At 39.6% G+C, this 144,179-nt stretch overlaps 1 protein-coding gene across 3 annotated transcripts; it reads left to right on the forward strand.

Annotated features, from left to right (window-relative positions):
* Positions 1–9,360: 9,360 nt before the first annotated feature.
* Positions 9,361–103,745, forward strand: VCAN (versican; the record flags this gene model as incomplete). Of its 3 annotated transcripts, none has more annotated exons than XM_081090395.1 (14): positions 9,361–9,430; positions 16,892–17,266; positions 20,633–20,807; positions 20,893–21,020; positions 37,343–37,636; positions 44,693–47,329; positions 61,247–66,475; positions 69,670–69,783; positions 71,616–71,729; positions 76,902–77,060; positions 78,545–78,627; positions 96,734–96,878; positions 101,456–101,638; positions 101,782–103,745. In XM_081090395.1, 14 exons carry the CDS (start codon positions 9,361–9,363, stop codon positions 101,907–101,909), a joined length of 9,834 nt encoding a protein of 3,277 aa, XP_080946521.1. In that variant the 3' UTR covers positions 101,910–103,745. The 3 variants fall into 3 exon arrangements, with proteins under 3 accessions (XP_080946521.1, XP_080946522.1, XP_080946523.1); XM_081090396.1 differs by having other exon boundaries at positions 16,898–17,266; XM_081090397.1 differs by lacking the exon at positions 61,247–66,475.
* Positions 103,746–144,179: the final 40,434 nt, after the last annotated feature.

A 144,179-nucleotide genomic window follows, 5' to 3' on the forward strand; every position in this document is an offset into this window, starting at 1 on the left:
TAGTGGGAGCTGAGCGCATGCTTATGAAATGACTGAACTAGTGACTTGAGGGAATGTGGCGCAGATGAGTCGCTGCCACTAAGAGCTGTATTTTAATCTCTCCTGTTTCTTTGCAGGGTTTTAATGGTCTCTTCAATCTCACATGCTGACATCTAACCCTCTTTCTCTTTTTGACTCCTAAAAGCTGTGACGTAGATTATTTTAAGTACTGCTTGGCAATTATGCCAGATCTATCCTGCAAATGTTCATATAAAGTATGTGGTGAGTTTAATATAAAAATAGGAAGGCACCCATGGAAGCAACAATGAGTTTGCTGAGATAAGATCGGTCCCCAGTTTGGGCAATGTGTAACTTGGAATGTCAGCATATCAAGCAGAAGGCATCAGAGACTGACTTCTAGTTCTGAGCTCTAAGGAAAGAAAAGAATATTTTACAATTGCATATGTCTGTCTTGACTAATTAATACTGCAAAGGGTTCCAGTGGATTCCAAAGTGATTGAGCAATTACTTCCTCCAGCAGGAAGTCCACAGTCCTTAATCTTCTTTGTGGGTGGTGGGAAGAGGGATGAGAGTCAAGATAATCCTTAAGAATTTATGTAAAAATTCAAAGTTATTGTTTTTCCTTAGTGGATTAAAAAGAAATAAAAAGCTATTCCTACATTATATTTCTGGCTTTTAAAAAATGAAGTTTGAAAAGAATCCTCCTAGATTTACATATGTTTACAGATACAGATTTCTTTTTCTCTACACTTACAAACTGGAGGGGAATGCTTCTGATATCCTAAGATATCTATATCTGCACCCTTGTAAATTCTTTTTGGAAAAGACCTAAAGAGCTAAATTAAGGCTAAATATAATTGGTATTAAAGACAGTCATTGTTTTCTCTTTCCTCACATTTTATGCTTCAGTACTTCATGGTTAATGATTGGTCACTAATTGAGCATCAGAGCCTTTGAGAACACGAAGATCAACCAAGGCTGGCTCCCATCAGTTGTAAAACTAAGCTCTCCTTTCCTAGTGGGGTTTAAACATGTGTGCTGACCTTATTCATGGGCAAACATACCTAGACACTGTATGTAAAACGGGATTTTACCCTGTGACTGAGCAGAACTTTTCAGGACACATGGTTCATTTGAGGGAAAGAATGAATGACTGTAGTAGGCTATTATTTCACCACCCACCTAGAGAAACCAGTTTGGACTCACAAACCCTCCTTGTTGGGGGTTCCTAACTCTGGTCTGGAAAACATGCTGATTGTTGCATAGGTCTGTACTTTACCAGAAAACACAGGCCCATGCTCTTTCTGGTTTGGAATCAGAACAAGGGGATGCAGAGATTAATGACTTGGCTGAGCTCCACTTCCACTTCAATGAGTGAATTTTTGCCAGTTTCCTCTGGTAGCCTAGACTTGGTAAATTACATGTATATGCATATGTTCTCCAGGATATATATATATTTTTTTTACTTTGCTAAGTTCTTATCACTGAATATGCCAGAAGTGGTTATATTTCAGTGGTTAGTGAAAATTACCTTTGTTTGTCAATTATGTTTCCTGAAATTCCTCTGGACAGCTCTATAGCTCTATCATCTATAAAAGGGTATAAATACATATTTAAATGTATATATATATATATATATGTATATATATATATATATATATATATATATATATATATATATTCTACCCAATTCTTCTAAGAATTTTAAGAGGTCCTTATGTCTATAAAAATGAGATTACATCACATAATAAATACATATATAATATGTAAGTTTCAATCTTTTTATTATTAAACTAGAGGCCCAGTGCATGAAATTTGTGCATGGGGTGGGAGGTTGCCTCAGCCCAGCCTTTACCCTCTCCAATCTGGGACATCCCTCTCACAATCTGGGACCGCTGGCTCCTAACCTCTTGCCTGCCTTCCTGATCGCCCCTAAAGGCCCCCCCTGCTAGCCTGATCACCCCTAACTACCTCTGCCTGCCATCCTGATCACCCGTAACTGCCTCCCCCCCCTTCTGGCCTGGTCGCCCCTAACTGACCCCGGCCAGCCTGGTTGCCTCTAACTGCCCCCTCCCCTTCAGGCCTGGTCGCCCCACACAGTCTGCTGTTCGGTCGTTTGGTCGCCCCTCTCTGCCCCTCCTGCCAGCCTGGTCACCCCTGCTGTTTGGTCGGAGCATGAGGGCATGCTGACTAATTTGCATATTGCCCTTTTATTAGTATAGATCACTGAGTTGATATTACCTTTGGTGTAGTGGGATGAGCAGTAGACTGAGAAAACCAGATTAAGACAGAATTTCTAGACCTTTAGTGTCAGAATCAATTAAGTGAATATACAGTTATAGACATTAAAAGGATGAATACCTGTGGAAAGGCTTTTGCAAAAGAAAAACTATACAAATAAGTGGTGTTACTATGGTATGTATGGGGGACTCAGATTGATCTGATTCTATAACTTTAATAATGACGGTATTCCATAAATTGTGTATTTCCTACTAAATATATAAAATGAGTTAGATAGAGGTATATTGTTTTAAGAACTGTCAAGTTTCATTGAACAGAAGACAGATTCCAGAAATACACTGAAATAGACATGAAAATTAAGTGGAAAAGGATTATTCAATAAATGGTATGGGGCCGAAACCGGTTTGGCTCAGTGGATAGAGTGTCGGCCTGTGGACTGAAGGGTCCCAGGTTCGATTCCGGTCAAGGGCATGTACCTGGGTTGCGGGCACGCCCCCAGTGGGAGATGTGCAGCAGGCAGCTTATCGATGTTTCTCTCTCATCGATGTTTCTAACTCTCTATCTCTCTCCCTTCCTCTCTGTAAAAAATCAATAAAATATATTTTAAAAAAAAAATGGTATGGGGACAATTGATCAGCTCACTCAAAGTCTGAGTCAATTTCTACCTCATTTCTTATCCTAAAATAAAGTTAAGATGGATCAAATATGAAACGTGCAGAATTACATTCAAAGAAAAGAACTAGAGGAAATCATGGGATTTTTAAAATAATAAGCAAGGAGTGGATAAATCTGTTCTAAACAAAAGATAAAACCCAGAAGCAATTCTAAAAAGAATTGACAAGTCTGACTACATAACAAATTATTTACACTAAAACAAATAGCACATTTGGAAACTATCTGTAACATAAAGGCAATTAGGTATGGGCAATTGGAAGAAACAGAAATATGCATAAATTTTTTTTTTAATTATGAGAAATTGCTCAGCTTCATTCATAATTAAAGAAACAGCAATTAAAACTACAATGACATGCTACATTTTTCATCAGTCAGAGCATTAAAAATAAAAAGTTTGATGGAAGTTTGTGTTGACCAGGTTGTGGGACAATTGGATCTCATACAGTACTGTGGCAATGTAAATAGGGCCATCTTTTTAGAAAATAATTTGGTAATAGCTATCAAATTTTGAAAAAAATGCATATAACCTTTGACCCAGCAATTCCTCTTCTAGATATTATCATATAGCTATTGGAACAAATGTCACCCAAGATAAATGGGCAAGGTTGCCCTGTGCAGTACTTTTCCTAGTAACAAAAAGTTGGAAACACCTTAAAGGATCATCATGGAATTGGTGAAACAAAAGATGCTACATTTATCTAATGAAATACTATGTAGCTGAAAATAACATAGGAAGACTATATTTGCTGACTGCAAGATACACTGAATATTAAGTAAAGGAAGTAATATACCAAATAGTGTATGTAAACACAAACACCAAAGACTGCTCTCCTGGAGCTTATATTAAGGTGGGGAGAGAAAGGCAATTTCCAAATACATACCTAAAAATGTTGATAAAGGGCAATGATGAAACTCGAGCATAGGAAACGGGATAGAAAGCGCTGTATGTTTTCCAGAGACTGATGAAAAAGTTATCCAGGCGGAGAACAGAGCAGTACTAAGGGGCAATGACATGAAAAAGCTTAGCCAAGTCCAGGTTCAGGAATCCAGTCACAGGATAAATTCACATGGTGACATTACTCCTATTAAGTAAATTCATGAGAGTTCATGTTTAAACCATGAGCGATTTCTCTCTGTACTACGACAATTCCTCCTGTAAGAAAGCATCAGGATCAATGTAATAGGCAATGCTCATTACATCCACTTCGTGGCTGAGGTGTCCTAGCCCAGTGGTCGGCAGACTCATTAGTCAACAGAGCCAAATATCAACAGTACAACGACTGAAATTTCTTTTGAGAGCCAAATTTTTAAAACTTAAACTATATAGGTAGGTACATTGTTATTAGCTTCATTAGGGTACTCCTAAGCTGGCCTTTGCTAAAAACGTCCTCAATCTGATTGAGGTACATTCGCTGAGGTCAACCCCTTCCAACTCTCCCATCCACACTCATCTTGTATACTTGTTTCGTCTATCTCCTTTCGTTCATCCTCTTATATGTCCAAACCATCTCAACATACCTTTCTCAATCCTCGACACTACATCTTCTTTCACGCCACGATGTTCCCTAAAATTAACTTAATAAACTTTACTTAAAGTTTTAAGTCAACTTCGCACTGTACGTGGGCGCCCGCACGTGGTATTTTGTGGAATAGCCACACTCCAGGGGCCAAAGAGCCACATGTGGCTCTCGAGCCGCGGTTTGCCGACCACTGTCCTAGACAGTTGGTTGTCTGAGGTAACTAATTCAAAGACCGGAAGACAAAACCACTATTTGTGTCCTTAAGTCACCCTTTGCTCAGTGAGGCTTCCCCAAGATCAAGGGAGAATATTAAAAGTCTGTTTGCTAGAACTTTGGCGCTCTCTTTCTCTGAGGCAGCCCATTCCTGGAGTGACCTTTATTCTCTCTGCAGTCATTTCTCATGGATAGGAGTCTGGTTGACCTTGTCTCTTGTGTCTCCCTGGCAATTAGACAGCCACAGTCAGCTGTGTCTTGATTGTTCAAAGACTTTCTCCTCTTCTCATTGACTTTACTGGAGCAGAATGCTAAATATAGGCACGGGTTCTCCTATCTCCCAGGTCTTTCTATGTAGACAGACTCGTTATCACTAATAGATTATGCTTACAAGCCTGACAGGAAGAGCAGAGAAATAGAAATGGGGGTTTGAGTGGTGCTGAAAAAACAAAACAAAAAAGAAGTTTCTCACTTAGTAGTATCAAGAAGGGAAATAGTGTGCCTTAATAACCATGCACTTGGACATAGCCTTAAGAAAATTAGAGAAATGAATGAATGCCCATGGTCTCAGGCAACTAAGCTCAGTAAACCACTCTGAGATATTTACTAAAGAGATAATGAACATCCTTTAGATCACGGGGTTGTAAATTTGGGTGCCTACAAGGAACAGGCATGTAGTAGAAATGGATGAGGAGCCCAGTGGAGTCAGTGATAACCTTGAGCACACAGAGCCAAGCTGAGAGGCTGCTGATTACTTCGAGCTAGTGACTGGCTCTAAGATGAACCTACAGCTGCTAGATCTGAACTTTTTTTTTTTTAAAGTCAGAGATGTGAGACTTAGTATGAAAACTCAAAGTTTTACATGTTGGCAACTTATTTAAACATAATTTTACAAATGTAGTTAAAATGTGACCAATGTATCTCTCCCTTATATTTTCAATATACTGGCTTCATTCCTTATCCTTGTCTTAAGGGCAATTTTAAGGCAAGTGGTGAGAATACTTGTTACATTAAGGATGAAGTCTGGTACATGGAGTTAGACTTCGAGTTTCTGTCTTGGAGGAGATGAGGATGCAGGAGATCCATTCCTGGGGCAGAATCACATCTCTACTCTGGGTTTGTTATGAGATCCAATAGTCAGGGGCGGGCAAACTTTTTGACTCGAGGGCCACAATGGGTTCTTACACTGGACTGGAGGGCTGGAACAAAAGCATGGATGGAGTGTTTGTGTGAACTAATATAAATTCAAAGTAAACATCATTACATAAAAGGGTACGGCCTTTTTTTTTTTTTTTAGTTTTATTCATTTCAAACGGGCTGGATCTGGCCCGCGGGCCGTAGTTTGCCCACGGCTGGTCTAGATATTGACAAACATCAGATATTATTGTGTCATGGTGAATAACCATCTAGACTGATTTAAATCTACTTCAGGTATTAATTAGCCTACTTGCCCATATTCATAAAGGATTATTGTCACTTTGCTGCTTAAAAGTGTGTTTCTGAATAGAATATGGAAGCATTAGTTATGCATTTGGCTGGTGTATGAATCTCCTTCAGGGGTCTCCTCTAAACCTGGCACTGTGGAACTATTGTGGGGATTAGTAAGTTGAATATGGTACTAGCTCTGCCTGCTAGAGCTAGGTCTACAGAGGAGATAAAACATGTTTACAAGTACTGATTCAAAGCACATCAGATAATTCATTGTAAGCACAGAATTGCACACATCCCCTATAGTAGTAGCCCAGCTTATAATGATCAAATATAAGAGCTTCAAATACTTTTAATTTTACTATTAGTTATATGAAACCAGGAAAAGAACACCTGAGAAAGACTGAACGAGTAAGTTCAATAACAAATATTGAGTACTGAGTACACCGTGTATCACTGAGCTATATGTCATATGCATTATTTTATCAATTCTTACAATCACTCCAATAATTACTACTTTTTAAAAAATGTATTTTTATTTATTTCAGAGAGGAAGGGAGAGGCAGAGAGAGATAGCAACATCAATGATGAGAATCATTGATTGGCTGCTTCCTGTAGGCCCCCTACTGGTATTGAGCCCACAACCCGTGCATGTGCCCTTAAAGGGGAATTGAACCTGGGACCCTTCCATCGTTGTAGCCACTGAGCCAAATTGGCTAGGGATATTAAATACTACTTTTAACGATTAATTAGCTACTGAAAATGAAAGAATTAGTAATCACAGAGTATAAGTACAGGATTCAGAACTTGAATTCAGGGCTACTTGACCATGGAGTCCAGATTTTTAACAATATGCTTATAAACATTCAGGATGATAGGATATTATTGTTTATAAGTACATTTATAGAAAGTTTTCTTATTTAGATTCAGTTAATATTCATAGAATGCATTTTCTTTGATAGCATTTTATGATATAATTTAAAATTTCATTTTTATGGAAACTTTTAACTATAGAGTGTGTGAAATTGATGTCTTTATTTTTACCTGAAATATTGTAATGGCATTGAGATATAGATGTATACTTTCTGTTTGCTGTGGTATCTTATAATAATTCAAAAAATGTAGAAATCTAATTTCTCAGTTAGTGTTAAACACTGTTTATTAGCATATCCCAGCAATTATATGCTAAATTGTAAATTTAATTGTCAAGGTTACATTAAGATCATCAACTGTTCACTGTGAGTTGTCAAATGGCCTATAGATGAAAAATACACATGTAATGTGTTAAGTTAAAAAATGCTCTTGCCCTGACCCGTTTGGCTCAGTGGATAGAGCATCGGCCTGCGGACTGAAAGATTCCAGGTTCGATTCCGGTCAAGGGCATGTGCCTTGGTTGTGGGCACATACACAGTGGTGAGTGTGCAGGAGGCAGCTGATCAATGTTTATCTCTCATCAATGTTTCTGGCTCTCGATCCCTCTCCCTTCCTCTCTGTAAAAAATCAATAAAATATAAAAAAAAATGCTCTTTAGGAAATATCTGGAATCTTATAATTTTGTTTTCACACTTATTTCAAGATATATAAAATAAAGCAATCAAATGGAGAATAACATCTAGGAAAAATAAATAGCTGGCATAAATTATGAGATTGAAACTGAGCTTAAATTGGACTTAGATTCTTATAGCATTTGGTTTTCAATCTAGGTTTCCTAAATAATACAGATTTTAGATAATTTGTAAGGAAAGAGTTAGGAAATTATTTAGGACACCAACTCAAATATGTGTCAGTCAGATGCCTTCAGCTACAAGTAACAAAATTCCCTGATTTTACTGGGCTTAAATAAGAAAGGAATTTATTTCTCATATAAAAGAAAGTTCAAAGGAATGGCTCACTCTAGGCTTAAGCTCTGTTTCTCCTGAGTCTTTCTGAGCTTCACCCCCTGAGGCTATCTTACACACTCATGGATGAAAGATGGCTACAACAGCTTGAGAAGAATTATCCTATCATGATAATGTGCAGTGAAGAAAAGCAACCATCTTTTCTTTTTGTTCTCTTAAGATGAATATACCTTTCCCAGGAGCACCTGCTCACATCCCTGCAGAGATCTCCTCACATTTCAGTGGCCAAAATCGCACTATACATTTATTTCAAAACTGATCACTGGTGACAGGAATTGGATTTCCTTAAGGACAGTCGGGAACACCCCTTGGCTGGGGTTTGACCAGGGTCCTCTAAAATATATGTCTGTGTGAAGGAGGGTAGATACTAGAATGGAAGCAGAGTATTGTTGGAAAGGAGAAAGAGACATGGCTACTTGTAGCCGACCAACATTGCCTACTATAGAATAGTCTAAATGTGGCTGGAAGGGCATGACTGTGGAGATCAAATAATCTTCAAAATCCTTCAGAGATTGGCTCTTTGATTTCTAGATGGTCCCCAGCACTAGTACTTACCCTCCTCATAATTACAGCTTCTTAGAAATTTGAGCTGGAAGAGACCATTTGAGTCTGTTGAAACGACTTCCCCAAAGTCACACAGTAAATTAATGGCAAAGCAAGGGCAGGTTTCTTGACTCAGAACAGGGTGTTTCCTTTCGTTCGTTACCCTTCCAACTTTAGAACTATTAGAATGGCTTTAAAAGTCCTGGCAAGCACTGCCTTTTTTTTTTTTTTCTTGGTAATTAACAGTTTCTCATAATACATTTATTTTGTTTGTGCAGCTTCCTAGAAACTAAATTGAGTCTGTTCTTTAAAAAAAAACCTGCTGAAGTCTTTAATCTCTGTTTTGATATCATGTGCATGAACCACCAGGCTTCTTCTTACCTCACATTGGATGCAAATCCTCTTTCAACATCTCTCCCTATTGCTTCCCTATCTTCTCTCACTCCATCTATGACCAATTTCCTGTTTCCAAGCAGACTTTGTGGTCAACCCTCTCTCTTGTGCCAGTTCCTAGCCACCAGGAAGAAGGCTGTGGTCCTGACTGTTCTTCCTACAGCCTACCCAGTTGTGGTTGTCCCACACATTCATGTTGTTATGTCCCCCAAATCAGGTTCTGGAATTATTTTGGTAATTACTCCATTGGGAGAGTCAAACTAAACATTAAAGTGCTAGGACAGCCTCTCCAATTATAATTTCTCTCCTGATTTTACAATCCAAAAGGAGCTGCTTCTTTTACTTTGATTCCATATACGCGTAGTGTACAAATAGCATGTGATTTATGGCCCACCATAAGCCTGAATGCTTATGATTTACTTTGTATTTTTCTTCATTTTCAGGACAAGATGTTGATTAATATAAAGAGCATCTTATGGATGTGCTCTACCTTAATAGCAACCCATGCACTACGCAAAGGTGAGTGTCTGGTAATAATTTCCTTGTTGCTAAGCAAAATAAAAATTTGAGTATTGGGGCATGAAATGGCAATATGGAATCACTAGAATAAAGGATGATTTTTTTAAATCTATTTAGTGCTGAAAATGTTTAGTTAAAATATTATTAGGCTGAAAACTGGTCTTCAATCAATCAATCAATCAATCAAAACAAAATAATGAACAAGATGCCAAAAGAAACAGGAGGGCTTTCAGTAACTTCCCAGATTACTTCCAGGCTATGCAAAAAGGCTCCTACAACCATCCTTTGGTATCACAGGAGATTGGTTTCAGGACCCTCCACAGATACCAAAATCTGAGAATGTTCAATTCACTTATATGTCACTAGAGGCCCAGTGAATGAAAATTCGTGTACTTTGGAGGGGTCCCTCAGCCCGGCCTGCACCCTCTCGCAGTCCAGGACCCCTTGGGGGACGTTCGACTGATGGCTTAGGCCTGCTCCCTGGGGGATCAGGTTTAAGCTGGCAGTCAGACATCCCTCTGTCAGCCCAGAGTCCCTTGGGGGATATCCGACTAACGGTTTAGCAGGCCTAAGCCGTTAGTCGGACATCCTTAGTGCTGACATGGAGGCGGGAGAGGCTCCCACCACCACTGCTGCTGCGCTGGCCAGCCATGAGCCAGCTTTTGGCTGAGTGGCGCTCCCCCCTATGGAAGCACACTGATCACCAGGGGGCAGCTCCTGCGTTGAGCGTCTGCCCCCTGGTGGTCAGTGTGCGTCATAGTGACCGGTCATCTCCGGTCATCCCACCATTAAGGTCAATTTGCATATTATCGTTTTATTACATAGGATGGCATATTTGCATATAACCTATGTGCATCCTCCCATATACTTTAAATCATGTATAGATTATTTGTAATGCCTAATCTACACTAATAAAAGAGAAAAATGGTAATTGGTGTACGGCGATACTGTTTTCATTGGCTAATCAGGGCTATATGCAAATTAACTGCCAACTAAGATTGGCAGTTAACTGCCAACAAGATGGCGGCTAATTTGCATATGTAGGCACAATGCAGGGAGGCGAAAGGGAAAGCAGGAAGAAGCCCCCTGCCACTGACAGTGATCTGAAACCCAGGGGGGAGCTAAGAGCTGGGGGGCAGGGCAAAGGCGGCCCTGGGGCCGCCTTTGCCCTGCCCCCCAGCCATGATCGGAGAATCAGGCGCCTTTGCCACCCTGGCCAGTGATAGCAGGAAGTAGGGGTGGAGCCAGCGATGGGAGCTGGGCACGGTCGAAGCTGGCAGTCCCAGGAGCTAGGGGTCCCTTGCCTGGGCCTAAAGCGAAGCCCACGATCGCGGCGCCCCCCGCTGCCACTGCAGGTCCCCGCTGCCTGGGCCGGACGCCTAGGCCAGAGGCGTTAGGCCTGGGCAGGGGCGGAGCCTGCAACCGCGGGGAGCTGGGGGTCCCCTGCCCAGGCCTGACACCTCTGCCGGAGGCCTCGGGCCTGGTCAAGGGGCCGATCCGGTGATTGGTGATCGGAGGGTGATGAGGGTCAACTCCTCTGGCTGAGGCATCAGGCCTGGGCGGGGGGCGGAGCCGGGGATTGGGGGGATATGATGGTCCCCTTGCCCAGGCCTGAAGCCTGGGTCAGAGGCGTCAGGCTTGGGCGGGGGGTGGAGCAAGCGATCAGAGGGAGATGGGGGTCCCCTGCCCAGGCATGATTCCTGGGCCAGAGGCCTCAGGCCTGGGCGGGGGCCTGAGCCAGTGATCGGGGGGAGATGGAGGTCCCCTGTCCAAGCCTGACACCTCTGGCGGAGGCGTCAGGCCTGGGCAAGGGGCCGATCAGGCGATCGGAGGGTGATGGGGGTCAACGCCTGAGGGCTCCCAGTATGTGAGAGGTGGAAGGCTGGGCTGAGGGACACTCTCCCCCCACCCCCCACACCCAGTGCACGAATTTCGTGCACTGGGCCCCTAGTATAATATAATGTGAATGCTGTGTAAATAGTTGTACTGTATGGTTTAGGGAATAATGACAAGGAAAAAAAGTCTGTACATGTTCAGTATAGAGGCAACCATCTAAATTTAACCACATAGTACACATCAGCAACAACATAAGATTTAAAAAATTTCAATTTTCAGTTGGTTGAGTCTGTGGATGCAGAACCTACAGTTACAGAGGGCCAACTATATATGTCATTGGGCAATTTTTCCATCTTCTTCAATATTACTCAAAGACTTTCCTCCTTAAAAAAATAAAAGAAAGACTATCAAACTCTCAGGAGACTAGATTTTGAGGAAAACCAAGAAAATAAAGAGAAGACTGAGAGCCAAGTATTTGCCCCTACCTCCCTTTCTTCCCTCTCTCTCTCTCTCTTTCTCTCCCTCCTACTCTCCCTCCCCCCCTCCCTCCCTCTCTCCCTCTCTCCTGCCTTCCCTCTATAACTGGATAAGTTCACATGCACTTTTTTTTCTTAGCTTTAAATTACATATCCATCAAATGAATGTTTTATAATTCCAAATTTGTGGACTATGGTCCATGAAGAATGTTACTGCCTTGAACTTCAGTGATCTACTCCTGTCTAGTGTACCTCTCCAGAGTCAACTTCCACTTTTTTCTCAACTCATTCTACACTTCAGACTCTCTGAACTAATCTATAATTCCATCACACTTTCATATTACATGTCTTTTCACAAGTAATTTTTTCTGCTTGGTAGTCCATTCTCTTGTTCTTATACAGTTCTACTTCAACTCATTCTTTAATATTCAAAGTTTAAGTATCACTCCATCCATCCATTCATCCATCCATCCACCCATCCATCCATCCATCCACCTATTTATTCATCCATCCACCCCATCCATTCATATACAGTATATCTATCACTGTATTATATACTTTACTCCAAAAATAAGGGTTTTTTTAAAAACTAAAACTATGATCATAATTAAGAGATGCAATTAGTTGGGGCTAATTTCAGAAGAATTTACTTTTTTATATGAGAGGCAAAGTTGAAAACATAAAATCCGCATAAAACAGATTTACCAAGTTTATATTTAGGCACACAGCAGTACCTAGTTGTGAGTCAACACAAGTACTTACATCTTGAGTTTTTTTCCTGTTTATTCTTAGGCCTTTAAAAAGTCAATAACTAACATTAAGGAACATCTTGCATACGGGTTATTGGCTTTATTTTAATACACAAAGAGCTCTTTGCTTTAACAATACCCATTATATTGATTATCTAGCACTGATCTAGTTATTTGAATATTCTTCTAATATTAATAAATGGAGTCATGCATAGTCATGAGTAAATAAATGTGCCATGCCAGCACAGCCAGGTTCGCTGAGCCTGAGAGGGGGCAGTGAGGGATTAAGAAAAGACAGACAAGAGAATAAAGCTGGGTCTTGATGGGATGCTACCCTCTCTGATGGAGAGACAGCGCTGCCTGCAAGCCGAATCTTTATTTTATATCCAGATTCCACGAAGCAAAGTAAGGGGTGGTCAAGATATTTACAACATTCTCATGGGTTTCGAATCTATTCAGTTACATGCACCTGATCAAGCTTTGTTTACTTGTTGCATCTCAGGCAGCCTGTATCACTTAGCCACCTGGGAGCCGCTCTCCACAAATAAATAAACAAAAGAATAATGTTTATCACCTGAGAAAGAGATAAATTCCCATACTCTCAATCTGACATGTTTTTGGCCAAGGTCTCTGTGTTTATATGTGTGTTTGATCAAATGATGTAGATGGAATTCACATCAGCCTTCTTCTACAATTTTACTAACAGAGAATGAAAGATAATTGGTTATTCATTATTTATTTCTCTCTTACTGTATTCATTTAGATCACTAACCATCTGGTGGGAACAGTGAACTTTTTTTTAGCATTCATTTTTATTACTTGGATTGTCAGAATTTCAGACAAGTTCTTGCAGGTAGCATTTTTCTTTTTTAAACAGGAATAGTCTATAAACATTATCCTCTGAACTACTTAATTTCTTTCTTAAAATATTTAGATTTAGTGAACTTAGTTTTTGTGACCCAGTACATTAAGACCCACGATTTCATACACAAAAGAGCTGACCACACAGCTTTTTGTTAATCCTGGATTCTATATGGAATATATATTTATATCTAGCTAACCAAAGCTTTTACTTTTCTTGTACCTATAAACATCCAGGACAATACACAGCCCTTGGAAAGTTTTCCTTTTGACATCATTTTGTTCCAATATGTCTTTTCATTACCACAGAGTTATTAAGAAATGCTCTAAGTTTCTGAAACCTCCCGATTGGATAGATTGGGCTGAATCTCATTTCTGCCCCTACACATCTAAAACTATGAAAAGAACTATCATTTAGTAATAAATATTAAGAAACTGGAAGTCACTTACCCTAGAACAGTGGTCGGCAAACTGCGGCTCGCGAGCCACATGCAGCTCTTTGGCCCCTTGAGTGTGACCACAAAGTTTCAATTGCACTGTACGTGCACGCCCGCACGTGGTATTTTGTGGAAGAGCCACACTCAAGGGGCCGCAGTTTGCCGACCACTGCCCTAGAATCATTTTTAAGGAGGTGATAAAGAGTCTTATAATTTATACCATCATTGAGGTTGATGATATTTATTCTCCATTATAAAAAGCAATACTTTATTTCTGGTGAAGTCAATCATATAAATAATTCTTCAGGAAGGAAGATAAGATTTTCTAGAACATAATGATAAATGTCAATTAGGAGATTCTTAGGTCATAGAATTCTCACCTCTTCCCTTCTCAGGACCCCTATTCTTGGCTGAATGAATAAATAAATAAATAAATAAATAAATAAATAAATAGTGTAGTCATTATCTCCCTAGAGGGTTCTGAATTAGTGGACTATGTACCAGGTAGTAGTTTCTCTCTGGGAGTCTTCTGTGGACTTTATAGATTTATTTTAAAGATCATGGAATTGCTAACAGTTTTCAGTTCAGAAAGTAATTTAAAAAACAGGATGGATTAGAAATAGGCTAGGTACAGACTCTGGAAATGAAACAAAACTAATTCAGGGACTAAGGAAGATCCTAATAGATACCAAAGCTGGAAGATTCCTTGATTAGGTGTAAGGAGATCTGTGTTCTGGCCCAGGTGTGTCACCAGCCAGCTGGGATCTCGAGTGTCACTTCCTCTTAGAGGAGCATCCTTAGTGAAGGATTGGACCATTTTCACTCAGGATGAGCTTTAAGTAAGAGAATTTATTTTGTAAGTCAAGGAGGCCATTAAAAATAGAATTATTCCATTGCTATTAGATTCTAAAATATTAATAGTGTTTGTAACATTTTAAAGATTAACTTAGTTCAGCTAATAGCACACTTCATTTAATGTTTATTTGATCTTGAGTGCTTTAAATCCTGTTTTGAACAAGCTTAATATAATTTGATAAAGTGATAAAGAAATTTATGACAGCAATGATTATTATAAATTTGGAATGGTTACTGGTTTCTATAATCAATACAGTAAATATAAAACTGTATTAGTTATTTTACATTTAATTGTATCACATGAAGGATTTTATAGGCCAGTCCTTCTGAAGTTAAATTTCAATCTCTGGCAATAGGGAGTATTTTTTTCTTAAAGATCATATCTTCACATCTTCCTGCAATTTTCAAAATGACTTATCCCCAACTGAATCCACAGGGCTATATTGATAGCTATATAATTTCTGATGCATGTCCATATTCACATGTGTGTTACCAACACCTTTGACCATTAACATACTAAGTGTTAGATATACATCATTTGGTTAATTAAAAATCATTATTTCACTCCACCTAGTGGCTACTATTAACTTGTTCATCATATTTTCATTAAGTGTAAGTTGCTTGTATATTAATAATAATTTCTATTATTACCAAAATATTGTCTGGCCAATTAGTAGACACTGGAAGATGGGGCTAGGGTGAGGAGGGAGTGAACGAAAATTTCTTTTGCATGTAATAGTGTTAAATTGTAGCCAATGCCTTCTTTCTCATTAAAAGTTTAAAGGCTTAAACAGAAAGACATTGTGCTGATTAATACTTTAGGACGGTTATGTGAACAGCTGCCAACTTTCCCCCAGGATATAATCTAGAGGTAATGTTTCACTGCAAAGTGATTGCAGCTGGATTTGTCATTATGATGAAAGCCTTTGGTTCAAACCCTGAACCAAAAAGGGTCCCTCCAAGTGTTAGACTTGCCCCGCTCCAGTCTCCAGAAGTAGTTTTTTAATTTTCACTTCCTCTTTGAGTTTTATTTTCATTTCCTTGAAGGTAATGTGGCAGTTATCTTAACAAACATTTTTCATCTTCTGACCTGTGACATAAATTTACCTTTTAACTGCTCTTTCTAGTATTGTTTTAGTCCTTTCAACCTGCATGGCTGATTCTAATCTTATTTTGGCCTTGATTACTTGCTGTCCTATACTTGCCTTATAGTATTACTTATTTGTTCATGTTAAACACTGAATTGCAAATAATTTAAAATTAATGTCGTAAATGAACATTATTTATCCCTGTCTTTGTTATGAACATTATTGAAATTATATACTATTCTCTATGTAGAAAATCATTCTCATTATTTCGTACTAGAGGCCTGGGGCATGAAATTCATGCACTGGGTGGGGGGGGGGGGCGCGTTACCTCAGCATGACCTGTGCCCTCTCTCAGTCCAGGAGCCCTCAGGGGATGTACAACTGCCAGCTTAGGCCTGCTCCTTGCAGGACATTCTTCGCACTACTGTGGAGGCAGGAGAGGCTCCCGCCACCACCGCCGCTGCGCTGGCCACCCGTGAGCTTGGCTCAGGGCTTCTGGCTGAGTGGTGCTCCCCCTGTGGGAGTGCATTGACCACCAGGGGCCAGCTCCTGTGTTGAGCATCTGCCCCCTGGTGGTCAGTGCGTGTCATAGCGACCGGTCATTCTGCCATTCAGTCAGTTTGCATATTAGCCTTTAATGCCTGCAGAATCAGGCCAAAACCAGCTCTCCAACATCCCCCAATGGGTCCTGGATTGTGAGAGGGTGGAGCCTAGGCCAAGGGACCCCATGGGTGCACGATCAGAGCCGGGGAGGGACACAGGAGGTTGGCCAGCTGAGGAGGGACTGTGGGAAGGCTCCAGGGCTTGTCCAGCCTGTCTTGCTCAGTCCTGATAATCCAGACCCCAGCAGCAAGCTAACCTACTGGTTAGAGCATATGCCCCCTGGTGGTTAGTGCACGTCATAGCGACTGGTCAACCGGTTGACTGTCTGCCTCCTGGTGGTCAGTGCATGTCATAGTGAGTGGTTGAGTGGCCTTAGCATATCATTAGCATATTATGCTTTGATTGGTTGAACGGATGACTGGACAACCGGACACTTAGCATATTAGGCTTTTATTATATAGGATATGGATAAGAGTTTCTTTTCCACTCACATATTAAATAGACTCAGTTTGGGCTTTTTTAGGAATGTTAATTTGGTATTTTCTCTTTCTTCTAGTCAAAGTGGAAAAAAGCCCACCTGTGAAGGGCTCCCTCTCTGGAAAAGTCAACCTACCTTGTCATTTCTCAACCATGCCTACCTTACCACCCAGTTATAACACCAGCGACTTTCTCCGAATCAAATGGTCTAGGATTGAATTGGACAAGAGTGGAAAGGATTTAAAGGAGACTACTGTTCTTGTGGCTCAAGATGGGAATATCAAGATTGGCCAGGACTATAAGGGGAGAGTGTCTGTGCCTACACATCCCGAGGATGTGGGTGATGCCTCACTCACCGTGGTCAAACTGCTTGCCAGTGACGCGGGCCTCTACCGCTGCGATGTCATGTATGGGATTGAAGACACACAGGAGACAGTGCCACTGACGGTGGATGGTAAGGCTTTTGGAATCTATAAGAAGGTAGTAAAACATGATGCCTGGTTCAGAGGTGTTGTGGAACAGTAACTCAACAGTAACTCTTGTTTGGGGTTTGGACAAGTGGAAAACTATCAGTCACTCCAACAGTCCACGTCTTTCACCGAAATGAACTGATATTTATTGGGGGTAGGGGAGCCAGGGAGGTGACTTTTTGCACAGCAACTTCAATGATTCAATGTAGTCTGTAAATAATGTACAATGATTCATTATACTCTGGAAATAATGAATATGAAGACATGGTATATAGTTCAAGATCATTACTTTGTTTCTGAGACCTATCAATGATAGCTTTTTAAGACTGTACATGCTAATCTATTTTATTTTAATTTTTACGTGTGTGTATGCACATATACATATACACACATATGCATATACACATATCCATGTATATACACACACGATAAAATCCCCTTTACTTCTTTTTTTCTCACACTCCTAACATTATTTAAAATCTTTGAGTTCACCTGTAAGAAATATAAATTTTATCTTAATTTACATTGAAGATAGAAGGCACTTAATAAGTACCATGGTACATATCACAGTGCCTAAAAGGACTCAATAAATATTTGAATTGGATCAAAACAAGAACTCAGTGAATTTTTTTAAGGTTAATACACTAGTTAGCCATTAAGTCCTGCAATGAAACATTTGGATTTTAGCCTTCTTTCAGTAGTGGTTTATATGTCATTTGAATTTAAGTTAGGAGACAAGGCAAAGAAAAATTGCTTTAATTGGGTACATTCATAATGCCATAGCTCTTGGAAGAAGAATATTTTGGCAAGTTACTAAGCAAAATTCTCGAACCCAGACATGATGGAACATAGTTTTCTTCCAACCTTCCATTTCCCTATATTTACCTTTCAGGAACATATACAAAGGGCTTTATTAAAACTCTTTCTTGTGTAGCCAAAAGGAAATACTTTAAATTTCAGATGCAACAAGTTAATTTTCTGGACATCCTTTTACAATCAGATTCTATAGCTCTCTCCCATAAATCTATTTTTATGTTAACCAGGCATAGACTAAATACTGTGGACTCGTCCATCTTTTAAGCTTTTTATCATTTATTTTAGTTAGCATAGAATTGTTTTGTTCTATTACTGTTTCTCTAGATAGATGGGTAATAGTGTAAGATGCACACTATATATAAATTTATACAACAATGTATATAAATATATACTATATAAATATAAATATATTAATATACATATATTGAAAATCCACAAAGGAGTTTAACAACTTCTTACAATTTTCATCATTAAAGAATTAGCAATGGATTTGCCCCTTGCCCTTCTGAAACAATGAAAATCCTCTGCTTAATCTCCTTAGCCCCATGAGATCTTCAAATTCTCCCAACAATTGCAGATACTTGTACAGGCTGCTATTCCCTGCCTTGGTCATGGAGGCCCCTTTGTGCGCCCTTACTGCCAATCGTCAGTGCGCACGGAAGATTTTTAATTAGCAAGAAGACTATTTGAATGTCCATCAACATAAGACTAATCCAAAACTGTTCAAATTCTTGCTTAAGCCTTAGGGATTATTACAAACTATGTCTCATACTTCCCCAATGCCACCATATATACTTCTTGGCAATTTCAGATTAGTTCTATAAAGGTACAAATTTCCTGAAAGGCATTTGATGACTTTTTCTTTTTACAATATTAGAAATGGAAAAACAAATGTTAGATGTCAGTGCATCTACGCAGGTCTTTTTGTGTTGGTCCTGATCCGGTGTCCTTATCTATGACATGGCTAGTCTGTTGCCCCATAGTTATTTTATTGGCACACGCCTCAGAGAGAGAATCTAAGGATGAGCATATCGGAGATTCTTATAAAAAGAAGTCAGAATGGGAACGATAGACTCTTGTCAACCCCAGTAAACTATTAGGAATAAAAGGAGAGTGGAAGATAGTTCAGAAACCAAAATGCATTCTGTGATGTGACTCAATAAAATCTTATCCATGAGACCCAGCTGCCCCGATTTCTATTTTCCAGTGACTTCTCAGGCACATTAGCTTGAGTCACTTTGCAGACTTATAGAAATAAGTCACCATATTTACTCCAGTTAAAAACGGAGATGCTCACCCAGCTAGTGTGGCTCAGTGGTTAAGCATCAACCTATGAACCAGGAGGTCAAGTTCGATTCCTGGTCAGGATACATGCCCAGATTGCAGGCTCGACCCCCAGTGTATGGCATGCAGGAGGCAGCCGGTCAATGATTCTCTCTCATCATTGATGTTTCTCTCTCTCTCTCTCCCTCTCCATTCCTCTCTAAAAATCAATGAAAACATATTTTTAAAAAATGGAGATGCTCTTGCTGAAGTGGGAGGAGAGGACTCACAGCTCCACCCCCAGCTGTTCTTTCCTCAGCCCTCTTTCCTCAGCAAGAACTACTAGTTTATGCAGCTCCTAAACTACAACAAAATGGAATTTGAGGCAAGTACCAGGATTCCTGACTTCTACCCATGGAATTGGGAGAACTTTATTTCAGGACTTCTTTGGGATAAAAGCCCTACATTTTATTTGTAATAGGGGAGACCCTAATTATGCTGGTCAGTTAGTGAACATGATACACATTTGAATAGTAGTTAGTAGCCTAGCCAACATTTTAAAATTCTTTACCTAAGTTGAATGTCATATCAGTCAAATAACATAAGCAATATTAATTACGCTTTAGGGGAGGAAATTGAGGCTCAGTATATGATTACAGACTTGTATATGATCAAGGAGCTAATTAGGAATTAAAACAAGACTTCTCACTTATACATAGTGTGATATCTTTTCCACCTAACATATTGTCTCTGTAAGTAAATATTTCATGTTGTATATCTAGGGTGTTTATGAAGTGATGTTATTGAATGTTCCATGCGTGTGTGTTTTTTGTTTTTTTGAGTTGGCTGTGGGAAAAGTCATGAAGTAGAAGCAGGTCTTGTGACCCCCTTAACTCTTTGTATCTCTTGCAATACCTACTCCCTTTAGTTGTCCAGTGTTCCCATGATAGTCTAGATACATCATGCATTAAGCCAACTATGCACCCCTTGGGATTTAGTGGCTTAAATCTTAGATTGTTTATGTGTGAACAGGAATTTGTGGCTAGGAAACTTTCTAATGGAGCAAAGTGGGACACCTAGGCGAATGGCATTTCCGGGGCTCCTCATATCACCATAATTTTGCATAATGCTACATAAAGTAAAAATAAAGAATTATCATGATGTTATTACCATGTTAGCAATTAATCTGATCTACTGCTCCAGTGAGAAACTTTGCACATTGTTGTGGGAGATTTGAACATGCCAGTAATTGTTTGCTGCTATCTTTGCAGGGGTTGTATTTCACTACAGGGCAGCAACCAGCAGGTACACTCTGAATTTTGAGAATGCACAGAAGGCTTGTTTGGATGTTGGGGCGGTCATAGCAAGTCCAGAGCAGCTCAATGCTGCCTATGAAGATGGATTTGAGCAGTGTGATGCAGGCTGGCTGTCTGATCAGACCGTTAGGTAAGATGTCTGGGGGCCACAGTTTTTAATTCATCAATTTGCGAGTGAGAATAAAGTACTAATTATTAGTCCTTTCTTTCCCAAGATATCCCATCCGGACTCCTCGAGAAGGCTGTTATGGAGATATGATGGGGAAGGAAGGTGTCAGGACCTATGGATTCCGTTCTCCTCATGAAACTTACGACGTGTATTGCTACGTGGACCATCTGGATGGTAAGATGTTTACATTTCTCTAGTGTCCTTTGAACTAAGAGAATTGAGGAAAGACAGGGAGCATGTTGGAATAAAAGATGTCTTCACGCTTGCTTAAATTCCAAACAGCAACATTGAGTTTAAATGACCATATGATTCTGTGGTGAAATAAGCTTAAAGTGGAAAGAGAAGGAGGAGTGTGTAAATGGTTATGCAGCTTAGAAATGTCTTTAGTTAATAGCAGGTTTTCTTTCAGTCCTGCTGCTGTTGGACTATTTCCAATACACTTTCAGAGTATTAAGAATAGAAAGCTGTCAGGGTGGTACCTATTTTTGTGAGAACTTCAGGTAAAATCCTGTGATGACAAACCATGGTGAATCCAAGTGCTGATAAACACCCTAGAGCACAACCAAACAACCTTAGCTAGCCCAGGAGGGTGGTCATGTTGCACTTCTGTTTATTTTGCTACCCAGATATTCAGAGCAATCATTCATTCATTTGGCCAGTCAACATATTAAAAAAGCCAACTACTTTGTGATAGGTACTCTACTAGTTGTTAGGGATGTGAAGCCAGGTAAGTTATAAGCCTTGCTTTAAAGATGCTTAGAGTCTGACTGATTTTAGATGATCACATCTCACTTAGCATGAGTTAGAGCTTCCTAAAGACAAGGGCTAGTTCAATAGTGGCAACATTATCTGAGGGATGCAATGAAGTTTTATTATTAAACATATGGAATACAAGTTTCTGTGACTTTAGAAATGGAGTTTCATTTATATCAACAGATATCTTAGAAGCCCAAATATATAAATAGAAGTATTGACTTGAGTTGTACATTTAATTTTGTCTGGGTACACATAAAAACAATAATCTCTTTGTTCTTATCTGTAAAATTAGGAGATTGGACTAGGCAATTGACATGGTCTCTTCCAATATTATAATTCTATGATTTTATGAATTGAATAAACAACCTCAGAGACTGAGAGCTAGGAAAGAAGCAGCTTATATTTTCCTGACTAATTTTGAATCAGAGGGGCTGCCTACAAGAAGGCTTTTGAGGTGTGTTTCCCTAGCATCTTAACATTCTTATTGTAACTCTCATTTCAGACTGGTAATGTATTTTCTAAACCAGAACTTCAGATACTAGCAATTCCCTTTTTGTGTAGGGACAAAGGGGAAAAAATACATGTAAAGTCCAAACTATGACATAGTTTTTTTTTCTTCCTTTACTTTAAGTTTCATTTAATAGGAGAGAGTTGGTAGGAGAATCTAGTTCTAGGAAATGAATTTGGCTATTGCTATTTCAGTAAGATAGAAATTTGTATAGAAATTCAGTAATGTGGAATTTTTATATCACTGTTGTTTTAATTTAGAATAGTATCTATCAGAGTGATAATTATAAAAATTTCTGGAGTTCTGATAAAACTAGAACTGAATCAAAGGTAGTTTTGAAAAAGTATACATAAGTTCTAATTACCTAAAACAGCTTTACCAAACATCATTGAAATGGTGGCTTTCAGGTACAAATTCATGGCCTGATCCAAATATGAATAATCATCACAAGCCTGGCTGGCCTGGCTCCATGGTTGAGCATTGGCCTATGAACCCGGAGGTCACAGTTCCATTTCAGGTCTGAGCACATGCCCAAGTTGTGGGCTCAATCCCCAGCGGGGGGCGTGAAGGAGGCAGCCAATTAATGATTCTCTCTCATTGATGTTTCTCTCTCTCTCTTTCTCCCTTCCTCTCTGAAATAAGTAAAAATATATTTAAAAACATTATCACAAGCCAGCCTACTTGATGGAGAAACAGGCTTATGTACTCACAGTGCTACCAGATGGATTGCCTAAAGGCCCCTCTGGGTGTCTGTTCTTCAGTCTTATCCTGATGGAACAACCGAAACCCCACTTTCTAAGGCTACAGAGTCCTTACATTTTTTCCAAGACCAGAGGACTTCCTGTTTCTCCAGGAGTCCTAGAAATTCCATGCCCTCTACAAATATATGGTTTGAGGTACTTTTGGCAGGACCACTGGGGATCTTTAGCCACCCTGAACAATTGAGATGTGGCTTCCCCATTGTCTGCTCAGATATTGCAACTAGTGTGTGAGGAGAACTGGGCTCTGTGGGAAGAGTAGCTCTGAGAGTGTGCATATACACTGCAAACAGAAGGATTTACTAGTCTTCAGAAGTCCTTTTCCACCTCCATAAACAGCACTTTGAAGGCAACTGTAATTTGTAAAACCAATCTATGACACAACGTAACCCAGCTGTATTTTATACAATTACTTGGGACAGATGTTCCACATATTTGATGACTGAAAATTTATATGTGCAATATAGCATACATTTAGTTTGGGTATTTATACCAAAGCAACAGAATTTGAACCTTTTTGTTTTAACCCACAAAAGTTGGAAGAGAAAGATAAAAGAATCAGTATAATTACTAATTCAAGCACTGACTGAAGTTTGTACCAGAAGAGTGACCAAGTTTTTATTTGTTTTGTAGAAGGAACTCAACAAAGTTGGGAGATATTCAGTATGTTTACAATGACATTGTGCTGGAAATTTTTTCATCCTTGTTTTCTGTCCTTTGGAATAATTAGCAAATTTTGGGTCACTGGGCTTTTCTCTCTTAACTTGAAATTGGACTGGTGGTGAGGGGTGGAGTGGGGAGGTTAATGAGTCACTTACAAGATCATTCTTGTAATGCCTCTCTCCTTCCTTTACTGAAGTGTGTGTGTCTTCCCTCTGAAGTAAAGACCACTGGCTAAATTGTGAATTGATAAACATTCTTGTGGAAAATTAACAATATAAAATTATATCTGGTATTTCAGTGCCAGATTGGTATAAGATTATTTGAAGTAAGCCAAAATTCTTCCTAAGATATATTAATTGCTATATTCATGGGTATTATAATTCCCACCTATATTTTATTATATTTTGACAGCCAGGTGTGAGTGAGAGAGGTGGTGAGGGCAGTAAAGATGAGAGATATTGATGTATTCAGAATGTGTGTCATGGAACATGGACACAGTTATGAACAAGGTACAATTATTTCAAATTGGAAGATATATTATTCCAGATGGTCTAATGAAAAACCCAGTGAAGTATAAAATGAAATCTAGTTCAAAAAGAAAATTAATTTTGTTTTAATGTAGTTATTTATCATCAAAGATATTTAGTTGACAGGATGTCAACCTTCTGTTTTGTTTTTTCCCCCCTTATTTCTTGTTTTATAATACCATATTCATCCTGACATGTATTTCTTTATAAAAGAGAAAAGTGAATCTGGTTCTTACTCTGAGGTGGTGATTATAACACAGTTATGCATATGAGTACAATATCCTTTACAGACTCAGTGCTTGCTCCCTCCCGCACCTCTGCTTTGGTCCTCAGAGAACTCATGCCCCTGGGCTTCCCAACATTCTGCTTGTCCCTGTGCCTGTAAACATTGGTTCCAAGAACCCATCCTTGGCTCTCCCAGCTCACACAGAGATTTCCTGGCTCGGAACTCCCACTTTTCTTAGACCTAGTTCCACATATTTTTGGTCTTTAATTATCCCCTAATTGCTTCATAGTCATCAGATACAAAATATTACCTACTAGTTTTATTTCTGCAAAACTTCTGTAAACTCCTGGCCAGAAACGTCCTCTATAACTTTCAACCACAATGAAGGACCTATTCCAGTAATAGATACATAATAATTACTCAAGAAATACTTGGTGGTAATTGCGGTATTTCCCCAAACTGTCTTTTTTGAGAATGCCTCCACCACTCTTCCATTTCTTTAATATCTCGAAAAAATGCCAAGCTATGTTCACCAAATTTACTAAGCATTTTTTTCACTTTTATTGTATCACCATGATACTAATTTTTCTCTTTAAATATCTCCTCTCACTCTTTTCTGTGATGTCTCAGAAAGAATCCCTTCCTAGAAATACTCTTTCCTCCTTTCCAGCCTCTCACAATAATTTCCCTTTCTTGTGCTGTCTGCTCTGGGATTGGTTCCTTTGTACCTACTCACAAATTACAGGTTAATTTTTCTACTTCTTCCTTGTGTCAAAATCCAGAATAGCTTTGTCTCCTCCATGACTTGTCTAATGCTTCCATCTCATCCACGTGTCTGACCTGGAATAAAATATAACCTTTTTGTTTTGTTATTATACGAGCTCGTGTAGATGTGAAAAGCGAAACTTTAGGTAAAGGCCTGAATGTTGTTGAATAGGTCTCAGAGCAGGGCTTAGCTCTGGCCTTTTTGGAACGTTTAATTGGACTAAAATTAGATATCAAATCTGGAAATTATGTGGTTTCCTGCCTGTAGATTCTCAGATTGACTTTTGATTTTAATAGAATTTGTAGCATGCAATCTACAGAATATTTCACTGATGGGAGTTATTTAAGAATAAGTAATACTGGGCTTATTGAGTTGAAGAGCCCTAAGTTAGCTGGAAGAGCTTCCTGCGCACCATGGGTCAGCAGAGGATTCAAATATTGATTCTGGATTACAGAACCGCTCCGCATTGATTGAGGTTGGTACCAGAAGATGCTGCAAACGTTCTAGCTACTCTCTGTAGACCTCACAGAATCATAGATCACAGCTAGGGCTATGCTTCTTAAATAGGCTTTGGAGACCAACATAACTTGTTAGGGTTTGAAACTGAACCGGGCGTTGTTTCTGTTAAGTGTTTGGTCTAGCAAAGAGCCACTGATGAAGGCCAGCAGGCAGGGCACCCTAAAGCACCTCTGGTAGACGACATCTTCATTCAGTACAGCTACTTCAATAGATTGACTGTGAGGTAGCCATAGGTAGAGTAAGGAAGGAAACTACTTATTATATGGCTGCTTGTCAGGCATTCTTTAAAAACCCCCTACTTTTTGAAAATAAGGAAACTGAGGCACCGGAGAGGTTAAGTGGTTGGATGTGCCCCTTTTTCTGTTCCACTGCAGTGAACTCTCAGGGCCACCAAAGGTTCCCCGGCAGAGCAGCAAGGCAGCCTTACAAACCAGGAAAAGCACAGTGCTCCACAGCTCCCCCAGATCTCTGACTTATCAGATGGAACTATGCAAATTCTTTTTTGAGTAATGATTGCCTTACTGATTTGACTACAATAATTGGAATTGTTGGTTAAATGTAACTCTCTTTTTAACCTTTTGAGGAACTGCTAGAGACTGTTGTCCAAGGTGGCTACACCACTTTAACTGTTCATCAGCAAGATTTTGGGGTCCTGCTTGTTTCATGTTCTTGCCAACACTTGCTTTTATCTGACTTTTTTTTTTTTTAATCATAGACATTCTAATGAGTATGCAATAATATATGCAATAATATCTGATTGTGGTTTCAATTTGTATTTCCCTGTTTGCTAATGATTTGAGCAAGTTTTTATGTGCTCTTTTGGCTATTTATATATTTTCTCAGATAAATGTCTTTTTGGAATGTTTGCCCATTTTTAATTGGGTTATTTTCCCTTTTATTATTGAGTTTTAAGAGTTCTTTATATACTACAGATTCAAGTGACTTTTCAGATACTGTATATTATTTACAAATATTTTCTCCCATTCTGTGAGTTGTCTTTTTGCTTTCTCAATAGGCCCTTTGAAACACAAAAAATTCTAATTTGGATGAAATCCAGTTTATAAAATGTTTCTTTGTGCTTTTGGTGTCATATCTAAGAAAACATTGTCAAATCCCCAGTCATGAAAACTTACTTTTGTATTTTCTTCTAAAGTTTCATGACATTTAAATTTTACTTTTATTTTAATCTACTTTGAGTTAATTTTTATACATGGTGTGAGGTAAAAGTTCAAATTCGTTCTTTTGCCTGTATATATCCACTTATCCCAACACCATCTGTTGAAAAGATTATTTATTTCCCATTTAATGGCCACATCCTTGAAAATCAATTGATCATAGATATATGGTTTTATTTCTGAACTCTCCATTCCACTCCATTGATCTCTATGTCAGTACCATATTGTCTTGATTACTATTGCTTTGTAGTACATTTTGAAATTGAAAAATGTGAGACTACCAATTGTGTTCTTTTCTTTTATTTATTTTTATTTTTTTAAATTAAATCTTTATTGTTCAGATTATTACATTTGTTCCTCTTTCCCCCCCCATAACTCCCCTCCACCCAGTTCCCACCCCACCCTCCGCCCTCACTCCCCACCCACTGTCCTCATCCATAGGTGCACGATTTTTGTCCAGTCTCTTCCCAAACCACCCACACCCCTTTCCCCCCCAAGAATAGTCAGTCCATTCCCTTTCTATGTCCCTGATTCTATTATAATCTCCAGTTCATTCTGTTCATCAGATTATTTATTCACTTGATTCTTAGATTCACTTGTTGATAGATGCGTATTTGTTGTTCATAATTTGTATCTTTACCTTTTTCTTCTTCTTCCTCTTCTTAAAGGATACCTTTCAACATTTCATATAATCCTGGTTTGGTGGTGATGAACTCCTTTAGCTTTTCCTTATCTGTGAAGCTCTTTATCTAACCTTCAATTCTGAATGATAGCTTTGCTGGATAGAGTAATCTTGGTTGTAGGTTCTTGGTATTCATCACTTTGAATATTTCTTGCCACTCCCTTCTAGCCTGCAAAGTTTCTGTTGAGAAATCAGCTGACAGTCGTATGGGTATTCTCTTGTAGGTAACTGAGTTTCTTTCTCTTGCTGCTTTTAAGATTCTCTGTTTGTCTTTTGCTCTTGGCATTTTAATTATGATGTGTCTTGGTGTGGTCCTCTTTGGATTCCTTTTGTTTGCGGTTCTCTGCGCTTCCTGGACTTGTAAGTCTATTTCTTTCACCAGGTAGGGGAAGTTTTCTGTCATTATTTCTTCAAATAGGTTTTCAATATCTTGCTCTCTCTCATCTTCTGGCACCCCTATGATTCTGATGTTGGTACGCTTGAAGCTGTCCCAGAGGCTCCTTACACTATCTTCATATTTTCGGATTCTTTTTTCATTTTGCTTTTCTGGTTGGGTGTTTTTTGCCTCTTCGCATTTCAAATCTTTGACTTGATTCTTGCGCTCCTCTGGTCCGTTGTTGGGAGTCTGTATAATATTCTTTATTTCAGTCAGTGTATGCTTAATTTCCAGTTGGTCCTTTATCACAACATCGAGGGTCTCATTGGATTTCTTGAGGACCTCACTATATTTATCGGCGGTCTCACCAGTCTTTTCGAGGGCCTTACTAAATTTATCAGCGGCTTCTAGACAGTTCTTGAGAGACCTTAAAAGTGTGGTTTTGAATTCTATATCCAGCATTTTGCTTTCCTCCATTTCTGTCATTTGTGTCCTATTTCTTTGTCTCTGCATTTTTTATGCTTTCTTGGTGCACCACCTAGTGGTCTTTGTGCACAGGCTTGTTGTAGTTAAGCCTTGATTGTTGTAGGTAACACTGAGGGGGATTTGACCTCCAGGCCAACTGACTGTGAGAATCAGCTGTGTCTGCAGTGGGAGAACTTCTGTCCTCTAGGGACGTGCTAATCTAGCCTTTTCCTGAGGCTATGCAGCAAATGCCTCTGTGCAGGGCTTGGGCAGGGCGGGTCCCAGGGGATCAACAGGGCAGGCGGAGCAAGCAGTTATGGCTGCTCTCAGTCCCGTCCCCAGAGGCTCTGCCTCTCAGTGTCCCAGCAACCGCTGCAAGTACCTCGGAGAGAAAGCTGTCCTCGAGTTCCGACCCATGCCAGACAGTCCCGCTTCTCCCGTTTGAGTCTGATTCCCCAGAGACTCGCCAGGAACTGGAGCTCAGAGCCTGAGACTCCCTCCCGATTGAAACAGACAACAGCGCCCTCAGCCGCCAGCCCACTCCACACGCACCTCCGCATTTTACTTCCGCACAGCACCTCTTCTGAGTCTCGGTATGCTTTTCTCTTTCCTTCTAGTTGTAGAATTTCCCCTCAGCCAGCCTTCCTGTGGTTCTGGGTGATGTCCATTCTGTCTTTTAGTTGTATTTTTGAAGTGGTTGTGCGAGGCAACAATCTCCGGTGTTTACCTATGCCGTCATCTTGGTTTTCCTGTTCTTTTCTTTTCAAAATTGTTTTAGCTATTCTTGGTTCCTTGAGTTCCTATATTAATTTTAGAATTAGCTTGTTGATTTCTACAAAGAAGCCAGCTGCGATTCTAATAGGGATTGTATTGAATTTCTAGGTCCATTTGAGATGTATTGCTATCTCACCAATATTAATTCTTTAGATCTATGAATATGAGATGTTTTTCTATTTTTTTAATATATTTTATTGATTTTTCACAGAGAGGAAGGGAGAGAGATAGAGAGTCAGAAACATCGATGAGAGAGAAACATCGATCAGCTGCCTCCTGCACATCTCCTACTGGGGATGTGCCCGCAAACCAGGTACATGCCCCTGACCGGAATCGAACCTGGGACCTTTCAGTCCGCAGGCCGACACTCTATCCACTGAGCCAAACCAGCCTTGGCTGTTTTTCTATTTTTATTAAATCTTCTTTCATTTATTTCAATGATGTTTTTAGCTTTCAGAGTATAAGTTTTGTAGTATTTTTATTAAATTTAGTCCTAAAAATTTCAGCTTTTTGATGCAAATGTCAATGAGTTTTTCTTTCTTTATTTTTCTGTTTGTTTTTTGCAAGTGTAGGAATACAATTGATTTTTATATATTGATATTGTATCTTGCAACCTTGCTGAATTTATTAGTTCTAATAGTTCTTTAATGGAATCCTTGGAACTTTGTACAATAATTTTTTTTCCATTTTATAATGTTACATTTAAAAAAGTATAAATGCTTGACATAAACTCCTTGAAGCATATGACAGTCATTTGCTTTAAGGTTTTGATGTCAAGGTCTCCTGGAGTTCTGAATTCAACGAGCTTCTTTGGAAATACAGTGGCTATTTACCTCTCAACTGTGAAACTTTAAAAAAACACATAACACACACAAAAACATAAAACTAGGCTGATCCTCCTGTGCTGTCCTGCAGCCATACTGTGCCTGTCAGACCAAATAACACATTCAATCTCTTATATACTTTGAAGACTCAGACACCCAGAAATCTTTTAGAACTTCTTTGTCACTTTAATTAAAATCTTACTGCTCTGTCAATGGGAAAGAATGAGATAACATCCTGAAAACCATACAAATACAGGTATGTTTAAATTTTACTGGGGCTTTCCCGTGTCTTTCAGCCCTTCAAATTGATGCACATGAGCTCTTGTGTAGTAGCACATTGACAAATACATGAATCCCTTTCCCCATGAATGTTATCTGATGTAGATAATGTTAACTGGCGATCAAAGTTGACTAATGACAATTCTCCAATAATTAATTAGAGGTTACAAATTTCAGAACTCAAAGTCTACACTTTCAGCCACATAGCTTCTACTTCAGCCTAAGGCGAGGAGAAGGTGGATAGGTGCTGGCCTGGCTGTCCAGTCTCATTGCTCCTCAAATCAGAGACATCACCAACCCAACACCAGAAAGGGAGGGAACCTGGAGGTTTTCTTGTGATTGTTAACAGAAGGTTGGTGTTCTCTGTGAAGGTAGAAGATCAAATCTGAGGGGCATTGACATGCTCTTGAGTCATCTACAAATATTGGCCCTTGAAAGCGTGTGTGTTAGGTGTTCACCAAGCATGTACAGCGGATGGGTTTCATGATCCAGAGGATAATGAGCATTAGCGTTCATTGCTTTGATCTGTGTATGTCAACTCAGGCAAAAACGAGACAGAGAGAGAGAAAGAGGAAGAAAAGAAAAGGAAACCTCCTTTGAAAAAACTTAAAAGTCCAAAACTTCAAAGCAAATAATAATTATGTTGAATTGTTTTTATCACCATGGTACTTGCCATATACTGTAAGTGGTTTTACTGCATGGCATTTAGAAACTCATTACATGTGACTACTTGCAGCTCACCCCATATATCCACTTTTGCACACATTTATTAAATTATATACCCTTTTGATCCAAATAGCAAGGAAATGTACAAATCTTGAACTTCCGTATATTGGAAAAAAAAATCAGGGATTCCTGTTCTCAGATGGACAAAGGGAATCATGATTAGTTTTTAAGAACTAATTTTCAGACCAGATAGTTCAGGAAAGATGGCTATGAGCCCAGGTAAACAGAAGAAGCATAAACATTTATTACACTACCCAGCAAATATATCCAGCTGGAAAACTGGTGAGGTCTCAAGTTAGACTGCCAAAGAAAGCAGCCTATCAGCTTCAGTCTAGGGAAGAATTGAGTATTATCTGTGATCTGCTGATGTCAACTTCCCTTTTCACCTTAGTGACCACAAGGAATTGTCAGCACGGGAGAGAGAGCCTATCCCACCTTTGCTATAGCCTGTCTTGTTAATCTTTCTGAGTTACTCCTGGCTATAAACTCTAGCTTTTGAACAGTGTGCATCATTTTTTTATGTTTTGATTTGTTATTATCATTGCTTGCCCTTTCAGTAGGTGTAATTTTTGAGTTAGCCAGGTAACAGCTTTTCATTTAGCAATCAGAAGTGATGAAAAAGAATATGCATGGTCAAATTTCTAGGGGGTCTTAGAGCAGTTAGTTGTCAAATTAAAATGTGTCTTTTTTTCTTAATAATTCTGATTATATTAATTCCTATGATTAAGATGAATTGAGTTTGTGGAGTATCAACGGATATTAAAGTCTCACCAGCAATGTCTTCCAGTTTCTTCCAGGACATGCCTGGGCAGTTGAAATATCAGGAATAATTCAGAGTCACAGTATTTAACTGGAAAATTTGGAAAAGTATGAGTTAAGAAGACTGCATATATGTTTGATATGAAATATGCAAATTTGTGTGTGAAAGCTTCTGTTCTACATTATATTTTATGTATTTTAATGTGAATGCATACGTATACACTTGGATGAATTCTTACTTATAAAAGATACTTTATGTATTTCTTTTCTGACATTTTATTTGCTCTCTGTATCCAGAGAAAAATGGAATATTGTCTCATAGGTAGGTAACATTTAGAGACATGTTCCACATCTGTACTCTAGTTACAGATTTCATAAAAGTGTCCTGTAGGTGCAGCTGCTTTGACAAGGGCACTTCTGGAACTTAATGGTGGGTTCAACTAATAAAAGCGTTGCTTGCCTTCCAGAAAGGCAATTGTCTAGTAAATCCAAAATAACATGAAATTGTTTAGTTACAAGTATTCAGGTGTAGACACAGAACACAGCCTTGTCCTGTGCTAATAAAGTAGGATATTCTCTCACAGAATGTTCCCTCTTCTCCCCTCTGCAGGTGGTACTGGGATAAAAACTCAGAGGGAACTTTTATTGCCTACATCAGAGGCAAAAAGGTGCCTTTAAGATGGCCTCAGGGTAGGAACTTACACAACATGGCCAATTAAGTCATGTTGGAGAGAAACTAAGCAAAGGTGGTGAGTTGCTTTGCTTGCTTCTCAGATGTTTGCTTTCTCTTTCTCTTTTATTCATTGGTTCCTGAATTGGCTGTGCCTCTGGACCTTAGATTTTTATTTCTTGGTGCATCCTCTTGTGATCATTCATTTTTGGACCAGGACTGGAGTTACTTTATTGTTACCGACCCAGACTTAATGTCTGTCTAATTTCATTCCACTGGGCTGTAGTTTAGAACATATAATTTGATCTGTAGATAATTCCTAACTATAGACTTAAACACTGAAAGTAGATCAATAAAATTTTTGAAAATCTTAATATTTTGACTGCTTTCTCAGTACAAAAGCAGTCAGTATTTAGCCCATGACCTGCGTTTTTCTGTGAGATTTGGTATGGAAAGATGTGCCAGCCCTAGCCGGTTTGGCTCAGTGGATAGAGCATTGGCCTGCGGACTGAAAGGTCCTGGGTTCGATTCCGGCCAAGGGCATGTACCTTGGTTGCGGGCACATCCCCAGTAGGAGGTGTGCAGGAGGCAGCTGATCGATGTTTCTCTCCCATCGAAGTTTCTAACTCTCTATCCCTCTCCCTTCTTCTCTGTAAAAAATCAATAAAATATATTTAAAAAATTAAAAAAAATAAAGATGTGCCAATGGTTTATTATAGAGGAGAAAGTCTAATGCTTTTATTGGCTGTATCTTGTTTTAATTTTTACAAAAAGATCTTTTTAGGAAATGAGCTCCTTCTGTGTTTGGCTTTAAAACTTTCTTAGAGACTTCATCACCACTCTGCCCCAGTGCCCCGCCCCCTGCTTTGCTCACTTGCAGTCTTTGAAGCAACCCTGGGTGGCAATGGACTTAATATGCCCTTTGCTTTGTACTCCCTTTAGTTATTTGGCTCCTGCTTTGATTCTGTGTGGTTACCTGATCCACTTACTCTGCTCCTATCTTGAGCAGGTTGACAAATAGGCAACCAGAAACTTAATACTAAGTTAGAGTTATGGATCAAGTGAGGTTCCTCTTCATTGAAACACATATGTCTCTTCTAGAGCAATGTTTTCAAACTACTCCGTGAGACAGATCCATGGACTATGAAGTAGTATTCTGTGAAAAAAGAATTATATGGTCAAATGGTATGCGTCTCCCAATAGATACTGTAACATTAAATGCTCTGAGAAGTTTTGCAGAAATGAAACTTGTCAAATGACCTGTATTTGTTTTTCTAAATGCGATTATGCATGGAACTCTTCTCTCTGGAATACCTAGTCACATCTCAAAGCTCACCAGTTTTCTGTGGAAGACATTTTTGGAAGTTATGTTCTTAGAATTTAAACTGTAAGTTAACAATATTCCTGATCCACATCTTCAACAAGTTTTTAATAGATTAATTCTGATTTAAACAGCGGGTCATCTACATTTGTATTATGTTAGATAAAAGTCATACAACGTCAAATGGGTTATCTAATTAAGTCCAGGCATCTAATGAATAAGAAAACACACACACACACACAAAAACTTGACAGAAAATTATAGATGCCTTAGAAATCCAGAACTCTTAGTAATATAAATTAGTTCAGTTACTGCTATCTGTGCATTACTCATTGATTTACCTTTGTGTTTGTGTGTGTGTGTGTGTGTGTGTGTGTGTGTGTGTGTGTGTGTGTGTGGTGGGGGTTGGGTTTTAGAATGAAACTGATGCCAGGATAGTCTGGCATATTTTAGAAAAGTACAAAGTGTCCTGGCTATAATAGTTTGGGCACTTGACTTATCACTTTGCATATGGATTCACTGTTAATCATAGGAGTATCAATATATAGTAAGTTAATTCTATAATGTGGATGCCTCACTATATCATTGGTTTTTTTGAAGTGGGCAAGGTAATGTTTATGTTAAGCAATTATGATTTAGGAGTTTTAGATATTTATTTTTTCTGGAGTTGAGTTAAAGAAAATTTTTCTTTTTCTTTTGAAATAAAACAACAATTATGGCATATAGTAATTCTCACCTTAAAGTAAACTCAGTGTCAGTTAAATCTTCCTTTTTTTTTTTTGTCTGAGATACATGAAACCCACTGGTGATGTATCTTTCAATATATATTTTTAAAATTTCATTTTTCTTGTTTGAAAAATTCCTACATATAAATAAAAAGAAAAATAGGTGGCCTTAGGGAATAACAGAATTTAATCAAATAAATAAAATTTTTAGTTTATGGGTATTGGATAAGTAGACAGAAATTGTATCCTCCAAAAAATGAATTATATAATTACTATTTTGACATAAAATCAGATTTAACATGAGTTTCTATATAGCTTCATAAGTAGATTTTTATGATTTAATAATAATAAGAGAATTCTCTTTTTAACCTGCCATCACCTTCTGAAACCTTTCTTTCCTTTAATACCCCGAACACGTATGCTGTTCGAGACAGGGAAACCAGTTACCCGTGAAATCATGCCGTCATTTTTCTTCATTAGCTCTTTGGTCTGGCCGCATTTGGAGACGTTGATTTCCCCTAACGGATCGACTAACATAGCTGTTTGGAGAAGCAGTTTTACTCAATTAATTATGTTTCGTTGCCCTGCTCTGGTTGGCTGATCATTCCTGTTACCTCAGAGGAACAGTAGTTTTACCTCAGAGTAGAAGCACCTCGCACTGCGGGAAACTAAGGCAACACAAACGATATGCCAGCTGTAATAACAAACGCAAGTGTTCCACCTCGGAGGGGAGGGGAGGGAAGCGGGCTGGCATGCTGCCCTCTCACACTGGCATTCCTTCCAGGCTTACTGCAAGTGCAGGGCGGAGTGAATGAGGCTGCGCCGGCAGCTCAGACCAGCCTCCAGCCTCGCCGGCTGCCTTTTCCCCCTGTAGCTTTGAGCCAAACCCATAGGTGAGATCAATCACCTGTCCAGACAGCAGCTCCCCACAGCCCCACCGCAGGATTAGCGTTCGTTAATGTGCTGCCTGGGAAGGAGGGGAGAAAAAGAGCACCTTGTTCCTTAACAAGAACTTGAAATGGCACTTATTTTAACAAAAATGACGGAATGCATACTCTGTGACTGGTATTGTGACCCTCATGCTTTTAAAACTTACTAGGGAGAGTGACATTGAAGGCAGGCAGGAGGAACTTATATTCTTATAGTGCATTTTTATTTATTTATTGATACAATATATTTTTATTGATTTCAGAGAGGAAGGGAAAGGGAGGGAGATAGAAACATCAGTGATGAGAGAGAATCATTGGTTGGCTGCCTCCTCCCCCGTTTACCCCCACCCCCACCCCCCTGATGGAGACCATGACCCCCGCATATGCCCTGACCGGGAATTGAACTGTGACCTCCTGGTTCATAGGTCGATGCTCAGTCACTGCGACAGCAGGCCGCTGGTGTATTTTTGAATTTGCGATGACTGTCCTTTGCTAGACTAGATCATTAAGGACAAACCTATTCACCTCCCACCTTATTTTTTTCAGTCAGCTAAAAGTCATTTTTCTTTCTCTTCTTCAAAGAGCTCCTATTTGGATTTGACCAAATTTCATCAGTAGCAATTTTAGATTTATAGTGAGAAAAGCGGATGTGTATGATTTGGCTATTTTTCCTATGACTAATTTTTCTTGTTTTATAAAGCTGTCACAGAGAGAGAGAGTGATGGCTCTATTCATTTTAAACAACAGCTTGTTACATCGAAGTTCTGTAACAATCCAAACTGTGAGAGCTCTGAAGTCCCAATTGTCCAATATCTCACAGACGCAGCCAGCGGCCTCAGTGAGAGGGAAACAGGACCCGCAGTGGCGACAATGATGGGCTATCAATATTTTAGCTCCTTCTCCCTTTCATTTCATGTTCTCCCTCCTGCCTGCTGTGTTTGCTTCGGTATTCTCTAACTTTGCCTCTGTCTTTTAAAAGGCCACGTGTGTTCACGTCTGGAAAGCATCGTTTAATTTGCATTGAATTCATTTCAGCCAATTGTTTTGTTAGTTTACCCAAGGAGAATTCCAATATAACAAACTGGCGTTTCCAGAGTATTTTATTAATGCACGTTAAATGATAATGAACATGTCCCTCATTAAATGGGCCTGGTGATGAGCAAAGCAAATGTTCAGCCTTTCTTTGTTGGTCAATAAACACATATAAGAGGCTCTCAAACTTCGCGAGAGCCCCTGACAGCTAGAACATGTAGGGTCTGTGTGAAAACTGGAGAAAGGAGTCGTCTGGGCAGACGGGTTGCAAAAGGTACTTACCCTGCACAGAGCAAGCTGGAAAAAGGCCCCCTTCCTCCCGGGGGTACTCTGGTGCCTTTGGTTGGTTGAGTGGGAGCTGATGGTCCCCATTCATTCTTGGTCCTGACCATGTGCAGGCCATGACCCGCATGCCAATCCCAGCAGCTCTGAGTCTGGGACAGGAGGGCAGGCAAGGGCACTCCACTCTGCTTCCCTCCCTTCCTGACTTCAAACCCTGGAGGTTTTCTTATTTTGTTATTTGAGTTGATGGGAGCTAATCCATTTTGATGGTAGTGGTACATGAAAAGGAGGGTCAGAGAGTTACTGTTTGATTGTAGGATAAACAGAGTGAAATAGCCTCAGTGTCGGTTCCATACAGCTTTCCCTTCCCAGCGTGCAATGTTAGTAAGTACATCACTGGCTCTTTCATTAAAGAGGAAACTCGTTTCCTAGACAACAATCCAAAGGTTCACTTGGAAAGGTTTGTTCATCTTAATTATCATGACATTGTTGTCAGACACCTGCTTCTATATACCCATAGGCCATAGAAGCAGTCATTTGATCAGCAAGTTTACATATGACACTTTTCTGGTATGTGCTATATCTTATCATGCACGAATAGTAACATAATTAAGTAACCGTTATGTCTGCTGCTTTAAAGTGTCAGAAGCTGCTACCGTGCCATGAAAAAGTATCACATGCTTCCCCCCATCACCCCAAACTGTAAAGGGATGAATAATAAAACTTAGGGCTTTCTCTCCTTTTCTTATTTCAGGTGATGTGTTCCACATCACTGCTCCCAATAGATTCTCCTATGAGGAGGCCGAAGAAGAGTGTGAAAACCAGGATGCCCGACTGGCGACGGTGGGGGAGCTCCACGCGGCTTGGAGGAACGGCTTTGACCAGTGTGATTACGGGTGGCTGATGGACGCCAGCGTCCGCCACCCTGTGACTGTGGCCAAGGCCCAGTGTGGAGGTGGTTTGCTTGGGGTGAGAACCCTGTATCGCTTTGAGAACCAGACAGGCTTCCCTTCCCCTGATAGCAGATTTGATGCCTACTGCTTCAAACGTAAGTGTTTGATACCTTTTTAAAAGTTACAGATTTAAAACAAAAATACTTCGAAGGCATGCATTGATGTTCACCTAGCGATTGGGAAGGATCCCATAACTTGCAGTCTGTGCACGGAGTGGAAACAGTACAGTAACTTTCAAAAGCATGCAGATGGAACAGCAGTGATATGGTTATAACTGCGTGAAGTTTGACAAATGGTTTTTTAAAGGGGATGAAGAAATGTCAAGTTAAGGTTTTAATGGTGCCCCACTGCACCACAAAACATATATATGAGTCATTATTTTATATTAATTTCAGTACTTAAATGCAATTAGATAGTTGGTGCTATAATGCCAAGGTCAACTGTGGCTGAGTTGAGACCTTGAGTCTATTTATTTTGTCTTTGTTTGGTATGTCTTTCTTTGAAATGGTGGAGAACTGAAATCTCAGTAATTGCAGGTGAGTACTTGGAACTGACATAGATAATCATAGCATTCAATTAATACCTAAAAATGATTCATGCTATAAATTAAAATCTTCTTTTATCCCATTTTGTTTCAAGTAATGGAAATGTGTCTTATAATAATTCTCTAGAATCATATTGACATACAATATATGCTTTTTGCTATCTTCATTAGGTTTGCTACTTAAATTGGTGTTAAATAACAATTTTCAACATTCATGATATATTTATTTAAAATTTTCAACTGACCTTAAGTGACTTTATCAATAGTAGTCTCATGATATAATACTTGTAGAATGTTTAATTAAACAAGCAAATAATCCAGAGTCTGGTGTTATTTACTGTCAGGTCTATGTTGTGACAGCTAAACAAAGATCTCCCAAAATTTTGGGTGACCTTGAGTTATGTTTAAGTTAGAGCCATTTTATATTGAAATATAGTGAAAAGTTTTTACCAAGCTTCTAATACATCTTGTTATTGCAACATGTAACTGAAATGAGTAGAAAATAGCTAATGTAATTGGTTTCTAAAGTGAAATGTACAGGCATTCTTCATCAACCAAAAAGACAAAGCTAGGATCTGACTGGTCAGCAGAATAGATATTAGTACACCGGAAAGGTGTTATTTCACACATTGCTGCCTCCCACTATGAGGCCTCTGCTTGGATCTCCTCCCAACAACTCAACTTCCTGAGTGTTAAAGCCACATGTTGTGTATTAGCACGATGCAAATGGGCAATAAACAGCCATTGAAAATACTAGCTTTTGTTTCTAAACCCTGAAACAATAGGAAAGTCTTTCTTGCTAATTTTTGGGAAAACAAACAACAATGACAAAACCTATTCCTAAAAGTGGAAAGATAAACATTCTTTTAAGTCACATTCTCATAACAGTGATTTTCGAGTAGTTCAGGCTCAATGATCAGTTTTACATTGTGACTGATAGGATTAAGGAATAAAATTGGATTTGGTGTATGTTGGGACGAAGGGGTTAGAGAGGTTAAATTAGGGAAAGAGTAGAATTCTTCAACTTCACTACATCCCTTGATTATATATATTTCTTGTGGCACTAGAAAACTTTTAAACATTTTTTCTCCCTGAAGGTAAAATTTAAATCAAAGCTTGTCTGTAGACACAAATAATCCATCCTATGTGTTTTAAATTATTTGTTTAAATGAGGAATTCACATGAATGTATGAAATAACAAGCTACTTGGATTCAAATATAAACACCACCTACTAAAACTCTACATGAAAATCTTTGAAAAATTGGAAAGTTTAGGTCTATTATTTTCTTTCTAATTCAAATGAATATATATATAACTTGCAAATATAATGGTTCAAATTTTGGGTTTTGTCCCACCTAAACTAAAGGCTAGATTCTTCTTTATTTCTTCCCTACCTTTAAGAACCTATCATTCAAAATTTATTCAGTGCATAAAAAGCTTAGAATGTTGAGTCAACATAAAAACCTTTTTTAAAGCACATGAAATGCCAACAGCTTCCCCAAATTGCTGATTTATTTTTTAAAAATTATTTTAATATACACGGTATAGCAAAAGTAGGTTTACCGTTGTGAGCACTTGAACATAGTTTATTCTTGTATTATTATTTATTAATCATTGTATTATTTTCCATATGAACAGCTGTAAACCTACTTTTGCCCCACCCTGTATATAGATGTGTTCACACACACACACATATGTATATAATAATTTGAAAAATATTCTCAAATGACTTGACTGTCATTCACTTTCCCCACATAATTGAGTAATGACTAAATTCTATAGGGTAAATTTTGTAGGAGTTGTGGCCCTAGTGACAGTTCAAAAAATGATTTCAGAGATGTACAATTGGTTGGTAAAGTAGAGGAATGTAGAAATATCACCATATTTTTCTCGTTTGCTTTTACCAAATGTAGAAAGTGTTTTTATAGTTATTTCCTGGTGAATGAATAGTACCCAATCTTACTTTGCTATAATTCCCTTTTCCTTTAAAAATCATTAAATAGAACATTAATAATGGCTGGTGATAAATATAATTAGAATCTATTCTTGTCAAATAAATTTTAAAAACCAGTAAATTAATTAAACTAAACTATGCACTTTTGATTTTTCTCTGACCTCAGACTTAAGTGAGTTCTGTGAAAGTTAGAGGGTTATACAGGGCTTTGAAAGCTCACCCAATACACCCCCAAACTTAAGTGAATCAAAAGCATTCAAGACTCATGGTAATCTCTCATTTGATGTTATTAATGATCTCAAGACAGGTAGTAGAACATGTTTCCTAGAAAACCCATTCTAATACCTTATTACTGTCACCCAGATAGTTTTTCTAATTATATAAACCCATTGGATTAGAATTGGAGCCCATTTTTCCTTTTTAAGTTAGAGATCAAAATCTAAATAACAGCTGTTTCTCTTATTGAACACAGTTGTTCAGTTGTCCCTCAATGTCTTCCTTAACTGAAATAATTTCCTTGTTTTGAAATTTCAATGCCTAAGCCTTTAATCATCTATCTGATCTTGCTTTGAGCCCTCCTTTTTTTTTTATATCTCTCTGTTTGATTAATTATGGAACTTAAAATAGTGGCCTAAAGAAGGCTAAATAAGTACTCACCACTTTATATGCTATTTCATCCATATTTGTTTACTTTTATTTTTATAAATACTCACCCAAGGATATTTTTTTCATTGACCTTTTTAGAGAGAACAGAGGGGAAGGGAGGAGTGGGAGAGAGAGAGAGAGAAAACATCGATGTGAGAAAAACATAGATTGGTCGCCTCCCATATGTACACCGACTGGGGACCTGGGATTGAGCCTGCAACCCAGGTATGTGCTCTTGACCAGGTATTGAACCTATAACCCTTCGGTCCACTGGCAGACACTCCAACCACTGAGCAAAACCAGCTAGGGCCATATTTGTTTACTTTTAAATTTGGCCTGCCCTTCTAACCTTTGGTCAGTTTATTTTTTGTATGACCTAGATCATAATCTGAGTATAGGCACCAACATTTATTCTTCCCTTATTGGTATTTTTTAAATGTTTTCTGTTTATTGAATTTGAATATGTTAACATTCACTCACTTATAAAACTATGTTAAAAGTTTTGCATTTTAATCTCACTGTTTCAATCTTACTTTCCCCCCAACTATTACATAGAATCAACTTACTGAGAATCCACTTTATTTGTGATTCCAATGTTTACAGTTATTTATGTATAAAACATTTAAACTAGAAGAACTAATTGGAAGTTAGTCATTTCCTTATAATGTAGGCTAATGGGTATGAGTTAAATCGACTATCACACTGGTAATTGGGTTTTTATGTTTTATTAGAAAAATCTGCCAGATGTCTCCCAACAGAAGCATGGAGAAGATAGTCCGTAGAACATAAAATGCCATAAGGACAGTGATGTGAAACATCTGTGTGGTAGACAGCTGCAAGGTTGGAAGTAGCTTTTGTGGGAAAAGGAGCATGCTGATTTCTGTTGGCTCCCTCGGCAATGAAGCTGAGGGGACACTGGTAGTTTTCCAAGACATAAACTTCTCCATATGAGTGCTTCTGGAATGACACCTATAGAATAGCCTAGAGTTGTGTTCTCACCTTCATAATAATCACCATTAATACAGTGACACTCACAACCCTCTTCAAAGATATTTGTATTTTTTAAAAAAGATTTTTCGGGGTGGGGCAAGTGGTTGAAACAAATGGCCCAGAAGAGGAGCTATGCTGAGTTATGATGGGAATCGGCTGTTACATTGATGAAAAATCTACCCAACCCCAAAAAGGAAGTTTGAGGTTTTTCATTCCAAGTAGTATAATTAATTAAGTTAATTATGAGCAGACATTTTAACAGGGCTCTAAAATTATTGAAAACCTTTTTTTAAAATATATATATATCTCACACAAATCCTGGCTTTGTAAGGGAGATCCTCTCAGACTCACATTACGGTCACTTCACTATGTTCCAGGACTAGATGAAGCCAACACCAAATGGTCTCGTAATAATTGACAATGACATAGTTAGTGTTTTAAATGAGTCCTTAATTTTCAAACACCGTCAAGTGTTTGCATAGCCTTGTAGAAGTTGCTAGCACAGAAATGGGCTTGGAACCTAAGGATACCTGATTCACAGGCTCTGTTTGGCCCTAATACAGTTATCACCTCTTGTTAAATTAATCTCATCAGCTATGAAATACTCAGAGGGAAAAAGCAAAATTACCTTTTTTGTTGTTAATAATAATGAATAATTTTTTATAATATGCAGTGTAGTGTTTATATTATGTTTCCATGGTAACTTTCTTTGAATGTACATTTTACTGTTTTCCCAAAGAATGCGGTTATAAGACAAAAATGATATTTGGCAGTTAAATGAGGTAACAGTGATGGAATTTCAGAGGCTATAGAGAATTGAATTAAAAGAAAAACAGTCAACCACAATTTGGCTCCTTAAGTTGCTCATGTCAATCAAAATAGATTAAAGCTTCTTCCAATAAATGAATGTAGAAAGAGCTTTTCTTTAAAAAATAAGAAAAGGAGAAAAAGGATATTTTATATATTTTGAAGAGTTCAATTCTGTTTTTAAATTTAGTTTTGTTTTACTAAAGAAGGATAAATAGTGACAGACTTTAAAGATTGTTTAAATGCACTGTAATATATTCACCAAGTTTTTATTATAAAGTTGATTAATCTGGGCTATTATAGCTCAACTCTGATTTACAACAAAATGACATCATTTTATCATTACATTTTTAAAATAGAATTTACTTTTAGAGCAGTTTTAGGTTCACAGCAAAATTGAGTGATTTCCCATATATCCCCTGTCCCCATAGGCACCGCCTCCCCTGTTATTAGCATTCCCCTTACATTTGTTACATTTGCAGACCCACATGTCACGTCGTAATCAATCACAGTCTATAGTTTACAGTAAAGTTCACTTTCTGTGCTGTACATTTTATAGTTTGGACAAATATATAATGACATGTATTTACCATTCTAGTATTAGAACAGTTTCACTGATCTAACATCATTACATTTTGACAGACTAGATGGAGCCCAAAGGTATGCAATTTTATTTTCCAAGGACTTCTGTTTTGGGATTAAGAGTAAGACACAAGATATTATAAATACTACAGATACTACAACTCTTATCAGGGGGAACAGGCATTACCCATACAACTAATTTTAAGTTGTACAAGATACAGCAAAGCAACGACTAAGGTTTCCGCAGAACATTTCCTTCTGAGTTTAGTGGCAACTAATTTTTGATTTTTGAAAGTCTGAATTTGAAAAAACAAACAGCACACAAATAACCCAGAATCTAATATTTCTTTTTTTTTTTAAAAAAAATATTTTTATTGATTTCAGAGAAGAAGGGAGAGGGAAAGAGAGATAGAAATATCAATGATGAGAGAGAATCATTGATTGGCTGCCTCCTGCATGCCCCCTACTGGGGATGGAGTCCCCAAACCAAGCATGTGACCTTGACTGGAATCGAACCTACAGGCTGACACCCTATCCACTGAGCCAAACGGGCTAGGGCAACTCAGAATCTTTCTGTACTAAGCTGCTGCTTTCCCCCCCTATGTTGAGAAGGAATCTTGTCTCCAACACTGTCGTTGTTACACACAATTTAAATGTCTTTAAACAGGCCAAGCCATTCTCTGTAAATCTGGATGCCTTCTAATGTAGTGTTTTCTGATGACATGTTACTTTTTATTGCCTGAGCCTATTCTTTCTGATGCTCAGAGTTGTTTCCAGTGATTTGTAATTACAGACCTAAAATATATCATGTGGGTACTTTACTTCCTGTTCTACATTTGCGTCTCATGCTAAAGTAACCCTGGAACCAAGACCTTTAAGAGCTACAAGCACATTGTGTAGAACATTAGAACAAAATGTAGAAATACAACAAATGCCAAGTAGCCTCTGCCAAAAACATTTTATTGTTTATTAGAACGAGGCTCCACTAGAGTTGAAAGGAGGAGGAAGACAAATGCCCAACACCTGGAATCAGTGAAGAGTGGTTTTTAAAAGTTTAATATCCTGTTTTTATGAAGCCCCTCCGCATTATGGACAATGTAATCGTTTATGTGTAACTTGGGGACATTTGATGTGGCTTTTGGTTGTTTTGCAATCTAAGGCACTCCCTCTCCCCTGAGTCACTGTGCAGCTTGAGAAGGAGAGAGAAACCTAGAGGCAGGGTACAGAAGCTTCCAGAAGAGTAACATTACGTTCTCCTACTAGGCTTCAAGTTGCTGCTGTAGTTTCTGATAAATCACCTATCTACTACTTCCAAACTCTGCATTCATATATATTTTTGGACATCTCCGTATTTTAAAACTAGATAATACTCATTTTCCTTAACCAGGAACAGTCATTCACACCAATGGGTAAAAGCAATGATAACCCTTACACTATAAAACAAGTGATCAATTGGTGACTATTAAATGTTCAGTTGCCTTTGGGTTAATTTAAGTAGTTTTTAGATTCCCATACATCACAAAACACATTTGGGTCACCCCAAAATACACAGCAGCATTTAACAAACACTGGACGTGCAACTTTTTATTAGTGCCTTGTCTAATCAACTCTTTGAAATTATTTTCTAGCCAAACAGAATATATCAGAGACTACAACCATCGATCTGAATATCCTTACAGAAACTGCATCACACAGTTTATCCAAAGAACTACAAATGGTACCTGACAGAACTACACCAATCACCCCTTTAACTACTGACTTACCTGTCATTACAACAAAGTCCCCTGCTGTGGGAAACATAGCCAATTTTGAACAGAAATCCACAGTTCAGTCTCCAGTGGTCACACACAGATTAGCCACTGATTCACCCACACCTCCTGGGAGTACCATATCTGAAATTAGGGAAGAAGTGCCCCAAAGTACAACTGTCACCTCCCGTCATGCTACTGATTCGTGGAATGGTGTCATGGAATACATGCCAACACAAGAATCAGTTACACAAGTTGAACAAATAGAAGTGGGTCCCTTGGTAACATCTATGGAAATATCAAAGCACATTCCTTCCACAGAATTCTCTGTAACTGAAACACCTTTTGTATCTACAACAATGACCCTGGAATCCAAAACTGAAAAGAAAAGAGTAAGCACTACTTCTGATTTAGTGACAACAACCCGCTATTTCACCTTGAGAGAAGCTGGCGATGGTGGTGAAGACAGAACATCTACAGTTAGATCTGGCCAGAGCACCTTGGTCTTCAGCCAAATACCCGAAGTCATTACAGTGTCTAAGACTTCAGAAGATACCACCCCCAGTCAACTAATACCAGCATTGAGAACGGATACTTATACCAAGGATGAAATACAGGAAAAGGTCACCGTCAACCCATTTATAGAAAAAATAGAGGAAGAGGACTTCTCTGGAATGAAGTTCTCTACAGCTTCCTCAGAGTCTTTGGTGGAAACGACCAAATCCTTTGATTCACCAGCACTGACAACAACAAAGCTAAGCGTTGTGCCAACAGTGGCAAGAGATGTGGAGGAAGACTTTACAAGAACTCCAGTTGGATTAGGAACAGATGGCTATCAAGGCACTACAAAGTATGATGAGGGTATTACAACAGTGCATTCAACCCACAGCACTTTAAGTGTGGAGGTAGTCACTGTATCAAAATGGTCATGGGATGAAGATAGTATAACCTCAAAGCCGTTGGAGTCCACAGAACATGCACGTTCTCCAAAATTGCCCCTGGCCTTACTCACCACTACAGGAGTGAGTGGAAAGGATGAAGAAATCCCAGGTTTCACTCAGGATGGAGGAGAGGACATTGCTCTTATCCCAGATAGTACTCAAATGCCATTAGAGAAGTTTACTGAAGAAGACTCAACAGACCACGGGAAATTCACAATTAGATTTCAGCCAACTACATCAACTGGCATTACAGAAAAGTCAACTTTGAGGGATTCTACAGCTGAAGAAAGAGTCCCCCCTGTCACAAGCATGGAAGATCGAGCTGCTCATGCAACTGTAGAAGGAAGTGCTTTGGATAAAGCAGAAGATATGGATGTCTCTGAGCCTGTGTCTACTGTCCCTCAATTTGCACACACTTCAGATATGGAAGGATCAACATTCGTTAATTATAGTAGCACCCAGGAGTCTACTTATGTAAGCACTTCCCATACCGTTCCTCTTTCTGTAATTCCCAAGACAGAATGGGGAGTGTTGGTACCTTCTGCTCCATCAGAAGGTGAAGTTCTAGGTGAACCCTCTCAAGACATACATGCCATTGATCAGACTCACCTGGAAGCAACAATTTCTCCTGAAACTATAAGAACAACAACAGAAATTGCAAAGAGAACAACTCAGGAAGAATTTCCTTGGAAAGATCAGACTCCAGAAAAAATAGTTCCTGCCCTTGGTTCTACAGCTGGCACAGCCAAGGAAGCAGCACTTCCTTTGGATGAACATGACAGTGATGGGTCAGCATATACTGTTTCTGAAGACAGATGGGTGACGAGTTCTGAGAGAGTCCCAATTTTAGAAACAACTCCAATTGGAAAAGTTGGGCATACTCTGTCTTATCTACCTGGTGCTGTCACTGAGCACAAAGCAAAAATAGATGAAGTTGTAAGGCTAACACCAAGCACGGGGCCAACAGTATTTTTAAGTCCGGGGGCTGAACAAAAATATGAAAGAGAAGGTACTAGTCCAAGGGGAGTTGTATCGCCTTTAAGCACCAGTGTTACCCAGCTTATAGAAGAAACCACTACTGAGGAAAGAGAGAAAACATCCTTAGATTATATTGAGTTAGGTTCAGGATTATTCGAAAAGCCCAAAGTCACAGAACTCCCAGAATTTTCAACAATTAAAGCCACAGTTCCAAGTGAGATGACTACCGCCTTCAGTTCAGCAGACAGACTTCACACAACTTCAGCCTTCAAGCCCTCTTTAGCACCCACAGAGAAACCTCCCCTCATTGACAGAGAACACGTTGAAGAGACAACCAGTGACATGGTAATCATTGCAGAATCAACATCGCATGTTCCTCCCACTACCCTTGAGGATAAGGAAATGGAAACCGGTATCGATAGAGAGTATTTCACAACTTCAAGTCCTCCTCCTGTCACACAGCCAGCAAGACCGCCCACTGTAGAAGGCAAAGAGGCCTTCCGTCCTCAGGCACTTTCCACTCCAGAACCCCCGACGGGGACAAAATTCCACCCTGACATAAATATTTATATTATTGAGGTCAGAGAAAACAAGACAGGTAAGTCTTTGCTTTTTAGACATACCAGTCAAGGCAATCAGCATTTTATCTTGAAAATTTCTTTTGGAAAAAAAGTGAACTTACCAAATGCTGCCATTAGAAGATATCTGGAGTGTGAAAAAGTTCTGTGTTTTAGCTTCACATATTTGTACAAGCACTGGAAGAATATGTTAAAGAATTTGGAAGAATGTTAGATACAGTTTTATTTTAAAGGTTATAAGAAGCCCTGCTTTGTCATCTAATATAACCAAATCATCCCGTTACATCACTTCAGAACATGCAGAACAAAGTGTGTTAATTTCAATGTCTTTCCATGCATTACTACTCAGTGTAGTACTAGACTGTGTTAACATTCCATTGGTCTTTAACTATTAACCTTCAGTACTTACATTGTGGACAGCTAAAACCCTTTTCACATTCCTAGGGCTGACAAAAAGACATCTAAAGGTTTGCTATGGTCTTTTTTTGTTTTGTTTTTATTATATGACTTGTGGGTGAGTTATAGTCTGCTGCTTAAATGTTATTTCATGCAAGTTCCAAATGTTTTTAAGTTGTTTTCCTTGGGTATTTTAATGAGGCTTTAAATATTTAGGACAAATACAATCTAGCTCAGTTCTAGGAATTGCTGTAATTCATTGCATCCAATATCATTTCAGAAGATGGCTATGTCAGCATTATCTCTCTTTCCTAAAACCAGGTTATCATGTTATTATTTTATGGTTTCGTTGTTTCATCTGTAGGAATGCTTTATATTTTGCTTATTTATCTCTCTGGTGAAATGTTTAAAAGCTGTGTTTTTTTTTTACATTGATTAATACTTGCAATTTTCATTATCAAACATACTGTGCTCCTTTCTAAAAACCACACCATCTTTTAATTTTGGTAAGCTGAGTTTAGACTACATAGTTCAATAGATCAAGTTTGTTTGTCTCTTTCTAAGTTAGGAGTCAAGATCCTTGATTTTAATTAAGGTGCTATATTCTAGTGTTAATATGTGAATTAAATGAACGGCTACTCATTTTTCCTTGACACGGCTCTGGGAAGACGGGCTAGAAGAATGTGGTGTGTTCTCTCTTACTGTTGAGATAGGCCCCTCAGAGTGTTATTTTTCTTAAAAGTTACTCTATCGTCATTAGACTTCCCAGGAGGGCACTTTTTGGGAACAAACAGGTAACTCTGTTGTCATATCAGTTGGCCTCCAGCTCTGTAGATGGAGATTTCACAGCTCTACTGTCTTCACAGCTCTGCTGTCCAGAATTTTCTCAGTGTGCAAGCTCTTGCCGGGGCCGTAAATAGAAGAGAAGGGAATACATTCCCAGAGTATTGAAGTTAATCTTCACTTTCTAATACAGTTGGAAGAGGCCAAGATTGGAGCATTATTTTCCTACTGACAATGCTGTTTCTTGGAGGCCATAGCTTATTTCCTACATTCCTTTCCTGCCTCTGGGAACTGGAGTTGGAGAGAGAAGATGAGTTGTCAAGTAGTGGGAATGAGGATTGCTGTTAGTAGGCTTGGAAAACTGAAAAGAAGGTATAACTAGGAAGAAGAAGTGAAGAGAAATGAGAAGGAGCTACTGCCAACACTTAGTGAATGACTGACTACACAGGAGTTTTTCCCAATTTATATTCCTCTTTTGTTAGTGTAGATATTAAGTTGAATCAAATAATCTAGAAAACAGTAAAGAATGTTCCACATTTAAAAAGTCTTCTACATGGGAAACTGTTAAAGTTAGAGTGATCAAATTACAAAAATGGAAAAGTGAAACCCCATCTCCCTGGAAGAATTGGCAGTTGCAGAAAAAAAAAAAAAATCTAAGTCTATAAACAGTTATTCGAAATGGAGGGTCTAGTAACCTCACCAGCAGCCATTTATACAGAGGTGCGTATTTATATTTGACTAGTGAACTTAACTTAGCTGGATCCAGGAGACATGACTTGGTGTTCCTTTTCTTTCTTCCACTTTTAAAGCATGGGACCAAGATTTGTCTTAAAATTAATTTTTGTTCAGCACTGAGAACAAGTGGTCAGAAAACTCTGGGGAAAGAGATTATTTGGTTATCTTCATCAGGACAGGGTTTCAGGGCTGGCATGGGTGGGTGAGTGCGTGGGGTGAGCCTGTATCTACCTAGTTTCCTCCCTCCATCTTTCTCTCTCTCCTCCTCTCCCTCATCCCGCCCCCCTCTTTATTATTTTTGTATAGTTTGTATATACCATTCTCTTTATGACTAAAAGCATTATTTATTGCCTTATTAAGACAATGAGGTTAGCTCAGATACAACTGCTTACTTTTACTTGTTTCCTGTGAGAAACTTAATTTTTCAAGCATTTTGAACTTTGGCAAGGGAAAGCCCTAAAGCAGATGTTAAATTAATGAGTTCTAAGGCAGGTGTACATTAACAAAGAAAAAAATACGTATGTGCCTAAAACAGCAACCTTTTTATGTATCAAGGCACATTTTTCCAGACTGGAAAATCCTTGGTATATGTATAAACTTGTATAAATCTTTTCACAAACATAGACTCAACCTCTATGTATACTGTATATCCAAGTAAGCAAAAATACCACCCATGCTACACTAAACCAAGACATTCATATTTTTTTCTACACTCAGCAAATCTTATAAATCTTTATATATTTTTTTACTACTATTAAACAAAACATGCTACTCAGGACATGTTTATGTTATATTTGTTCAAATGGATCTTAATAGCAACTTAGGGTGCTGTTGCCAGAGGGCAGCTAGAGTTAGCAGTTAAAAAATCTGAAGGAACTTTTCAGCTCATAAAAGTTTTATGAGCTGAAAAATGCTATGGGGTGTATTTAACAGTGGTTTGGGGGATACTGAAAACATGACTCCTGTCTATTTCAGGAGTAATTTGCACACCTGCATTCTGGAAAATTATTAAAAGGTTTTCTTTGTGAACATGTATGAAGTTTACAGGGTTTAATGGTGTAGGAAGAGTTCCTTCAATTCTGGGCTTTTATTTTATTTTTTAAAGAATGCATTTTTTCTAAATCATCTGAAATGTCACAAGTTGGTGTAACAGAACTGTGACTGTTTTTTTAAAACAATGATATACTGGTACCTTTACATCAAAGAATACCTTGGAAATATGCAAACATTTTTATGCAAATGCTCACAATTATAGCCTTAAAATAGGTGGCTTATTAGTGTTTTTGTTTTTTTTTTTAAACAAGTTCATATAAACTACATAATATTTGTCAGGCCAGCTTGATGTTATTTGTCTTGTCAGATTTTTTTTTTTTGCTTATTTTATCATTTATATCATTCTAAATCTGAGTGCAAGGCAAGAAGTGTAAAGCCAATACTAAACTAAAATGATATAAATGTCAAGAGATATAAAATTATTAATGTAATGGATATTAAAAATCAATGAGATATTAAGTAAGATAATTTTGCCTCTAAATTTGAACTTACTTTGCTTGGTTTCCTTATTGAAAATTATGCTTACATATTGCTTACATCATTCAGAAGTGACTCCCATGAGAATGCTGCTACAAGTACAGTGCTTGGCACAAGAGAACCACGTAGCACAAATGAACCCCCTCTCAGCTTTAGGAATTATTTTATGCTGAACTTCTAAATATAGGAAGATTTAGACTGTCTTGTACTAAATAGGTAAAAACCGAGTTAAAACCCAAGATGCTTTATACCTCGGGGAGCCAACGGTAATTATACTGCAGTATCTGCTTGACTGCAGGCGCTTGTTAGCATTTTAATCCTCTATGGACAGTGTCTGTTTGGGTGATGCCAGGAGGGTGCAGATCAGAAGCAGCTGCAGCCCTTATTATAATATAGTATTTAAATATAGTTTTGATTCTGTAGGACCCACACATACAATTCATTAGCTTTTCCATGTGTGGAAATTGGGCTTATGATTTTAGTAACTACCAATTCCTTTTTATTTTTTTCAGAGAAAAAGAGCTTTTTCCGAATTCTTTATGAATTTTTGCAGGTACTGGGCCCAGCCTCTCCTTGCATATTCATAGAACACATGGGCATTCCCTGCTGTCTTTTTGTTGTTGTCAAGGAAACCCTCTAGTTCTCTACACAGGGATTACATTCTTCTTTCTTAATAGCTCTTAGATCATTCATTTGTGCAATGAATAAAAAATGTATTCACAGGCCCAGACCGTGGTCAGCACTTTTTTGGCGCGGGGTGGGCTGGTGGGCGTAGCTAAGGGGACAGACGTGCCTGGGGAGAGGAGCAATAGGGATAAAAGGAATGCTCTCTGAGGTTTCATTTTAATAAGGTAAAGCTGAAAATTTTGTGTCTTTTAAAAAAGTGATTATTTTTGTCAGCTTACACCTCAATGAGACCAGTTTGTCAGGTACAAAAAGAAGAATTGGTTATTCAGTGGTTTTATGAATGGAAGGATTATAAGAATAACCCTAGTTGGGGGCAGTAGGGATGGCGATGTGTTTTGGTGAAAACTGTTGTACATTTTTTCATTCATATTGAAGTACTCCGAATTTTTTTACAACATAATTGAAGCGATAGAAAACTGTAAAACATTCATCCTAAGGCATCATGTGGACAACTGAAAATCTACTTTATTGCATTAAAAATGGTGTTCCTTAGAGAGATATGCCAGTGTTTAGACTTTTGAGTGTGAATTAGGAGGGAAACATCTAGCTATTGACAAGAAGACTATACTTATTTTTTAAAAGAGTAATTTGATTCTTGAGAAGAAAATAAATCATGAAGAACCTTCTAAATACTTGCTATAATTTAAAGTATGAGATTTTAAACTGGAAAGAATCCCTGGAGGGAGAGGGAGAGTTTAATTATGATTCAGCACCTGTGTCTATGAACATTTAACATACTGTGTCATGGTATTATACCCGGACTTGCTTGTGCACACGTATGATCGGTATACACCACCTCGGCTGGCTTCTAGTGTCCTCATTGCTTGGCTTTACCACAGTATTCCCAGTATCTCACAGGACAGTTCTGCTGCTTTGACCATATGATGCATACACTAGGTTTCCGAAAGTTGATTTTTCTAAACTGAGAACAGGAAAAGGAAATGTACTAATGTATAACCTGTGGACTTTAATGGAATATAGCGTAATTGTCATATTTCAGTATTTTGCAATCTCACCCTTACTCTGCTCTGTAGGGGAGTCATTTTACTATCTGAAGAGAAAACGTTCTCTGCCTATCTCTTCATACCCACCCTCAAGGAAATATTTTAGAGGGTTATTGAAATAATCATTCAGTCAAACGACTGTGTGGCTAGGGTAAAGAAAATAATACAATCTATAGATTAGTTGAGAAGGCAACTTGAAATAATTAGTAAGCAAAAGAGTATGTAGTAAAGGAAAATTGCTTGCTTTAGTAAAAGGAAAAATAGAGGTAATATGAACTAAGTAATATGAAAAGCATCTTTAGCAGGCAAAGTCTCAGAATTGGTCTCCCAGGAAACTCTGACCATTTGTCCCCTTACTAGGCAACCACACAGTTTACCTGGGAGGCCCCAGAGCTGCAGCAGCCAGGCTCCATGTCACCAACCTGGATGCCCCATCCATGCTGGGGTGTGAGAGACACCAGGGAATCACCCAGGGCATCAGTATTGCCCACACTGCTTTTCAACCATAGCTGTCTCACAAAATAACCAGCAAACCCCCAAATAAAAATACCCTCCACCCGACCTCCCATCAGACAGCTTGAATCCGAATTTCTAGTGGTGGAGCTCAGGCATTGCTATTTTTCTTAATTTTGCTTCATTTTTAAATTAGTATCTGTCTTTCTTAATGTGCCCCATGAGATTGTGATGCACAGTGAGGGTTCAAAACCACTGATAAGCTGAAGGCTTTCTACCTACAGGCAGTGGCTGAAATACCAAAATTCCTGAGGTGGGGGCTGCTCTAAGCCTCTGCCAGTTTAAAATGTACTTGACCAATTTTAAGGAGGAAAAAATTATGTCTGAACGAAATAGTGGTCTTTGAGCATATTTGGGGAAGTGTAGCTTTTGTCACAAATGTTAAATGAATCTTGGCATCTGTAAGTGAGGAATATGTGAAACATATTTCATATATCATTGACATATGTTTTTAAAGTTTCAGGATTAACTGTAATTGGGTCAAAGTAATATCGAAGGGTGGAGAATGTATCTCGAATTACCCAGAACTGCATACCTCACTTGGCTGTATCCATGTTACCTTCTCTCTATCAACGTGGAAATTAAAAGGAACTATGTATGCTTTGGCTTAAGGATTCTTTTGACTGTATTGATGTCTATAGTATACAAGTATGTATTTTAATTTGAGGAAAACAGGGATTATCACCCCGATATCAACCTATAGAGAATGCCGGATTTGGAAAGAAAATCAATGATTACAAATATTGAGACTGTGCCTGCGCCTTTAGATTACCTGGATTTTTATAACTCTCGGAGTTTTTAGTGTTTGAGTTGTCTGTATGGTTCTTTAGTTATAGTTTCGAATTGGGGCTGTTACTACAGCCGAAGAACAACCATTTCTTCAGGCTAAAATGTAAATCTTTGAAAGGGAGCATCAAACAAGTATAGAATGAAAATTTTCATTCTTGATGATAAATAACTGTGTAGACATTCTTCCAACAAAATTCCCCAAAGAAGGGCTAAGTGGTCAGAGTCTAAGGAGCACTACATGTTTAAAGGATCCTTTTACTTTAGTTATAGAATATAGAAGTAAGTAAGGGAGGTGAGATAAAAATATAAAAACTAGGGGATTTAAAAAAAATTCTTTGTTGTTGAAAGTTTTACATGTGTCTCTTTTTCGCCCCATTGACAATGAGGGGATTTATAAATAAGAAACAATATGTCAGAGTCCTTTGGCGTACAAATAAAAAACAGCACCAGTTAGGGCTGTTAGAGAAGTGTTAGAGAAGATATGTTGGAGAAGGGTGGACTGTAGCTGGATCTTTCATACTCAGTGTGCGGGAGAAGTTCACAGGAGGACTGAGAAAGCATTCCAAGTCGGGGCAGGGGGCTCTTCCTGAGTGGAAGTCTGAGATGGGAATGAGGATGTTGAGATAGGGACATGGAGCTGCTGGTCTCCAGGGCAGAGAAGCAGAATCACAGAGAACTGAAGGAAGAGGATAAATGTGGGTAGTTAATGGAGATGTTTGAACACTCTTTTGAAGAAGTCAGATGGTAGAGGTGACCAGAAACTACTGCTAATTTTTGAAGAAAGAAGTGGCATCATTAAAAAATAAAATGGTGTTTGGTTAAGTTTAACTTAGTAGCCATAATTTTGGAGGCTTAGAAAAGAAGTATATATACCTGATGGGGCAAAAATAGGTTTACAGTTGTTCCTATAGAAAATATAATAATAAGTAATAATACATTGATAAACTGTGTTTTTTGTACTCACAACTATAAACTACTTAGCCCCCCCCCCGTATTTGTTTATTAGAGGCAGTTATTTTATATTAGTCACAGTTTTTATTTAAATTATAAATCCATGAATCTGACCAAAGCATTTTTCTGGTGTTAGGATATCTGGTAATTATCAATTATCTATCTATCTATCTATCTATCTATCTATCTATCTATCTATCTATCATCTATCTATCTATCTATCTATCTATCTATCTATCTATCAACTATAACCAGCTTTGACAATGCTAGATAACTAAAGTGAAAAAGATTTTAAAAGTACTGCCCTTGATTATGTTTTATTTGTTCTGCTTTTAAGGAAACATTTAAAAACCAAATAATGTGGCTCACTTCCCTTTCATGTAGCTCTTTATCCTGTTGTTCAGAAATGCTTGAAGGTCACAAAATTACTGGATTATGCTCTCCAGCAAAGCCCTTACTCTTTAATTGGGAGTTATGAAGTGGCTTGGGCCTTTCCTATAAGCCCAAGCTCACACTCAGAGATATCTCCTTAAGCACACTTAGACCAGATGGCGGTATCTAAACACATTCTTTCCTCTTGAGGGAACAGCATTATTAGAGAATTATCTGAAGTTGGGAAAAGGGAGGATTCCCGTTTATCATCCCCATAATAGGTTTGCCTCGTAAGAATAAGGTCATCAGAAATGCTTATATTGCTCATACTTATATTTTGCCCGTTCTGGGTGTAATTCCTGATAAATGGAGAAATATTGAGCTTCTCACTCAGCAAGAAGGGAGCTGCCAGTGTAAGATAACATGCCTGGGTGGCACACCAAGCGTACCTTGGCCAGCAGAGGTAATAGAGAGAGCTGGGTCGCATAATCCACTATTGATCTCCCAACCTATAGTTCAGTCTCTCTCTCTCTCTCACTGCTGGGGAGATTGAGTATTGCTAAAGTACCACATAATTTCCAATCATTATGGTAATTAAAGGTGCAAAAATATCTGATAAAATTTTGGGAGGGTATTTATATCTTGATTACTAAGGTCAAATTTTTTTATTATTATTCTGAGTTGGCGCCATTTTTAGTGTCTCAAATTTTGCAAATGTTGAGGAAAGGATGTCTGCGGTAACCTGGTTGAAATTCACATTAGTGGTTTTCTTTGCTTCATACGAAGCCAGTTCGCTTTGTATTTTCATTAAGAGCATCTCAAAGATGAATGAAATAGAAGCATTTGTTTCAGGCTGGTTTCTGGATCTATAGGTGTGTATCAGAAAACCTAAACTTACTAAAGAACTTCAAGCTGTTTCTATTTAGATGCTGTGAGTATTTCTCACACCCTGCAGTATGGCTGTTTGTTGTATTTTTAAAATAAGGAAACAAAATCTTTTTTGTTGCTCATTAAAATAAAATCAATTTTAATAAAGAAATGTGATACTAATATATTTCTGCTAAATAGATTGTTATGTGCTTACATTTAATTGAAAGCTCTTAAACTTAAGTTGTAAAATTCCCTGAAGAGAACATGAACTTTAGCCAGCTGCCTGTGCATCTTAGCAACTATGTTTTGTGTCTGCTAACAGTATGACTGGGAGACTTGTGCTATGTCTACAAAACTCTACCGTGAAGTACTTCAAAATACTTGCTGAATAATTTGAGGTCAGCTAGCAATAAGCTTTGTGTGAAAGGCCACTAAAAAAATCTATTAACCGTGGTACCAGTATATTCAAGTCAAGCTGTTAAAATACACTCGTATAAACATAGAAAAGATTATACATACACTGTGTAGAGTTCTGTGGTTTAACTCTTGAAATCTAAATAAAAGTTATATTACTCTTAGAATAAAATTCTAAAATACAGCAGTCTTTTATAAGGACTTGTTCACCCAAGAGGTGGGAACGTTAATTACTCCATTAGGGTGCACTGTTAGTACAACGAAGAGCAGATCACAATTTTGGAATGATATACCTGCTTTTACAATATCACAGGTGTCCCCCTCTCCACTGCCACATCCTACAAAGAAACTTTGCTAGTTTGCAATAACTATAGCTCTTGCAGCTTTCGGATAATGTGTGTGGTGGGTGGAAGGGGTGGTGATAAAATAGGGGGATGAAGAAGTAATTTCAGCAGCTGAATAAACAAAGGGGACTAAATAGGATTAGGGGATAGATGTAAGGTGGCAATGACAGGAGACCAGTGGCAGAAAGAATTCACCTGTCTCCACTAGACAGATTTCATAATTTTAAAATTTTAAAAGTATGAGAACAAATTGGCTATACTGAGATAATAATATGTAAATTGATCTGTAGAGAATCTGTTGGCAGAAAAAAATTAACTTCAAAACCCTAGGCCAGTGGTCGGCAAACTGCGGCTGGGCAAACCGTGGCTCTCGAGCCACATGCGCTCTTTGGCCCCTTCAGTGTGGCTCTTCCACAAAATACCAGCTCTTCCACAAAATACCTACTTCTGGGCATGGGCCATGAAGTTTCAATCACACTGTACGTGCGCGCCCACACGTGGTATTTTGTGGAAGAGCCACATTGAAGGGGCCAAAGAGCCGCATGTGGCTAGCGAGCCGCAGTTTGCCGACCACGGCCCTAGGCAATCAACATTTCCCGCACCCTCAAACCGATATTAAGAAATCCAATGGAACCATTTGGAAGTTGACAAAATGTACTGAAATCATGAATACTTGTTGCTTAATTGTGAGAATATTCCTTTAAGAAAAAGGACACAAAATAATTTCAACTCTCATTTTACCTCTTTGTTTTATTTAAGAACTTCTAAACGGAACATTTTTGTAACATATCAAATGAGCACTTTTTAAAATAAATCTTTTCTCTTCAATCACTATTACGATGTGCTGATAGTTCTTTGGTCATTGCCAGCTTCATGGTAGAATGAGAAGAATAAGATAAAAGAGCTTAAAATGATTCAGTGTTTTCTACTATTGTAAAGGCAAGTGAGATCCGATATTTTGGAAGCAGATGGAAAAAGAAATTATAATTTAAATGTAATGTTTGGAGCATTTGCAATAGGTGCACTCAAACGTTCCCTTTTAAAATAGTGTGAAAAGAGTTTCTCTAACCTATTGGCAAGAGCATTTGTTCCTGAGAGAGCAGAGAGAGAGAGAGTTGGAAGATACTTGGACGATACCTTGGAAGTCTTAGGTCTCTATAAAGTTGGTAGGCAAGTGTCTGCTATACCATCTGGTAGATAAGAGGTACTCAATAAATTCTGTGCAATGAATGGGCTCTGAAGAGATAATACAATTGGGTGGCATGCATGGTTTTGGTAGTGAATTAAAATTCATGTGCAAAACCAGTATGAAGCTGAGTGTGTTTATGAACAATGTGCAATGTTTATATTGCTGTGATTGAAATATTGTGATATTTATTTAGATTAGGAAATGGAATATACTGCACCTAACAGTTGAGTCTTTGGTGAAATATTCTGATGTGATGGTTTAACATGTTAGGGGAAATCTTTATAGTTTTATGAGTAGTAAGAAATGTTAGGATTCATTATCCAAGTGGAATATGGACTCAAGGAATGTTATACTTTGTTCATTGGAACTAAAACTAGAGAATGTAAAGAGAATGCCAGGGTCTTTATTTAGTTGAATTAATAAGAGTTGATAGCCAATCAAACTATTATATAAGGTGTATATTCTCAATTAGAGTTCTTCTAGAAAAACACTTTGTTTTTAAGTTATTCATTCTTTGGTAAAACATTTAGGCAAACATCGTAATGTGTCAGTTTCTTTGACAAGTTGACATTTGACACACTGGCCACCTTAGTATCTCCTCTCTGCTTTTCTCCACTCTACTTACTGTTTAGAGCTACCAACATCATAGTTGATGGAACCTCCTCTATAATTATTCACCAAGACGTTCATGGTATAAGTTTATGTGTTTTGTTTTCTTAAATATTATTTTTAAATGTAAGGAATTTATTTAGAAACCCGTATAAATTCTGTAATAAGTTTCTATAATAAGTTCTATAATGAGTTTTCCTTTTCCTGGCCCAAGAGTTTATAAATAAACAATATTGAACAATTATTTCCTTATTGATCCTAGCATTTGGCTGGAGTAGCTTGGCTGGTTAGTTTTATCTCCTTAATTGATAAAAAAGTACAGAATGTGGTGGGGATTCTTTGTATTCTTGACACAGATGCATGTTTCTTATTTAAAATTCTTTCTGTATTCAAATGAAAGTTACTGTGTGAATTTATTGTCTGTGGTGTGATACTGAATGCGAATTCTAGCTTTATTTATTCCTAAATAAAGGTATAAACATGAAGACAGGGTTGAAGGTATAAACATGAAGACAGGCATGTTTTTGAGGCTCCAATTTAATCTATAAAGTACAAAATAGTGTAATTCAACTATGTTCAAATAGTATTAGCAGTGAGAGACTACTTAATTTGATGATTAAATAAAATTATTGATGTGATATTTCAAGAGATTAATTTCTACAAAAGGCATTTAAAATGTATTCTTTCTCACATGTGTGCATATTTCTCTCCCATTCTGTTTTTTATAGTGAAAAGGTAGGCTTTACCACAGTCATTTAAAGTGTTATTACCTGAACATTTTATTGTGTCCTCTTTTAAAACATATACATATGAGGCACTATGAGATCACTGTAACATTAGTGATGAAATATTGAATGATCTTACTCATTTAATTATGCTTTTTGGAAAAAGGTAAGACATTTAGTCATTTTCTTGTTTGGCAGTGAAGAGTAGTTGCAACAGTGGCAGAAACCATCAGTATTCCTTTTATATTTTTATTATATGCTGGCGTTGTACATTGACTTCACTTCTCCTATGGATGAAATGTTTTTTCGTTTATTTGAATAACCATAAGCCTTCATTTATATAGTTGAAAGGCTGGATGTATGGTGTGGAATGGGATTGAGATATAAGAAATGAACTGTAGAACTGTAATATGTGACAGTTAATGAGGAAGGATGTGTAATTGGGGTAAGAGTAAGCCAGACCTACACAGTAGTATTTTATGGAGGTAATACAGTGAAGATGGGACACAGAGAAGTTTTCTTTTTGCTTTTATTAGAGTGAAAGGGATAAATGTAAATATAGTAGATGTCTTCTAGTTACATAACGGTCTTGAGCTTTTTTGTTTGTTTGTTTTAACAAACCATAGTTAAAAACAGAAGAAATTTTATAGAGTTTTTATTGATGGTTCATATATATCTGTGTTTATGTTGATGTGTAAAGACTGGTTCCCTCTCAATTGGGCTTTTCTTTTCTGACTGTCAGTAAATGCTAGATGTTGATCTTTCATATGTAGAAGGGAGCAGCGTGTTACAACAGGAACCATCTTATTACTGATGGGGACAGGTGTGGCTCCATCATCATTTTTCCCCCTGTAAGCTTCTCAGCTTCAGCTTGCGCATTTGTGGCATGGATCAGGGCTAGGCTGAAAATAATTTTGCAACAGTATTTCTGGGGGTTGGAAGTGAGACTGTGCAATCCTTGCTTTACTCTGCCTTCTTCATGGGACAATGCACCCATGGGCACCTTTGCACGTGACTGTGATGCTAGGAGCAGGGCAGCTGTAGGGACAGGACCCTTTCCCAGGACAACTAAATTCCACTCTAATGAGAGTGAGGGCCCAGAATTTCCTCCTTCCTGGTGCCCAGACAAGGATCTTTGCTGGTGTATTTCTGGAGGCAGGAAAGTCAATCAGGCTGAGCAGTTTGTGCCTCGTGGCAATTTGTGATCTAGGGAATGTTCTAAGGACATCTGTTATTAAAATATGCAAGTTCAAATGTTTAGATGTGACTCTTAAACTTCCTTTGGAGGAAATGTTTTAAAAAGAGCTATAATCGACCCATTATCCATCATGTCATGAGGGATAAAGGTGTAAACGTGGGACAGCTCTTCCTCTCTTGTGCTTTGGAAACAATCTGTGCATCACACAAAGCCCCATCCAAGCTTTCTGCCTTTGTGTCGGGGAGGTGGCTGCAACTTAGGCAGCTAAGGCTAGTTTCACTTGCTGTGGGAGGGGTGGTCACTGCTGTGAAAGGGCTAGAAAGAAACCTCGCCTCCACTTTTCTAGAAAGTCTTCTTTAGGACAAATCATGACAAGAGGCCAGAAGTAATCTCTTCTCATTTCCTTATTGAGTAAGAGTGTCTGTGCATCCCCTTTACATGAAGGACAATAATCAATAACTTTTTCTGTATGATTTGGTGAAATTTTTCATTTTTTTCAGTTCACACAAAGATGAATTCCCACGTCACGATTACAATGTATATATGTGCTTTCTTGTCTCATTTTATGACGCTGCTTTGTTAAACGTGTTAAAGAGTTTTCATACCCTGTTTCTATCATCTTAAATTGGATTTATTTTTCCCATTGTTAATGTAAAACAGAAAATCGGAAGACTGATAATTATGTGTAGAAGGATGATTGTACTTAATGTGAAAAGATTTGAATCCTCCCTTGTATGTGAGTGACTGCCAGCCTTGCTATCAGTTTCTTCTGTCATACGCTGCCAACTGTTCTATTTAAGTATTGTGAAAACTCTTTGTTTTTTTCAGGTCGAATGAGTGATTTGAGTGTAATTGGTCATCCAATAGATTCAGAATCTAAAGAAGATGAACCTTGTAGTGAAGAAACAGATTCAGAGCACGACCTAATTGCTGCCATTTTACCTGAGTTAATTGACATAGATATATACCACAGTGAGGAAGACGAGGAGGAAGACGAAGACTGTGCAAATGCTACTGACGTCACGACCACCCCATCAGTGCAGTACATAAATGGGAAGCACCTGGTCACCACTGTGCCCAAGGACCCAGAGGCGGCAGAAGCTAGGCGTGGCCAGTTTGAAAGTGTTGCACCTTCTCAGAATTTTTCAGACAGCAGTGAGAGTGACACCCCTGAGTTCCCAATGTCTGAAACAGAATCATCTACTGCTGTGCAACCAAGTGAATCTAACGAAACAACGGAATTGCTTGAAATGACATGGAAGCCTGAGACTTACCCTGAAACACCAGAACATTTTTCAAGTGGTGAGCCTGATATTTTCCCCACAGTCCCATCACACAAAGGCCGAGCCACAGAGGGACAAGAATCAGTCTCGGATAAAGGTCCTGAGCCTGCGCGTGATAGTCTGGTGCTTGAACATACTGAACCTGTACCCCTCTCTCCTGAAGAGTCTTCAGGAGATGCTGACATCAACCAAGAATCCCCAGAAACGATCATTTCAAGGACCACGGAAGTAACACTTGGTGAAGAGGCAGAAAAAAGTACTTCTATCACCTCTACTCCAAGTACAGTTCCAAGTTCTATGTCAGCAAATGTGTTGGAGGAAGTATCAGTCACGTTAACAGGAACCCCCAGGCCTGCTGACCCATTGGCCACTGTGGAGAACTGGGTGGGAATAACCCCCGGACAAATTGTAGAGCTCTCTGGGAATTCTTCAGTTCTGATTCCAGAAGGCTCTGGGGAAGAAGAAGATAAAGATCAAATGTTCACCGTGGTAACCCATTCATCACAGAGAAATACTACAGATACACTGGTTACTTTAGACACTGGCAAGATAATGATCACAGACAACCTTTCTGATGTTCCTGCAACTGCTGTTTCCTTGGTTTCTGAACAACCTTCTACAGAAATAGTGCCCACAAAATTTGTAGAGGAAACAGACACATTTGAGTGGGCTTTCAGTACGTCTCTTGAGGGAAAGCAAAGGGAAGGTGAGGAGGAGGGAACCACAGCTTCTACAGTTCAGCTACATATGCCTACACAGAGATCAGACCAGTTAATTTTATCCTCTGCGTTAGAAAACTCAAATGAAGCTACAGCTAGTGATTCAACATCTGCTACCAGGAGCAGCGTTGTGTCCTTAACAACATCCACACAGGCTGAAAGGGAAATGACCAGTTCTAATCCTTTCTTTCCGGAGACAGATGTTTTAGACAATCTGGGGCCACAGACCACCAAGCCCAGCAGTAGCAGTCAACCTGGAGTTCAGGAAGGGCAGGCCACTGTGCCAGGTAGCCCCGTCTCTCTCTCTATGGAGCAGGGCTCAAGAGAAGCTGCCACTGACCCAGCAACCACCGCTGTTTCTTCATTTTCATTAAAAGTAGAGTCTGAAATTCAAATTAAAAAGGAAATAGCTAGTACTATGTCTCCCCGTGTGGAAACTATATTCCCCTTTGAGCCACCAGGACTAGATTTGAGTAATGTAATGGACAGAGAGGTTACTGAAGTTATAAGCCAAACATCCAAGGAAAGCCTTATATCAGAGGCATCAGTAGAATCAAATCATGGGACAGAAATAAAGGGCTTCTCTACAGATTTTCCTTTGGAGGAAGATTTCAGTGGTGACTTCAGAGAATACTCAACAGTATCTAAAATCGTAACGAAAGAAGAAACAGTAATGATGGAAGGCTCTGGGGATGCAGCATTTAAAGACACCCAGATCTCACCATTGTTAATCCCTACTTCAGGCCACATCAATCACACAGCTGACTCGGAAGGACCTGGGAGCACCTTTGTCAGCACTTCAGCCTTCCCTTGGGAAGAGTTCACAGCCTCAGGTGAGGGCTCAGGTGGGCAAGTGGTCTTACCCAGCAGCTCTGCTGACCAAGTGTTTCCCGGTGCTGTGGGAAATGTTTCTGGTACAGAATCTCCATTTATTGACCAAGTATTGGGAGAAGAAGGCACTATCCAAGAAGCTGATAAGAGAACCACCAGTTTACCAAGAGCAGAAGCTGAAGGTACTGAAGCTCCAACAGGAAAGGGGGACGTGAAGGTCAATGGCACAGTTTCAGTGGACTTTTCCCAGACGATAGAGCCAACCAAGCTGTGGTCCAGCCAAGGAGTCAATACTGTAGGACAAGAAATTGAAATCAAAACAGCATCAGAGGAAAAGATTCAAGAACAAAAATCTGTTGAATCCCCCCAAAGCTCTGTTGCACCAGAACAAACAATTTTTTATGAAAATGGATTTCAAACCACAGGTTACTCTATACTAACAACAGAGAGAATGTATGGTGCTGATGAGGAAATGGGAAAGGAAGGCATTTCCTTAGTTGACATGTCTACTCCAGATCCAGGAGCAAAGGGTTTGGAACCCCTCACTACTCTCCCCGAAGTTACTGAAAAATCTCATTTTTTCTTGGCTACTACCTCAGGGACTGAATCTATACTAGCTGGAAGTATAGTTACAGATTCACCAATCAAAGAGGAAGAAAATATAAAACTCTTCCCCAAAGTTATGAAGCCAATAATTAAAGAGTCAGATACTAATTTATTCTCTGGCCTGGGATCAGGAGAAGAAGTTTTGCCTACCACAGTGTCAGTGAATTTTACTGAAATGGAACAAATCATTAGCACATTATATCCCAAGACTTCTCAAGTGGACAGCTTAGAAACTAGCATCTCAAGTGATACCACTGAAGACTATGAGGGAATGGAAAATGTGGCAAATGAAGTTGGACCACTCATTTCTGAAACAGACAGCACCTCTGAACATAGTGAGACAGCATCCAGCACAACTTTACTAGAAATTTTAAGTGACACCAGGACAGAAGGACCGTCTTTAGCAACTCTCACCTTCTCCACAGACACTGAACAGCCTCAAAATCAGACTCAGAGTTGGAAAGAAGAAACTCAGAGTAGTCAACCACAACCTACCACTGAGCAAGTCTCTAACAAGAATTCTTCAGTAGCAGAAACTAAAGAAGCAGCAGCATCTTCTACTGACTTTCTGGCTAGAACTTCTGGTATTGGAATGGCCAAAGGATCTGTTACATCCACAACAAAACCATCTGACTTGTTTCATGAATATTCCGGAGAAGGATCTGGGGAACTGGATGTAGTTGATTTAGTCCACACTTCTGGAACTACTCAGGCAACCAGAAAAGGAAGCACCACATTTGTTCCTAATAGGCCCCTGGAGAAACATCCTGAGGATCCAAGTGCTAAAAGCTTTACTGTTGACGGGTTCCCAACAGTTTCAATGGTGCCACCTCTTCATCTAGAGCCGAATGAAAGCTCCCCAGATCCAACCATCACAGTGTCCAACACAGTGTCATATAAGAGGTCCACCGAGGGTGCCGATAGTTTCCACCACCACTTGGGGGGATTTGAGGATTCCACCTTAAAACCTGACAGAAAAAAAGCCACTGAAAATATTATTATAGATCTGGACAAAGAGGACAAGGATTTGTTATTGACAATTACAGAGAGTACCATACTTGAAATTCTACCTGAGCTGACATCAGATAAAAATACTATCATAGATATTGATCACACTAAACCCATGTATGAAGACATCCTTGGAATGCAAACAGACATAGACCCAGAGACACCGTCAGGACCACAGGTCAATAATGAAGACAGCGCTCAAATTCAAGAGAAACATGAGGCAGATGCCAACCTTTCCTTAACTGGGGAACACTTTGAAAGTTCTGGTGATGCTCTTCTGGCGGGCTACACTCAGGCCGCACATAACAAATCCATGACTTCTGAAGACAGAAGCCAGTTCAATCACATGGGCTTTATCTTCACAACTGGGATCCCCATCCCAAGCACAGAAACAGAATTAGATATTTTTCTTCCCACAGCAACATCTCTGCCCATTCCTAGTAAGTCTGTCACAGTTCACCCAAATATCGAAGAACCAAAAACTGAAGCCAAAGCCCTGGAAGACATCTTTGAGTCAAGCACTTTGTCTGATGGTCAAGCTATTGCAGACCAAAGTGAAGTAATATCAACAGTGGGTCATTTGGAAAAGACACAGGAAGAGTATGAGGAAAAGAAATATGTTGGTCCTTCTTTTCAGCCAGAATCCTCTTCAGGAGCTGGGGAGGCACTAATAGATTCTACACTAATAGATTCTACACCCCACGTAAGTACTGGTACTGTCCATCTTACGGCTCAGAGTTTAACAGAAGTACCTCATGTGATGGAAAGATCGAATCCCCCAGATTACACGGATACAACATCACCAGTTTTGGCCTTTGTGAAGCTGTCTCCTGAGACATCATCTCCGTTCACTGTGCCCTTAGGCAGTGGAGCATCTGAACACACAGAGAGCCTTCAGCCAAGTGCTCTGCCTGGTGTAGATGCTGGCACATCTCAAACGTCCCCAGGAAAATTTGCAAATATTGAGGTGACTTTCCAACCATCAAGTGAAGAGTACATTCACATAACTGGGCCTCCATTCTTACCTCTTGACACAGAGTCAGAATCTTCAGAAGACGAAACTAAACCTAACTTTTTAGAACAAATGGAAGCTTTTCCCACAGAATTCATTGTTGAAGAAGGATCTGAGATTCTCCAAGATTCCCCAAACAAAACCAATGTTCAACTTTCTGGAGAAACAACCAAAGTATTTTCTAGTATGAGAACCTCTGAGGTTGAAACCCTTGTCACAGCTGCAGGTGAAATTAAGTCAGAAGGTGCTACACTGGGGCCACACCCTACTTCCGCTTCTGCAACCACTGGGACTGGGGCAGGTGTGGTGCCTCAGCCCAGCCCACAGACTTCTGAGAAGTCCACGGTTCCTTCTCTGGAAATAAACTCTGAAACGCAGGCAGCTTTGACCAGAGGGCAGGATTCCACAGTGGCAGCATGGGGACAGCAAGTGTCAGCAAGAATTCTTGATTCCAATAATCAGGCAACAGTACGCACTGCAGAGTTAAAGATTTCACTTCCAACACCACCACTTTACCTTCTGGAAACTTCTAATGAAACCGGCTTCCTGATTGACATGAATGAAGAGTCAGTGGAAGGCACAGCAGTCTATTTACCAGGTAAGGTCACGACATTGATAAATCTGTTTCCACATGTGGAAACAGTCCCTTGGTCCTAACATATGTATATCTGTATAATTTTTATTGTGATGTTAAATCAGTGGAGATTTCTCTATTGTTCACATAACAGTAGATAAGCACACAGTATTGAGTCCATAATGAGAGGCAAAGGAAGCAAGTATCGATCATTTCCGAGCTTTATAGATGTTCCTTTTATTTTTCTGGGTTTTAGAAACAATGTATAATCGCACCAAGGAAAAATTGCATGTTAGTGGTATAAAAATTCATTGTCGTTTTACTCACAAGTATTGTTTTGTCATATGTACCATAGTCACACAGAAAACAAATATATTCTTAAAAATCTCTTATTGATAAGTGCTATTATGATAATATCAAAATTTGTCAGGCCTTTAAAATTTGACAGTAGTAGATAGCTCTAATAAACATTTCACATAGCTCGTGCAATATACGTTATCCATTTATACTTTTATTCAATTTTCTTGCTTCAGGTAGTCCACACAATGCTTCTAACTCAGTGGGTATTCATTTAGTGTTTATTCGAGCTCCGTCAGTCAAGAGAGGATTTCTGTTTTTGTACTGAATGAACAGGAAGCATGAATTTTATGCTAGGTCATATAGACTGTCTCATTTGATCTTCATGAAAAGGCTATACAGCATGTACAGCTCTCCCTGTTTTTAAGAGAGGTTCTGTAATTTGCTAAGGGTTGCACAGCCACACACATTATGGAAAAGTGGGATTTGAACTGAGATCAGCCCTACTCAAAGTCCATGGTCTTTTCACTGTTCTTAGCTGGTTTCCTATTATTATAACACAAAAGTGGATAATTGATAGTTTATTATATGTAAACCAGAAATCTTAGACTATTCATTTTGTAGAACTTATTTTCATTTTACTCAAGCCTAATAATGTTGAGAAGTCTGCTGTAATGGTGTTTTCTGGAACATCATTTGAATAATATTTTCAATGGAATCCAAAAGTAACCATCACCACCTAGCTACTACCTACAAAAAAAAAAATCAGTACTTTAAGGGCTGTGTTGGTTCAAAATAAGTTTTATTGTAATGAATATGCTTTACAGCATGGCCTCACTTAGAATTATCCTTCTGAACATTTCAATATTATCTTTTGTACCACTTCAGTTTGTTGTGCTTCAGATAGAGTAAAATAGTCATAACATGCAACTTTTTATAAATGACTTGAACTATTTTATGAATAAAATTGATCAAAGGTGGCTGATGAATACTTTTTGTTATCATCCTATATTTAATCTGTAAATGATAAGCATGTAATCTGGCCAAGATTTGTCCATTTGTAATTTAGTTACAATATACTTCAGGTTGGTGAAAATATGATATAGGAATCATTGGTAATATTGAGAGAGAATTAAGTTTGACAAATGAATAATAAATGTGTACCAGTTATCCAGTCCACAATGTTTACCTAGAATTAGATGTTGCGTCTTCATTGCAAAACAGATCATCATATTAGGTTAATTCAGTAACTGGACGCTCGTATTGCATTGCCTGGTCTATCTGTTGCAGATTTAACTTTCAGAGGTTAATTCAAACTGTGTACAGAAGAATAAAAATTATAAACATATTTTTTTTCTAATTTAAGCTACTTTGTGTTCACAGAAAGACCCACTTTTTTGTCACGTCCTTGTCCCATACTCTCAGTGTGGTATCTGGTGTCTGTGGAGGGAACAATAATAGTGCATCGCATTTATATGGCACATCACAGTTTCACCAAACGCCTTCTCCTGAGTGTCATGTTGATTTTGTGCTGAGGCCAGTGTGCAGATGTGCTGTTGACTGTAGCTTCATCATCTAGGCAGAGTACTTTGAGAGGCAGAAAGCTAAGACGGCTAGGGAGGTTTTAAATATTTTTAGGACTACATGAGAAAGAATCTTAGAAGAGTTGGGGTAGTTTTTGAAGTCGGTGTAAGCATCTGAATTAACCTAAAATTGATCCCACACATGCAAATATGAATTTGTCAAGTCTTTCTGGTAGTCTAGGATTTATTAACACTCAGAAAGTTTGTTTGACTTTCCGATATGAAAAAGACTGTAATCTTCTACTAGCAGTACCTTCTTTATCCGAATGTTCCTTAAGTTCAGGTTTCATAAGTAGACGGTCTTCTTCTCATGTTTAATTATTTCAGGGTTTTGGGTCTTAAGATTCTTGAACATAAGTTGTAGCCCATATATAGCCTATTTATCACAATTATTTTGTAAAACTTTAAACTGTTATGTGGATTCTTGAACATTTTGAAACAGGCATCTCTAGAAAAATACTCAAACTCTAATAAATGTAAGCTATTAATATAAAGACAATTATCCAAGAATTGTTATAGGATAATATATGTGCTTCAAACAGTGTAAAAGTATTTGCATTTGCCATTTAAAAACATATTTTAAGCTGTTTCTCCTCATAAATTTGTGGCTCTGGCCTTTATATTTATCTGCTAGGAGTGCTGATTTTATTTGTGTTTTAATGAGAAAAATTGCAATAAAAATTGGGGGTTTCATGTTAGGTGAGGTTTTTGTGTTTGGGTTTGTTTTTATACAGTAGAGTTTAATCCATGTGTTGCTTTTCTTCAAGTATAGTTTAAAGGAGTACATTTGGAACGTGTTTTTGGAAAAAGCATATTAATGTAGCAGAAGAGACTTCAGTGCACACTTTCGAAGAAAAACAGTTTCTGAGCATTAAGTGGTAAAAGGCAATAATAATTCAAATGATGGTAACAAGCCAATCTGCTAAAAAGAATGCATGTTCTGTGTATCCAACCATTTCACATGAACTAACCTCGTGTAAAAGAATACATTTCCATTCACTGTGCACATATGTGTAATCATTTTTGACTAAAATCAATTGCCATTATCATGCCAACTAAATCTGCAGTAGAATATATTAGTTGCCAGATATTGTGCAAAATATTGTTGAAAATAATGATGATTGAATCCCAGAAATGAATAGATCCAATTTGTAATAATCAGTTATGCCAAGAAACACTCCAGAGAGTAAAGTTAATGTTAATTTTTGTGTGTAGTATATCTAAATTGCTACGGTACAACTTATACATCATGGTAGCAATAAGTGGCATTTTATGCTAAAATACATTGAAAGTTAGAGATGGGCCTAATTGCTTTTCTTATTTTCCTGAACACGATAGGACCCGATCGTTGCAAAACGAATCCGTGCCTCAATGGAGGCACCTGCTATGCTACTGAAACTTCCTATGTGTGCACCTGTGTGCCGGGATTCACTGGGGACCAGTGTGAACTTGGTAAGATGTCCTTGCCTGAAAGGGTGCAGTGCTTTTACAAAAGAGATATTGGTGGGGCGGGTATTTATACTGCTTGAATCAATCAGAGGATTTCAGAGAAATCCATGTGTAGATGAATTATATGTTCAATGAAGTTAAAGTCATAGAGTGACAAGTAGATTGTGGGAAATGGGGTCATTTGGTTACTGAATTTTGTTAATATACCTAAGACTCAGTGAAGCTTACTCAGGTCAGCTATGTCTTTTTGTGGATTTTACAGATAGGCTTTCTACAAATGTAAAGTTGCATAAATATTAACAAACTTTTTTAGTCTATCCCCCAAATGTGAATATCAATAAATGATCAATTTAAATACAGCAAATTTTCTCAAAGCTATATTTTAAAACGAGGGGGCTTAGCTGTAACATTTTGAGATACTTGCTCCTCTGCTGTAAAGTGGGAGAAAGCCTTGCCTGGCTGTCCCCAGCAGCCAGCCTCACCCGCCTTCACCTCCAGCAGGTATGGATTGCAGGCCTCCTCCTCACTTTCTAGTTCCGAAGAATGTAACTGTGTTCTTACGGAATCAGTTCCTTTTGTTCTCATTCTTATTTAGATTTCCTTTTCTTAAAAAAAAAAACACTCCATTTTAAAAAATGTATATTTTTATTGATTTCAGAGAGGAAGGGGGAAGAGAGAGAGAGAGAGAGAGAGAGAGAGAGAGAGAGAGAGAAACATCAATGATGAGAAAGAATCATTGATTGACTGCCTCCTGCACTCCACCCAGTGGGGATTGAACCCACTACCCAGGCATGTGCCCTTGACCAGAATCAAACCTGGGACCCTTCAGTCCCCAGGCTGATGCTCTATCCCCTGAGCCAAACCAGTTAGGGCAAGACTCCATTTTAAATTTGCCTAATTGTAGACCTTATCTCTGATGAAAGAAATGATGGAATATAATAACGGTCGGGTGCTTCTTTTAGAGGCACCAGGATGCTTTTCTCTTAATGATTGAGTAAAGAAGGCTCATGGAAATATTGGGATAAAATCCCTAACATTCATATTGAAAGAGTGCTTGTCTCAAGATAATAGCTCAGTAGTTGTGCCTCATGCTCTAGTTGAGTGGTTCTGAGACTTCAGTGTGCATCAGAGGCACCTGGAGGGCCGGGTAAATACAGATTGTTGTTACCCCAGCCCCAGTATCTGATTCAGTAGACAAATCTGGGGTGGGCCTGGGGTGTGCATTTCTACCATTCTCAGGTGATGCTGCTGTCGCTGGTCCCAGGACCACACTCTAAGGACAACTGTCCTGGACAGCTGGGATCTATGGAATGTTTGAAAGCCAAGGAGTAAAATTATGACTGTGTCCAAAGAAGGCGACCATCGGCAGAATGGAGGAGATATTGGACAGGGAAGGGCCCAGGGCTTGGGAGGCCTGCCAGGTATTTTCAGTATTTCAGGAGTGAGGAAAGCGGAGCATGAGCCAGGATTGGGAGTGGGTAGGCTAGACTAAAACTTGATCCATTTTAGGGCTCATTGACTCATCTAAAAGAAATGGACACAGTGATCCTCCTCTAAATTGTTGAAATGTTCTTAGGGTTTCCAGATATTTAGCAAATAAAAATATAAGAAGGGCAGTTAAATTTTAATCTTAGATTTAAAAAAAGAATAATTTTTCACTCTAAGTATGTCCTAAATATAAAATGGGACATACATATACTAAAAGTTTTTTTCTTTTAAATCTGAAATTCAAATTCAACTGGCTATCTTGTATTTTATCTAGCAACCTCACAGTAACTAGAATCCTTTGATTGTTTTTGAAAGTTCTTTTGTGGCCTTTTATGATTTTATTTCAGAATTCGATGAATGTCACTCTAACCCCTGTCGCAATGGAGCCACGTGTGTTGACGGCTTTAATACGTTCAGCTGCCTCTGTCTTCCCAGCTATGTTGGTGCACTTTGTGAGCAAGGTAAGAGCTATTGCAACATTTGTAGGATGAACTTTATTGATACTTCATTTTGAATGTTACTTCTGGAGAGTCTTTTGTCATAATGACTTGGGTATTTTTAGTCCTTTGGCCATACTACATATTCTTTCCTGCAGAGGAAATCCACAGGTTCCTAAGTACTTGAGGGTTCCTCATGTGTCCATAGTTCACAACATCTGAAAAATAGCGTTGACTTGATCGTTTTTATTTCACTGATAGGATGCAATTGCAGACAGGCACACTGAGCAAATTTAAAACCATCTAGCCAACAAAAGGAACATTGTTACATGTATTCCTCCAAAGGACAAATTAGGAATAGACCTTAATCCATGTTCATGGTTTGTTCCAGGTAGCATTGAATTCAATGTTAGTTGCCTTTATTTTCTCCCCCTGCGCACTTGAGACTCAAGGGACTTATTTTTCTTAGTCAATCATCTCTGGAGAATGAGTTTATATAGTTGTTAGAACGCATTGACTTGGACTTGGCAAACACTACGTAAAAGATATTGTGAATCTGCTCAACAGGGAATTTTCCTACTGCAGAAGCATTTACTTTTTCTGAATGAAAGAAAGGCCTATGTTCACGATGGCTTAAATCTCCTGATCCCTGTAATTTGCATTTTATGGCCCACGTGAGAGTACATGTTAGGTGGTTAATGGTAACATTTCTTAGTCCATGCATCAGAAACAGATCACATGCTCAGCACGCTAAGCTTTGGAACGCCAATTTCCTCTACTTAAAGTCATACAGTGATTTGGCTTTGACAAAAGTGCCTAGTGCCAAACTTCCCTTCCACCAGACAAAAGGAAAATGTATTACACTCAGAATACATTGGTCTAGCCCTACATTTTACTTTTTAGCATTAATCCAAACATCACCACAATTAAAAAACAAAACTAAAAGGAGCCTGTATTAAATTGCCAATCGAAGGGGATGGCTGATGGCTGAGTTTTTAGATTTTTTTCCTTTTCTCTTTATTGCAAAGGAGGAATCTATTTGCTTTAGAATTTTAAAAGGTAAATATGAAAATTGACCAAGCAATTTCTCACTGTTTCCCTTCTTAAATGAAAACAGTGAGAAAAATGCTATTTGTTAAAGAAAACATAGGGTAATATACTTGAGTTATTAAAATTTGTTTAAATGATTCTTGCTCCACTTATTCCACATACAAGGAGCAATTCAAAAATCACACTTATTCCAATTACAAGGATCAATTCAAAAATCATTTGTTCAACAGGTGTTTATGGCACACCTACTGTTTTCAAGGCCCTGTCCTGGGCACTGGAGATAGAGCTCTGAACAACACAAACACAGCCTTGATCTTGGCGACTCAGCATAATTTTTGGCAGAGAATAAAGAGAGATACTACTTGTGGGATACTTTATAGTTTATCAAATGCTTCCAGGTACATCATTTCATTTGGTTGACACAGTATTTCTATGAGTAAATGGGTTAGAAATTGAGGCTCAGCGAGAAACAAGTGTGTATGTGTTAAAGGTCACACAGCTAGAAAATGCGAGTGTGGGGAAAATGAACCTAAGCTGCCTTTGAAAGCCTAGGTTTTTCTCAACATCTTCACCCTTCTAAAGTAACTCTGACAGATAAGCATTTTATTTATGTCTGTACCTGATGCGGTAACACATCCTTGAGAGGGACTTTGGGGCCAGTTACCTTTTCCATCTCTTTAAAGGAAAATCAGAAAGAAAAGATTTTGGGTTTTTCTCTCATTTCCGGTGCCACCTAACTTTCAGGTGCATTCTCTATTTTTTTTTTTTTTTTACAGTGAGTTAGACTTTCATCCACATGATGAGCAACATTCATCCCGGTCTGTTTACCAAATGCAGCTGTGCTCCTGTGATTTATTGGCAGGACTCTGAAGGAGTTTTTCTGCTCTTTTCAGGTTGCCTAAGAGCAAATGTTTTCTTCATTCACAGCAGCATTGTTGTCTAAACAGTTTTCTGTCCAAATTCAGTGATGACTGTGTTGTTGTTTCTTCAGCTGACCTTTTCTGTTCTCTCTTTAGTAACATCCCAAGTCCGAGTAACTCTGGAATAGGGGCTGCAATTTGGTGGAATTATAACAGATTTGAGATCTGGAAGAGGGTCTTAGAACAGTGGAGAGACACATAGATGGCCCCCACTAAAGTCAGGGACATAGCTTGTCGGTGAGAAGTGCCCAAGTGTTGACAACTTAAGAGTTGACAGCTATATGTCAGAGGTGCTGAAAATGTTGCCTGCATATCATAAGGCGAATCGATTTTTTTGTGTGAGATTGTTTGAATGACAGTTTCATTTTCCGTGACCATGAGCAGGAGTGTCATACCCTCCCCCAACCCAATCCCAACATGCACAGGCACAACAAAATCTGGGACTTTGTAATGCAACCTATGCATTATAGGAGTTTTAAAACATAAGACGTATTTTCAGGTCAGATGTATTCTAAGGCTGTGTCACCCAAAAGAGTTGCCTTTTGAGAAATGAAATGTGTGTTACATTATTTTTAGGTAAGATGGGATAAACAAACAGACTGCTTCTGATACCTACGTTCAGAAGAGTATGATCATGTATTTTTTGGGGGGGGGGGCGGTAAAGGAAATATAGTGGTAATCTATTTTAATGATGAAAGATAAAACCAGACAAAAATCACTTGGGTTAATAGAAGATAAGAAAGACTGTTATAGAAGACTTTTTTTGTGATGCATTATTCACAAAAAAATAAATAAATTAAGGATCTTCCAGAATTTTAAGCCATGTGTCTTAAAATAAATTATAATTTCCAAGGATAAGGAACACTATGCTATTATAATATCACATTATTGACTTTGGCAGCAAGAATGTTCTAAAAATTTTTCCAGTTGTCCTCCCATGTAAACCAACCCCCTCATATATGAAGATTGGTTTCTTCCCCACCTCTCATAGCTCAGCTCTGAGTTCTTCCCTGAGAATTCCTCAAAAAGAAAATTACTGCATCCAAGTAACAAAATATGCTTCATTCTTGGGCACTGAGTGCTACTTTTATACCAAGTGAGCAAGCTGTGTCCTGTGTCCTTTCCCGTGAGATCTAGTGGTCTCCATACAGCACTTTACTAGAACGCAAAGCTTCCAGTGCACATGATTTAAATCAATTAGTCAGCTGGCTGTAGCTAAACAACAGGCCAGTTAGACTAAACTGAACTAAAGACTGTTCTTAGAGATCAGTTGCATCTGTCATATGAGTATGGCCTAAATCACTGAAGCCAGGGGAAAATAAATTTAATCTCTCAGGCCACAGGCTTTCCCACAATTGTGGAAAGAGGAGTAAATGGAGTGACAGTCGGGAGGCAATCTGACTTTCAATTTGGCCACCAAGTCTGGTACATAAAACAAGCATTTATTTCATGGAGTAGGGTTTTGTTTTCTTCATAGATCAGTAAAGTAAGGGGAGGAATGGATGGTCATTAGGTAATCTAGAAAGTTTTCTTGGTGCTTAAAATGCTATGAACTTTACAGTTTTGCTAGTTTTTGCATGTAACTACATATATTTGTGAGAATTGCTTTGTAGAAATAAAAAATTATTTCAATTAACTATTATTAAATACAGAATTTAACCTCATTTGTCAGTGGGTGAGTCTGAGGGAATATTACCACTGAAAATGCAGTGCTATGAGTAAGGCTGCTTTCCTATGAAAACACATCAAAACTGGCAATCTAGAAAGTATAGCTGACACTCACTGCCAGTATATAATTTAGATATATTGAAGAAATGTTTTCATCCTACCAGAATACTGGTTACAGTCTGCTTGTTGTGAAAGAGGAAAAAAAAATAATATATATCTATACTAATTAAAGGGTTATATGCTAATTAGACCAGACATCTTCCAGATGTCCTTCCGGACAAAGCCATGGTGGTGGGGCCAAGGCAGAGGCAGTTAGGGGCAATCAGGCCATAGGGGAGAGCCGTTAGGGTGATCAGGCTGGCAGGGGAGAGCAGTTAGGGGAATTAGGCAGACAGGGGAGCAGTTAGGGGTATCAGGCAGGCATGCAGAGTGGTTAGGGGCAATCAGGCAAGCAGGCAGAGTGGTTAGGGGCGATCAGGCAGGCAGGCAGGTGAGCGGTTAGGAGCCAGCGGTCCCAGATTGCGAGACCCTGCAGGATCGGGCCTAAAGTGGCAGTTGGACATCCCCTGAAGGGTCCCGGATTGGAGAGGGTGCAGGCTGGGCTGAGGGACCACACCCCCTCTCCCCATGCACGAATTTCGTGCACTGGACCTCTATTTTATATATATTTATATATAAAATGGGCTTAGTGGAATACTGGGAATGAAGTTAAAGAACTCAGGTTTTATAATTCTTAATAAACTTAAAATCCAGATGCATTTGCACTTACAGTTACCTATATTCCTGCTCCTTTTGGGAAGAAGGCACACAGCCTTAGCTGTATCCCAGAAGCTGCTACCAATGAAGAATTTTTTTCTCTTTGTAAATCTTACCTGTCAAGAGACTGGCCACCAGCTATCTCTCTGGGAAGTGGGAAAGGACTACTCCTACTTCCAGACCTTTGAAGTACTCAAGCAAGCATCCAGAATCCTATTAGCCAAATTTTTATCACTAAAAGTTTCATTGGTAAGGAATTAGCTCCAACTATTTCACCAGTAAGTCAGTAGACACTGCAGCTTAAGAGGTTTGGCTGGCCTCTCTTCCAGTCTTCTATCCTGCTAACGCTGGCTCTAATTGAGGACACTGCAGTTAGATGCTGGCTTTTCAGTCCAAAGATGCACAGTAAGTTCTCACTTAACATCCTCCATAGGTTCTGAGACTTTAAGTGAAATGATGTCTTTATTTCAGGTTAGTGTGTCAGGCCTGTGTCTAACCATAGGCTGACGGTTATAAACAACAGTTAAGTTCCAATAGCATCCCATCTATGTTATAATAAAATGAAGTTGAATGGAACAACAAGATCTTATTTGAGGACCTGCAGTACAGCCATCCATTTGGCAGGAATCATTTGGCCTCTCTTTATCATAATATTTTTGTCATCATGCCACATTTTATGGATCCGTTACTGCAGGGATGTTGCATTAATATTGTCTTGGGTCTTCAGTTAGCACTTGGATCAGTGAGCCAAGTTTAGATGACGTAGATGTGTTTAAGAAGCCTCTGCCTTATTTCTTCCCAGACACAGAGACATGTGACTATGGCTGGCACAAATTCCAAGGACAGTGTTACAAGTACTTTGCCCATCGACGCACGTGGGATGCAGCCGAACGGGAATGCCGTCTGCAGGGTGCCCATCTCACCAGCATTCTGTCTCACGAAGAACAAATGTTTGTGAATCGTATGTACCAAATATACACTGGTTTCCTGAAGCTTCCTTCATTCTCACCACCTTCTTAGCTTTCTCTCCCGTCTAATTAAAAAGAACAAGTACTTTCTCAGTTGTCATTCCACTTATTAAATCCTTCATCTATGGACTACTTAAAATCATATATCTGGTATGAGTCCCCCATTTGGGGGAATATTCAACTATAACATAGGAAGGCATTTCTTGGATGGCCTGCAATAAGAGGTGAAACAGCATAGTATTTGATCAGCTTTTTACTTACAAAAATGGCTGCATCTTAGGGTTCAATCTAATTCTTCTGATGGTTACCTTCATAGTCTATTTAGAATACATGCATATGTTGTCTGAATTAAAGAGAAAGTTGCTTTCAGTTATTTTTGTCCCAGTAATTGAAACTGAATTGCTAATAGAACCCTATTCTTATCTCCTGTGCATAATTAGTTCTCATCCAAAATTCTATTATTTTAGACCATAGCAAGTGGACTTCATATTAAGATCATGAATAGACAGAGACAATACTAATGCAACTTATTACCAAAGCTGTTTACTTACTCTTTAAACTATAGCAAAGAGGAGGGCAAGCTAGCTTTCATGTAACAAATATGTAGAATTGTTTTTGCTCATGAAACATTATTTTATGCTCAATTAAATATGTTCTCATGATGCTTCCTATCTTTTAGAAATGTGATTGTTAATTTGCAATTTGGATAGAGGTTCACTTAACTTTTTTGCATGGTATGCTTGCCAATGACTCATCTTATGGTGAAAACAATTAATTTTGAGGAAATTTTGCAGGACTGTTTGGTCCTGATATTCACTGTCTAAACTGCTTTGAGAAGAAACATGTGGCTTTCAAAGTGAGGTTAGCATGGGTAAGATCTGTCATGTTTTATTGGGTCACTGAATTTTTGCCAATGTTGTAACTTTAAAACATATATATATATATATATTATTGATTTCAGAGAGAAAGGGAGAAGGATAGAAAGATAGAAACATCAATGATGAGAGAGAAACATCATCAATTGTCTGCCTCCTGCATGCCCCCTAATGGGGATCGAGCCCAAAACCTCGACATGCGCCTTGACCAGGAATTGAACTGTGACCTCCTGGTTCATAGGTCAATGCTCAACCACTGAGCCTCTCAGCCTGGCCACCAATAGCATAACTTAATAAAAAGAATAAATCAAAAGTTTCTATCAGAGTAAGGATGAAGAAAACAATTAAATAATTGTAAACTGCTAGAAAAATAATGTCTATGTCTCATGTTTTAATGTTTTATAGTGTTTGAAAATTAGCTTTTTAGTTTAAAGCACATTGGGCAAAAGGACAAAAGACAGACTATGAAAAATTTTTACGAATAACAACAAAAATCCATCCAGAAAAGAGGATGCACGATTCATTCTGAAAATATTTTTTGTATGTTTCATCCATATATTGCGAAGGTAATAAAAATATCCATGTTATTTACCATCTTTCAGGTTTGGGCCATGACTACCAGTGGATAGGCCTCAATGACAAGATGTTTGAGCACGACTTCCGTTGGACTGATGGCAGCACACTGGTAAGCTGCTGATGAAAAGGATTCCTAGGAACTTGGTACTGTGTGCTGATTGCATTGTGTGGGGGGCGCATTAGACTGGAGACCAGTTCAGTGACTTGCTCAGGGTCACTCAGTGAAATAAAAGGGATTTAGTGTAGAGTTCCATGAGAATCGATCCAACCACCAGTCCTGCAGTCACTGTGGCTCTCTTGATAAGAGGACTGGATCACATTTCCATTGAACTGGGAAGCCACATAATCAGAATTGCCTCAAGTCTGTCTTTCAGATAGTTATGTTGGCTTTGCATAGCTTCAAGATAAAAAGGGAAAGAATAACTGTAAAATAAAATGCCTTTAAAAGATACCTTTCTCTATTAAATAATTGCACTGGAAATCTGCTATAAGGCATGGCTCATTTTTATCCAAGCAAAATGCCCTATTTTTTCATCTTAAAAATTTTTTTGAATGATGATCTTATGAATTTCCTTCCACTCAAACTCTGCTGACTAATTATATGCTTTTTAGCTTTCTCTGCTTCATAAAAAAAAAAGGAGTGGTTATACTGGCAACAGTCTTGAGTAGGCTGTACTAAGGTTCCTGAGTTAGGATTGGCAAAGGTGCTTTTTAGAAATAGTTCCAGGGTGGTTAGCTATACTAGTGGTTCTAGGCCCTGGCTGTTAGAATCGCCAGGAGACTGCAATTAAACAACCAGTGCCTAGGCCTCAGCTCAAAGTCATTACAGTAGAACCCCTGATTCTAAAGTGCAGACAAAGTTGGGATCCACTGGCTACAGTAAGTGTAAATTTAATTCTAATTTACCTAGTAAATAAATAAGAAGAAAAATTGAAAATAGTTGTTAAGCTCTTTCTTGGGTGTGAACCACTTAGCTGCTTATATTTCATTCAGTACCTGCCATTCACCTATATCTAAAGAGCTTGGCAAAATGTAAGGTTCATCTAGAACAATGATGGCGAACCTATGACATGCATGTCAGAGGTGACACTCGAACTCATTTTTTTGGTTGATTTTTCTTTGTTAAATGGCATTTAAATATATAAAATAAATATCAAAAATATAAATCTTTGTTTTATTATGTTTGCAAGTATCAAAAAATTTCTATATGTGACATGGCACCAGAGTTAAGTTAGGGTTTTTCAAAACGCTGACACGCTGAGCTCAAAAGGTTCGCCATCACTGCTCTAGGACAAATGCCAGAGTAATCTGTTTCTGGAAGCTGTACTCTGTTCAGGGAAGCTTCTTGGTGCCCTTGTGGATATACTCCCTAGTTCATCTGTGTCGATCTCTTACTAAGCACTTTGCATTTGTTTTTGCCCCACAATAACCTCTCAGGGGGCATTAGGTGTTTTATAGGTAAAGACAGGGAGAGTCAGTAGGTTGGGATATTTGCCCATAGTCACAATGCTAGTAAGTGGTGAAGCCAGTATTTGAACTTAGACCTGTTTCCAAAGCCACAGAACTCCTTTAGCAATCCTGCAATAAAGCTTGCCCTCTGTCATGACCCCTTATGTTTAATCAATACTGTTTGTCGTTCAAGTTCATAAGTAGGTTCTTTGGCAGGATTCAGAGGTAATAGGGAAAGTAGATTGTCCATAAAACATATTCCTGTAAGACAGCGGTTCTCAACCTATGGGTCGCAACCCCTTTGGGAGTCGAACGACCCTTGCACAGGGGTCGCCTAAGACCATCGGAAAACACATATAATTACATATTGTTTTTGTGATTAATCGCTATGCTTTAATTATGTTCAATTTGTAACAATGAAATTGGGGGTCACCACAACATGAGGAACTGTATGAAAGGGTCGTGGCATGAGGAAGGTTGGGAACCACTGCTCTAAGATATATGAACCACACCTCTTGGGTCAATTAGTCTTGTCTTCTAATTGTCCTTGCTCAGTGGTGTATGTGCAGTTTTTGCATCTGTATGTTTTCTTTTTGTTGTACCTAAGGGGATCAATTTGGTCAATTAGATTATTATTGGTATGACATAAGTCCTTATATATTCATTTTAATGGAAGAGAGACTTGTTTTTACTCATTTGTAAGTGAATACATAAAAATTAAAATGACATTTTTCTGTGTATTACAATAGTTAAAACTGTTTCCATAATTCTCTTAATGCAGATTATATAGTATAGGCATTTAATGTGTTTTCGCTTATTGGATGCATACTGCTTTCTTTGGGATAAACTGGGTTTATAGGATACCCACCAATGGGTCTTCCTTTCACAAACTTTCCTTTATAAATAGCGCAGTGAAAAGTGCAGGGAGTTGTGAGCTTCCAACTATATTACAGAAGCCAGGATGCCAAGGATGCAGGTGGCCATTCAGGTTGGTACTTACTCGTGCCCTGCAGAGCCAGACCACATAGTCTCCCTGTATGTGCTGGCCCTGAGCCTAGAAGAGCTGCAGCTGGCTGGGTGGAGTATATGTAAAGCCTGTCATTTGCAACATACATGCTCACCTGATTAGGCCAAGTCCCTGACTATGTGCAATTTCTCATTGGTTACATAGAACTGATTTGTATGTCTTCATTCTTACCATTTTTGCATGTTCCTACGTGTTTATTCTGATCTCTCCATTGGCAGTTCAGCTCTTCAAAGAAGTGTTTCTCTTGCTTGCTTTTTATTTCTCATGGTTTCTGTGATAAGGTCCTAGAAGTTCTGTGAGCTTGCTCAATGAGACTGAATATTGACATACCTGGCAGGCATGTAAGACCTGTAAAATATCTTAGGGAATTTATCTTCCCTGTCAGGTGCCATTCCAGTTCACTTGGCTCATCAGATGCCATTATTCCACTAAGCCAAAGCAAGCCAACTTACCCATTTTTTTTGCCTGTGTCTGTTAATTTTCAGTGGATTGTGAAATGATCATTTTCATAGTCTAAACTTGGTAAATAAGCAATCATTGCACTTTGTCGAAAAATATTGATCTTTCCCAGGAATTTCCAGAGGAAGATAACCTACCATTGATAACTGTACATTGTAAACAGGAACCTTACTCTAATTAATTCACATTTTTAATTGAAAGCTAAGGGTGATGGAGAGCACACCAAGTGAGGGCCTTGGTTTGAAGAAGGCAGAAGATGAATTACACTGGCAAGCAAAGTTTATCAAAGAAATGACACAAGTAACTCCAGAAAAAACTCTGACTGGCCCTCAGTTTCCTCTTAATTCATTCTTTGTGTGAAATAAAAGTGTGGTAAGGTGTGTCCCTTAACTTTGAACATTTTGGAACAGAAAAGACCATCTGCCCAACAGCCTGTCTCCCTCCCATCTGACTGATCTCTGGCCCACTTTCTGCTTTTGAAACCACCCTTGCCTCCATCCCTTCCTTTCTGAGACAGGCTAGGTGTCTCACCCTCGTTTACAGTTCTTTCTGCAGCCACCATCCCCTTAACAGGTTCCATATGTGCACCGGCCTCTGAATAAAATAGTTCTCCTTTGTTTCGCTGTTTACTCCAAGTGTCTTGCTTTTGAAAATACCCTTAGTAGTAAACTCTTCATCGGAGAAAGCAGTATCTGCTTACCCTTGGAAATGGTGTTAACTTGACTGTGTGTAATTTTAAGGACTTTGTTTATGTTTTAGAGTGATTGCCCCCCCTTCCCTCCCCCACTTTTTGTTTGAAAGATTTATCATTGCTTATCCTTCTTGGGAGGTAGAGCAGTATTAAAACAAAAAGAACCTTTGATATTTACCGTATATTATCTTTGGTTACTCAGTCTAATATTCAGTAAAAACAAGCTTATATTAGGTCTCAATTTCAATAATTTCTTCTCTCGAAATAATTAAACTTTGCTTCCAACTTGCAGCATAATTATATCATATTTAACATGCTTTACAGCTAGACTAATTCAATTACATGCTTAGACTAATTTAACAATGTTTCTTGTCCAAGTTACCTAAATTGCCTCTCTTCTTCAGACCCTGGTCAATTCACTCCACATTACTGGCCTCTATAATAGGATGTTGATATAATTAACAAAGTGCAAAACTCTTGCTTTTGTTATATTTTAAAAAAATATTTATTTGATGCATTTGCCCAATAAATTTCACAAAAGAATGCTCATGGATAAAATTGGTTATAGGCTTCCCCTTGTGATTTCTATGGAGGTTATTTTCTCTTAACACATTGACATTTCCACTTTGTCACTTGGGTTTCTACTACGTTATTTCTACCAGAAGGTATTTCTACTACCAGTTACTCTTTAACTCGACTATTGATCTCTAACAGTGAAATGCCCCAAGTGCTTTGTTGGAAACCTTGACAAATAACCTCAATAATGAATTACTTCACTTGTCACCCAAGTAATGTCTTCAAAGACACTAAGTTAAACCATCCAAGTTAAATACACATTAAAGCTGGCAAACTTAAGCAAATATTTCTTATCTAGCTTCTATACTATTATCTGACTTTTAAGTTCTAGCCTTAACTAATTGTTAAATGAATGACTAGTCTGAAGTGTTTCCCCCCAGATCTGTTTTGCGGTGCCTGTGACCTTCCTTTCTCCTTGCCTTAAACTCTTGTTACTCCCTTCTTAACATTCTTCAGTGTCTTCCTATTGCCTTCAGTAAAAGCTCTAATGTTGAGCATGGCATACCAAGTCCATGCACTCCACCTGCCACTTCCTAAGCAATCCCATCTCAAAGAATAAGCCAGCACCCCTCACTCCTGCAGCTCTTTGCACACACTTGCCCTAGTGCTTAGGATGTTCATGCCCCTTACTACATTTTATTTAATAAGCATTTCAATACCTTGCTTAGCTAAAGGTCTTCTTCCAGGAAGCCCTCCAAGCTGGGTGTGACTAAATGCTCATTCATCTTTTGTGTTCCTGCGGTTCCTTGTGCCTCTTCCCATCCTACCACAGACCCCTGTGGTGTAAATTTCCTGACACTGTGCTCTCTGAGGCAGGGATTAACTTTCATCTCTATTCATTCAACACCTAGCAGAGTTGTTGACAAAAATAGAGACCTAACAAATGTTTTTTGAATGGTAATCAATATCCATAAATTGTTCAAACAACTCACTGTTATCTTCTGAATCCTGAAATGAGCAAGTAAGTCTTTTGGCTGATTCTCTTTGTGGCTATTCTTGCTTAACCTAAATTAACTATTTTATTTAAAGTTGTACCAAGATGAAAAACATTAAAACATAATAGGTAAGATTTCAAAATGTGGTGACAAGAAAACAATGTTCCTCACAAGCAGAAAGTTATAGGCAAGCATAATGTGTCTTACAAAAGTTATTAACGCAAAGGACATAGGTGTTCCCACTGGGAATGATAACAGTTGTGTCCATGGTTGTCCCAAGAATACATTTACAACAAGCTTTGGAAAGGAAAGATGGAAAACAAACATTTCCACCACGGCCCCTCTGCAGGTTTGACCAAGGATGAATTGTTGCCTAAGGTTGGACAGAGCTTCATTTATTCATCCACTGTCTGTGACTGTCCTTTTAAGCACAGACATCAGGAAACACTATGGAAGCATTTTTACTTTCTAGCAAATTCATTTTTACAGCTTTCCTTGAACTATAGACTACAGTGTGTCCATGGACACCACAATCAGGGAGATATTAGAAACAGTTGGGTGCTTTAATCACACTACTTACCTCTTTAAAATCAACCCATGGACAGCAGAGATTTAAAGCTGTTACCATCCTGCTCCCTCCTGCTTCTGACCCCCAGGAATGAGGCTTCAAGAGGCAATTCCTTCCTCTCATCCCTTCCCTGAGTTCCCCAGCACCTTCAAAGCTAACCCGTCACCACGGGAGACCTGATGCTTCATGGATCAGACACAGCGACTTGAAAGAAAAATGCCACCTTTGGTAGCATTGTCCAGAGGTGGAGGATTGAATAGAACTGACAGCCCAGTTAGTTCCCTGTTTAAAATGCTGAGGAGCTTTAGGAAAGTTTGATGTGTTTGGTTAAAAAAAACCTCACCAAATCCTGAATTTATTCTTCGACATTTTCTGCATCTCTTGCACATTTTCCCTTCAGTCATCTCACTTTGTTCGCACTTAAGCTGACCCCTGCAAGGCTGCTGGCTTCAGGGCTTCCTAGGAAGTAGTCATGACTTCCTCCTCCTCGCTCTCCCTGTCCACACAGACCCCTTCTCCTCTGCACGGGTCTGAATCTCCTGGATTAGTAATCTTGAACAAGTGGCTAACTCACAGATCCATCAATGTCTAGCCAACTCATCTTGTCCCTTGATACTTACGAAATAGATTACAAAAAAGCTAATTGATAGCCTTTGCTACTTAAAAAAAGTCCTACTTTAAAATATTTCTAGAACATAACGGAATTTTTATTTCATTTAATAAGCATGGTTCAACATTGTCGAGCTGGCACACCTAGAATTTGGGGCACCCACTCTCCCTACTGGTTGGAGTTGACGTGTAAGAATAGCCAGATTGGTTGTGGGTTTGACTTTAAATCCAGAGTGCCTTTTCTTCTTTCATAAATAAACACATCAGTCTGTCAAGCAAAGTACTGTGAGAAAAACCAGCTTTGAAAAAGGTAGAAACAATGAAGAAATAGCCCTTAACCCAGGAAGAGACACTTAAAAGGGGCAGAGAAAAGGAGTAACAAATTGCAGGCCATAAACTATTGCTCTTTTTTGCAGGAATGGATCATCATTATCCTTTATAAACACAAAGGCTTTGGCCTCCTCCCTCTCCCAGATGTCTTGGACATTGAAAAGAGAATCAGGAGAATTAACTAATTCCTGGTGTTTTCTAAGCTTGCTTGTAGGTTTCTGCTTGTTTGAAAGGATTACACATGCTTTAGCAGAACAATAATGCAAAACAAACCTTCAAACCCAAAACTTAAGTTTTCCTCTTACCACCTGAAAATCTAAGACTTTCTAGAAAGTATTTGCAGATGGGTGTGTGTCAGCTGTGCTGTGGGTTTTAGCTCCAAATGCCACTTCTCTGTGAACAAGCCACTCTGCATATCGGTGTTAATTTAATTATGTCAAACCTCACAGGCTTCATTATATTAACCTAAACGCCAAGGAAAACGTATGCAGTTTCCTCAGCCTCTAACACATTCCTCATTAGTAGAACTCTCAGTTTCTTTTCTGCAGAAGACCACCGAGCTCTTAATGACAATTTTTCATTGTGCTGCAGCTCAGTTTGGTTTGAAACCAAGCACTGGTCCTTCTGATTCTACACGGGAAATGTGAGGTGCGATAGAGTAGCTCTGGAACATAAAACCTTCATCTCCACCTTGCCTTTCCTTGGGTGCAGATGGCTAGTGACGGGTCAAACACTGAAAGAACAACATTTACCCATCCCCGGAACATCATTTCCCAATTGAGAAGATTATAAGTAAATGATCAATGCATTGCCGTTCCTTCTCACAGATGCTCTTCCAGCATGCTCCCTGAAACTTTAAAGTCACATACAGACATCAAAATTTCATGGCTAATAAGGCTAAGGCAATGAATAACCATAAAAAAGGCAGAAGAAAAATGTTGGATGAGTTTTGGCACTTTCAGTTGCATTTGGATCCTGAGCACTTCCTGACTGAAGACCTGTGCAAACAAGCCTGGGGGGAAGGAGCCACTGGCACCCACCCATTCACGGTGGGGATTGAATGAAAGCAAGTGGCTCAGAGGGGCTCTGCCTGGGGCCCTGTCTCCAGTGGTCTCACAGTGGGAGGAACTCACATCCTTTGGAAAATGCTGTTGATAATTACTGCCTTTGTAGGGCAGTGAGCTCACGCTATTACACAAGATTAGTGCTGTGCTCAAGAGCTGGCAGATAGGCTCTCCCACACAGAGATTTGCCAGCTAGGAAAATAATGGGCACACTGCCACTTTAACAACTATCAGGAGACCCCAAGTTCGTTTTTCTTCCCTTCAGCATATTCATGTTTGCAAGATCTGTCTCTAGGCTGCCAACCTAGGGCAGTGACACCAAAACAAATGTGTCTTTCTCCTTTGAAACAAAGCTGCTCTTTTCCTTTCGGTTGTTCAACTAAAAGACAACAGCAGAATCATAACCTCCCTTAAAACATAAATAAATAAGGACCCAGGCCAGAGTAACCTTATGCAACTAGAAGGATCAGTAGAGGGTCTATCCCTACCTTGCAGGGAGGTCATTTGCCCCAAACAAGTTAAATAAAACAAAGTTTAATGTACCCTCCACAGACTGCAAACAAACGTCTATTGTGTCCCACAGCCATCGAAGGGGGAAAAGGGCATTTTAAAGTTCCCAAATGTTTTGGTTTCTGTAATAAGTGCTCCCCCGAGCTTTCTTTCAGATAAACGTTTGACCTGTGTTCTGAAAGGCCGGGGGTGGCCCAGCGTGGTCATTCTGAGTTCCTTATTTAGGGAAGAGGTGGGTCCTTATCAGCGTGTGTTTCAAACGAGTAAGCTGGCCTCTTGGCAAAGTAGTTTTTTTTTGGAGTTTGCTTTTATACTTTGGTGGTTATCTGCTTACCCCTGGCATGGACTGCTTTGGGATGTCATTTGTAGCTGTGGGAGCACAGGTGATAGGAGTTTGCACACAAGAGAAGTCAGCTTTTAGTACAGGTGTCATGTTTTCACAGCTACTTCAGATAAGTTTGTGCCTAACGCCAAACTAAATGTGAATCACACTGCCGACGTTCATTGGTGTGCAGAGGTGTGGATGGCCTGCCCTGTTCTAAGGATTTTATTTAGGCGGATACTATAGATTTGGCTTTGCTTCTGATACGATTTCACCACTGATGTACACCATGGATACTTTAAAAAGGCCAAATGCAGGAAAATAAGCTGTTGTAGATGAACATTTTAGTCAAATAGAAAATTCTGATTCTAGCCACAATGGCCTCGAACAGAATCGAATGCAATCAGGTTGGCAAATAGGATCTGGCTGAGGCCCCTCTTCCAGCCGTGTTTCCTTCATGCTTTCCCTCACATCTGAGACGACATATCACAGATGATCCTTTCATCTTTCTTTGCCACGTGGAGTAAATGAACATGATTTCTGGGGCTGTATTCTAAATTATGTTTTGCTAACAGCGAGTTGGTAATTCATAATAGATTGATGGATGGCTATCTCCACCTAGTGGCCATATTGTATTTTGCGTTCCAAAACTTCACATTCCCAGACCGCCAACTAAATCTATGCAGGAATAATAGTCTCTGTGAATTAAGTTCTTATAGCTTAGAGTTTAAAAATTCTAGCACAAATTGCTTGATATTGTGAACTTGAAAGTTAAATGTAAAAAAGATGATTTTTCAAGTGCAGCATGAAGCAAACACATGGAGTCACGTGCTTAGTAAAATCCTAGCAACTGAGGCAAATATTAGCACTAGTCTTTCCCGTATCTTTACTTTATACACAATAATAAACCAGTGAAAAGTTTTCCTTGGCTAGTTCCCTTGGTATGCGAACCTAGAGTTCTATTCTGGTTTTCTTATGAAAATGTTTTACAATGAATTAAATTAGCAGTGTTTGGGGGAAGGCAGAGTAGGTGAAAATGGTGACTGGACAGCTCATGGAAAAAAAACAACACACCCAAATTCTTACTTGATGCTTTAGTAAATTCTCCCCCAAATTACAATAATATATTATATCATAGACTAGCTTCCCCGAGCAAATGTCAAGAATGTTGTTTTCAATGGAATGTGCGTGATTAATTGTTCAAATGTGCTTGACAATATTCATAACAGTTCTAAAATATAGAGTCTTTAATTGGCCATCAAAGGTTCCCTAAATTATAGTGAATTTTAAAGAGTAAAAGGTGACTCCATCTCAGCTGAAAAACTATATTTAAATATACTTAGGACAGGTAGGTGATGCATAGGTAGATGGAGTTCAAGACTTGCAGTTTCAGTTATGTATTAGAGCCCCTGAAGAGCTACAATATGAGATGATTTGTACCTTTTTCTCAGGCTGGAACCCAATGGCTGCTAGTGTGTAAGAACTGCTTGATTAGCTATCAAATCTGTCTAATGCAGGGGTGGGCAAACTTTTTGACTCGAGGGCCACAATGGGTTCTTAAACTGGACCGGAGGGCCGGAACAAAAGCATGGATGGAGTGTTTGTGTGAACTAATATAAATTCAAAGTAAACATCATTACATAAAAGGGTACGGTCTTTTTTTTTTTTTTTTTTTAGTTTTATTCATTTAAAACGGGCTGGATCTGGCCCGCGGGCTGTAGTTTGCCCACAGCTGGTCTAATGAATAGCTTAGTTTTCCCATCTCAAGGGCTCTGTTGCAGTCTACTATGCTAATCATTAACCATTTGCATATTCTCTATTATATTTATGGTGGGAACTTATCTACTACACAGGTTGTGTGTGTGTGTGTGTGTGTGTGTGAGAGAGAGAGAGAGAGAGAGAGAGAGAGAGAGAGAGAGAGAGAGAGATGGTGGTAAATCTTAAATTTATGACATACAAAAGGATGACCTTTCATTTTATCTAGTGTCTGTGAAAACTCTTTTTTCCTTTTAGTAGAGGAAAAGAAACTAAGAGATTCTAAACAGAATGTCTCTTTAGAAGAACTAGTTAGTGCCTACTGATTATTCCTTACTAGAGGCCCAGTACACAAAACTTGTGCACTGGGGTGGTGGGGGGAATCCCTCAGCCCGGTCTGCACCCTCTCGCAGTCTGGGACCCCTCAGGGGGATGTAGCAGTGTGCCAAGTGGCAGAAGGCCAGGGAGGAGCCTGAATTGGGGCTGGGGGCTGAGCGCCACTCACGCTCATCCTGGCCCACTGCACCTGCTGCTGCGGAGTTGGGAGAGCCTCCTGCCATGGCAGCTGTGCTCGCCAGTCATGAGCCCAGCTTCTGGCTGAGCCGCACTCCCCCTGTGGGAGCGCACTGACCACCAGGGGGCAGCTCCTGCATTGAGCACCTGCTCCCTAGTGGTCAGTGCACATCACAGGGATCAGTCATTCTGGTCATTCCACCATAACAGTGGCTTAGGCTTTTATTATATAGGCTAGAGGCCCGGTGCACGAATTTGTACACCAGTGGGGTCCCTTGGCCTGGCTTGCGGGATCGGGCCCAAACCGGCTCTCTGACATCCCCCAAGGGGTCCCGGATTGCGAGAGGGCACAGGCCAGTCTGAGGGACCCCACCAGTGTACGATCAGTGCTGGGGAGGGACGCGGGAGGTTGGCCAGCTGGGGAGGGACCACAGGAGGTCTCCAGAGTGTGTCTGGTCTGTCTCGCTCAGTCCTGGTCTGTCTTGTCCAGACCCCAGCAGCAAGCTAACCTATCGGTCAGAGCGTCTGCCCCCTGGTGGTCAGTGCACATCATAGCAACAGGTCGACTAGTCAACTCTCTGACTCCTGGTGGTCAGTGCATGCCATAGCTAGGGGCTGAACAGCCTTAGCTTATTATTAGCATATTACGCTTTGATTGGTTGAATGGCCAACCAGTTGACCAGACACTTAGCATAAGCATATTAGGCTTTTATTATATAGGAGTTATTTGATAAAGTTAAGAAATGATAAAAATTGCAATGAAAAGGATTTGAAATGGGTCAAATATTATGAAGAAGGGCTAATTATTATGTTTGGATTGAAAACTTCTTAGTTTTAAGATGCTGATAAAAGGAATTTTAAAATAAGACCATTTAATGTTCTGGGAATTCTTTCTCTGGTAGAGGTTGAAGCATGACCTTGTATCTTTAAGGTTTTTATTTTTGAATTGACATTCTTTTTCAAAGACTTTAAAATTTTTTATCTTTATTATTGAAAGCATTACAGATGTCACGCTCCCTCCCCGCACCCTCATTGATCCCTTTGCCCAACTCAGTCCCAAGCCCAGGCCTTCCTCACACTATTCTCTGTCCATAGGCTATGCATATATACATATAAATTCTTTGGTTAATCTCTTTCCACTTCCCCACCTCTTTCCTCTTAAATACATTTGTCTGTTGCAGGCTTCAATATCTCTGGATCTTTTTTGTTCATCAGGTTGTTTTTTTGTTTGTTTGTTTGTTTTTGGTTTTTTGGTTCATTAGATTCCACATATAAGTGAGATCATGTGTTACTTGTCTTTCTCTGACTGGCTTATTTCGCTTAGCATAATATTTGCAAAGACTTTAAAAAAAGCTTTATGTGGAAAAGTGAGCACTGTTTTGGGATGTTGCATGGACAGATAAGAAAAAGCCATTCTTTGCTTCAAGAACCTTCCTTGCTCCACCCTTTCATTTTCACCACCCAGCTGTTTGCATATTTCCTCATAAATTAATTTGCTTATATCTGTATCACCTAAAGGGGCAGCTGGGATGTGACTGTTACAGCAGTAACTGACTGATACTGGTCAGTCGTGTTTCCTTTAACTGAAAGCAGAGCTCAAAACTGAACCCAAGCAAACACCTTTTTTTTTTTTTTCCAAAGTAAAGCAAAGAAAGCTCCTGGTTTATTTCTAACTCTTGAATGTTTCTGAAATAATGCTTTCTTAACTGTATGAAAAGGCAGTTATCTATTGCTGCATAAGGAAAAGGTCAATTAGTTACATTACACTTTATCATCAGTTTGTTTTGTTCTTACTTGTAATGCTAGTTATCTGAGGTGAGTTTAGGGCCATTGATCATGGCTATGTGGTGTGTATTTTAAAGATAAAAGATGTCTGGTATCTCTGAATCACAGCTGGGACTCCTAGACACTATATAATCTGAGTTCACCTTGAAAGGATGTAAACCTGTTTGTCTTTAGTAGATTGCCCATAACTTTCAAAAGCAGAGATCCCACCCCTACACACACTTTTCCTGTAGTATGTTTATTTTTTTAAAAAAATATATATTTTATTTATTTTTTACAAAGAGGAAGGGAGAGGGATAGAGAGTTAGAAACATCGATGAGAGAGAAACATCAGTTCAGCTGCCTCCTAGACACTTCCTACTGGGGATGTGCCCACAACCAAGGTACATGCCCTTGACCAGAATCAAACCTGGGACCCTTCAGTCCACAGGCCGATACTCTATCCACTGAGCAAAACAGTCAGGGCTCCTGTAGTATGTTAATTGAATCAAGTTGGAGATTTGTGAAGAGCCAGGAAGGAGAGAATAGCTCTCTTGCTATTCTGCTTGAGAAAAATTAGTAAATTCCCTGTGAGATCTCTGGAACTAGCCACTCTCTGAGAGTGAAGAATGTGGCCGGCAGGGAAGTGCTGTGTGCTCCCGTAGACCTGCACAGTAACTCTGCATTCTTATATTAATGTAAGACAGGAATACATTTTTGACAATAAAATATGGATCACTTGGAGTAACCTAAGCATTTATAAAGTGGAATAAAATTTGATGAATAACTTCAGTGTACTCTGAGTTTTTCTCAGTAGTAGGAATGGTTCAAAATGGGTTCTCAGGTTTATGGAGACAGTTTTCATGTGAGAAAACTGTACTTAGATGTTTGATTTTGGCTAGGTTTTTTTTTTTTTTAGTCATTTTATGCTTTTGGCAGCTGACTTACTTGAATCCAATAGGGAGGGAAGGGAGAAAACAATAACTGAGAAGTTACTAAATACAATTTGAAATGATTGTCTCTTTTGCCACTTTTTTTTTACAGGTAGAAAATGGTAGTCATTTAATTGGAACTTTAAAGAAAAGTAACTTTATCACATATTGCCTCTTAATAGATGCTAGTTTGTCACAGAACCTGTAGAAAATGTTCCATTTTAGTTGGCTTTTCTCTAATCAACTATTCGAGTTTCATGCCATAGTTTTCTCTACATCAGAAGAAATTGGAGATGGAAAGTAATTTAGGGTCCTCTTTCTGGTGTCGTATTGATCTAATCCTGGTCTCTGGGGGAGACAGCAAGAGTTCAGGGTTCTGGGTGGGTAACATGAGTCTCTGAGACACAGACAAACAGGGGGAAAGTCTGATCAGCATTTATTTTTTCAATGAAGTTAAAATGAATTCTCCCCAAATCATGCTAGTTTTCTGGAACAATTCTTAGTTTGCCCATCCAGCCCTAGAAGAGGACCAATCCAGACTAGATCACCCAGGATGTATGCTTACAATCCCAAGTGAAGGGGAAAACATCCATATAGGAGTGATGAATTTTTCTCTGCTCATTCCAAGAATCTTTATTTCTCTGTGCATGAAGCCCTGTGTGTGTAAAAGAGGCTCTATTACATTCTTCTAACTCAGAACTGCTTTCCTGAGGAGAGATCACTCCCTCACATTTAACTGTTGTGAAAACATACACACACACACAGACACACACATTATTAAACCTAAAGTCAAAGATTTATTTTTTTATGCTCTTTCTCCCTACAAGTGATGTTAAATAAGGCTGTAAAGCATTTATAAGGGAACAAAGAAAGTTGTTCAGAAAACTGGAGTTTCCTTTGCTAACTCCATTTGGCAATAACATGGAGCAGAATCAAAGCATCCCAGCCAAAATAAATCCGCACAATGGAGCTATCAGATATGAGGTAATAGTGTGACATGCTTGTGGGTATCAGACATTCTTGTAAAAACCACAGACCTAAAATTTGGTCCTGCACCATTAAGCCACAGCTCTGCCAAGCAACAACACAGAACACACGTTTTAAATCACCGTTGCAAGCCAAATGTAATTCCCACCAAAAACAATTAAATCTTTTACCAGAGGTCTGAGTCTGGGCAGCTTGCACCCTGAGAATCTGAATCTCATTTCAGTGTGAAAATGAGATGGTTATTGTTCAGATCAGGAGGAAATGTCAGCTGCAAAATCCAGGGCAGCCAATGCCTGTAACTTGAAGTGATATTTGTTGAGGTTCGATTGGAAAAGGGCTAGCTAAGAAACCTGTAACTCCTTTCTGATAGTGCAGAGATCCTTTTACAGTGCTCATTTTAAATGATTAGAAAAATAATTCACGCTCACTCTAGGGAAGTAGGAAAGTATGTAAGGATACAAAAAATATGATATAATTTCAATCTCAGATCACCCAGATATAAACTTTATAACATCTTACGGCATTTCGTTTTGGCCTTTTACACACACACACACACACACACACACACACACACACACACACACCCGCACCCGCATCAGAGGGTATGTGTCAAATTTGGATCATTGTATGTTTTTAGTGTTTTGCTTTTGAATTTTAACTTAACACTTTAGTATTTACCATCCCCTTATATATTCTTCAAGGACAGGATATTTAATGGTTATACCAGCCGTGGGCAAACTACGGCCCACGGGCCGGATCCGGCCCGTTTGAAATGAATAAAACTAAAAAAAAAAAAAAAAAAAAAAAAAAGACCATACCCTTTTATGTAATGATGTTTACTTTGAATTTATATTAGTTCACACAAACACTCCATCCATGCTTTTGTTCCGGCCCTCCGGTCCAGTTTAAGAACCCATTGTGGCCCTCGAGTCAAAAAGTTTGCCCACCCCTGGGTTATACAATATTCCATTTGTCTGGCTATACCCCAATTGACTGAATATGTGTTCACGCTATAGGTTGTTGTTTCCCATTTACTGGTAGTATAAACAGTGTTTTAGATAAAGTGTTGTTCAGCTAAAATTACCTTAGGATGGAATTTTAGAAGTGAAATTATGGGGTCCACGGGTAGGAACTTTTTGAGGCTCTTGATATGGATTGCCAGCTGTCTTCCAGAGAAGTTATTTACTTCCACCTGTTGTATCTGTGATTGCCTGTTTCACCCATTATTAGCCAGCAGCAAGCAACATCTTCGATTCGGGGTGGGTGTAGATAGGGGAGAATGCAACACACTCTGTGGTTTCTTACTTATAAGTGTCAGATTATTTATTAAAAAACACCTGTATGTGTCTAGCATAGTTCTTGGCACCGAGGGTATAGTATTAAATAAAAGAACCCTAAATTCCTGTCCTCAATGAGCTTATAATCTATTAGTGAGAAAAAATAAGATAAATGAGTAAATCATGTGGGATGTTAGACGATAAGTGTTATGAAGAAAAATGAAGAAAGGGAGATGGGCAGTGTGGGTAGGGACAAGAAAGGGGAAGCATCGCACAGATACTTTTAGGATTTGGGACATTTTCCACCTCTGAGGACATTTTCTGGTTGCTTGTAAGAAGTTCATTAAAAAGCAAGCTAGAGCCGAAACCGGTTTGGCTCAGTGGATAGAGCGTCGGCCTGCGGACCGAAGGGTCCCGGGTTCGATTCCGGTCAAGGGCATGTACCTGGGTTGCGGGCACATCCCCAGTGGGAGATGTGCAGGAGGCAGCTGACCGATGTTTCTCTCTCATCGATGTTTCTAACTCTCTATCTCTCTCCCTTCCTCTCTGTCAAAAATCAATAAAATATATATATATTTTTTTTAAAAAAAAGCAAGCTAGAAAGTATTGAGCTCAAAATTCAAATTAAATATTTAAGTAGGTCTGGAATCTTTGATCATAAAAGGAATTAATCATAGATTTTTATTATTTTTAAGACATTTCGATTTTTTTATTTATTATTTTTATTCTATCTTAATCTGTTAAACAAATTAGTTATACATCAGCAACAGACTGAATATGACTTTTGTATCTCTTCTTTGTTGCTCCCTGTCTATTATTTATTAAAGGAATAAAGCTACTTCTACCATAGGAAAGAAGTTTGTCCACAGTCTCTTCAGCGTTAGATTTGTGTTAAACCACAGTAGGCAAAGCATAGTAGGAAAGTGATACTTAAGTTGAGTGAGGAAGACATTGAACAAACAAAATTGTCCCATTCCACATTCTAGTTAAGAGACTCGGGACTAGCAAAGTGAACTCTTATTTTTAGTCCAATAATATTTTCATCTCATCAATGCTTGTTATTTTTGGATACGGATAGGGGCTGTGTTTTTCATATAATTATTGGTTGATATGGAGGCAGTATTTTAAAGTAACAAAGAATTGAACATAAACCAAAGAGTCCCTGGGTGCTTAATATCTGTAAGGTTGAAATTACTCTCAATCCTGTTAGAACGATGAAAGAGATAATGCATAACAAGTATTTAGAAGAGGGCTTCATTCATCATATGTGCTGAATAAACGGCATTTATTATTATGATCAAGGCAAAATAGATTCCCAGTTATATATCATTGCTCAGAATGGGGAATTGATAGATACCACCTAAAGACAGAGATATAAGGGTACCAGTAGAAAAACATCAAATCAATAAAATTATTTTCAATTAGTTTCTGAACATACATTATATAAAAAACCCCAAACGTATTTATAGCAAGATATATTTGCTTTTTAAAATATATTTTTGTATTGATTTCAAAGAGGAAGGGAGAGGGAGCGGGAGATAGAAACATCAATGATGAGAGAAAATTAATGATTGGCTGCTTCCTGCATGCCCTACACAGGGGATCAGATCGAGCCCACAATCTGATCAGGAAATCGAACCAAGACCTCCTGGTTCATAGGTCGATGCTTAACCACTGAGCCACTCTGGCCAGGCATATAGCAAGATACATTTTTAAATGCTTATCTTGTCAACATGTATACACGTGGTAAATGTTTCTTATTAAGAGGAAAACAACTTCCAGATTAAATCATAAAGCAAAACTCAACTGTATGGTGCACATAAGATCACATCTAAAACAGAGTAACTCAGAAAGTTTAATTATAAAATGATGTGTACAGGTATAGCAGGTAATACATAAAATATATACATCAAATGTCTCAATTTTTAACCAAATAAATGAATTTGGATAAAACAATCACTTAAAAAAAGACAAAGAAAGATACTTTTTAGTGCTAACATAAAAAAGAGAGCATACAAATTTGACTCTACTATAATCACAATCATATAAATTCTATGTGCACATAAAGGTGGAGGGATCAGAGGGATAAGATTATGATCTTTTTATTTGTTCCACTTTCATTAATGCTGCTATAATTAACAATAATAATAACACGATTAAGTTCTTAAATTGAGTACTGATTATCTATTTAGAAATGTAGAATAAAATTCCTCAGCTATATCTCATTGCCAAAGGAAAAATACATAATTGTTGAAGAGAGACATTGAGATACATACATATATTATCCATTCAAGTATAAAAGTCTTTTTCTTTACCACCAAAATCATTTTAGCTAATGGTTAAATCGAAACTGTTTAGTCCATTCTAATTTGATTGTGACTCAATGCCACTATCATGCTTGTAATATGCTACTATCAAGGAGTCATTTTTTCTCTCCACTTTTGTAGCAATATGAGAACTGGAGGCCCAACCAGCCAGACAGCTTCTTTTCTTCTGGAGAAGATTGTGTTGTCATCATTTGGCACGAGAACGGCGAGTGGAATGATGTTCCCTGCAATTACCATCTCACCTATACTTGCAAGAAAGGAACAGGTAATCATTACCCCATTAATAATGTCTACTGAACCCACCTATTCATTATCAGGTAAACTCAGTAAGACCAAGCTTCATTCGTTAAGACACGAGCTGCATATGTCATGTGCATCATCTCCTGTTGCTCTGCAATATTTCATTCTTTCCATGCAATTGAAAAGTTTGTTTTCTGTAATGTTGACACCATAGATTTCAGGTGCTTAAGATAACAATGTAGTATTTATGCAGAAAAATTACCTCCAAGTACCTTTAAACACACACACACACACACACACACACACACACACACACACACACACCCCCCAGCCGGCACAAGGGTTGAAGACCTGTTTATTTTGATGAAGAAAGCATTAAAGAATTGGTTGTCAACATTTCAAAATTGTTAAATCATAAAATATTATAGATTTTCTTTTTACTTGAAAGAAAAGAACAACTGGTACCCATTTGACCCTTTCAAATGTGTCCCTGGTTTGAAGCACTGGAGCTGAAAGCCTCCGCTCTCCTCAGCGGGCGCCGTGGTCTTCAGTCCATTGCGGTCCTTATTCAGTCCTCCCTGTTTTTAAAGGCCTGGTCTCTGCAGACTTTGAGTTTTTCAATCATTTCCTTAGAAGCTTATTGTAATGCTTATAAACCGTGAAGTGGTTGAATGTCCTCAAGATGCAATCAAGTAAAAACAGTTGTAATATAAGCCCCATAATGAGGAGAATTGCTTAGTTGACATTAAACAGATAAAGTTAAGAATGCTGATTTTTTAAAAATGTGTTGTGTTTATCACTGACCAGTATGTTTAAATTTCTAAGGCAAGCTGTATAGACTTCTTCCTTAAACAAATAGTAATTCCATAAACATTCTTAACCTGTTTGCAATGGTGTTAAAGCATGAATATTTAGTCCCTAGAGCTAGACCTCAAGTAAGAGTTCAAAGTACACATGCAAAATGTAAAATCCATTTGATTTTTTAAAATAGAAAAATAATAAAAATACAAATTAAAACTGTAAATATTTCAGGAAACTTCAAAAATGAGAAATGCTATTAGAACAAAGAGAACGTTAAGATACACAAAGCTCAGATAAAACTCAATTGTTATTTGTGATTACTTTGCTCTTCTCTGATCTAAAGTAGAATTTATTGTGAATATCCTTTCGACATGAGCCGCTTTCCTGATTTTGTGCATTGCCTCAGCACGTCTGCAATGGGACTTGTGAAAATAGCAAACCAAGTGTCTGTTTTCCCTGCTTGTAATGTAAGAAGCCTTTAATGAACTGTTTGTCTTTATCCAAATGTCATGTTTGCATTCTCAGATCTCCAAATGGTCCTTGGAGTCATGCTTTTCATTTTATGATGCTAACATTCTTATATGCTATGTTAATTTTTCCTGTAGCAGGTTTCTCAGCACCAGCACTATTGACCTTTTGGGTCCAATAATTCTTAGTTGTGAGGGGCTGTCCTGGGCATTGCAGAATGTTTGGCATCTTCTCTGCCTTCTATGCACAGAAGGCTAGTAGCATTCTCCCCACTACGCGCCCCTCTCCTCTGCTTTGTGACAACTAAAAATGCCTCTAGGAGTTGCAACTGTTCCTGTGGAGGGGGAGGAAGAAAACTACTCCAGGTTGAAAACCACTGTCCTATAACTAAAAAGGATTCCCAAAACCAGCATCACAATTTACATTTCCCAATGGGGAAAGAGATTCATAACATTTTGGCTCTACCTCATTAAAGGAGAAAACAAACAAAACAAAATGATCTTTGTATTTTATCTCCCTATTGTCTGGTTTTTATTTATGTGGATTTAATTCTTTGTTAATTAGTTCTCTGGGGAATTATGTGAATTTTATAACTGTCTATAGACTTTTATAAAGGCATACTCATTTCTCCTTTCTGATAATTTAGGCATCTTAAAACATACAGACCAAAATAGTTCTACTTTTAATTAAATACCCATAAAGGAGGACTATACTATATACAAAAGGCATATGTATATTTAAAAGAACACCTCAGTGAATGCTATCCACTGGAGATCCTGTAGGTTCCTTCCAGTCCCATCTATTTACTTCCCAATTCCAACCATCGATGATGACTTAGTTCCTTATTTTTCTTTTTAGTATTACCCCATATGTTTGTATGTGTAAACAACACATTATTTAGTTTTGCAAATTTTTAAAATTTATATAAGTGAAATCATACTGTATGTATTTTGTGCCTTGCTCTTTTTTTTGGTTCAGTATTATGTTTGTGAGATTTATCCATGTTGATGCATGTAGCTGTATTTCTTCATTTTTGCTGCTGTATGGTATTTCACTGTATGACTATATAACATCGTATTTATCATTTCTCCTGCCAGTGGACATTTGGGCTATAGTAAGTATTTTTGCTGTTGTAAGCAATGTTTCTGTGGACATTTTTGAACTTGTTCCAGGTAGACTTTTGTGAGCTTTCATAGGGTATTTTTCCAGGAGTCAAGTGCTGAGTCATAGGATATATGTACCATAAAATTTACTAGAAAACAGCCAAATTATTTTCCAAAGTGGTTGTACCAGTTTGCACTCCCACCAGCAATGTGTGAAGGTCCTGTTACTCCACATCTTCGCCAACATTTGTTATTTTTGGACTTTGAAATTTTTGCCAGTCTGGTGGGTATAAAATGTTATTTCTTGTTATTTAATTTGCATTTTCTTGGATACTTTTCCCTTAATATTGTTTCATACACTTATAGGTTATTTTCATGGATTTTCTTCTATAAAGTTTCTGTTCATGTCTTTTACTTATTTTTTAAAAACGTTTGCTTCTCTTTTATATATTGATTTGTAGTTCTTTTTATATTCTGATTATGAATATCTTGATAATTGAATATTTTGAAAATATCTTCTCCCAGTTTGTAGCTTGTCTTTACTCTTACCCTATGCCATTTTTTGATGAACAGAATTCTTCAATTCGTAACATTTTCCTTTATGGTTTAAACCATTTTTCATCTCAAGAAACCTTTACTACCCTAAAATCACAAAGATATTCTATGTTGTTTACTAAGTGTTTTAGAGTTTTGTGTTTTATATTTATATATTTAATCCATCTAGAATTGATTTTCCTTGTATTCTCCGAGGTAAGAAACCAAGTAAACTTTTTCCGCAAAAATACCCAATTGTCCAAATGCAAAAGCTACTTTTCCTCACTGCTTTGCCATGTCGCTTCTGTCAAATATCATGCATACATGTGTGGATCTACTTCTGGTCTATCCGCTGTTGTTGCCAGTACCATATTCACTGAACTATTTTAGCTTTCATATAGGTATTCATATATAACTAGTTTTTGAAGAAATCTCAACATTACTTTCCCCACAATTATAAAGATAATTTCTAATTTGTCAACATAGCACAGAATTAAGTATAATGAACTATCTAGTTCATAATTTTTAACCTTCTGTGTAAGTTTGGTCTCATTCTATCTTATACTTGCTAGTATCTAGACTTTGGTATAGGCTTTTTATAGTATAACAAGAGAAGTGCAGGTATCCAGATTGAGTTATCACTGAACCACATACACTGTGTAGTTTATTAATTGAAAATGATATGTTATTATAGAAATCTCTGCTTTAGGAATTTGTGAAGATAAAATACATGTACAAATATTTCTAATTTCTTATATATAGTGTGATTTTATAATCTATTTTTAGGTTATGTCTATCTGAGTGACAAGTCTTATGTGAGTGAAAAGAGATGCTTGGCTCATGTTTCATTAAAGATAACTTCTTTTGCTAATTACAAATGTTAATTTTTAAAGCATATCATTTAGAACAAGTACACCACGTTGAATAAAACTTTAAGTTCAAATTCAGTTGAATCAATTTGCCCAGCCTCTTGAATTTCTGGATTGCAAGGTTTCTTTTACTTTTTTTTTTTTTTTTTTTTTTACTATTGCTAAGTTTGTTGATATTTAGAATTTTTATTGTAAATTAAAAATTATAAATTTTCCAAAATTTACCTTCATTACCCTTCTCAAGAGTTTAAATTTTAAGATAATTACAAAATCAAGCACGAATATGAAGTCCCGACTTTCCCTTTGTCTCATAGAGAAGTCAAAAAAGAGTAAATAGAAGCAGAGATATTTTCTCGATACTTAAGAGTATCAATTTGGCCATGTTTTACCCATATTTTGAATCTATGATGTTGTTTTAGATTTTAAGTGTTTTCAGGAAAGTTACAGTAATAGTTAATTTTCACAAATTTATTATTGTTCCAAGTGAAAATGGGGAATAAATAAAAACTGAGTTAGTGATTAAGACAATACCACCTGGCTACATGAAACTGGTACTTTTTAATTTGGAATTTTTCCAGAAAAAATGACCATTAGCCAAATGGTTCTTTAATAAAATGCAATCCAAGATGACATAATCTGGGAGTCAAATTGGGCCCAGAGCCTCATTATTTACCTTTTTTTTCTTGAATATTTTCAATTTGTGAGTTCTGATTGCTTTTTATGATGGTGCTAGATTGGTTTCATAAGTAGCAAAAGAGATAAAAAGAGGCTCATACTGATAGAAATATTTAGATTCTTTGGAAATAACTTGATTTACTTTTCTTTAGTTGCTTGCGGCCAGCCCCCTGTTGTAGAAAATGCCAAGACCTTTGGAAAGATGAAACCTCGTTATGAAATCAACTCCCTGATTAGATATCACTGCAAAGATGGTTTCATTCAACGCCACCTTCCAACTATTCGTTGCCTAGGGAATGGAAATTGGGCTATGCCTAAAATTACCTGCATGAACCGTAAGTGGTACTTTAGAAGGAATGGACAACCGTGCTATAACAGCTACTAGACACCATTTTACAGCTGCGGTACTGGTAGTTTAGGGTATGGAGCAAGTAATATTGTTGTGTTTTCTTTCTTTCTTTCTTTTCCTTCCATGTAGCATCTGCATACCAAAGGACTTATTCTAAGAAATACTTAAAAAATTCCTCCTCATCAAAGGACAATTCAATAAATACATCAAAACATGATCACCGTTGGAGCCGAAGGTGGCAGGAGTCCAGGCGCTGATCCCTATAATGGCGAACATGTGTTTTCATCATTTCAGCCAAAGTCCTAACTTCCTGTGCCTTTCCTATCACCTCGAGAAGTATTATCCGTTGGTCTGGATTTATGGACCACCGTTCAGTCAGTTGGGGGTTGCTGCGCTCCCCAAACATCTTAAAAGAAAGCATTGGCATTCAAAAAGAGAGCAAATGAGATGAAAGAAAACAAGGGCAGAGAGAAACCATTTACAGCCTATCTGATGTCTTCAGTTTTCTGTTTGCCTCCAGTGCAGACCATTTTATAATGTATACCAGCCTACTGTACTATTTAAAAAGCTCCATTTCAGCACCAATGGCAATGTAAATAAGATGATTTAATGTTGATTTTAATCCTGTATATAAAATAAGAAGTCACACTGAGTCCTGGCATATTTAATGATGATTATGGAGCCTCCGCGGTCTTTAATCATTGGTTTGGCTGCTTTGGGTAGTTTGTTTAGGCTGGAAATGGTTTCACGTGCCCTTTGACTATCAGCAAGACTGAGGACGGCTCTTCCTGGACAACTAACAAACACAGAGTCTTGTAGGCCACACTGCACCATCTCGGCCTTAGCTGCAGTTGGCTTCACGTGCTGCTGAAGCCTGGCTAACGGGACCTGATGGGATGAAGGACTGCAATGTGGAACTCTTCTTTGCTGCATTCCTTTTTCTTCACTTACAAGAAAGGCCTGAATGGAGGACTTTTCTCTGATCAGGAGCATTTTTAGGGGTCAAAGTGCTAATTATTAACTCAACCAGGTCTACTTTTTAATGGCTTTCGTAACACTAACTTGCAAGGTTCCAGATCAACACATTTCAAATGGATATAGACCCAGGGCTCTGGAGGGTGGGGGATTGTTAAAACAACACACGTTCAAAGAAAGAAATTTTGTATATATAACCATTTTAATCTTTTATAAAGTTTTGAATGTTCATGTATGAATGCTGCAGCTGTGAAGCATACATAAATAAATGAAGTAAGCCATACTGATTTAATTTATTGGATGTTATTTTCCCCCAAACCTGAAAATTGACATAGCGTGCTAGTTATTTTTCAGTGTTAGCCTTTGTGCTTCTCTCACACAGTTTGGAACCATATAATCTTAGGTACTTTGTCCCTGATTCAATAATGTGATGGATAGAATGCATCAAGTGTCTATTATGAAAAGAGTGGAAAAGTGTATAGCTTTCAGCAAATGGTGTTTGCCGATTCTAAGCAAGGAACATATATATATATATATATATAGACATAGTTAGGTGTATGTGTTAAAATGTCTTCCTATCACCTCCCACTCATTTTCTCCCCTTTATTTGAATAAACTGACTGCCGAAGATGACTTTGAACTATTATCCACTTAATTTAATGCTTAAATAAACATCTGTCATGAAAAGAAGGCATTTAGGAGTCTTTCCCTAATTTCAGTAAGAATAATCTTAAGAAAAGTAGACAACGTAGGAAATGCAGATAGCAAAAGAACAGCCCCGACATTGATTCTTTTCACGAAACCTTCTTTTGTTGAGAAGGTAGCACAGTGGCTACAACCATTCACAGTGTCTTTGAGCAAGTTCCCTGGTTGTTGCATTAACTGTAGTCCACCACCAAGTGTTCCAGAGCACAGAGCAACCGTGTGTGGCCCTATTAGGTTTTACTTTCCCCTCTTTTATTGCAATGCACATAATACTTCCTGTATTTATATTATACCATGTATAGTGTAAAATGTGAATGATTGTGTGTGTTTTTTTTGTGAATGAAAATCTAAAAACTTTGTAACTTTTTATACCTGCTTTTGTTTCACCAAAGAAACCTAAAGTCCTTCTTTTACTATTCTGTGACTGGTCTGGTTATTTACAACTTTAAATCCTGATGTGCACCAACATTTTTACATTCTGGTTCCATCACGAGTACAAGCTGCTAACATGAAATGATTTTGTGGCTAACAGAGAGATGATTGTATATGTCACTGCAAAAATTGACATAATGATTCCAATACTGTTTACATCTCCACACCTATGCATTAATCTCAAGTATTAAAGACATGTGCAGAAGGAGAAGTGATAGCTCAGATTTACCAAATGCTTTCCACGAACCAGGTTGAGTGTTTTATGTGCATGGTCTCCCAATAAGCCTTTGGGGGATGTGCCATTACTCTGATTGATGAGGGATCAAGTGTAGACAACCCAAGTCATTGTCCAAACTTAATAATTACTTTGAAGTGGATGCAGGTAATCTTTATAGCCTGCATGACATTCTCAAGAAAAATATAAAATATATTGTTTCCAATTATTATACATTTAGGAGGTAAATTGACTGGTTAGAAGATCATATCTAAATAATGATCAGAAGATGTCAAGTTCCTATCCACCATTCCTTCATTTTTCATTCATTTACTATTTATTATGTACTTACTATGTGCCAGGTACTGTACTAGGCCCTGGAGATGTAGGTCTATGCCTACATAAATTTTTATACTGGATACAACCCGTGGGATTTATTTTACAGCCAATTCTATTCAGTATCTTTATTGATAACTTGGAAGAACAAATCTATTATATGCTTCGCAGTTGTACAGAAGATATAAAGGACAAAGGTGAGTTGAAACTTATATCAAGGTTTCTTTCTGGGAATGTCAAAGGTGTAAGGAGAGTGGGGCAGGAATAGATTCAGAAAATCTTTTCCTTGCTGAGCTTGTCCTTTCCATGTGCAACCTGTCATATCTTTTACACAGAACTGGAAGCAGAAATTACCCAAAAGAATATATAAGAATTTGCATGTTAATAATTTCATTAAGCAAATATTTATTGCTTTAGGTGCAAATAATACAGACTGTGAGATGTTCCATCACCCAGAATACTGGACAGAGTGAGAAGTTTAAGGAGACCTGCACTACTCGAAGTCAGCTGGAGGTGGCTTTCTATTCATGTCTAAAAGCAGGGTTGCATATGGGGGGGAGGGGGGAGAATGTGCCCCTACTACATAGGTGGCTATTTAAGAAGAGGTGACCTTTCAGGGCAACAGATATGGAGAAGAGGTAAGAGAGATTGTATAGGGAAGGGCACATCATTTTAATGTGATAACCAGTGGACCTTTGCCAATCTTAACTGAATTTTCAATACTGTGCAGGAAGTAGGAACTGGATTAGCTTTGAGCTAAAAGCCCAGAAATCATAAAACATGTAAAATAAAGTTATGGAGTTGGGAAATGGACAGAAAAAAATGTAATAGGTTGCACAGAATTTCAGAGTTGATTTTGTGCATTACCTGTACATGAATACCTGCCAAGAAAAGGATCCACAGGAGAAAATGTATTTTAGATGAAGGCAAGAAAATGTTATCATGTAGCTTCAATGATAACTTTAACATCTTTTAATGTGTTTCTCTTTCCTAATATTACAAATGCAGTGAAGTAAAAGGCCCACAGTGATACTTTTGTGCTGATATGTGTGCATCCTCTTTTTATTGTGCTGCAATTGCCATTTGCTAAACAAACCAGAATTCACCCAGTAAGTCTTTTCTAAAACAAGCCTAAATGGAAAGTTTATCAAGTTCTTTGAATGAGTCATTCAAGATGGTATAATCTTTCCCCATTATTACTCATTTCTGTATGCTTGGATCCCAGCTGGACAAGAGAGAGCAAATGCCAAACAAGAACAAAAATGGTTTTTGTTGAGGTGTTTACAGAATAAGCAAATGCTGGCTTTAAATTGGAATTTAACTCAGAGTTCCATCTAATCGTCCCTGTTGAAGATTAAAAGTGATGTCTTAAGGCAGTAATTCTTAAATGATTGTTTAAAGTGTTTGCTCTAAAATAAAATTTCCATTATTTTTAAGTTGTCAACCAAAAATGTTTTCATCATAAAGTTAGACAATTGTAAAGGATGTCATTTGGGGGTATATTTTAAATATTGTCATTCTAAAATTAACATGTAATATCAGTCTTACAAATACACTCAGTGGAATCTAATTACCATAATGATTTGAATACTACTATCATCCATTAAACATTGCTTCCCTTTATGAGCCCATGTGCCCCTTGGAGAGTTTGGGGTATTCCAAGGGTAAGCAACCCTGCTTTGGAGACCACTGCTTTAAGATACACAGTCCTTAAAGTACTCTCAGATTTTTAGTATCTTACCTATCTGCATTTATAAGCATGTGTTCTCTCAGTTGGCGGTGATTGCTTTCCAAACTTAGAATGGGCCTCTGGTTTTCCACGTCAGAAAAGCTTTTCTGTGGGGAAAACGGGATACAACAGCATGATTAAAATGTTTCGTTTCTTACTTCTAGACCTGAAAGAAAGTTTGAAATGCAAGAATCAAGACACATTTGAAAATTAAGAAATAGAAGTAAAAAAGATATATTATAAATTCCCAGCAACAGTCAACCAGGAAAAAGAACTTCAGATTCAATGGGGAGCCCTGAGAGAGGTGTAGGTGGGATAATCCTTGGGAGAGAATTGATCTCTAAATAACGCCATTTCCTAAATCCAATCACCCTCTCCCATTAGCCAGATTGAACTCACTGTTCATTTAGTAATATATAGTGAGTACTTACCATGTGCCAGACACTCTGCAAACACTTTAAAAAATATCTGTTATAAACAAGACTAGAGGCCCAGTGCACAAGATTCGTGCACTTGGGGTATGGGGGTTCCCTTAGCCTGGCCTGTGCCCTCATGCAGTCCGGGAGCCCTCGGGGGATGTCTGACTGATGGCTCAGGACCTTGGACATGGGCCTGCTGTCAGTCGGACATCCTTAGCACTGCCATGGAGGCAGGAGAGGCTCCCTCCACTGCTGCTGAGCTTGTCAGCCGTGAGCCTGGTTCATGGCTTCTGTCTGAGCGGCACTCCCCTCTGTGGGAGCGCACTGACCACCAGGGGGCAGCTCCTGCATTGAGGGTCTGCCCCTTGGTGGTCAGTGTGTGTCATAATGACCTGTTGTTCCACTGTTTGGTCGATTTGCATATTAGCCTTTTATTATATAGAATAGGCCAAGTCCTTGTCCTTAATGGCTCTTATAGTCTAATGGGAAAAATTAGCAATGGCACTAAAACAAGAAGAGAGCGGATTTCTCAAAATGTTGTTGCTAAAGCCTTCATTATTGGCCATCTCTTTGTTCTGCTCTCCATCATTACCTGGTCCCTTCATAACCATGGCCTTAACCACTTTCTACCTTGTGGTAACTTCCATATCTCTTTCTTTTGTGTGATGGGTATATATTCAGTTGTTGGATTTCACAGTTACATTGAACTCTGTATGTTCCAAATTGAACGATTATCTGAACCTCTTCCTAACCATCTACACATTAAAAAAAATCTAGGAGTCTAAAAGTCATTCTGGACTTCTAATTTAATGCCAATATTCAATCAACCACCAAATTCTATTAATTGTACTTCCAAGATTCTCACAGCCATCATCTTCTCTCTAGTCCACTCTCTTTAATATCTGGTATATTATTAATATAGTAATATTCTAGATCCACGTAGAAATATAATCTTTTGAACTAATATGCAAAAGGGCCTGCCATTCTCCAGGTCAGAATTTATCAGAACCTATTGCCTACAAAATAAAATTTAATTCTGTATGCATAGCAAAATATTTTGGAGGCAGAGGGAGATCATCTATTCTAGGCATCGTGTGCTTAAGATGAATGGAGAAATTGATTTAGTAATCCTAAATAAATCAGCCATTAAGTTTAAGTTTTAGTTTTTCTCTCAGATTAGTTTGGCTTCCTATTCATTCTCTGATCCAAAGTCAGGCGCCCCTCATACAAGGCAGAAATGGAAGGCCAGAAATGCTATTGAGTGGGACATTTGCCTCTCCAGATACTCTCTCCACCCTTCTCCTCCTGCCTGTGCCCGTGGACTGACTGTGTAGATTGCTCCTATTGGGTTCAGCCATGGGGAGCAAGCCAGGCAGGAGATCAGAGCAAGAGACGAGTGACGGTGGTGTGTGTCCCCTTGGCTCCCTCGCAATCCTGTGGGACTGCCATGTGATGCTTCTATCCCTACAGCAACATCATTAGCTCCTAGCAGGCCCCCATCTCCACATAGACCTCTCTGCCTCCTGGTTGCACCACTGCTCTCTCACCTTGACCCTTCAGATCTGGGGTAGTAAGAGCTCTCCACTGTTATTGGCCCAAGGGTGCTGCCCTATAAATTGTGATTTCCCTAAGCTGCCTGCCTCTGTGAACAGTCCCTTTATTGTGCTCTCTTCAATTTATCCAATTTGATTGCGTCACCTGTTTCCTGCTGGATTCCAAATTGATAAAGTGTTTATGGATGCCTTTTTCAGAGACATTTTGGGATCAACTCAGTTCATATCAATCATAGGAAGGGCAAGCTACATTACAGTCTAGAAGTTCTACATTGGTTCCCTTGGGTTTCTTCCGTAGCATCGTATTGTGTGTTTTATGAGGTCAGGTCTTTAGTTCCTTCCTTACAGCCACTAAACTCTAAACAGGTGATTATTGCAGCCTCAGCTTCGCATAAACAGAGCCATACTGCAGACTGGTTGGTCCTGAGGCTGTGTTCTCTGGCTCACGTTTCCAAAATAAAATGTGGTACTCCTCAGCTTGAGATCACAGTCAAGTTCAGTTTTCAATCCTTGTTTCATAATTAGGAGCAAAGAGTTGGAGTCAAGTTATACATGTGCATAACACGTTTCTCTGGGACTGAACCTCAAGAGTTTTGAAACTTTATGGCTATAGGTGGGGAAAGTGGGAAGTGAGGGAAGGGAGATTGATATTTGGAAGCAGCCAGCCTGTTTAGTTTCTCTAGATAGAGGTGTGCCTTTATCTTTCAGGGAAGGTTTCCCCCCTTTGTTTATGGGGGAGCTGTTCCAGGGGATCCTTAAGTTATACAAGTTTAAGATCAAGATCCTACTTTGGAAGGAATTTGTAAAAGAAGGAGCTGAGCTGTTCTGCATTACGAAGTAGATGTTATTCTCTTCTCTTAAAAAAAAATGCTATATTTTTAGAGTAAACTTTTACTTTAAAATATTCTCTTTATTTTTTCTGGGATCTTGATTCCAAGGAATGGAAAATATTGGCAGAAGGGCCTTCCTCTGTTGAGGAGAGAAGCTGGCTTCAGTAACATGATGGCAGATGTGCGGAAATTGAGAGAAACCTCTCATAGAGATCTGGGGAGGAGCCTACAGAGTCTGCCATAGGCCAAGAAACTGTACAGTTTTAAAGTGCTGCTTGGCTATGCTTTATGATTCCTCATGTCTTCAGGATAGTTTTGGTAAGACTTAACTGAGCTTTCCAGAATTAAGAGGCGGGCCATGCCCCCATTGGGGAAGGGTGGAGAGGTAGAGAGATCAGCAGTAGTCTTAGCAAGCCCAGTACAGATAGTGTGATGTGATCATATACCTGGCACCAGAAGGCTGGCTGGGGACAGAGTGACATGCAAGGTAGATTTATGGAACAGGGCCATGTGCCAGGAATGTTTGGGGAAAGGAGTCTGCAGAAATTTTCATATGTATTTTTTGTCAAGTAACAAGTGGTCTTGGGAATATTGTTTCAGCCCTAAAGGGAAGTGCAATTTCTTAAAACTAAATTTGAGAATATCTGTCTTTCATAAAGCTTTGTTTTAAGTAATATCTTCCATGCTTAACATATGGTAATACTTTTGACTTTTAATTTTGAGTCTCTTCTTAAAATATGAGGTAAATTAACAGATACTTTCATTTTGTATAAGGATATGCATGGCAAAAATAGTAATTTGGGAATTTAAAAATAAATATCATAAGCAAGCAAAAAAAAAAAGTAATCCAGCAAAATAAATGGAAGAAAATTAGCCAAGTAATTTCAGAAGAATGACAGTAATACAATAATACCATGGTTTTGGAAAAGGATTTAGGAAAGGAAGAAGACTTTCTGGGATGTTTAGAAGCTATGCTAATCTATGTAGAGCCAGACATGTCATTAAAAAGCAGGCATCGGGATTTGGCGATGCTCTGATTATGAAAAGAGGAAAGAAGAAAAACATTAATTATAACATTTTGCATACAGAGTTAGGGAAAACTACAAAGCATTCAATGCTAAAAAAGAGAAGACAGTTTACCTGAAAAGCCAAGAAATAGGTGAAGCTCATTAGCAATAATGTTTGCTTGAGAGTTTGATTGTATAAAGATGAAAAAAATAGAATAATTTTTCATTAAATGAGGGTTTGGAAACACAACAATAATGGTCAGGTCCATCCACTAAGGAGAAGTTTCAGGAGAGAGACTGGACCAAAGAATGAGAGATGCTGAAATAACTGAGAATGAACGGGCCACGTGCTAAGGCTGGAAAATACGCTTCCAGGCTGAAAACAGCATGAAAGGTAATGTCTACTGAGTCATTCCCTGAACCACACGTCTATGAGACACCATGGAAACACTTTTAGGTATTGGTTAGTTTAAGTCGTGGCTCTTTTGTTGTTTTTGTGACTATCTCACCAAAGTGACCCTGTTCATTGTAATTGTGTTGGAAAATACAGAAATCACAAGTAGGAAAACAAATGTTCAAGAGAATATCACCTTGAGATGACTATTTTTAACCCACGCGGTCGCAGAGAGCTCAGTAACTGTGTGTAGAAGGCACAGTTTATCGTGTGCCGGTCAAGCTCATACGTGGATTGCCCTCTGTTTCTTTTCACAAGAATGTAAGCCAGTGATGGTGAACCTATGACACGCGTGTCAGAGGTGACACGCAAACGCATTTTTTGGTTGATTTTTCTTTGTTAAATGGCATGTAAATATATAAAATAAATATCAAAAATATGCCTTTGCTTTTCTATGGTTGCAAATACTGTATCAAAAAATTTCTATATGTGACACGGCACCAGAGTTAAGTTAGAGTTTTTCAAAATGCTGACATGCCGAGCTCAAAAGGTTCACCATCACTGATAAGCTCAGGGACTCCCCTGTTTTGATCATCGCCATGTTCCCAACCTGCAATAGTGCCTGGCATGCAGCAGGCACTTGATAAATAATTGCTCATGGAATGACTCAATCACCGGTCTTATTATTCATGTTGATTTTATTGGCATTCCTATTTACTGATGAAGAAACAGATACACAAGATTACAATGAAATCTTAGTGCATACAGTAGGATGTACACCCAGCAAGTCTGACTTTGGACTTGTTAATATATTTGGTTGATACTCCTTAGCTCAGTGGTTCTCAACCTGTTCACAGGGGTCGCCTAAGACCATCGGAAAACACATATATAATTACATATTGTTTTTGTGATTAATCACTATGCTTTAATTATGTTCAATTTGTAACAATGAAATTGGGGGTCACCACAACATGAGGAACTGTATTAAAGGGTCGTGGCATTAGGAAGGTTGAGAACCACTGCCTTAGCTAGAGAGAGAGCCTGTTGAAATGGAGGTCAGTGGGATGAAGTTAATAACACCAAACTGAAACTAACCTTGCCACAGGTGCGATCAAGTACCAGTTACGTTATATTCATTGGGCAGGTCTACTAATGAGCAGCATCAGAAGCAGAGGACAAAAAAAAAGGGGAGGAGGCATTTGTCCATGTCTCACCACTCTGCTCCAGAAAGATGCCATCCACACTTGTCTGTCACCTACGTCAGAGGCTGAATGGCTTAGCAGATGAAAATTATACTGACTACTGGAGTCTCTAGAACATCAGACAAGAGAGTGTTTAGAAAAATACAATTGCAATTGATGTCTACCTGAGCCTGCAGAGTCAGAGTGAATGTCAGCATCATTTCATGCTGGATGTCAGTACATTGTGACTTTCACTCTCGCCTATTTAAGCAAAGTAGATATTTTCCATCAGAACAGAATTGGAAAATATGTAGCAAATTTTCATGCAGCCATTTAACTTGGTCCAAATATCGAGAAATTATTGTGTGAAATTAGCCAATACAGCCCCCATTACAGCATTCATAGCAGTCACTGGTATGCTTTTATCATGTGTCCTGAGAATGTTTATGCAAGTGTGTGAATATGTGAATTTTTGAAATCAATGTAGAGATTAAGTATCCACCTTTTTGCTTTCAAAGAAAGTGTAGCAGAAAAAAATATGGAAATAATGTGCTCCAAGTTTTCACAACCTTTGATATCCAGAGTTAGGCAACTAATGTAAAAGCACAAACTTCCTTGTTTTTGCACTAATTTTTTCATTTATTGCTAAACTCATTTTTTCATTTGTCCACAAATAGTTTTTGAGCAGGAACTATAGTCCAGGAACTAGTCCACTTAATTTATTGGATTCATTTAAGACATTATTACATTGTCACCACAATGAGACAAGGCTCTGGTGGTTTTTAGTTGTTGCTCCTGAAACATCAAAGTTTTCAACTGTCCACACATGATTCAAGAATATCCTACACCTGAAAATACTATACATTCACTTTTTTGCCTCAGGATGAACGACATTTCATAAAGCAAACTTTGTTGGAAACAAGAAATAACGTGTAAGTTTGGAATGGAAATAAATGTTTGGGGGTAAAAAGGAAGATCTGTGTTCAAGCAGCAAGTAGCTTGCAATGATTTTGTGGTACATAAGGACTTTCTTCTTGAAAACATTGCCTCAAATATTTCTTTTAAACACACGTCTTCTGCCATCTTGCATGTAGATTTACAGTCTACTGACATGGTGCTGATGTTCCTGCTCTCCCGCCTTCCATTGGCAGTGGGGAACTGGCTACCTTTGCTCCAGGCGGACGGTACACTGTGTGGGGGCGGGGAGTGATGCCAGATCACAGACAATAGAGGCAGATTGCATGTGGTGAAAGCAGATCTGCCTGAATCAGGACTCATAGAACCAGGCCCCTGTATCTCCATCTACTGTCTAAGGGGCTTCTTGAGACTCGGTCCCTGTGAGACTCAGTTTGCTCACATAATGCAGCAGGTTCCAACAGGACCTAAGTGGTGGTTAGCTCTGGTATGTCTGATACAGCATGAAGAGATGATTCTCAGGAAGCGTGTTTTGTGAGCACATTCCTGTGGGTGTTTTCATTTCACTAACACTAAGGCAGTGGTCAGCAAACTCATTAGTCAACAGAGCCAAATATCAACAGTACAACGACTGAAATTTCTTTTGAGAGCCAAATTTTTTAAACTTAAACTATATAGGTAGGTGCATTGTTATTAACGTAATTAGGGTACTCCTAAGCTGGTCTTTGCTAAAAACATCCTCAATCTGAGGGGTCGACCTCAGCGAAGGTACCCCGACTTCTTCTAACGCCACTTCTTCAAAATAGACTCGCCCAGGCCGAAAACCGACTTCTGCGCATGGGCCACGAAGTTTCAATCGCACTGTATGTGCGCACCTGCACGTGGCATTTTGTGGAAGAGCCACACTCAAGGGGCCAAAGAGCCGCATGTGGCTCGCAAGCCACGGTTTGCCGACCACTGCACTAAGGGAATGGCTTTCCTGGTTTGTTTTTATGGTGAGGAAGTGAGAGGACATACCCCACCTACTCTGTCACTTGAGGCAGAAGCTGGAGGAACTATTTTTATTAGAGACTCCAAAACCAAGGCGATGCAGTGCTGTGTTTTAGGACAAAGGGACAAAAAGTGACCAGTAGGTAAGGGGAGAGGCGGGGCAAGTAGAGTGGCTCTGGCACTGTGCGGGCTGCAGGGAACATATCCCAGCAGTAGAGGGAATGTGGAGACACCCAGAAAGGAGCAGAGGCTACTTTGGGAGCTAAGGACGCTGTGAGCTCTAAAGAGGCAAGAGTCAGACTCATTAAGTTATTTCAGCGACTGTGATTTTCTCTGAGGTTGTTCCGGTGAAAAGGGCAGTCGCTGAAGCCAAATGTGGTTAGTGGAAGTAGAGCCCTTCATACCATGAAAGCTTATCTCAAACACAGGTATATAAAGTGGATAAAAGTGGGGTTCTCTGTGTTGAAGTGGGGAGAACCAGGAGCTGCCTGCTCAGCTCACCAGGCATCTGCATTTTTGCAGCCCCTCCAAGTACTTCAGTTTGCAGCCAAGATTGAGAACCACTGTCTTAGCACAGTGCTTCGAAACTTCAACGTACCTGCCAGTCACCTGGGGATTCTGTTAAACTGCAGATTTGACTTCAGGAGGTCTGGGATGGGTCTGGGGTTCTGCATGTCTGACAAGCCACCAGGCGATGCTGATGTTGCTGCAGGTAAAACACATTGTGAATCTCAACATCTTGGGGCGCTGGTTCTCACACGGCAGTGGGCATCACAATCTGCCAGAGTGCTTACTAATGAACACAGACACTGTGCTCTGCTCCCGGTTTCGGATTCAGTAGGTCTTGTGTGGGGCCTTGGGATGTGCATTTCTAATAACTTTGCAGGCTTTACAGCTCTGGACATGATCATGTGTGGTGGTGCTCTCAAACCTGGCCACATCTGGCAAACTTACAAAGCATTCTCAGGCTAAGCACCTCCATCCCTCCCCTCCACCCCACCTCCACGGTCCCCACTCTCAAGGCCTCATAGGTCAGATGAGGACTTCAGATTTTATTCCACATATAATACTATGTACTAGTTATCTCTGCTTTTAGAAATAGCTCATGACTCAAAAGAGTTTTAAAGCAGATCACTGATGAAATCCTGACAACGGAACAAGACTCCTTTATATGGATAATGAACAATCTGTATGCGACAGACACTGTCTTTATTATCTCTTTTATTACAAATGAGGGAGACTTAGAAAGGTTCACCAGACAACTCTTTAATTCCTGCAGAGAAATATATTAAAAGGTATGTGAATTGCTTAATTTTGAAATCTACTCATGCCTAACTGGCTATATAGTTTTATTCCCACTTTCTATTAACTTTGGTCAGTTCCATTATGGGTTATGTGGCAGAAGCCAATTCCTGGGAGCCTATAATTTGAAGTGACAGGTAATTGAAACTTGGGTTCTCTATGAATATCTGTGTAATGCATAATACATTATTAAACACTAATTATTTAAAATGCAAATGAAGCCAACTGTAGTCAGCTCCAGCAGTTGGTAATTAATAATAAAACTGAAACTACTGATAATTAAAATGGGTCCAAAAAATCTCATTTCAAGTTGGCGTGCAGAAATTATTTTTTGTCATTTGGTATTAATTGTGACATGCTAATATGTCTAATTTTATTTGGCTCATCTACATTCACCTCATGTACTCAGCATGAAAAGCAGAACAAAGCTCTAAACCCAAGAAAGAAAGAAAATGATCTATCCCACATTCGTATTAATATTTAATTTTCTTTACTGAATTAATACTCTGAGATTGCAAACAAAAACCTCAATGGAAATGGTGACTCTTTGAAAAGAATATGAAATGTATTTTAATTTCAAAGGGAATGTTATCTTATAAAATTTGATCACTTGTTTTTTTTAATGGGAAAAAAGTCTCATTAGAACAATGGGATTCATATCACCAAAACTTTGTATATACACCCTTTGGTAAATGTACCTAAATATCCTATATAATAAAAGTCTAATGTGTTAAGTGTCTGGTCGTCTGTTCAACCAATCAAAATGTAATATGCTAATGATATGCTAAGGCCACTCAACTGCTTGCTATGACATGTACTGACCACCAGGGGGCAGATGCTCCAACCAGTAGGTTAGCTTGTTGCTGGGGACCAGCCAATTGGGACTGAGCAAGAAGGGCCAGACACACCCTGGATCCCTACTGTGGTCCCTCCCCAGCTGGCCAACCTCCCATGTCCCTCCCCAACCCTGATTGTGCACCGGTGGGATCCCTCGGCCTGGCCTGCACCCTCTCGCAATCAGGATCCCTCAGGGGACGTTGGAGAGCCAATTTCGGCCCTATCCCACAGGCTGAGGGACCCCATCGGGCCTCTAGTGTAACATATAATATAGGTCATATGATAAATAGGCACTGATATAATATAAATTCTCTATCTCTATCTCTATCTCTATCTCTATCTCTATCTCTATCTCTATCTCTATCTCTATCTCAATTTCCTTTCTGGTTTTTGCTTCTAAAATTGTTCATCTGATGCCTTGGATCCTGTAGTAGAATCCCTTATAATGATACATCTTGTACAAGAGCAGAAAAAATGTGCAGATTTCTGAAAGCATGGTCTAATTAATAGCTGTTGGTAAACACACCTCTTTGAGTTGCAGGAAAGACTCCAGAGTCCTGCAGCGTGCATTTTCCCAGTACAGGTATGTCATACCGCTATGAAATTAACAGCATTTACACCTTTCTCAGCTTCTGTTTTGCAACTTGGGGCATTGGCAACAAAATCCAGTTCTAGCCCATTAATATCCTTGTAGGGGCTTGAGAACCCTAACCTCCAGTATTTTGTTTTCAACAAGAGCTACACATCATGTTGGATAAACCAAAAGACAGCCTGTGTGACTGAGGTGAGAAATTGGCAGTTCCTGTGGGCTCTACAGCGCGGATATAATGGTTAAGAGCTTAGAGCTCTAGAGCTAGACTCATGAGGTCAAATCCAGGCCTCACGTCTTAATAGCTTATAATATTTAAGTACTTAACCATTCTGTCTTTTAGTTTCCTCATCTGTAAAATGGGCATACTACTTATAATGCCTATCTCATATGGTTGCTGTGTTATTAAACAAGCCATTGCATGAATGTACTTAGCACACAGTATTGGCAATGTAGTATATATTTTAGTATAAATATGAGCATGTCTCCTGAAATAAGTTGCTTCTTACCACAACTAGAGCCACCATTCTGGTCCCCTATCTCTTCTTGCTCTGCTCCTAAAACTGTCTTCTCTTTAGTCTTTATGCACTTACCTGCAGCCCAATACTATACATTCTCCACACTCAAGTCCAGGGGAATTATTTTTTATAAAAATTTAGTCATGTCATTCACCTGCTCAAAACTTTCCAAGATTTAAAGTAAATCTACTTGAAATAAAATACTAAGCTTTCCCATAGCCCCAAGGCCCTCCGTGATCCGGCCCTTACCTGCCATTCTGGACTCATTGTCTACCAGACAATGCTTTTCTACCTTGATCTTATTCTTCTGGCATGGCCTTTATAGGCAACGTTTTCTGCTTTAGAAATGTTCTTTTTCTAGATCTGCACACCTCAATGCTCAGATCTCTCACTCAAACATCCTCCTAAAAATGACTTTCATGATTATCACATTAAGACAGGCACAAACTTGTCTTTCATCCTTCTTTATGTTTTACTTTTACAATCTTTATCAGCTGAAATTATATTACTTATTTTATGGTTTAATTGTTCCTTGCTTGTCTCCCTTACTAGTCCTGAATGCCTATAACTGTAACATACTAGGACTCAATACACATTTGCTGAATAAGTGGATGCTTTTCCACTTCTTAAAATTTCATTAAAAAATGAAAGAAGAATGATTGAAGATTGTGAGTTATTTCTACTTTTCAGCTATACAGATGGAAAGGCATTTTTTGCTTCATTTGTTTCTCCTCTTTTGAGGAATTGCTGTCTAGTGCTGCCTGCTGTTCAATATCTAAAATCCACCGTTTTATATATTTTATCTCTTTTTTTTTCTGGGGAGGGTGGTTGTTTAAGACAAAAGAGTAAATCTCCATTTCTCTATCTTGGTGGAACTAGACAATTCCACACACATGGTTTTTATGACCCAGAATGGCTGTTTGTATGTTGTATGGACTTTTACAGAAGAGTGTCTCACAGAAAGGCAATTCATACAAATTATTGTGTCCTTTCTCCATTCCTGTGCCAGGTCCTTAAGAGCTAAAGCAATATGCCACCATCCTGGCACACTATGCATAACATTGGAAGTTGTGTGAATACAAATTTGAAGGGTCTATAATTTCCTTTGCCTTTTCCTAGCACTCAACTCTGTTATTTCTGATCTGATTGGTTGAAAAACTGGGACAGGTTTCAGAATAGATTACTTCTGGGAGACTCAAAGTCCAAGAAGTATGTGAACCCTATATGGTGCTTTGAACAAATCTTGCTTATTTTTCACTAAACCAGATAAGTTGTTTCAAATCTGAAAGCTAGGAAAGGGAACACACTAAGTTAGTATCGGCAAGAATTTAATTGTTCTAAGAGTCAACATACATTTTTGTTGTGAGAGCCCTGCAGTTCTGCCAGCACCATATTTAAATACTGAAACCGAGCTGATGTGGACATTTACACTTGGAAATTTGGAATATGATTCAAAGCAATAAGAAATATTTTCTATAGAAAATCAAGCTTCTATTACATTGATTTCTAGGCAGAATATTGCAACTTAAATATCCTGGGATTGCTTTTCTGCACACTGAGAAGTGGATAATTAGATATGAATTCATTTGCTAGCATCTATGCTTTCTATTTTCACTAAGAAGAAAACAATTTTTTCCCATCAGTTAAAAGGCTAAAAATGGATGATTTTATTAGAGCATAGAAAATTTTTTTGTTATTTAATCCTTTGTGTAATGAAAGGGAAATATATAAGAAAAACTTTGAAAAAGACTTTGCTGTTGGTAATTGTTATGATTGCGGTGCCAATTTCTGCATTCAGACCTGGTCTGGAGCCAGGAAGCTGTGTATGGATACGGTTAATGTATTTTTATTATACTTATAGAAATAAGGCATAAAGAACCTAATTATACCCTAGAAGGAAGGGGGGAAAAAAACAATTTTGACTGAACAACCAGCTCTAATACAAATGGGGAATATCAACTAGTGATTTTTTTTTTTGGTAACTTGAGATTTTGATATAAATAGAATATCTAAACTTGCTGTTCCACACTACTCGGTCACCCTAGTGGCCTGACATCAGTCTCTAGCTTTTAGGTGCTAACTCGGATTACAAGCTTTGTTGTAATATTTTGTTTAATGATTGCTTAGAAGACAGGACTTGTGAAAATCTCATTCACCAGAAATCTCTGGGAGACCCTAGCTATTCATTGGGTAGGAAAGAGAGAGGGAATGATGACATGGAAGACCAATTGTGACAGGCTGTAGTTTGCTTACCCTTATGATAGAACATAGAGAATATATTGGCTTGGGAGCTGGGGCCATCAATATGTGAGAAGGGTGCATCAAAGCACAGGAGAAAGAGCAATCATTAATATGACATGAGACAGACCTGGCCTTAAGCTCAGCTCTCCCAGTGCACATGGCAAATATTCTGAAATGAATGTTTGTGTGCCCCCCTCCAAAAAAACCCATGTTAAAGTCTTAATTCCAAAAGTGATGGTACCTGGGCGGTTTAATGCAGCCATCAGGGTGAAACCCTACCCCGTATGGGATGAGTGTCCTTATAAGAAGAGGAAGAGAGACCAGAGCTCTCGTTCTCTCCACCACGTGAGGACACAGTGAGAAGGCAGCCATCTAGCTGCAAGCTGGAAAAGGACCCTCAGCAGGAACTGATCTTAGACTTCCCAGCAGCCAAGACGGTGAGAAAGAAATGTCTGTGTTTCAAGCCACCCAGTCTATGGCCTTTTGTTATAGCAGCTCAAGCGGACTAAGACAGCAGGTATTCAAAAATACAAGAGGCTGTTTTCCAGATATCAGACTTTGAGCAAAAAACGTCATTTCAGGATACAAAGATGACTGCAGAAATAGGGAGAAAATATTGTAGCCCAGATCATTATCTCTTCAAATATTGCTTCTCTCCCATCCCCCCTCCTCTCCTTCAGGTACTGCAATTATACCACTTATGTCTTCTGACTGTGCCTTACATGTCTCTTACTTTCTACTTCATTTCCCCTTTGTTTTTCTGTTTCTGTTTTCCAGTTCACCAATCCAGTCTTCTAACTGTATTCAGTTTGTTGTAAAACCCATCCAATGATTTCTTAATTTCAAATATTGTATTTTTTTTCATTCTAAAATGCCCATTTGATTTTTATAGATTCCAATTTTTGCTTATTTAATATTTTCTACGCTTCAACCATATTTTCCCCTAATATCTGAATCACCCGTGGATCTTTTCCCCCACCACTCTTGGTTTTCAGTAAGCCTAGTGCAGTGGTTCTCAACCTTCTCGCCCTTTAAATACAGTTCCTCATGTTGTGACCCAACCATAAAATTATTTTCGTTGCTACTTCACAACTGTAGTGTTGCTACTGTTATGAATCGTAATGTAAATATCTGATAGGCAGGGTGGTCTTAGGCGACTCCTGTGAAAGGGTCGTTCGACCGCCAAAGGGGTCGTGACCCACAGGTTGAGAACCGCTAGCTTAGCGCATTCTATGCATGAGCAAGCTTCATAAGTTTGGATATTGTGGATTTAAAAAAACACACTGTAGAGGCTCTGTTGATTTCTTTCAAAAAGAGCTAGTCCTTTTTGTTTATGTATTTTTTTGGCAGGCAGATAGATCCTGCTGAGGTGTGAATTTAGGCTTTGTTAGGGCGAGACTATTAATTTGTTTTACCTTAATTGACCTTCTTGTGCAGATCTTACTCCTTTCGGGTTTCCTCTGTTCCTAGGACATGCCCCATCTGAGATTTTGGCTACAATTTTGTGATGTTGACTGGAGCATCTCCTCTTTGGTAGGGATTAAACTCTAGCCTCTGTCTTAGGGCTGCATGCTGCTGAAATCCGTGATCAGCTTTTAGCTTTCCAGCTGCTGTTTTCATCTGGGTTTGTGGTGTTTCACCTGACTCATGTGCAGCTTAGGCATTGTCCAACAACTTGTGGGGAATATGTTCGTCTCTTTCTGGGCTCCTTTCCTGAATTTCTCTCACACTTCAAAATTTGCTTCAGTCACACTCCGCGTCGGCTCTGTTTCCCCGTGTTTGGACATGGAAACCTACCTTAGGGAAAAAGCCAGGGCTAATGTGGAGCGCGTTGTGTATGATCTCTTCTCACAGGGGTTACAGCGTCTGTATTGTTGGTTCTCCAGGCTCAAGCAGTGGTTTTGTATATTTTTGTGTGACTTATATTTTATAATATTTTATAGACGTACATTTAGTTCTTGTAATAGTTTCAGTCATAGCATTAGCCGGTATGATACTATGCCAACTGTCTCCCTTTTCTCTTCAACTTCCTATATAATAAAAGGCTAATATGCAAATCGACCGAACGGCAGAATGACTGGTCGCTCTAATGCACACTGACCACCAGGAGGCAGACACTCAATGCAGGAGCTGCTCTCTGGTGGTCAGTGCGCTCCCACAAGGTGAGTGCTGCTCTGCCAGAAGCCGGGCTCATGGCTCCCAAGCACAGCAGCGGTGGTGGGAGCCTCTCCTGCCTCCATGGGAGCACTAAGGATGTCTGACTGCCAGCGCCTAAGTTGGCAGTTGGACATATCCCGAGGGCTCCCGGACTATGAGAGGGCACAATTCTGGCTGAGGGACACCTCCCTCCCCCCACAAAAATTTCATGCACTGGGCCTCTAGAACTGTAATATAATTTCCATCCTCCTGCTCCATTGAAAACACTTTTGCAAGGATCACCAGGGACTTCCATGGTGGTACTTCCGTGGATCCTTTTTGGCCTTATCCTACTTTATCTCTACTTTAGCCGCATTTGACACAGTTGACCACTTTCTGTCTTTGGCTTTCATACCCTATGCTCTTGGTATTCCTTCTACCTCTGTGATCAAGTTTTTTTCTCAGTAATTTTTGTTGACTTAATTCTCCTTTACCCACACTTTAATATTGGAGTTTCTCAGCTCCTCCCATGGGAGATCTAGGTGTTCTTCCCTCCTCACTCGACAACCTCTATGTAGGAGATCTCATTCAAACTAATTGTTGTCACAATATGCTGGAAACTTTCATATTTATATTTCCAGTCCAGGCCCCACTTCTCAGCTTTCTGACATAGATCTAACGATTTACTTGTGATCTCCTCTTAGATGACTGAAGGATTTTCAAATTTAGTACGTCTGAAACTGAACTACTTTTATGCTGTGTGCTAACCTGCCCCCTCTTCTAAAGGTCTCCTTTTCAGCAAAGGACACCATTTTCTACCCCCATTCTCCCACCTGTAACTCTTGCCAGGCACTTGGCAATAACCCTGATTCTTCCCTCTCATTTTAAAACATCAGGCTTTAGCAGTTCATCTTTTGCTCAGACTTTAAACTTTATGAGTGTACATTTTTTTTGCTAGCTGATGATCTTTGCTTTGCCCTGGGCCAAATGCATAGTTCTGGAGCCCCAGGATATTTGAGGGTGTAAGGGCTGTGAACCATGAAATGTCATTATATCTCAGCATAGGGTAGATATAGAGATTCACAGGCAAGATCAAATAAATATTAATTTATTTTCTCTATACTTTATTTTAGATGCTTGGGACATTTATGATTAATTTTTAAGTAATGTCTAGGAAACTATAGAAATTTGGAGACTATTGAGGTGGGTTATTAAGTAAATTTTGTGAGGCTGTCTTATGGAAAATAGTTATCATCTCATAGAACTGTACTATTTATGAAACTGCTACTAACTGGATAGACTATCAATTTATGCTACATAGGATGAAATTGTAGGCTCTTTTCTTAGTCATGGATAACTGGGAGGCTTAGATTTTTGCACACCATCTAGACCAGTGGTCGGCAAACTCATTAGTCAACAGAGCCAAATATCAACAGTACAATGATTGAAATTTCTTTTGAGAGCCAAATTTTTTTAAACTTAAACTATATAGGTAGGTACATTGTTATTAACTTAATTAGGGTACTCCTAAGGCTTAGGAAGAGCCACACTCAAGGGGCCAAAGAGCCGCATGTGGCTCGCGAACCGCAGTTTGCCGACCACAGATCTAGACTATTGTATGTCTTGAGAATTAAAATATGTACTAAAAATAACGTTATGTTTTAGCTAACGAATTTCTATAGAAATGGTCTAAGTAACATGATACTCTCACGCTTCAGAGTAAATTGCTTCAGAACCCCTAGACACAACATAGTACTGCTGACCCCGAGTGACCCTGGGCAAGTCACTTACCTTCTTTGTCTTCATTTTCCTCTTTTATAAAATGGTGACGATATAGTGCCTGCCTCTTTGGTTGCTATGAGACTTAAATGGCTTGGTATTAATAAAGTGCCTAGAGTAGGGCCTGGCACAGGGCAAACAAGATAGCTGTTTGTAAATACAGCATTCCTGGCTTATTTCTGGCTAGTTTCTCTATTGTTCTGTGAAGGAACTGAGGAGTGAGGAACCTGGAGTCTTGCCCCAGAGGTGTTTACTGTGTAGTTTTAGTGCCACTTCATACTGAGTATCTCTCAGCGTTGGCTCTGCATCTGTAACATAAGTAACATTTACAGGTACTTCTCTTGAGCCAAGCGCTCGGTGGAACACTTGACCTGCACCATCTCATTTAATCTCACAACTACACCTCTAGGTAGATGGTAAAATAATAATCTTCATTTTATCTGAGGCTTAGCAGAGATAATAACGCATCTGAAGTCACAGTTAGTGAGTGTGGCATCCAGGCTGCTTGTCTGTCTCCAGGGCACAAAGCTTCTGCCACAGCTCTGTGATCCTGAGTTCGATCCTCATTGTCAGTGGCTGCGCTTTCTTACTCACAGCTGATAGGCATTGAAAAGCAACCCAGATTTCAGCCAGAACTCCGCCTCTGAAACCGTCCGCAGTGGGAGTCCTTGAGACTGTCTCCTTATTGGAGTGAGACCCCTCTGTGGCCTCCTGGTGCAGGCTGGGTCCAGTCACGTTAGCAGCTCTCTAGCTCTCTCTGGAGATGAATGGCGGGTGCCTGGGCCAGCCTTTGTTCCCTGGCTTTTGGCTCTCTGTCATTGCTTTCTTTCTAGGATGCATTTGTAATTATAACAAAGAAAATCATGCAGACTCTAAGCCCTGTGTTATGTCTTTAGCATGTCCTCCTCTAAATCATGTCCTAGTTTCCCACTCCCCCTCTTCCTCCGAAGCAGGCCTACCTGCAGTTTTAGCATTTCAAAACTGAACCCTGTTGTCAATATAATTGCTTGTAATTCAGAATCAGATTATCCTTGCAGTGGCCTCAGGAGACAATGTATTTGTCTGTGTGTTATTTAATACCTTTTTGATTCTAATGGTGAGAAGAGCAGGCTGGGAGGGAAGGAAGTGGCCCCAGGTGGCTGGATAGTGTTTTCAGATCACAGAATCTTGTGATAGCTCTTAAACCACACTGGGGGGGGGGGGGGGGGGCGGGGAATGGGGGGGGAATGGGAGGGGGGAGAGGGGAGAATCATCTAGTCCTTCACTCAGGGCTGGTAGGACCCTTAAATATCAGTGCTAGAAACCATCATAGGCAACATCCCAGCCCCTGTGGAGATGAGGAAATCAAGACGAGAGGCTAATTGCCTTGCTCAAGGTCCCACATCCCCTTAGCATTTGCACAGGACCAGCCATCCTGATACCAGTGATCTTAACCCTGCAAGTGTCACCTCTTCCCCACCAACCCCACGTGTGTGGGGGGTATAAATCCCAGACTGTTGGCAGCCAAATGGCACCAGGTGTTAGACTGGTGGAGTCAGACCAGACTCGTCCAGCAAACCTTGGTACTTGAGTTCTGGCTAGGAAAGAATTCAGAGCTAATACTCAAACTATAAGAGAAAGTTTATTTAGAAAGTCACAGAGGTAGAAGTGAGCCATGGAAGAAACAGGCTTAGGAAACAAGTTACAGAGGCAAAAGAAGAGCTCTTGGAGCTTAGGAGAAAGAGAGAGGCAAGGAAAATGTGTCTGGGCAAAGGGGGTGGGGAAAGGTTGGGCCTGTTCCAAAAAGAGAGCCTTCCAGAAAGGGGATGGTGGGAAGTGAAGGGGAGGGGAAGAGAGAGAGAGCATGAGCTAGAGTACACCAGGCTGGGCCCTCCATCCCTCCTAAGGGATTTTAGAGGAGGCCCCAGGGGAGGATCTCAATAGAGCAACGGTCACCAACCAGTGGTCCGTGATGTCCGAAAGGTTGGCGACCGCTGCAATAGAGTATTCATCAGCTTTCCAGGTGTGTCCTTTCAGGGTCATGGTCTCCACTGATCGCTCAGCACCAGGGCAGGGGGTCATTAGTCAATGCAGCTGGTCCTGAAGGCCGACCTGGCATCCCTTGTCTGGTTTTGCTGCCCACAGCCGAAACAAACTGGAGGAATAGATGTTATCCCTACAGGGTTAATGCTTAAGGGAGTTGTCCGGAAGGGCAAGAATGGGAATCTCATGAGGCCATTCTTTGGCCCCTTTTTCCTCCTCCAAGGGGGTCTACTGAATGACTAGCAACTTGCCAGGGAAGGAAAGGTCAGGGAGTGTGCGAACACCGGTGACATGAAAGGTCAAGGGGTCTAAACCACATGGCCAGGGGTATCCTAGGGGAGGAAAGGTCAACCTGGGGGTGAGGTCCCTGCTCTCCTGGTTCTGCCCATTGCTGGGGTTTTCTTCCCTGGTGCCCTCTGTTCCTAGCCCATCGTCCTTGCTCTGCTCACGTCTGCCTAACTGCCTCCCTCAAGACTGCAGATTCAGGTGTGCAGTGGGTTGCATCGTATCCCTTCAGAAAGAAATGTTCAAGTCCTAATCCCTGGTGACAGTGAATATGAATTTATTGGAAATAGGATCTTTTCTGGTTTAGTCAAGTAGAGATGAGGTCCTGTTGGATTCGGGTGGGTCCTAAGTCAGTGACGGATGGATGTCCTTATAAGAGGAGAGGACTCAGAGAGACACAGAGAGAAGATGGCCACGGGGAGGCCGAGGGAGGCAGAGGCTGCAGTGGGGCAGGGCCAAGCATGCAGGCAACCTCCAGAGACGGGGGGAGGCACAGAAGGGGTTTTCCCTCGGGTTTCTGGAGGGAGCATAGCCTGGCTGCCGCCTTCATTTTGTGCTTCTAGCCTCCAGAACTGAGAGAATAAATTTCTGTTGTTTCAAGCCACCCATTTTGTGATAATTCATTGTGGCAACCCTGGGAAACTAATACAAGGCTGTATTAAGTATAATTTTACGGTTTTGTAATTGAAAATGACATTTATTTTGTGCTTCAGTTCTTCAAGGGGGTGAAGACAGACAAACCCAGGTAATTTACCACCCCCCCGCCCCACCCCACTCTGCCCCCAGGGCTGTGTCAGCTACAAGGTGTGCACGTCTCTCCAGCCCAGTTTTGGTGCCCCGGCTTCTGCAGCTCTGATGGCTCTAGCAGTTTCCAGCCTCCACAGGCCATGAGGGTCCCAGACAGGCCTCTTACACTCATGTACCCCTGGTGACGTGTCTGGACATTTCCACACTGAGTGTATCATTGCCGTGATGGCTCTGCAAGGGAAGAGGGCTTTGGGGCCTCTTTTCTCAAGACCTGCGTCTCCTGTTTCATCTTTATCTCACCTCTGCAGTCATGAGACAATGTTAGACCCATTTCCCTCCACCGCGGTTCCTGGCACTCCTCCTATAGTCTTTATCGATGCCCTGATCCTCTAACTTCCCTACTCAGACTTTTTGGATACAAATCCCAAATATTTTCTGGAGCTTTCAGCTTTCTGTTTTGCCACATCCCTCCCCTGAGGCAATGAACCCAGAATATATACTGGGGGAGGGAGTCAAAACAAAGACTATCAGTTAGCTTATTAAAACTACGATCTAGATAAATGTGATAAGAAAGAAAAATGTGCTCCTGAAGCCAAAGAGACGAAGCATCAGGTGCCAACAATGCCACTTCCTAGCTGTAAGTAGGGCGAGTTTTATTTAGCCTCTCTGAGCCTTTGCCCTCTCACTGACCAAAATAGGAAATGAAAAGACCTACCTTCTAGAGTTGTTATGAGGATTGAATTTAGTGAGATAATATATGCAATGCTGTAGTTTCTCCATTTAGCAAAGCACAAAGAGGATACCAACTAGCCGAGTCAACATGGTTGCAGGAAGATTTAAGACGGAGTCTGTTTCTCAGTTCTTTCCCAAGGAACCAGCCTCCATGAAGACAGCAGCTATTTTGCCTGAAGCTTCATTATGAAGGGGGCCTCCCACCGCTCTGCAAGATGGTGCCATGGAGGATGGCTGGCTCCTTAATTGTCTTTCTCATGCTGAGGAACAGCCTGCGGATGAGAAGCAGGTTTTGCTGAATCCAGATAAATCCTCTACAAACAGTCAAATGGAGGCTAGGGGACTGTCTAGGGCGGGGGGATAAAATGGACACATATGTAATACCCTTTGTAATACTTTAAGCAATAAATTTAAAAAAAAAAAAAAAAGAATAACAACTCCAGCCCGGCCGGCATGGCTCAGTGGTTGAGTGTCGACCTATGAACTAGGAGATCACGGTTCGATTCCCGGTCAGGGCACATGCCCAGGTTGCAGGCTCCATCCCCAGGGGAGGTGTGCAGGAGGCAGCTAATCAATGATTCTCTCTCATCATTGATGTTTTTCTCTCTCCGTCTCTCTTCCTCTCTGAAATCAATAAAATATATGTTTTAAAAAAGAAAAAAACAAACAAAAAATAAACAGACAAATGTATTTTAATCTACTTGGTTCTTAAACTGGAGCACTGCTGAACTCTTCTGGGGAGTTAGGAGAGCTGTCGTGTTTTTTCAGGGTAGAGCCACTTGACTCAGCCAGATTTTCCTTCTCTGACTAAGAGGTTGTCATTCAGAGGCAGAGCCACTAGGTGGCACAAATGGGGACATGTTCTGCTCTGTTCTCTGTGGTTTCTCCTGCAGGGAGAGATGAAGATGGACTCTAAATCCTTCTTTTAAAAAACAACAAATTTTTGTTTTAAAAGGCTTAATATCTTTCATATATATATATATATTGATTGATTTCAGAGAGGAAGGTAGAACAGGCAGGGAGAGATAGAAACATTAATGATGAGAGTGAATCCTTGATCAGCTTCCTCCTGCATGTCCCCTACTGGGGATTGAACTGGAAACCTTGGCATGTGCCCTGACCCAGAATCAAACCATGACTTCCTGATTCATAGGGTGATGCTCAACCACTGAGCCACGCTGGCTGGGCAAGCTTAATATTTTTAAAGCAGTTTTTAGGTTTATAACAAAATTAAGAGGGAGGTAGTTTCCCATCTACCCCTTGCTCCAATACATAAATAGTGTCTCCCATTATCAACATCACTCACCAGAATGGTATATATTTCCAAAGGATGAATCTACACTGGCACATCATTGTTATAAAAAAGTCCATAGTTTACCTTAGGATTCGCTCTTGTACTTTCTGGCACCCTGATCTCAGATTGCCAGCCTCCAGAGAGAAATTTTTGTTGTTTATAAGCTGCCCAGTCTGTAATTTTTTAAAAAAATATATTTTATTGATTTTTTTACAGAGAGGAAGGGAAAGGGATAGAGAGTTAGAAACATCGATGACAGAGAAACATCAATCAGCTGCCTCCTGCCCGCGCCCCTCCCCCCCCACCCCACCAGGGATGTGCCCGCAACCAAGGTACATGCCCTTGACCAGAATCGAACCTGGGACCCTTCAGTCCACAGGCCGACACTCTATCCACTGAGCCAAATTGGTCAGGGAGTAATATTTTGTTACAGCAGCCAGAACAGACCCAGGCAATTATACAGAGTATTCTCACTGCCCTAAAAATCCTCTGTGCTCTGCTATTCACCTGCCATTCATCCCCTTCCCTCACTTTTAGCAATCCCTTATCTTTCTATTATAGTCAAATATCGTTTTTCTTTCTTCTCCTGGTATCGCCATTATGTGTATGTTACACCTTTTGTAGTTGTCCAACTGTCCTTGGGTATTCTGCTTTCTTTCTTTCTTTCTTGGGGATCTTTGTTAATTTTGCTTTTCAGTTTTTGAGGATTCAGTGGATATGTCCTCTAGCTCAGATTCTTCCCTCAGCCATGTCCAGTCTACCAATAAGCCCATCAAAGGCATTCTTCATTTCTGCTCCAGTGCGTTTTATCTGTGGCATTCCTATCTGGCTCTTTCTCAGGATTTCCGTGTGTTTGCTTCCATGGCCCATCTGTTCTCGAATGATGTCTACGTTATCTATCGGAGTCTTAGCATATGAATCACAGTTGTCTTAAATGTCCAGTCTGATAATCCCCACATCCCTGCCATGTCTAGTTTTAGTGCTTGCTCTGTCTACTCACACTGTGGTTTTGCCTTTTGGTATGCCTTGTAATTTTTAATTAATAGCCAGACATGATGTGCCAGGTCCCAGGGACTGCTGTAAAGAGGCTTTAATCATGTGACAGTGAGGTGTGGGGGGAGGGGAAGTATTCATAATGTTTTATGATTAGGTTTCAGTCTTTTAGTGAGACTGTGACTTCCGACTGTGAACGTCAGTGTTTTCTCCTCCTTCTGATGGGGCAGGATGGCCAGAGTGGGCTGGAGTTGGTATTTCCCTTCCTAGAGTCAGTTATGCTCTGATACAATCCCAGCAGATTAACCTCTGGTTAACTGGATCCCCCTGAGGGCGGGCCTTGTTAAGATCAAGGTGCTCTGGCATATTTCTAAGTGGTGCCTTTCCCCTGCCCCTCCTGGGAAGAGGGAAGTTTCCTTTGATATTTATGTGGGAGTCTGGTCAAACTCCTGGAAATGAATCTCACAATATTGTTCCCCCCACCCCACCCCCTGACTCGGTCCCTTGGAGATTTTAACGCAGCCTTATTCACACTGAGCCTCCAGCAACAGTCCATTACTGTTCAGGTGTTCCTAACCCCGCACTGGGTCCCAAAACTCCCTCTATTCACCTGTTTCTCCAACCCTGGGAGCAGCAGTTTGTCCTGTGACATCTTTTCTCTTATGGATCCAAAAATGTTCATTTTTCAGTCTGTTTAGCTTTTTGTTTATCGTTAGGACAACATGGTGACTTCCAGGCCCCTTACATGTGGACTGTTATCATGGGGTGTCCTTCCTCTGCATCCCTACCTGTTGCTGGTGGAAGTGGGCTTCTTGGGGTGCCCCAGGGACAAAGATCTCCTGAGGCCCTCACAGGCGGGTGAGGTAGCGTGTGAAGATTTATTGGTGATGTAACATTAAGGCAGCCTCCTTCCAAGGTCCTGTCTCCCTCTGACCCTCCATGGAAAAATCCCCATTTTGTCTTTAGCAGAGCTAGAATCAAAGCCACTGCCGAGTTTCTACTCCAGATCAAAATCCACTCCAGTCCAGCCTCTGGCTAGCTTAGTTTGTTCCCAGCTGCAGTCTATTGTGTGGACTAGGGCTACATGGCGGGCTAGTGTGTGTCATGGAGCAGGCCAGTGCAAGGAAGCAGGAGCAAAGCAAGAGGAACAAGCGAGGGAGAGCTCTTTGTCTGGGAATTTTAACCAGGAGTTTAACCAATGAATCCTTCAGATTTTGTGCACTTGCATTGGCTCCACCCCTCTAGCCAATTATTTCCCCAGGTTAGACTGACAGGAACGCACCTTCCCTACATCACCCGAACTTTGCTGCATGTGTCCATCTTCCCACTTGTTGGCCCCTCCCCCAGTGATTTGCAGGGAATGGACCAGTGGTTCCTGGGGAGTGCGAAGTTCGGCTTCCTAGTGAAGCTGCCTCCGATCCCTTTCCTATCATTAATATTGACAAACTAGCTAGTCACCAGGGTAGCAGAACAGAAACTGAGGTTCCTCTAATCCTTCTTTAGCTGGAGTGACCGCCCCAGTGCAGGCTTGTAATATCTGTGGTTCATCCTTTTAACAAGGGCTCAGGAAAGTTACACATCTTTTCCACCCTTGTTTAAATAAGTTCTCCAAGATAGAAGTCATAAGAAGCCTTCACTATAATGCTGGCAGTGCAGGATAAGGGTGTGTGTGGGGGGGCAGGGAGATGATTTCATGTTACTGAGGTAAAATCTGTGGCATTTCTCCCCTGGGAAGGGAAGGTGATCTGTATTATTTTGATTTGTGGTTTCCACACTGACCTATGTGTAACAGTGATAATCTGTGCCAGGGTTTGGGCCCCCCCACCCTTCTTAAGGAGGGGACCGGGCCTTTAAACATTGTTTTTTGTTTTATGTTGATATTAAAATGTCCTGTATTTTATGAAATAACATTAGTATGTAGAAGTTTTTATTTTAATATTCTTATTGGCAAAATTAAAAGGCAGTTTTATCTTGGTGTTCTAATTTGGGAAAATTTTCTGGCCTTTAAAATCCCCCAATCTGGAAACCCCTGTGCTTGATATTCCTCAATGCCCACACTCAGAGCCCAAGATGCCTCCTAGTGAAGATCATTATCCTCCTCACCTCCAGTTCCCAGCCCCTGCCATTGGAGAGGCATCAAAGGAAGTGGAGGAAAGCACCCTCCAGATGAAAAACTGGGATTAGAAGTTGGGTAATGAGTAGCATTAAAGGTCTGCCTAGGGAAACAATTCTCCTAAAGTACCAGTTTCGCCAGCACATTATTGATATATATCTTAAGTTTGAATCTCTGGGAATGCCTTATAAAATATTCCCTTATATTTTATAAGGGAATGCCTTATAAAATAGTGTTCCCAGTGGAATTTAACCTATCCAACATTCTACTGACAGACAGTCCAGTGAAATAAAAATAGAAAGGTGAACTCTGCCTAAAATAGCTAAACCTGTCAAGTGGACACAAGATTCTCCCTTCCTTTCATAGTCCATTTGACCCAATCATCTGTACACAACTTGTTGCAACCTAATGTTTGAGTGGTGTCCATGAGCATAAAAGAATGGTGCATGAATATGCTGGAGCTAAATGTGACCATAGGAGTGTATATAGCAACAGCCTCAAATAGAGAATTTTCAGCTCTTACTGGGAACAAATGTTGCAGAAAACAAAAATATGGTTAAATGAAGAGAACAGTAGAATGGACACAGGGGCAGAAGGTGGAAAAGGGCTGGTACAACCTGCAGCTAGATGTTACTCCAGAATAAACAGTACTTCATGATAATCACCCACTTGATGCCTACAGGCTTGAAAAGAACTGGGAGGAAGGCAGTACTCTTCTGGACTACAGACTGCTGAAGGCGTTCTGTTAGCACGGGGCAGTCACAATGCTGGTGCTTGGATTCTTTGGGTACCAGATCCAGCAAGTGTTCAAAACAGTACAGCCTCCACAAGACCAGGAGGTATATGTGATTGACATGAAAACGCATCACTCAGATGCCCCTGCAAGGAAGGCCTGCTGGGGGTGGTGAGAAGCTAGACTACAGATACTGTTGTCTTGAAAGTGTTCCTATGTTGTAGGCGTTGTTGCCTGACTTAAGTGCATATTCTTCCTGGGGTGGCCCACATTCACTGACTGGTATATAAAGGCTCAGTCATTTCAGCACAATATGGGACAACTTGGAAAGGCCATTGTCTCCAGAACTCCCCACAAGATCAGATAAAGTTGTTTATTAAGCCTGCAAAACAGCTCAACTTCTCCTTCTGCTAATCCTCCTTTCTCAGAGTCAGCTTCTTGGGGAAACTAACCTGTGTCTGTATGGAAAGACAGCAGGGAAAGACATGAGCTCATGAGTCACATTCAGGGTTCTCCTCCCCTCTTGGACCAAAACTAGTGTTCCCAAGAATGGGAAGGCAAAGAGAGCAAAATTATTGACTTATTGTATTGAAGAATAGCAGTGCTACCTCTTAGCTGATTATGGGTGGAGATAATCTATATATATAAAAAGCCAGCAACCAGAATGCTGGAATGAGTGGAACGACTGGACTGTGGCCAGCCAACTGGCCTGATTGGGGGCAGGGCCAGCCAGCCAACCTCCTGCATCCCCACTGTCCCGCCAGCCTGGCCCTGATCGACCCCCATTGGGGTGGGCCAGGTGGACCCCACCCATGCGTGAATTTGTGCACTGGGCCTCTAGTACTGATTATAAGGGTAGATGAATAGTAGCATCCCACACAGAATAAGGCGCTCAAAAATCCAGTAGGGAGTTAATATTTTATGATATTCTAATTCTAGATAACTAAGTAAAATCTTAGGGTTTTTTTGTTTGTTTGTTTGTTTTACCAAAATTCAGTTTAAATGTCACTGGTCCTGTTTTTCTTTCTGTAGCTTCCTCAGAACAAGTCAATCTCTCCTTTCCTTTTGTGAATCAGTAGATACCAAGGGGATAGGAGGTAGGGGAGAGGAGAGAGCAATTAGTCCTGGAGGAAGTGCAGGTATCCAGATTGAGTTTGTAATAATTTTGTGGTACATAAGGACCTTCTTCTTGAAAACATTGCCTCAAATATTTTTTTTAAACACATGTCTTCTGCCATCTTGTATGTGGATTTACAGTCTACTGACATGGTGCTGAAGTTCCTGCTCACCCGCCTTCCATTGGCAGTGGGGAACTGGCTACCTCTGCTCCAGGCGGACGGTACACTGCGTGGGGGCGGGGAGTGATGCAAGGCCAGTTGAAGGAAACAACAAATATCACAGAACCAAAGCGACTCCTTTATGGGAGCTCTTAGGCTCTTTCTTCTCCCTGCCAGCTGAAGAGTGGTCTGCCCCCCAGCCCCTCTGCAGGTTTTTTTTTCCTTTTTAAAAAATATATTTGCATTTATTTCAGAGAGCATGGGAGAGGGAGAGAGAGTTAGAAACGTCAATCATTGATTGACTGCCTCCTCTAGGTCCCACACTGGGGATTGAGCCCACAACCTGGGCAAGTGCTCTGACTGGGAAAAAAAACTGTGACCTCCTAGTTCATAGGTTGATGCTCAACGACGGAGCCACGCTGGCCAGACTCCTTTTACTTTTCAGGAGAGTTCTTCCAGTGTCCTGTGACAGCTGCTGGGCAGTGCTGTAGATTGGAGGTTTCCCAAAGTCCCCTGGGACAGGAAGGAGAATGGAGGTTTCCCAAAGTCACCTGGGACAGGAAGGAGAATGGAGGTTTCCCAAAGTCACCTGGGGCAGGAAGGAGAGTGGAGGTTTCCCAAAGTCACCTGGGGCAGGAAGGAGAGTGGGCCTGAGCTTCCTCGGGTGCGCAGCCCCCAGGCGTGACTGATGTGACTGATCTTAGGAGGTGCTGGTCCATCCAGGGTGGCATGCTTATCCTGCTGTCACAGAGGTTCTGTGTAGTTGGCTTTCGTGATTCAAAATCAGGAGAATTATAAAAAGTCTGACCAAGAGAAGAAAAAGGAAAGATCCCAGAGAGAGGGTGGCAAGGACTGAAAAAGAAGGTTTTTTAGGTAGTGAGTGGAAGGAAGGAGCAGAGCAGCTGCCGGATGGTAAGGAAGTGGGTGGGAGGAAATGGGAGCTTAAGAGGCATTACTCAAATACAGAATCCACGTTACTTCGAAAGGTCTTTTGGTTGCTGGACTGTTCTCATTGTCTGGCCTGCCATAGTGCTAGGAAATTCATTTTACACTCCACACTTCATGTCTCCGTTTAACCAGCTAACAAGTTAGTTCAGGCTGCAGTGCATTCCAGGTCCATGAGTGCTGGGAGAAGAAATCCTTTCATCTCTGCATTCACCAGCTGTTTGACTTTGAGAAAGGTAACCTTTGCTTATCCTCCATTTTCCCTGAGCACCTGCCTCATGGAATAGTTGTGAGGCTTGAGGGCAATTGTGTGTAAGGCTCAGTGTTTGGCACAGTGGGAGTGCTAAATAGACGATACACCCTGCTATTGTTTAGGTTGTTAAGTGGTGAAAGTCACGCAGAATCTTTGGAAGGCTCCAGGAAGAAATGTTGTGTCCTGGCAGGCTATATGGGACCAAAAAGAAACCCTGGGCTTGCTGAATTACAGTGACTCCGATCAAAGCATTCTACTCTTTGCAGTGGTTCCTGTAGTCTGGAGACACAGCGTACTTTTTATTTCTAACTGCTAGCATGTCGCATTCCCTCTAAGTAGTGCTTTCTTCTATTAAGCCTTTCATATAATTTTAACATTTTCCTGTATCTCATTTGCTGTGTTTGTTGGTTTTTCTTTTTTCCTACCCCCCCCCCCCATATTTCATCATGTTTGCTTGCTCCTACTCAATCCTACTTCTATTGACAAGTTTTAAGGGTTGCAAATCTCCTCCAAGTTTGGAATTAAATGGTGAAAACAAGCTTAACTCCTCATCTTTCTCCTCTGCAAGCCATTACCTTCCTTTCTTCCAGTTCCCCACCCTACACATTAGACATTTCCCCCCAGAACAACTTGCTCCTAAAGATCTCAGCTCTTTTACCTTCCGAGGTGAAAAGGATAGAGGCCTTTAATCAGTTGGATCTTTTAGTTTCCTAAAGAAACAGCAACAATTGCAACAAAAACCATGCTGCCTCCACAGCTAGTTGTAATTATAAGCCAGATACAGCTTAAAATAAAAGTCAAACAAAGGCTGGGCAAAAGCTATTTGAGCCAGAGTGGTCCAAAGGGACACTGTCTGTGTCTCCCATTGTTTCCTTTCACTTCCCCTAAAACTGTCGTCTTTATTGGAGGACAGGGTGTTCTCCTCTCACACCATTTTCAAAAGCTCAGTGTCCTTAATCTATGGTCTGAGGATACCAGCCCAAAAGCTCTCTACTGGAATTCAGGGATGCATTTCAAAGGCAAAAGACCTCCTAAAACTGTCTTGAAGGTGTGTGTGTGTGTGTGTGTGTGTGTGTGTGTGTGTGTGTGTGTGTTTATGTTCATGTGTACAAGCAGACCCTTTTTCTTTTTTAAAATATATTTTTATTGTTCATAATATTACAGATATTTCCCATCCCTCCTCCCTTTTCCTGAGAGGATATCTATTAGTAAAACTCCAAAGACCCCTCCAAAATAAGTCATAATTTGTGTGGGACTTTAATGGCTCATTCAACCACTTAGTGCCATTTATTTTCTATTTTCCCCCTGCCTCTCTCCCTGCACTTACATATTCTTTATATACTAATAGATATATACAGGCACGTTGGGCCTCAAAGCAGAACTATTTTTCTTATTCATTATCACTTGAGAGAATTAGCTCCCTGCTAGGGCCTACGTATTAGACATCAAGTAAAATTGTGTTTCCCAATGAAGTGGATGCATGGAAGCACAAAAGATAATTAGGCCCGGTCCCTGCTGTCCTATAGTTTATAACATAACAGGGAGGCAGACCTGCTTCTAGAAAGCACTCAGAACAACAATAATCACAGCAGTGGATAGTCATGTGTATGGGGGATTATGGGGAGGATGGATGAGGAGTTTCTATATCTGTCCAGGAGAGTTAAGACAGATATGCCAAAATAAGTGATAAGCAAGTGTATCTTAAAAGGCCTTGGGGAATTTTTGTAGGAAGAACCGGTGGGAATTGACTGGAATGCTAGTTTGGGTGTAATTGGGGTCTGAGGTGAATGGGTAGGCGTGGTGGACCTGTTACTGGTGGGGGACATTGGAGTCAGGTGAATGATCCCAGGTAAGTGACTTGAGATTTCAGGTCAAATCCTGTGTGTGTGTGTGTGTGTGTGTGTGTCCTTAGGTAGATGTCTTCCTAGAGAAAATGTCCTTTGGGGAGAAGTATGCTCGGTTGTGAGCTGTCAGGGTGTGAGAGGTGGGGAGGCAGAGGATGAGCAGCTGGAGACCATTGGGAAGGGAGGAGTCTGGCATCAGTGCCCTAGAAATGCAGACTGAGATCTGAGGTGGAGAGAGAGGGACACTTCCCAGAAACATAAAAAAGGACCTGAGTCAGTCAGAGGGGAAAGAAGCTGAAACTGCTCTATATCCGATTCAGTTCTATGAGCACTTTAAAGGGCATCCGTAAATGTGGACTCGCACATGCTTCTCAGTTTGCTTATTTAAGCTGGGAACTTTCAGCCTATTTTACGAAGAATAAAATGTGAAGGGCATTGCGCAAAGTGCACGTGGTTTAGGTCATGTCATTATGTTCCAAATGAAACCCTTTTGTTCACTGGTAAAGGTCAGATGTACAATGGCTATTTTTGAAAAAGTGACTCTCCCATAATTCCTTTTCAGTTTAATAAATAGTATGTTCCTGGATACTTTCTTCTGAGCATGTCTTTAGTGCCTTGGCAAATAGGCACTAAACACATAACTGATGGCAGAGCCTATAGATCAAAGAATGTAAGACTAAACATTGTAAAGTTGTTTGTAAGTTGCGTCTCTCTGTGGAAAAACCCAGACATTTGTATCCTTTGCCTAGGGCGGCTTACAAAATGGGCTTTTAATTTACTATATATATCAGAACCTGAGGTTAATGTTGTAAGTATCTGAGAGTTGGCTTGTGAAGAAGTTAAATTTGGCTGTTATCACTGTTAAAAACGTCATGTTTGATTCATTGTTTTAGTTTGCAGAACTTAAATATTTTGAAGGAGGTGCTTAGATAACTATATTGGAATTAAATTTAGTGGGAAAAGTAACTACGGGAAGATTTTTGCTCTGAAAATGGCTTTTATTTCAACTCTTCTCCATGATACAAATATAAAATTTATAGGCTGGTGTTTCGTTTGCTTTGTTTTTGTTTTTCCCCACCCGGTGGTATCTTCTAGCAATCTCTCTGGAACATTGCTACCCTTGATGGTTGTCTTTGAGCATGTTGCTGATATTTATTTCTGCTTAAGTCAAGGATCTCCAGGGTCTTGCAGGTGGGAGGACAATAGTAATGCTTCACAGGCTACAGTCACAGGGCTTCTTAGAAGGGAGAGGAGGTTCTGAAGAAGCACTCACCTGTAAGTTGCCCTCCTCTTACCAGTGCCTGCAGCCATCTGTGGGCTGTGACTAGCGGGGCCTCAGAGAGAAACGCCCCTGCCGGAGCCCTCCTGGCCGTTCCCACAGGGAGCATTTGCAGGTGGGAATTAGCAGACCAGACCGGAACCTCGCAGGTTCTGGCCCTGTAGGGCTCCAGACATACTGAATACAGACTTTCCCCCCAAAAAAACACCAAGCTGCATTAATAATGGCTGAAAGGTATTTCTCCATAGGTGGTATATGATGCCCAACCCAAAGATGTGACACATTCGGTAATGGCCCATTTGGGACACTGAAGAGGAGAAGCCGAGAATAGAGATCACAAGGTCAGGCCAGAAGCAGCCCTGAGCAGACCCCTCCTCCGAGCCTGTCTACTTGAGGATCAGGAAAATCTTCGATGCCCAGAGATCTGGACCTCAGTTAGGCAGATCTGTCTGCGGGCTGTAGATTTTTGCTTGGGGAGTGGAGTGAAGAAGTGATCGTAACCACTGGCAGTAGGAATTTCTGCTAAAAAGAAAAGTGTTCTTATTAGGGAAATCATTTGTGTAATAGATTGGGGTGGAATAGGAGAGCTTGGGTGCAGTAAAAATAAAGAGATGGTGGAGTGGTGGTGCACTCGGAAGAAACAGGGATTTGAGGGAAGGAGCCAAAAGACGAAGAGACAGACATGGCGTGACTGAACACTATCGATGACAAAAGATATTTAAGAACAGGCTTTCCTAACGCTCGCTTTTAAGTTTCGTGTGGCACACTACACATATCCTTCTTGTTCACAAAGACAGTTAATGCAGTCGGCTGGGGTCCCCAAGGCTTTGTTCAACTCCAAGACAGTCCTTTCTCTGCCCACCAGAGCTGTATGCATATATAAGAATAAAAATGCGTGTCTGACATCTGTTCTTAACCCCTGTAGGTATAGATTGAAGACAAGTCTGGGGCCTTTAGAGAACTAAAGAATATTTAGAAGTGGTTTATGATAGTGCTTTCCTAGTTTTTATTTTCATTTTTTAGTTATCCACTTGAAATCCTGTCTGAAATATTTTACATGGCGGTTTAAAGTATCTTTATGTTACTTTTTATATAGCAAGTTATGATCATTATTTCAAAAGCAGTTTTAGTTCAACCATTAACGTTGGATGCTGGCACTCAACCTTGATTTCTAAAATATTTTGGAAAATATCCTCTGCATATACATTGTTCCTTGAAAACACTTTGTCCAGAAGCTTCGCCAGTCAGCAAAGGAATTCTTTCCAAAGTTTTCTCTCATTTAAGTAAGAAATCCCAACTTACTTTTATCTAGGGACTACTTATCTAGAAACACAGTTATTTTAAATTGTGGAAAAACCTAGTCACATAAAATTATAGGATATGATATACTCCAAAACAGTACCACCTTCTCCTAATCAAACTTAGTGTCAGCAATGCCAGTGCCCTGTAACTGTACAGAAAAGCTTTTCTCTAAAGAGAGAGCTGCTGTCAGTGCTGGTTCTAAAGTTACGCAGTTACGCAGTTGCTGTGTGGCGTTCAATGCCTAAATCCTTTTCTTATAAAGATGGTGGGAATCTAATAAATAAAAATTATCCATGTAGGCCTGTCTCTAAATGCAATGAAATCACTATATCTTGGTACATCAGTTTTTTTCTTTAATTCTCTTTTCTTTCTTAAGCTAATCTTGAGTTACTTGAACATTTTTGGTTTTTTTTTTTTCATATCACTGACTGCCTGCTTATCTTTTTTATAATCTTTTTAAAAATATATTTTATTGATTTTTACAGAGAGGAAGGGAGAGGGATAGAGAGTTAGAAACATCGACGAGAGAGAAACATCCATCAGCTGCCTCCTGCACACTCCCTACTGGGTATGTGCCCGCAACCAAGGTACATGCCCTTGACTAGAATCGAACCTGGAACCCTTGAGTACGTGGGCTGATGCTCTATCCCAGGGGTGGGCAAACTTTTTGACTCGAGGGCCACAATGGGTTCTTAAACTGGACCGGAGGGCCGGAACAAAAGCATGGATGGAGTGTTTATGTGAACTAATATAAATTCAAAGTAAACATCATTACATAAAAGGGTACGGTCTTTTTTTTTCAATAGTTTTATTCATTTCAAATGGGCCAGATCCGGACCGCGGGCCGTAGTTTGCCCACAGTTGCAGTCTATCCAATGAGCCAAACCGGTTAGGGCACTACCTGCTCATCTTAATCCCATTCCTCCAGCATTCTGCTTAGCAGCAGACCTCTATTATGTGGTTATTGCCAATACTTAAAGTTTAGGATTTACCTTGAAATGGCTGGAAGTTTCTCTGCTCTCAATACCTAAAAAAATGCATATATGTGAAAAAAATTAATGCTTATAGGGAAATTGTATACTTAAAATAATTATATCTTTAAGGTAATTATTGTTCTATGAAGCTGTTTGTAGATTTTTGTTTGAACAGAATGTGTGAAAAAGCTGTCAGAGCTTAGTATTTTATTGGCATGCTAATGTACATCAGAATCTTGAAAACCAGTCATTTGACCTAGAAGGTGAATTAAATAAACTCTGTGGAAATTGCGAACATTGTCTTTTGGACATTGCATTTTGGTGAACGGTGATGGTGCAGACATGCTACTTGGATGTTAATGCAGTATTGGTCCAGCGTTTCTCCTAGCAGGAATGTTGACACCGGCTGGCTGCTTCTGAGTGCTCTGCAGGGCTGCAGCAAAACACACTTATAAAGTAGAATTTTTAAATTTTGGGCTCAAGGCATGGTCAGGATTATCTAAAAATAATTTTTATCTTTTATACCACAGGGCTGTCATGGCTAAAACAAGACCTCGGAGTTGCTGATGATTAGATGAGTTGAATGTATAGCATCAGGGGATCTATTTTGTGGTTGGGAGGGAGGAAGAGCATGAGGATTTGGAAAGGGAGCCGTTGTAACAGTTTGGATGATGCTCAGTATCCCAGTCCCCATAGGGCTTTGGTTTTTGTAGATGAAGCTGGTCCTGCCTTGCCTGGAAACCTGAAGCAACCTCACCTGAGATAGTTGTGCTGCAAAGGTGACTCTCCTCAGGACCCGCCCTTTCTATCTCATTTCCCAACCTATAACGACAGTTAGCTCCCAGCATGATGCAGGGAGACAAGTACAAAGTGTGACTGGAGTGGAGAGAGCTGACAAAAAAGATTTGCAAGACTTTGATAACTTATTTAATAAAATATCAAGGAATAAGCATGGGAATCAATGCTAAAGGCCCTCGGTCAGGGAAGAAAGAACCCGATTTTAGGAGGTACTTGTTCTCCCAGCTGCCAGGCATGTTGGCTGCTGAATACTCACATCTGAGTCCCTCAGTAAAAGTTGATCTCTGCCGAAGGGACTTCTTGGAGCAGCCCACATCCAAGGACTGGTCAGCCCAGGGACACAAAGACCTTGCCTCTTCCCTCAAGTCAGGATAATCTTAAATATCCATCCTTGTTCTGCATGCTTGAAGCCTCTGTTGCAATAGCTTTGCCATTCAGCTTCTCCCTCTGCTCAATTGTACTTCTCTTGCTCCCTCACAAGTGTTCCTCCTGAGCACACTAAGACTTCCTTCATCCAGTCTGCATCTCAGAGTAGATCTGTCAGCAAGAGGAGACCTAAGACAGTCGCTGCCAGGATGATCCACAGAAGCCAACTCTAAAGTGAGATATTGGAGCTGGAGCCTGCGCTGTGGCTGGCAGCGAGGACCCCATTCCAGCTCATAGAGAGTGTGGAGAGCTCCTGGCTACCAGGAGGTGTCCTTGAAGCAGCACCCCTTACCTTCTGAAGCTGTAAGGCAGAAAAATCTAAGGCTTGGTGGCCTCACAGGGCATCAGTTCGGCACTGACTCACGCCCACACAACTCCTTTGTGTCAACAGGGGCAACGTGTAGAGACTTTCTGGTTCTCTTCACTTGCTCTTCTGTCCACATGGCAATCCCCCATTGCCTCCTGCTAACCTACTGGGAAGTAGTAACCCTTCTCTGCAATGCATGCATCTGGTTCAGTTTCCAGTTAGGCCAGTGCTGTTGAGGAGCTGAGTATCTTAGATTTCTTTCTTGGGCTCTGCAGAGGCGACTTGTGTCCAACAGGAGCACCTGGGGGGAGGAAGCCCTCAGGGTGTGACTGAACACATCTCGTATTTGGGAGGAAAGATGCAAACTGATACTTCAAAATACTATTGTGCCGCATCATGAGCCTCCATGTGTTTGTTGTGTGTGAGATGGCAGCAAATACTTTGAGAGTTGCTGAAATACACAGCATTGTCTGACTAGGTCAACCAGGAAACATTTCAGTCAAATCTGGAAGTTGGTTGCTTTTAAAATTCGTGGGCTCTCACAATTTCCATTAAGACAAGTCACATGCATTCCCCCTCATTTATTTAGCAAGCTGATGAGCGCCAGTGGATTAGGAAATTCATCTTATAACCCAATTTCTTCTCATATTTACCAAGACTGCCTGTATTAAATCACCTAAAACACTTGAACAGCATCAATAGCATTTTCCTGTTGCATAGTTTGCTTTTTATTAAAGGCTGCAGGAAGAGGAGGAACTCAATTATTTTAAGATAAAATGTTAGATTAGGTGGAACTCTGCATATTTGCCACCATCTGGTTCACAAACTCCCCAGGGATCCTGAACATATTGCAACTAAAAAGAATTTGAACTTGAATGACTTTTAAATTGGGACATAAAATGTGGCAACCCAGACAATGCACAGATACTTAACAAGGACTGAGGAATAGATCTATTTTGAACCATTTGCTCCATGAACTAAAAAGAACGCAAACACTCGTTAGTAATTGAATTAAAAACTCTTTCCCTAAAATTAAACCAAACCTGTAAAGTATGTTTGAAATTAATCCAAAAAGTCTTCTGCCCTGAGCGGCCTTTCTCCTTTGCCAGCTGGCAGGGAAGCACATTATCAGTAGTTGAGTTCTTATATAAAGGAAACTGCTATAAAGGAAAGTCAAGGTGTTTTATAGATAAGTCTGCAGACTGAAAAAGTAATAAGCGTCAGTTTTATCTTAGAATTATTTCCGTTTTTCACATCAGACTCACCTCTTCAGCTATCCCCCCTCCATCAAGCTGCACCTTTACTGAGACCCACAGTGAGCAGCCTCTGAGAGAGCATGCTGCTAGGACTATGCAGGAAGTGGAGAACTAGAAACAGACAGTATTGGATCTCAAGAAACTTTCAGTGTTCTATATCAGAGATGCCACAGATCAGAACACAGATGACCAAGTCCTAGGTCATAACACAGCTGACTTTCAGTTTATAGTAATTTTCCTGGCAAACTCTAATTTTATATTTTTTGAAAATGATTAATAAGAACCCCATCCCTAAGATCTGCTTCCCCACTAACTACCCAAACTGCATTTAGCTCACTCCATCAAGGGTCTGCAGTCTATAGCAATACAGGCCCAGTCAACAGGTGTCCCAGGATTATTATTATTTTGTTGTTGTTAATCCTCATCGGAGAATATTTTCTCCATTGGTTACTAGAGAGAGTGGAAGGGAGGGAGGGAGGGAGGGAGAGAGAGAGAGAGAGAAAAATTGGTGTGAGAGAGCCACATAGATTGGTTGCTTCCTGCACGCACCCTGAACAGGGCCCACTGCAACCACGGTATGAGCCCTTGACCAGAATTGAACTTGGTACCTTTCACTCCACAATCCAACACTCTATCCATTTAGCCAAACTGGCTAGGGCCCAGGATTATTATTTAAAGACATATCAAACCTTCCATGGATGTGTACAATTTTGAGACATTTGTCTCTAATTTTGAACCCTAGAAAGAAGATCTTCAATTAATGGAAAAAAGCTTCACTTGCCACAGAAAGATTTGCTAAGCCAGGAAAAAATTTCTCCAGTTCTAATGTCACCAGTCTTATATTTTAAGAAACTTTAACTGTTCAGCCCATGCAGAAAATTTCCAAAGGAACATGTATGACAAATTTTACATTGTGTTTGGTTTTACAACTCAATGAATGTTTTTTAAAAACATATATTTGTGAATAATTTTGGTAATTTTTTAAAAAAATACATGACCAAGGACTGAATCATTGTGTCTATTAGAAATAACTTTGATTATTGAGCAAGAACTCTTTGCCTTAATTCATTTAATCAACAAATAATCTTAACCGATGGGATAAGTGCTGTGATGAGTTTCTCTCCCAATCTCAGGCACTCATAAAGGGCCTGCAGCAGATATTAGCATTGGGTAAAATTCCTGAAGAAGGTCAACCTTGACTGAGCCCCAGACAGGTGCCTGTTTTAGGGAGGAGCACTTCCACCTAGCTCTGAGGGACATTATGGAAGGAGCTTGATTGTGGCCACCTTATAGAAGATGTAACAAAGCCCCACTGGGGAGCATTACAGTTTCTTTCCTTTCCCTTCGACTCGGATCATCCACCATGTAATACAAAAGGCAGGCATTTCTCACTAAAGTCACTATTGGAAGCCCGTGTAGTGTGTTTTGAGTGGTTACAACAATTAGAAGGGACTAATCATTGACATCAAGTGGCCAGAAGAGTGAGGAATGTTAAGTTCTTGAAAGGTGAGTTGATCCAGTACAGTAAAAAATAGTTTTATCCAAAAAGCCCATGGCACTTCTTGAGAAAAACTAGAAGTGATTCAGATCCTCACCAAGAGTTTATAAGGTGGCTTTGCAGTGGCAGAACTGGAACAGAGTATGATGCAGTGGGGAGGAATTTATAGAATCAAATCTGAAATAGTTTTTCCATTTTTAGCCTCCAAGGAGAATCCTATATACTAAAAGGCGAATATGCAAATTGACCAAAGGGCAAAACAACCAGTCACTATGATGCGCACTGACCACCAGAGGGCAGATGCTCAATGTAGGAGCTGCTCCCTGGTGGTCAGTGTGCTCCCACAGAGGGACCACTGCTCAGCCAG

Source organism: Myotis nattereri (genome assembly GCF_964212035.1).
Source record: "Myotis nattereri genome assembly, chromosome: 4".
NCBI lineage: Eukaryota > Metazoa > Chordata > Mammalia > Chiroptera > Vespertilionidae > Myotis > Myotis nattereri.